The sequence below is a fragment of the Typopeltis vanoorti genome, chromosome 9, assembly GCF_054136105.1.
Source record: "Typopeltis vanoorti isolate ZY-2024b chromosome 9, IOZ_Tvanoo_1.0, whole genome shotgun sequence".
Taxonomy (NCBI): Eukaryota; Metazoa; Arthropoda; class Arachnida; order Uropygi; family Thelyphonidae; genus Typopeltis; species Typopeltis vanoorti.
Genome location: NC_143557.1, coordinates 103,018,358 through 103,162,536, shown reverse-complemented (window position 1 = coordinate 103,162,536; position 144,179 = coordinate 103,018,358). Strand labels below are relative to the sequence as shown.

The 144,179-nt window shown below is 34.7% G+C and overlaps 4 protein-coding genes across 7 annotated transcripts; 3 read left to right on the top strand and 1 right to left on the bottom strand.

The window, feature by feature from the left end:
- Positions 1-10,228: 10,228 nt before the first annotated feature.
- LOC150103353 (techylectin-5A-like) lies at positions 10,229-36,413 on the top strand. Of its 3 annotated transcripts, none has more exons than XM_090397765.1 (7): positions 10,245-10,287; positions 11,366-11,603; positions 12,631-12,806; positions 23,520-23,665; positions 24,239-24,344; positions 34,181-34,345; positions 35,833-36,413. In XM_090397765.1, exons 3-7 carry the CDS (start codon positions 12,635-12,637, stop codon positions 36,114-36,116), a joined length of 873 nt encoding a protein of 290 aa, XP_090253891.1. In that variant the 5' UTR covers positions 10,245-10,287; positions 11,366-11,603; positions 12,631-12,634; the 3' UTR covers positions 36,117-36,413. The 3 variants fall into 3 exon arrangements, with proteins under 3 accessions (XP_090253890.1, XP_090253891.1, XP_090253892.1); XM_090397766.1 differs by having other exon boundaries at positions 11,366-11,614; XM_090397764.1 differs by lacking the exon at positions 11,366-11,603 and having other exon boundaries at positions 10,229-10,287.
- Positions 36,414-47,490: 11,077 nt separating this feature from the next.
- On the top strand, positions 47,491-81,681 carry LOC150103352 (techylectin-5A-like). 2 transcript variants are annotated; one of them, XM_090398163.1, is made up of 6 exons: positions 47,491-47,555; positions 65,578-65,756; positions 73,187-73,332; positions 74,247-74,352; positions 76,560-76,724; positions 81,168-81,681. In XM_090398163.1, the coding sequence occupies exons 1-6, from the start codon at positions 47,536-47,538 to the stop codon at positions 81,446-81,448; spliced, it is 897 nt and encodes a 298-aa protein (XP_090254289.1). In that variant the 5' UTR covers positions 47,491-47,535; the 3' UTR covers positions 81,449-81,681. The 2 variants fall into 2 exon arrangements, with proteins under 2 accessions (XP_090254289.1, XP_090254290.1); XM_090398164.1 differs by lacking the exon at positions 47,491-47,555 and adding an exon at positions 57,026-57,144.
- Positions 81,682-91,324: 9,643 nt separating this feature from the next.
- Positions 91,325-107,473, top strand: LOC150103351 (techylectin-5A-like). Its single transcript, XM_090398453.1, has 6 exons — positions 91,325-91,386; positions 94,758-94,936; positions 97,245-97,390; positions 102,395-102,500; positions 106,530-106,694; positions 107,196-107,473. The coding sequence occupies exons 2-6, from the start codon at positions 94,762-94,764 to the stop codon at positions 107,471-107,473; spliced, it is 870 nt and encodes a 289-aa protein (XP_090254579.1). The 5' UTR covers positions 91,325-91,386; positions 94,758-94,761.
- A 6,813-nt stretch (positions 107,474-114,286) lies between these two features.
- On the bottom strand, positions 114,287-133,000 carry LOC150103350 (techylectin-5A-like). Its single transcript, XM_090397954.1, has 6 exons — positions 132,566-133,000; positions 124,040-124,187; positions 123,584-123,747; positions 121,192-121,297; positions 119,288-119,452; positions 114,287-114,630 (listed from the first exon to the last, which is right to left on the bottom strand). Exons 2-6 carry the CDS (start codon positions 124,185-124,187, stop codon positions 114,338-114,340), a joined length of 876 nt encoding a protein of 291 aa, XP_090254080.1. The 5' UTR covers positions 132,566-133,000; the 3' UTR covers positions 114,287-114,337.
- Between the last annotated feature and the right edge of the window lie 11,179 nt (positions 133,001-144,179).

Sequence of the window (144,179 nt, the reverse complement as noted above, 5' to 3'; positions counted from 1 at the left end):
TCGGGTAGTTTTATGTTTTGCTTCTGGTTCTGGTGGTATTTGGCGTGACCTTAATTTTTGTTCTTCGCTGTGTTTTAGGAGCTACGTTTTGTGTTGCTGGCGACTTGCTACTTGTTTGCCCTTGGGATTTCGGATTACAGGTTATTAGTGACTCATTTGAGATTTCCTGCTTGTCACCTGTACAGTTCTTTCCACTAATCTCTTCCCTCGGTAATGGCTCAGGGCGACTTTCTGGAATTTCACTTTCTCTGCCTTCCCCCCTCTTATCGTCTGATATAGACATTTCTGGAACAGTGGTTTTGTTGTCGTTTTGTAACGTGAAGTTTTTTTTTTCTTCCTTGTCAGTTGATGAGTTGTTGCTTCCTTTGTTATTCTCCCTATTTTCTTCTTTACCTTTGTTATGCCCATCTGTGTCTTGCACATCCTCTTCTCCGCCTTCTATGTCTGGGGACTCTTCGTTTTGCCTCAGTATGGAAGCGTACGTGCTACCCTTGCATTGATCTGCTGTATGACCTATGCGGTTGCACTTTTCACATTTCGGCTCATTGCAGTGTCTGCGTAGATGTCCGATTTTTTTACAGCGGAAGCAGGCTGGCGGTCTTCCTGGGACCACGACTATTCCCATAACCTTTTTCACTCTTACAGTATATGGGATGTCGTCAATTTTTGTACCTTCGTTGAGTTCTATGACTAATTTTTTTTTGTTGCTTAGGACATGAGACCAGTCATCATTCTTAATTGTTGATATATTTTCCAAAAATTCTATTTTTCCGAATCTTTCAAAGTGGAGAGCAACCAAGTGATTTGGTATGTGGGGTGGCATCCAGTGTATTAAAATTTCTAATTTTCTACATGCATTTATATTAATAATTTCAGAGGTGCCATTCCTCACTTGGATGTTCCCCATGCTGGCAAATCGTTCTTTAACGGTCAGTTGTTTGAACGACAATAGAAAAACATAATTGTATTTTAGATGACCTAAATGCCACACATCACTTCCTTTAACTTTGTTTTCCGTAAGGCTTTTAATTATGTCCTCCTCGGTGTAAGGACCGCATTTTGCGTCACATTTAAAATAACAGTTTTAGACCAGTCTATTTCGGGTGGTAAGTTTAAAGATTTTAATAGGTCCTGCGAGTTAAAGCCTTCAGACCGATTTTCTTGTTCACTATCTACTTTAGGTTCAAAATTGTTATTTCTATTCATTATGCTATTCATATCACGAAATGGTTGAAACCAAGAGGTACTTACAGTTCCTTCTAACCTTCGCATTAGCCTGCGAAGCTACGGTTGATCTTCGGTCTTCCTCTGCGGCCTGCAGCTTGGGGGTCGGGGCAAGGGTCGCGCGGATTACTAACAATAGGGAGCACTAGAAAACACGTCTGCACTCTATGAAAGCTAGAGGCACAACTTCCACTGAGCTACACAGGCTCTCAGAAATTAACAAATATATTTAAAGCGTATATGTTAACACACGTTAGTTATAAAAAATACTGCTGAACAGTAAAGCTTTACCGAATGACATAATACAGTAGGAAAACACGTTTCATATTTTAAATCACTTGACAAGTATTACGATGGAAGTGGGGATGATATATCTTCCTTGATATTGAAAAGTCCATGTCATGCTCAATTAAAATTCATTAAGGGCATAATTCACATGTCACATATACTGGCTGTGTTGTAGGTATCTCAGCGAATCTTTTGATAGCTTTTCGCATAAGATCCTACTGATTAATCGAAAAATGAAGGCCTCTCCCTAATGCAGGAAGGTTTCCTTTTCCCCTTGTGACTCAGTCCTTGAAAGAGTGTATATATATATATATATATATATATATATATATTGTATGTATTCATCTGTATATTAATGAAACAGTCACAAACATCTATGCTCATGGCGGGATTCGAACCTACAAACTATTTGCTGGACATCGGACACACCAACTACTCGACCAGCCAGGCCGATATTATTATTATTATTATTATTATTATTATTATTATTATTATTATTTTATAATTATTATTATTATAAAAAGACGAATAAATGATCGAAGAGGGGGAAACAAAATGATTGTAAAAATATAAATAGAAGTCTAAAATCTGAAAGTATAATTTCCTTTTACAAAGGCATAACACTACAAGAATACCTATACGAAAAATATTTATTTCCATAGGAAAGATTTCAAGTGGAAGCTGATGATCCGTCCTACCATCAAAACGTTCCCTAATAAAATTAATATTAAAAAAAGTTAGCATATAATTTCAAACTCGAGCTATTCTTTTTGTTCGGAAGGACATATCAGTACAAAGAACCTAAAGGAAACTTTTTCTTCGAGTGTGCAATAGCTCACTACGCTGAAATCGATCAGGAAACAAACTGCACACTCAAGTATATTGGAAGCATAAAATCAAATAAATAAACAAAGCAACATGAGGTATCTGACAAAACACGAATCTAATGTAATTTTTTGGAATCCGACAAGTCTGGCCTTGCTTTGCACGCCATTGACACCGAGCATCGAGATCTTTGGAAGCGACTAAACGCCTTAATTCCAACAAGTTCAAATTCAATCCTTTTTTCCAGGAAACATGTGCAACTCTGCGAAATCGTTTGAACCGGAATCGATCAGACTGCATGCTGATATTCAAATTTTAGAAAGTGATCACTATTAATTGTTCATATATTCTTGTTTTTATCTACGCAAATTTTTACGCTTTTTGCAATTGTTCCTTTGAACTATAGTATCATGGGCTTCAGCTGCGACAAGAGCTATATACATAATTTAGGACTCATTATTGTGATTTATCTTTTGAATATAGTTAAAGGTCTGTCTCCCTGCGAAGTCTACGTTAGAGGAAATATATTGGCGTTTTTTAAATAAAATTCTATCTAATATTATTTCTACATGTGTAAGCCGTAAACTTAGTCTATAACGTATGTAATATTATACTCAAGGCACAGCATATTCGTATAATGCCATTTTATATGTATTCCGTCAAGAATCTTTTACCGGAATTTTAATTCTTACCCAAACACGATTCAACATGCTCAACCTATTCCAAACAGATCAATTAGAGATGCATATAATAATTAAAAGATTAATTGAAACTTTATATGTAGAAAGATGGCAATAATTAGAGTAATTTGCACTAAAACTAAAAATTCTATCCTGGATACTTTTAATTGGATCTTGCATCAAAACTAATTAACTTTTTTTTTAAATATAAACTTTTAGTTCAAAGGCTGTTTGCTGAGACAGATCTCTAAACCTTAGAATACTAATGTGTACCAAACTTCGTTTCGTCAAAATTAAGACAATTTTGTAATTGGTAAAAAAATCCAAATCATGTATTCCATCTCTTCAATAATGTAGCCTTAATGGACTCAAAATATTTCGATTGCATACTGTGATATTAGGCTCCCAAATACTTGTAATCATTGAGGTAACTAATAAAAGATTTAGTGCTAGTAACGATGTCAGATTGAATTGGGAAAAATACTACAGGAATAAACAAAACTGATATGAGGGAGACAGCTGAATACATTTATATGGAATAATAATTTATAAAGAACGTTCTGAGAAAATAAGCGGGATGAAGAGATGGAATCAATGGCAGTATCATGTAAAATGATGTTAGGAAGGCAACTTGACGTTGTTAACATTCAGGAATGTGTGAAGAGAGCTAATCTCAGGTGGCATGGTCACTTAAACAGAATGGAATAGAAAAGGTTATCTAAACAGGTGTTTGATTGTAAGTTAGCCGGAAAAAAAGTCAGAGAAGGACGAAGGTCTGTTTGATAAATGTTGTTGTAGGTACTTTATACAGCATAAGAACTGATAGTATTGGGGACCTAAAAATTAACAGACTAATTGCGAAAAAAAACTACATGCAGCTAAATAATCAAAACTTGATAGTGTGGACTTGTCAGTCCCGTAAGTCTTTTCAGATATAGGATGGATTTCAGAAACCTGATCTAAAGATTGAAAATTCAAATCAGAAACATGGATTAGAGATGGTAAACACATGCATTGGATATGAAGGCATATTGGTAACTGATTAAGGGGATACAATTAGAGGACTACACCTGAATCTGCACACTTCGTAAGCATCCGAAATACACAAAACACACTGTCACTCTTGCCATTATAACTCGGCTTCTAATGAAACAAATGTCAAAAAGAGTTGACACAACACTGGTTGCCGCTTTCGACAACAAAAAGATACAACAGGTGGCGCTATTAGTTTCTTCTATTTTCGAAAAGTTCGGTTTCTTTTTGGACAGAGGGTGTAGGAAGGTAGGGATATCCAGAAAAAAAAAAAAACCTGGATATCCCTACCTTCCTACGTTAATTACATGCATTTATTAATTATTATTATTGTTATTATTATTTTTTTTGGTTTATTGATAAACAAAACTTAACACTAAGAATTTTGATTCAGCTGATGATAAATAAATATATTTTCCTTACACAGTAAACAATGTACTTGACAGAAAAAAAAAATCAGAATATGAAGGACGAAAGATAAATTAATCTTACGAAACTGATGAAAGAATTATTTCAAATATCAGATACGTTTTGTATTTCTTTATCAAAATGATCGCTATGAAAACACACGCATTCGGCATGGGGGTGGGAGAAGTACACAATGGAATACAAGAATTAAAACGAGATATATACGACCTTGTCCTCTTCTCCAGCCAAGCGTGTTGGGATTAGCTGCTAAAGAGGATAACCGGATTTTTGTGATCCCGTCTAGTTTTTCATCTGCTAAGTCAAGGGTGAAAGGAAAGGCTAAGGTCGTTAATTGCAATTTGCAAAAGTGAGCACATCAGTGAATTATAATTTTATTTATTTGCTATTTTATTTATTTAGTTATTCATTTTTTTTTTTTTTTTTTTTTATTCAGATGTTGTTTGAGGCTTCGGTTGTTTTTAAATCATATGTATCGACAGAACAAAAAAAAAAATGAAATAAAATAAAATAAAATAAATACATAAAATAAAAGTTTGTCCAAATAGTAATTCGATGAGTCGTGTATTTTATTTGTCAGTTGCGTATATTTTCTCTTTTATTTTTATTTTATTTTTTGAAGCGATTCCAGACACGAAACTGGAGTTTCCGGAAATTATTAAAAACTGGACTTTTTTTTATTAAATTTAAACTAATCTAGGATGTATGATAACATATGAAAATGAAAAAGATATAAGCGTAAAAATTGCAAAATATTTAAAATTAACAGGAGTAATTAACTCTATATTTAAACCTAACCTAGTTTAAAAACAAACCAGGCTAAAAGTATACAATACATTAGCCCTACCGGTCTTAATGTATGGAAGCGAAATCTGGACAATAAAACAAAAGTACAAACGAAGATCAAAAATAGCAGAAATCAAGTTTATGAGAAAAACTGCAAAGTATACTCTATTTGATCACAAAAGAAACGAAGAAATTATGAAAGAATTAAACCAAGAATCAGTAACAGAAAAAAATTAAAAAACTATAAACATAAATGGATGGAACACGTTCAAAGAATGAAAATAGAAAGATTACCAAAACAAGCCTTAAAGTACAAGCCATTAGGAAAAAGAAAACCAGGACGTCCTCTTAAACGAATCAACGATGACTTCTAAGGCCGGAACAGGCCACGCTAGGCCTAAATCCTTGATAGGCATGATGATGATGATGAAGATTTAAACTAATATACATAACCGACTCAAAAACATGCTAAGTTTTGAAATTATTATTGTTTCTAGATTCCTCAAATGGATATTCGAACCCAGATGTTCTTTATGTTAAGAGGGAGGTTAGAAAGATTGAATCTTCTGGAGTTATTACCATCAATTCCGTTAAAATGATTGCAGACTAGTAATCAGTAATGTTTATTCAAAGATCCTAAGTTGATAACGATGAACACCATTTTAAATTTATTAAAATGGAACAGTCACTTATATACTTCCTTACTGGAGGCAAATATTTATATACCTGCTTTTTTGATCGTTTTCAATGCGAACTATAATTGTAATGGTTATAATATAAGTAGAACAGAATGATAAAAAACGAATGTGCATGTTCAAGCATGAAGAGAAGTTTGGTCTGTAATACCAATGAGAAAGATTTCAACAGAAAAATCCAATTGAGCAAGAAAAATAGTGATTATGACCTTTGTAAATGGAGTTCGCTTCGATATGAGTAAGAAACTCATTTGAAGATTCGCACTTAATTAATAAGTACACAAGAAATAAGTGATTGGCCGAGTAATTAGCGTATCTGGGGTCCAGCCAGGATAGCTACGGATTGGAATCCAGCTATGCGCATTGGGAACGTCCCTAACAGAGACTTCACTGGGAATGAAATCTCTGCTGGATTTCATCCCCATAATTATATGATGCACGGGATTGACCCTACGGCATCAAAAGAATGTTAAAAAAAGGACATTATATTTAAGTATTTATTTCTGAAACATATTCATAATTAATCTATGATTATCTTAAATTACTTTTGAAAAATATCATGTTTTTACTAAAATAAAGAGCCAAAAGGCTTCACTTCGGCGATGCAAATTTATAGAAACCAAGTGGATATTAAATCCAACATCATTTCAAAGCCGAATACAGAAACTATAAACGTTTCGTGCGAAAATTGACCTGAGAGCTTGCTGGAATACACTCGGAGCCATACTACGAGTTGCCTTAGCCGAACCTTATAGGTCACACGCACGCTTAAAACGCCCGTATATTTGCCTCCTATTGGTCCATTTTCATAAGGTTTCATTGGTCTGACAACTGTTTCAAACTCAATAATTTTCGTCAGACACTGAGCTGTCAGACTAGTGAAACCTTATCAACATGAATCAATAGGAAGCGAATATACGGGCGCTTTAAGCGTGCATGTCACCTATAAAGTGACATGCACTCTCACCTAGGGCAACTCGTAGTATGGCGGCCAGAGTATTCCCGCAAGCTCTCTGGTCAATTTTCGCACGAAACTTTTATAGTTTCTGTATTCGTCTTTGAAATGATGTTGGATTTATTATCCACTTAATTTATTTATTATGCTTTGTTTGTTTTTTATGCAAATTTTATGTATTCGATCTCAAAATTTCATGCAACAAACGGGGTTCTGTTTGAACGAAAGTCATCTGAACTATCACTGACGGGAATGAACAGAGTTAGATTGGGAATTGTTTTTTATGCTCAGAGAGAGAGAGAGAGAGAGAGATTTATAGCTCCTACCGCGTTATAAAAGAAGTCACATTATGTTGAGTAATGATTAACATTGTTTAACTTTTACTTTTGCAATATTATCGGTAACTCTAAGAAAATATTGGAATAACTAATATACACGAATATACTCATATCAATGAAAACAGTAATACGTTGGGCAACTTTACAGGCACACTGTAAACATTAGTGAGAATAATAATTATTCTCCAAGTACTTTTCGAAAGCAACTACATAAACATCTAATTCTTATGCACAGATTGGAAGTTGTATTAGATACCTAACACTAACTAACGCGAGTTTGTACAATAATTATATATACGCTCTTTTAATATTCAATTAAGAGGTATTGCTATAAGATTCATTAAGAATTAAATTTTTTCAAAAAGAGGTAACAATTTGAAGAAAATACATTTAACATAAAATTTTACTTCTTATTCAATACAAAATATGTAATTTTATTAAAAATACACATTGATTTAACTTAAACGAATTTCATCATTTGTACGACATTTTCTATCATTTTTTTAAAAAGTTTTATAACACTGTTTTATGCCATTCGTCTTATACGAAATGAGGAGTCAAATCATATAAAAGATTGCTAATCTGAGCCAACTAAATGTATAATTTATCTTTCATACTCTTAATTAGATTATAAAATCTGAAATAAAATAATAAACTAATAGTAATTTTTACTTTAATAAATATTTATTGAGCACACATGGTTTCATTTTACTTATACACTCATCCACCTATTTATTTCATGGACTATAATCAAATATAATTGAGAAACGACAGTAGTTTAAATTTTGTTACCTCCTGCCATGATCAGAGCTTTAATAGCTGAATAGTATATGTCCTCTACAGATAACGGGGAATATGAAAAGCATTCTTGCATCGCCCCTTTAAGCCAGTCCTTATAAGGACTATAAGTTTAAATTTGATTAGGTGGTGAATCAATCGACCGTGAGATGCGGTGATTGATTCATTCAATCCAATACCTTTGGAGGGTAATGGATGGCAATGCTGTAGCCAATGAAGTTCTAACTGAGGCTCTGCTATTGCTGTTATTCTCCTGCCATGATCAGAGCTTTAATAGCTCAATAACACCTTATCCCTACACTGCCCTCTACAGATAACGGGGAAGTTGAAAAGCATTCTTGCTTCGCCCCTTTAAGCCAGTCCTTATAAGGACTATAAGTTTAATTTCTCCCGTGTGGTGGCCGGGATAAGAATAGTCCCAATAAATAAAAATAAATATAGCTCATGCATGTCGTACGAGGCGACTAAAATGGGTACCCTGGGAGGGTAATGGATGATGGATGGCATTGCTGTAGCCAATGAAGTTCTAACTGAGGCTCGGCTATTGCTGTTACCCTCCTGCCATGATTAGAGCTTTAAAAGCTCAATAACACCTTATCCCTACACTGTCCTCTACAGATAACGGGGAAGATGAAAAGCATTCTTGCTTCACTCCTTTAAGCCAGTCGTTATAAGGCTAGGGTATAGGGTATGTGGATTGGAATCGACCGTGAGATGCAGTGATTAATACCCTTGGAGGATAATGGATGACAGTGCTGTAGCCAATGAAGTTCTAACTGAGGCTGGGCTATTGCTGTTACCCTCCTACCATTATTAGATCTTTAAAAGCTCAATAATACCTTATTCATACACTGTCCTCTACAGATAACGGGGAAGATAAAAAGCATTCTTGCTTCGCCCCTTTAAGCCAGTCCTTATAAGGACTATATTATTATTATTATTATTATTATTATTATTATTCCTGACATCTCAAAGGAGTCCGAAGGCTCATTGCGGGAGGACACCTACAACTCCACCACAACTGGTATTCTATGTCTGTAAATTGCGTGTGTTCTGAAGGGCGATTTGTCTGTATGCGGGATGAAAAACCCGAGTTTCCGGGAGAAAAAACCCTGCTACCTCCGTATGAGATCGGCTAACTCACCTTCGATTGAAAATCGTCCAGATAAAGATTCCTCCCGTCGCGACGAGAATCGAACTTAGGCCTATTCCAATCGAAGGGTGCAATGCACTGTCGTTCTTCCAATTGCGCTACCGAAGCGCTTTATATATATAAAACTATAAAACTATATATATAAAAGTTTGAATGTGGATGGGAAATCGACCGTGAGATGCGGTGGTTAATACCCTTGGGGAGTAATGGATGGCAATGCTGTTGCCAATGAAGTTCTAACTGAGACACTCGGCTATTGCTGTTACCCACCTGCCATGACCAGAGCTTTTATAGCTCAATAACCTTATCCCTACACTGTCCTCTACAGATAACGGGGAAGATGAAAAGCATTCTTGCTTCGCCCCTTTAAGCCAGTCCTTATAAGGACTATAAGTTTAAATGTTTCGAAAGCAAGAATCTTCTCTATGAAACTAACATTTGACTACTGCGTTCTTATATCGCTGGTCACTATTTTCAATAAGCTTCAGCTAATATCATTCGAATCAAGTGAATTAACTAGAGTTTAATTTATTTTAATTATTTAACGAAGCATAATTTCTGCTGTTGTAACACGTGCATAAGAAAAAAAAATCTGCCTATTATTGTAGTTATTATTAAGATTTTACAACTCGTTAGTCATACCAATTAGCATTGTTAGAATACTAACGTTTGACTCATAAAATCGGCTCTTGAATTTTATTCTCATTTGCTTTCATTTATATTGATTCCTCGTATAATAATGATAATAAAATATAATAATAAAAATAAAACATTAAGATTTTAAGGTATCGAATATAGTTTTAGGGTATCGAATATCTGATGCGAAGTGTTGCAACAAGGAACTTGGCGAACGTTTACACTATTAGATTTTAATTCTCCGAATTATTTTCACTGAGAATTCGCTGAAGTGGATAAAATAAGACAGACCCCTAAGGACATCATACGGAAGCAGGAGCGGCATCTTCTCTAGTACTGTATTTCCTTAACTGAGTAGTGTATATAAATAACTTCATGTAAAACTGGTTTCAGTTGAACAACAAACTGCCGTAAGCAGCTGTATGACTATAAGAGGAGATTATTTCATCAAGTAAGTGAATATCATTGATTTTCTTTATACAGTCTATTGGTTATGGTTTTGACATTTTTCCGAAGAGAAGTGAAAATTAATTAGTAGGTGATTGTCAGGATAAAAAACATAACATAATTCAATGAATAAGAAATAAACACATTTTGAATTTGAGTATAAGGTTAGATAATACAGAAAGAAATACTTCTTTTAAATGCCAAACATTGAACTTTTTCAAGATAATTTTGGCCTCCAATAAGCATCGTGAATTTCGGCGGTCTATGACTAGGACTTCATCTACTACTCCCGTGGAATTTGAACCTACGGTTTGGAGAAGTGCTATCCATTCCTGCCAGCCAGGCAGACAAATATTCGAGATCAATGGTGACATTAAACGATTAGCATAATTAAAAACGACCGTGCAATCAGTGAGTCTTAAAGAGGCTTTTGTTTGATTTTCTTTGGATTTTATGACCAAAGCAACCCAGGATATGAGGTCAGTTTTATTAAGTCTGTCAATTGCGTGGTTCTAATAGCGGATGTTTTTGATTTGCGGGATGAAAAACCTCAGTTTCCAGGATGAAAAACACTGCCAGCTCCATACGAGAGCGGCTAACGGTCTTAAAGAGAATGAAATCAGAAGTTGCTGTATTTGAGAGAAGAAATTCGTAGCTATTATCTAGTAAAAAAATATAGCATTATTACAGTATTATGTTTTTGTTCAATTTTGTTGCATTTTATTCAGTTTTGTTGTATCATTCAGATATGTTGCATTTTATTTATTCCGGAGTTAAATCTTTCAGAAATACAGGCAACCAAATGTTCTTCGTAACTGTAGTAATATTTATTTATCCCATTGTTATCACGTTTGCATTTTGATAGTAATTATTATACTCTCATATATACCATGAAAAAAAAATCACAGAGGACTACTTTCTTTTACCATTATAATTGCAATGCATATTACAAGGAACACTAAAGAGATAACTTATTTATTATTTATTCTATTTAGAAATTAGCAGAACATATTTATCTTTTAACTTTTACATAAAGTTGTGCTCCACTGTCACTGATTTAATTATTTTTTTTTTTTGACTAGATGGGTGAAGCAAGAATGCTTTTCATATTCCCCGTTATCTGTAGAAGAAAATCTATGGATGGGGTGTTATTGAGCTATAAGTTCTGGTCATGGCAGGGTAACGGCAATAGCCAAGCCTCAGATTAAAACTTCATTGGCTACAGTATTGCCGTCTGTTATCCTCTGGAATTGTCATCATCATATATGCCCGGAAAAAAAAAAAATCCAAAAAGTTATCATGTTCTGAATATACAAAAAAGTAAATATTGTGTATGTATAAATAGAATTAAATAATATCATATTAAAATAAATTATACATTAAATATTAATCAAGCCTTAAAGTACAAACCATTAGGAAAAAGAAAGCCAGGGCGTCCTCTTAAATGATGACTTCTAAGGCCGGAACAAGCCATGCTAGGTCCAAATCCTTGATACGCATGATGGTGATTATACATTAAATATAAATTATTAAATAAGTAAATGAAATTATATTTTATTAAATTATTAAATTAGAGATGGTCAGTACACATATATTCTTTAGCAGAAGTGTTGAAACATGGAAAGTGAATCTATAAAATAAATATTATAATTTATTTATTATGTGAAAAGCACATTTTGGTTGATTATTATTTATGTAAAATAAAACAGAATATTTAATTTACATTAGCAAATAAAATTTTCAGCCCTGATATTTATTGGAATAATCTATAATTATAGTGTTACCAGCTTTTTGATCGTGAATCGTCTTCTCTGAAAAATCAATACATCCGTTTTTTTTTTTCCCTTCACACACAGAGAGAGTAGTATTTACATATTCAAGGGCTCGAAGAATCCCATCTAAGTATCTTTATAAGGATTTTTTTTAAATTTTTATATATATATATATTTATATATATATATATATATATATATATATATATATATATATATATATATATATATATATATATATATATATATATATATATATATATATATATATATATATATATATATATATATATATATATAATAAAAGAACAGCAGACAGAAACAGAAAAGTATAGAACTAGAGAAAGAGAATAAATTTCCCCTTTCTTTCTTTATTTATATATATATTTATTTTTTTTTCGTTTTGTTAAAACTAAGCAGATTATTAGTCATTTTTATGTAAACTTTTGAAAGGTGTTTGAAAGTTATTTTAAAATAAAATCAGTTTCTTAAAATTTTTTAACTATATAAACTATATAAATTTATTTATATTTATGCATATTTATATATAAAAATTATTTTTATTTATTGGATAGATAAATGTCAAGGTTCTCGAATAAAGTGATTGTGATACTTGTGGTAGTCAGCTTCGCCACAGATGCTTACATAAACAATTATGATCACAAAAGAGCAGAATGTACAGGAATGGACTTTGAACATATGCTAAGTACAGCAGTGGAAATGATCGACAATGCTAAGAAACTAGCTTCAGGTAAGCATTGGAATTAGTCATGTACAAAAATCTTTAGTATACAAAAGTTGAATATCCAAGAAATTTGAATGTGGAAAGGCAACTGGAGTAGATTAGTTGCACTTTTCGAAAAAAATAATAAAAACATTTAGAAGATATGGTGTAACACGCGCAGTTTGCGATGATGTAGAACAAATTTGCTATAGTAGTGTACAATAGAATAATATTGAAATGAGGAGACAGCGAGAAACGTCGGAGAGGTATAAGGGATATTACTGAATTTCTAAATTTAGTAATGTCCCTTAGATCACATCAAAGAAGTCGACACAAGCTGCTAGAAAATAGCATCGATTTGGTTATAATCCCCTTTACAGTTAAACAGGCATGATAGCGATGGACCATGCTAAATATTAAGATATTTGTAAGATTCTGTGGCAGAATCTCATCTTGCAATACAGCAAACTTTAGTTCATCAAGTGACCAAGGCGGGAAAAAAAGCGAAAACTCGCCGCATTGCAAGTCAACACTTGCAATGCGGCGTCCAAAGGACCACACATGTTTGTTCAATCAGATTTACCTCTGGTTATTCTGCTGACAATTTTTATCGTTGGATATCGTTGGTTAGTTTCAAGATACTACTCCCCACCATTTGAGCTTTTTGGGCAGTGGCATTCTCATGCCTGAAAAGAAAATCTAGACCAACCGCGCCCCAACAAATCCGAACATAGGGTTCGACAATATGCTCTCGGTACCTTTGCGCAGTTGCTGTATCCCCTATCAAAATATGAATAAGGATTCTGCCGTTGATCATTATTCCATTCTCCACACGAGAACACTTCCTGCACCGTAAATGTCCCTTTCCATGACGTTGTAGGGATGATCCCGCATTTCTCGTTCACTCCAGACCAAACAATGTCTGGAATCCGTTTTTAAGAAAAAATGGGACTCATCAGAAAAACAAAAGTGTGTTCCATTTGTCAGAGAGCTCCAAGTCATATGTTCATGGTACAGGTTTCAACATGCTCTACGATGGTTCGTAGTTAATTGGATACACACCGCTGGCTTCCTTCTGTAGGATCAAGTTGAATTGAGCCTCCATAACATCGACCGGTTGGAAATTGTTTCATCTGTGGGACGCAATAATCTCAAAAGACAGTTGGTGAAAGGACATTGTTCTGTTCCGCCTTGGTGTTACAACCAAAGAGAAGTCTGTTCAAATTGATGTACCCTCCGATGACATTGGCGAGATCTTCCTGTCTCCTGACAATGCGTCCATAGCATCGAAACGACATCTCTTGATACATAAACCAAAGTGCCACTTTCGCCTTTGATTGCCCGGCTTTAAACCTTCTGATGGCCTGCTCTCAATGAGATATCTGAACGATGATGGCTTGCCATCCTGAAAGTATTGGAGTGTGGCTAACTCACAGGGCAATTAAAAAACAGAAATGAAATAATGTGGTCGCAACCTGTTTTTATAGGCATAAGTAATTTATATTGTATGTGGACCTGTTGAATAGGAGATCAACTTCTATTGAGTATTCAGCATTTGCAATCCAGAATGCCATAATCCTGTTATATCAAATATTCGCCTTCGGAAACACTGTTAGAAATATAGTATTCATTAAGAAATATTTTGATATGTTACTTTTGTTAAACAACGCATTTACACAGGAAATTGTATGAAATAGATGATTCAGAGGATGAATTTCGAATAACTGGAATATTGCCCAACTATCAAAAAAGAAATGAAACTGAATGAGAATTACAGAGGAATTTCCTCACTCTTTCGGGTATGATTATGGACGCATACTTGAGAAGGGGCATAGAAAACTATGGAAGATAAACGTGAGGAAGAACAATTTGGATTCGGGCCAAATATAGGTTATCATTAGATTTTCATTTTAATTCAAACAATTCATTTAGTACATGGAAATATAACGGATTTTGTATTATAAGTTTTATACAGTTGTATGCGGCCAACATATTGTATACTTAAGCTGCAAGTCACTTAGAACTGAATTGGTACAGAAAATACCAGTTGAAATAGATTGCCCCCTATTTCAACTGTTAACCATCATCTATGAGGATCACTTCATGAAAGAAAATTGCACTTAAACTAATAACAAAATTGAAGACATACAATTCAGCTCTTATCGTCGGCTTGTCGAGAGCTCCTGAAAAGATTAGTAGTATTTTGTGTTAACATTAGATATTTTACTAGAATTTTAAGTAGTATTGTTCTCTTTTTGTTTCTTGGTGTGTCTGTGCAATTTTTGCGTGTTTTCTGTTATTTGAATTATTATTTTTAAGATAAGAGAGCGTACACATGGCACCGATAAAGAAAAAAATGGCGGCCAGGTCGCCATGTTTGTTTAAGAGTTTTGATGTAAACGAATTTATGCAATGTGCTGTCTGTGAGATGTATGCCTTGCGAAGAGCGGTGGGAGTCTGGTTAGAAAGTGATAGTGGAGTTAATATGTGCAGAAAGTGTAAAGAGAATGAGGATTTCAAGCGTGTTTCGTGTGGCGAGAGTGATATCGTTAACGATAGCCAGAATGTAGAAAATGGCGGCGTGCTAGAGAATTGCGTGGTAGTGCCGGATAGGTGTGAGAGCGTCGCTGAAAGTGTAAATGAAGGTAGAAATACAGAACGAATGGATGATTTGATCGATAATGAAAATGGTGAGATAAATGCGAGTAGCGAAATTGCCCGTTTAAACGGTGCGATACACAGAGCTAAAAGACAACTGGAGTGTATGGAAAAATGTGTGTTGAACGTACCGACAAATAACCGGCGGAAGTCTCTGACGGCAAACAATAGAATGTTCGTAAACGTCTATAAAATGAAGGAGCGAGTGCTGTATGGGGATTCGCTATGAAGAGGTGTAATAATTGAGAGTTTAACGAAGTCGTACCAGTCGGGTGCGAACATAAAGGACGTCAGCGAATCTATTCGACTGCAAAAACAGAGGGTGAAAGAGATGATAATCGTGGCAGGAACGAATGATTTGAAAGAGGACAAAATGGAAACGATAGAGGATGTGAGGGAATTATTTGAGGTAGCAAAAGAGAAGAGTGAGAGAGTTAGGATGGTGAGTATCTTACCGCGGTATGACAGCGAAGTGTTTAGAAGGAGAGACATAATTGCCAATGACTTTATGCGTGGGTTATGCATGGAGAGTGGCGTGGAATTTGTGGATGTGTGGAATGAGTTCGATGTGCGAAAGGACATATAAGATGGATGGGTTACATTTGAATGGAGTTGGTGTATGGAGACTTGAAAAAGTGTTGATGAATGATGTGGAAGTGGATGTACAGACTCAGGGAAACTAGATTTATTAAGGAGGGGGTAGATATGCAGACTTTAGGGAGGCAGTTAAGTGTATGAATGAGCATATTATGCCCGAGCGAGTACGAAGGACAACAAATCAGAATCGGATAGTTAGTATAAGGCATCAAAGTAGGGATAGGACAAATGGGCTTCTGCAATTCATGTACACTAATGCCAGGAGTATTAGGAACAAGAAGGAAGAGTTTTTGGCCATGGTTGGCACTTCCAGGCGACAGGTTGTTGGTATTAGTGAAACATGTCTGACAGAAGATGGTAAAGCTAGTGGGATTGAATGCGACGGGTATAGCGTGTTCAGGAGTGACAGGGTGAATAAAATGGGGGGAGGAGTGTTATTGATGATAGCTGATGAGCTGCAGCCAAGGAGTATAGAAGTTGAACTGCAGGATGGAGAAAAAAGCACATTTGAGGCTGTTTGGTGTGAGATAGAATCTAGCAGAACAAAATATACAATTGGGTGCTGCTATAGACCAGGTGATGGAATGGATGGTGGGGAAAGTATGCATAAGCAAATAGAAGAAATTAGTGGAGGAAGGGTAATTATTATGGGTGATTTCAATTATGATAATATTGACTGGAAAGAGGAGAGGGCACATGGGAGGAAGGAATTGGATTTTATGCGGTTATTAAGGGACAACTATCTGCGGCAATATGTAGTGGAAAATACCAGGGGAAGAGAGTGCTGGATCTAGAAATTGCAACTGAGAATGTGGCTGTAACGAACATGACCATGTTGCCACCAATTGGTGAGAGTGACCATAAGGTCATGACTTGGGAGGTGGCTAAAGGAGTGGAATTTACAATTAAGACAGGGTACATGTGGAATTACCGGGCTGGTAAGTATGACAAGCTTTGGTGTGTGCTTGGCTCAGTGCCATGGCATGTAAAACTGCCAGGGCTGGATGTTGATAGTGCATGGGAGGTGGTTAAGAACTGTTTGCAGGAGGCAATGGTAGACTGTATACCAAGAGTCCGAATAATAAATCAAGTAGGGGTTAAATGGATGAATAACACTATTAAGCTTGAGCTGCAAAAAAAGAAACAATTGTGGAGGGAATTTAAGGAGAAAGGTGACCATCAGGCGCAGGTACAGTATAAGGCTCAGGCCAGGATGGTAACAAGGGTGGTAAGAAAAGCAAAAGCGGATTACGAAAGAAAATTGGCCATGCAGGCTAAAGAGAATCCCAAACAGTTTTTTCAATATGTTGCAAGTAAAAGGAAAAATGCTCATGGTAGAATGATCTTAAAAAATGCTGAGGGTAGGGAGGTAACTGAATCAGTCGATATTGTGGAATTACTGAGCGAGCACTTTGCAAGAGTATATCATCCAGGTGGTGACTTTGCAGGAATGGAAGAACCAACAGCTTATACTGGAATTGTGATGAATGAAGTAGAGGTAACTAGTCTATTACAGAACCTCAATGTCAATACATCTGTGGGATTGGATGGTATACCAGCTCGTGTCGTACGTGAAGCGGCTAAAGAATTGTCAGTGCCCTTGACCATTTTGTTTAATTTGAGCCTCGTGTCTGGGTCAGTCCCAAGGGGTTGGAAAGAGGGGAAAATAGTTCCGCTGCACAAAGGTGGTTCCAAGACTACTGTTAAAAATTACCGGCCGATCAGTATAACAGGAATCATTATCAAGGTCTTAGAGAAAATAGTCAAGAGGAAAATACAAGATTGGATAGAAGAAAATGGGATACTGTATCGGGGACAGCATGGTTTTGTGAAGTGTAGGTCATGCCTCAGTAACTTGCTCACGTATTATAACACAGTGACGGCTGAACTGGATAAGGGTAATGGGTTTACAGTGATTCTACTGGACCTTGCTAAGGCCTTTGACAGAATACCACATGGAATTATAATCAGTAAATTGCAGCATATGGGGATGGACATAGGGTTGGTGAGATAGATAGGAGGGTGGTTGACGGAGAGATATCAGAGTGATTTATTCAGGAGTAGAGTCCACAAGACAGCCCGTGACTAGTGGTGTGCCACAAGGATCTGTTCTTGGACCACTGCTGTTTAATTTGTTCATAAATGATATAGGAAAGGATCTGAGAGGAACAGTTCATTTGTTTGCGGATGATGCGAAGTTGGGTAGGGCAATAGTGATTGCAGATGACGTCAAAATTTTACAGGATGATTTGGATAAATTGGAGGTCTACGCTAAGGAGAATGGATGTCAATTTAATGTGGCAAAATGTAAGGTTATGCATTTTGGGGTGAAAAGACTGGCGGCAGTTTACTGCATTGGTGGAACTGTGCTCCAGGAAATTGATGAGGCACGAGATTTAGGAGTGTTGGTGGATAAGGAATTGAAATTTAGGGGACACATTGCAAAAGTGGCCAAATCAGCTCATCAAATCACTTGGTTGCTGAAGAATACGTTGACAAGCAGAGACAAGCAGGTTATTGTTCCTCTGTATCGAGCCTTGATAAGACCCCATTTCGACTACTGTGCTCAGATTTGGTCACCTAGGTTTCTTCTTGATGGGGAGGAGGTGGAGAGGATCCAGAGGCGAGTGACCAAGATGATAGCAGGTCTGTGGAATGAACCTTATGAGAACAGGTTGAGAATTTGTGGGTTGCAAAAATTGGTTGATAGGCGGAGGAGGGGAGATATGATTGAGACATTCAAATTACTGAAGGGTTTCTATAAAATTAATTCAGAAGATATTTTTGAGAACAGGGCTGGTTGTGGGAGGACTAGGGGACATCCATGGAAACTGGGCAAAAGTGTGGTTAGTAAAGGTGTTAGAGCTGGGTTCTTTACTTTTAGAGTGGTGAATGAATGGAATGCGCTCCCTGAGTCTGTGGTGGATGCTGTGACAGTGAATGAGTTTAAGGCGAGGTATGATGGATACTGTATGAATGTCGAATAGTTGTGATGAATATGATTTGTGGCCTCCCTCGATGAGTCTAATGACTCCCTGGAGTTGCCCGTAATAATAGTAATAGTAATAAATACTGGCCATGTTATAATCTTCAAATCCATTACAGGTTTTCTAGATTCTTTAACTAAATTAATTACCTACTGTAAACTTGCCTGAAAATAAGAAAATCACCAATAAAAGGTTAAAAGCTATGAAAATAAGCAGGAACACAGAAAAACCTGCATTCTAAGTGGAAAACTTGCAGAACAAAGAAATCCTTTGTCTATGTAGGCACAGTTTTTGTAAGGATTAGAACTGGAATATAGGAATAGCAGTAGAATGATTGAAGCGCTGATTGTTGGAAGCCAGCTAAAGAAATTTATATAGGATAAGAGAGAAAATATCCAACGCAGCAGTATTTAAACACTGTTGAAACCATATTAAACTTACGGATCTGAAAGATGAGTTAGAAATAAAATAGTTGATATAAAACTGGAGGCTACAGATATGCATGTATTCTGAGAGAGTGAACTGATGACCTCAATGGCCAATTATATAAATAATAAAGATATTAGGAAGGAACGCGATCTGTTAACATTCCATAAGTGTGAGCAGAGCTAATCTAAGGAAGAATAGTTACTTAGAGAAGAAAGTTAGCAAAAGAGGAGTTGTTTTTAGCTTTTTAGGTATGTCACAATTACAGGAAAAGGAATCAGCGGAACACCAAGTTCTGGGGGAGGGAGGAAGGATGCAGTGGGAAGCATTCTAGAAGACAAAATATGAGATTATTGAACATGAAAGTTGGAGAATAATGTAAAGAGTGGTGTCTTGCTCCTATCTTGCGCCAATAAATTCGCTCAACCAGAAGATACGAAGACCTGTAGAGGTTCGTGCCAAAACGTTATTGAGCTTCATATGCTTGATTTCTGCGGAAGGGCTGCAATGTACACATACCAACTACTGAATTAGGAACTTTTATTTAAAACAGTGGTTTCCATATAGGCATGCGAGCGCCAGTACAGGCGTCTTCAATTGTATGTGCATAGTTCGGCGGGATATGAGTCAGGAACAACCTTCATTAAATTAAATGCATCGTTCAACTTCTGCACGAAGGAAATTCTGTTTTTCCGAACAAGGCCTTTTCAGACCAGCGAATTTACAGTTAGACAAGCAGCAGGGTTATTTTTCCACTGATTAAACAATCGGGATATCTCACCTTTTGAGAAACCAGTCAGCTCTGCTGTTGTCGAAATCGTGGCTTTAGCCAGAGGGGCACCCACAATAAGCCTTTATCTAACTTTAAAAGATCATTTGCTTTTCCCATTGTGATCAACACTGTTGACTATTACTCACCATCAGCATTCTTAAATAATTGCCTAGAACACACGTGGTGAGGCACGTGACCCAAGTATTTTGCATATACGCTGGATGTTTAAAAGACGTTTAAAGGGCGCTTACGCACATCTGCACAAAGGTTTCTAATTCAGTAGCCGGTATGCCGACTAAACATCCTTTTTGTAGCCCCACGTTTACTCCAAACACTATTTGGAATTGATCTGCGCTGCACAGAGTTCCCCATGACTGTAGTATACACGTTGAAAATGTATGGTAAAGAATGATGAGTCATAATATAACTTATCCACATGAGCCAGGGAATTTATATAAAAATAAATAAACTGAGTATGAGACATTGGCATTCTGGACATTTCTATGTTGATTGCAATATGACAATTTGTGCAAACCAATAGGTTGAATATCTCCATGATAATTCACCTTTTCATGCTGCGAGTGTTATGATACAACATGCTTGTAGGAAGAGAAAATCGGTGCACTGGACTCATTCTATAAACTCTTTGAAAGATTAATAATTTTCAAGAACTTAAGCCAACACCTGTGTCTTTTCTGAAGGATTCTAACGGTTAACGTTAGAATAAAATAAAATAAAATAAAAGTAATCTTTCCAAACTAGGTTGATCATATTTCCTTGAGACAAAATCGGGACGGGGATTACGTAATATTCATGAAAAGATATTAAATAAAGTTTCATTACATAAATATATTGAGCTCACCATTTTCTTCAGTGAAAGAATCCATACCAAAAAATTTAGGTAGACGTAGAGGGGGGTGGGGACTGTATTTCACCACGATCGTACCCTGAATATTTATCCGATGAAGTGATCTTACTCGTTCAGGCTGTCCTGTATTTCTTTCCATTCAGGTGTCTTCCTTAGTAGTACACACTTGGACTTCTCAGCGTTTCTAAACTGCACTTCCACTTGTTGACATGTTCTAAGCTGGTTTCATAGAAATTCTCAACTACCTCAAAAAACTTAGCCTCATTAATTTCTCCTGAATCTACTAACATTTTCAGTTGTTTTTTTGACATCAGTAGTTACAAACACTTCACTTTTTCTGGACTCTAAATTGTTTACAAGATTTTCAATGTTCATGGATACTTCTGTAGCTGAAATATCTTTTCCAATTAAGTTAATGTATGAACATAGACACTTGATCTCTTGCAAATGACAACCACAATTTTAAACACGAATCTTCAAACAATATTCGCAACATAACAGTGCATTTTTCTTAAGAAAATAAGAACGAAGCCCATCACACATGTTTAAAATTCTATCAATTGATGAACCCAAGGACAAAAATCTTGTATTTCCATGCTCTAATAATTTATCGTAATTGTTTCTTGCAAAGTCGCAAAAATTTTTCAGTTCTTCAATTCTGACATATATATTGAAGTATTTGTATACTTTTACTGCAAAACATTCAATATCAATTGATAGTTTTGCAGTAAACAACAGCAGAACTCGTTTGAGACGCACAAGTGTTGCCAACAAGTTTTTTTTTTTTTTTTCTGAATAAATCACTGCAGATTCGATATTCAGTATCGAACAATGCGACTCCATGGTTATACAAATTACTGATATCGATATACGATTATAGGTTATGAATAATAATTTATGATTGATCAATATTAAAGTATATTTATAGTTTTTATTAAAAACGGGACAAAATTGACATTTTTATTAAAACGACGGGACGGCCAGGAAATATGAAAAAAAAAAAAAAAAAAAAAACCGGTTCTGTCCCGTTCAAAACGGTACGTATGGTCAGCCTATTCCAAACCCAACGTTCAAGTTTCTTTGCGGTTAATTTTTTTGCAAATTGATATATGGTTATATCGTTATATTTTTACAAAAATAACAAGGGCAGAAATTATTTCTCTGTCGTCATTTTTTTTAATATTAATGTATATTTATAGATTATAATTTGTGTTATTCAATCTGCGTCTATTCCATTTTAGTGTAAAATATAAATAAAATATATATTTATAGATTATAATTTGTGTTATTCAATCTGCGTCTCTTCCATTTTAGTATAAAATATTTATAGATTATAATTTGAAATTTTAGTATATTAAATATTAAATATAGAAGAAAATATCAGGAAACATATTGTTGTATGTCACATTATGTAACACTAAAAATCTTTCGTTTTAGAAACATGAGGCATTCGTATAATTTTAAAAAATTGGTGTATTATATTTTTAAAAAAGAAATGGAAAATATTAATTAAAACTTAGTATTTTCCCCCTTCTAAATTGCATTTTTAAATTTTATATTCTTATATTTTAATATCAATTTTTTTATAAATTAAAAAATAGTTATAATATTCAAATAATTAAAATAGTCATTTTATTGCTATGATTATTACACAGTTTTTCGATTGAATTGTTTTGAAATGACGGGCGAAGTAAATAAAACTTCTAGGCCGGTATACTATTGTCTGTTTCTCAGATATCCAATTTCTGGCTAAAAACCCCTCTACCTTAGTAAGGCTAATTCTCCAAACTGAAAAGCCAACCCCCTATCCTTATAAAATTTCTTAGCGTCCTCTCACATGAGATTCCAAATCAGGTTTGTACCAAACAAACGTCATATATCCAGTCTGTGTGGCATTCTACACGATGATGTCATCACGTATCATAATGTCAGAAGTATTGTAAAATGTTTACAATTATCTTAAGTTCATTAGCACTAACTTTAGTACTGATAACGAATTCCTTATAGTCCTTATAAGGACTGGCTTAAAGGGGCGAAGCAAGAATGCTTTTCATATTCCCCGTTATCTGTAGAGGACAGTGTAGGGATAAGGTGTTATTGAGCAATTAAAGCTCTGATCATGGCAGGAGGGTAACAGCAATAGCTGAGCCTTAGTTAGAACTTCATTGGCTACAGAATTGCCATCCATTACCCTCCAAGGATATTGGATTGAATGAATCAATCACCGCATCTCACGGTCGATTGATTCCCATCTCACCCCTGATAACGAATTCACTTTTTTCTATTTATTTATAGAATTTTTATTATAATATACATTTTAGGGTGTGTGAAGTAAAATATAAAATAACTGGGCAATTAATAATTAATTTCTTTTGTTAACAGCAAATTAGAAATTAGTACTTTAAAGATGTATTTTTTATTATTTCAAATAGATGGAATGAAACCAGTTGACTGTGCTAGTATCTTCAGCACTGGTCACAAGAAAAGTGGAGTTTACAATATATGGCCGCAGAGTCGACTTGTTTCTGGAAGTTTTGTAGTATATTGTGATATGGTCACCGATGGAGGAGGATGGACGGTATGTTATAACATATTTCAGATTTATATGTATGTAAATCCCGTGCCAATAAAACAGAATATAATAAAATAAATTTAATGGATTTTAGTCATAATTATCGCGACAAGACTGTCCTTATTTAGTTGAAAATTTTGTATTTTTTAAATAAATATACTAAGTTATTAGAAAATTAAAAATTAAAAGCTAGTTACTATTTATTAATTAATACTAATAAATAGTAACTAGCTTTCGTTTTGTACAGGCGATTTATACAGGACCAAAGATAAGCACTATCTAATTAAACATAAAGTAATTATATAGTAGAAGAAGATGATGATGATGTAGCGATAATGATGATGATGCAGTAATCTTGAATTACTCAAGAATATTTCGAGTGGTTCGGCTGTTTTACAGATGCGTACACACAATAAGAAGCTACACATGCCACAAAATCAATAAATAAACTATATTGATAACTTGTATAGTTTTTTTATTATAATGTTGTTAGGAGGAAAAAATAATGAAACTAATAACTTTTCAATAGATAGAATTTTAAGGTCGTTTGATGTTTTAAAGAAAGTTATTTTCTTTTAGGTGATACAAAGAAGAGGAGATTACGGAAAATCAAAAGATTTTTTCTACAGAAATTGGGATGACTATAAAAATGGTTTTGGAGATGTAAGGCAAGATTTTTGGTTAGGTAAGTGCCCTTTTTGTTAATTTATATGTTGAACATAAATATTGCTTATGATGAAGTTCATAATGTAATTAAACCTGAAAAGTCTGAAACAGTTGTTGCGAGGGTAATTTCGCAAATTCTTCACACTGTACTCCTGTTATTAAACTAAATATTCATTCAACAAAATACACTTACAGACCTTGAGAGTAACGTCCATTCTGTCTTATCTGCTCAACTCTTCAACTTCTGTGTAAGACTTGTATCCTCGTCAAGTATCCTTGGAGTGGTTCTTTCCACTCGGGAAACAGATTGAAACTTGGAGAACTCATGTCAAGACTCTACGGGAAGGTGAAGAACTACTTTCCATCCCTACTTTTTCATAAGATAGACACTTTTCGTGATGCATACTGCCGTGAAGCATGTAGACTGGCAATATCGAAGCTCCTTCGGATTCTTTTCCCTCTTGAAATCTTATTTATCAGTACACGACCACAAAAAACAGAAATAGTTTTTTATTCAGAACTTGGCTTACAACTGACGTTCAGGTGGAAAATCCCACCTGACCACACAACCACGGTGTGCATAACTTTTGACATGACCTATCTTCATATGTCTTAGATTTCTCTTTTGTAAATGACAGTACCATCCACCAAAGGTGACAAATGTATAGCACATAGGTACTGTGGAGGTACTTAGGTTAAATAATCCAACGATCTTGCTGTAGGTTGATCAAAGGCAACACTTTTATACAAACTACTTCAGAAAGTAATAACAAGTATTGGTCTCATAAGTCAGTTTTAAAGGAGCGGTTAAAAAGGCATCTAGCACTAAAAATATTGCTACAACCATGCCACAATGAGATTCGAACATGGAATTTGTAAATTAGAGAAGCCATTTACGCCATAACTCAAGTCAGTATGCGAATCATACTTTCATCTTCTAGGTCTGTACTTTGAAGAAGAAAAAAAGTTGTTGTCTCATATATAATCTAATACTACTCCAACTTACGTATGCTGCATCATGCAGGATGTATGTGTGGTATAGTCTACATATGCAGTATACAGTTCCTTGTCAATAAACTTATGTGAATAATTTTATCGATACAGTAGCACTTTATGATCTTATGAACACATGAACATGATCTTATGAACACACACACACACACACACACACACACACACACACACACACACACACACACACACACACACACACACACACACACACACACACACACACACACACACACACACAATGTATATATGTATATATATATATGTGTGTGTGTATCTAACATGATGATGTGTGCGGAAATAGAATCTTATTTTGCACAAAAATGAACGTTAGTTCTAAACGTTGCCACTAGGGTGATACATGGCGCTGTAATACATGTAAATTACTCGTGATATTCGTGCGTTTTCGATTAGTGCGATATATTTTTTTGATACCCAAATTCGATTAGTGCGCCTCTAAAATTCGATTAGTGCGCCTATATAAATCTTAAAAATAAATATTACAGATTTTAGAAATTTTCTATCTATACATTTTTATGGCTAACTATTTTAAAAAATCACTCACCAGAATTAAATAATTTAGTTACCGATTTAAAATATTTTACAAAGTTATTTAATGGCATACTGCACTACTTCCATGTACAGTATGTTTCAAATTTTTACCGCCAAAATCTATGTCGTCTGCTATAGTACGTCCACAGATTCGAGACTCTTCGACACTTCTGCGCATGTCACAAAAAGGAGAATCCATTCGATAATAGGGTAATCAGTTCGTCTTCTAGGATGAGTTGTTTATTATTACACGTAGGAAAATTAACTTCTCTTTTATGATCATTGTAGTTTTTAACTATTTTGCTTGTATAACAGTGGGGAAATGTTATGTATGAAGCACGTGATTTCGCGTGTTGGCGATCAATTCGTACATCCTTCATTTCTTTCTCCCCTTCAATGATAACGTCCAAGAGTTAATTAAACCTCATTCTGAAGAATTTAGTGATTCCTACCTGCTAAATTTAGATGCACAGCGGGAAGATCCCGAAGAATATGAAGAAAATTTAACTACTGATAGTGAGCCCAAAGAGATTTCACAGAAACAATTTGAAAATATTTTTCGTACAATCGAAGTTTTTAAGCAGCAATGCTTAGAGGCTGACCCTTATGAAGAGAGAAGCAGTAAAATTTGCAGAAAAGAGTAGGGCAATAGGGATATACAGTCTTTTGTATGAAAAAAGACACAAAATGCCCGCCAAACTACGTTAGCTCAATTCTTTGTTAAGAAGTAGAAGAACTAAATTTATATTCTTAATATGTTTTATTGTCTTTCAGCTTCATGATTTTCCTTCAACTAGGTCCTCAGACATACCTTAATTCTTTCATAAAAAAATTAAGGTTCAGAAATGAGATCTGAGGAACGAATTATACATTTTCCTATAAGTTATTGTATTCGATTAGTGCGATTTCGATTAATGCGCCTGTTTTAAAGAACTCATTAGGCACACTAATCGAGTGATTGCTGTAATGCGAAAGTTTAGAACATTAAAGGGATTAAAAATGAATCCTATGACTGCAAATGGTTATGCAAAATGATCTGGAAATTTGAAGAGACAGGTTCTTTACATGTCAAACCTGGAAGAGGACGGGTGCCCATCGAATAACAGACACTGGAGGAAGCAGCCACACCGTTAGAGGAAGAAAGGATGGCAAATGCGTAGGAAGCAACAGCGCACGACGTATTGCACGGTTTTTAGACAAACCAGTAAGCACGATTCACAAAGTCGTAAGGCAAATTCTTCGCTGTTATCCTTAAAAGATTTCCCACGTTCAGCAACTGCTTAATCCTGACTGGGGTCCATGAGAGACATTTGCTCTGCAATTTCTTGATCAGATCGAAATGGTCAACGACTGGCAATGGAACATTTTCTGGACTGATGAAGTTCACCTCCATCTGGAAGGTGCTGTCAATACTCACAGTTGCAGAATTTGGGCAACCGCAAACCCACACGTCGTTCGGCAGATTCCGCTTCATTCCACGTCATCGTTTGGTGTGGTTTTACAGAAGAATTCATTATCGCACCTTTCATTTTCGAGGACCTCGAAAATAACCTGAACTGCTAATTGCCAGTCCTCTTCACATCGCCATTGCTGTCAAGCGGTTGCTTCAGACACATTTTACCGTGGGGAGAATCATCAGCCGCCATTTTCGTACAACGTGGACAGCGCGCTCGGCGGATCTGAACCCAACGACTTTTGGCTGTTGGGGACATCTCAAAGCCGTTGTCTATCATGGACACATAGCCAACTTAGTGCACCTCAAGCCCAGTATTACATGCCATAGAACATTTCTAGCGAAACTCTACGATCAGTGGTTAAGCATGCGATTTTGCGATTTCAGCAAGTTGCTGACAACAGAATATTGACCATGTTTTATATTCACAACGCGCCGTGTGTACAGTACGTTTTTGGCGCTTTGAATTACCCACTACAGTATTGCAGCGCCATGTATAGCCCTAGCGGCAACTTTTAGAACTAACGTTGGTTTTTACGCAAAAATGAAATTCCATTACCTCACACTTCATCATATTAAATATTAATTCGCTCTCCTGAGTTACTGAGTTACGACCTTTTGAAATATGGATTTTAATACACTAAATATACATGAAATATATAATTAAATCACATATTAACGATTAACGTTACTGGGTTCTAAGGGCGAAGCCAAAAGCTTTTATATTCCCCGCTATCTGATTGGGATATGGTGAGGGGAGAGTTTATGAGCTATATGCTCGCCCTGGGAGGACGTGCAGCTTACATATGAGTATTAGAAATTAATATGGCTTTTGGTCTTTTGTGTTTGTAGAGATCACTTTCGCTGTAAGTTTGATCAAAAAAAAAAAAAACGATTAATATTTCTGACAAAAAGGGTGAAGCAAAATGCTTTTCATACTTCCCGCTATCTGATAGGGTGAGTGGAAACAATTATGAGCCAATTGCTAGCCCTGAGCGTGCTTGGAGATTAAACATCAGAATTGGAGTTTAAAAAGGCTTTTGGCCTTTTATGTTTGAAGAAATCCGTTGCTTCGTAATTTGCAGCCAGTTGAACCACTTTGTTTGTGGTGTACAGATCCTTTGAAAAGAACTTGGTTGCTATAGTTTTCAGAAAAGTGTAAAATATAAGGGATATCTGTGTCCCAATTCTAAAAAAAAAAACCGTCTTTGAAGTGGATTATATATATTTAAATTGTACATGTTTTTGGTCATAAAATGTTACAAAATATAAGACTTATTATTCAATTGACCACATATTTAAATAAATATAAATATATGGTTTTAAATATATGGTCAATTGAATAATAAGTCTTATATTTTGTAACATTTTATGACCAAAACATGTACAATTTAAATAGTCTAATGAAACACAAAGTACGGTGCTTAGAAAAGGAAAAATGCAGAAAGGCCTAGCTATTGAACCACTTAACTTTCCTAAAAAGGTGCAGGGATTTCTCTATCATCCCTAAATTCCTTATAATAAAGGACATATTCAATCCATACAAGCCAAAAGAATTTACCACTACTCAGAGAAAGAATCCAACACATCAGGTACGATTTGAATATAAGTGATATTCATCATACATATCAAGGATTTAGACCTAGCGTTGCCTGTTCCGGCCTTAGAAGTCATTGTTGAATCGTTTAAGAGGACGTCCTGGTTTTCTTTTTCCTAATGGCTTGTACTTTAAGGCTTGTTTCGGCAATCTTTCTGTAATCGTTCATCGTTGAATCACGAAAGTATCAGTAGAAGAAGTAATGAACACTATCAAAGATCTCTTTCCTGCAGATATTACAAAGATGTTCAAGCATTGCCTACAATCAAATTTTTTCAAAGTTAACAACAAGGTATACAAACAACTAGAAGGCCTAGCAATGGGCAGCCCTCTGTCGCCACCACGTGCAGACCTTTTCATGGAGAAATTGAAGATGAAATCTTCACCAGCATTACTCCTAAACCTTCTATATGGTGGAGATATGTGGATGATATCTTCATCATATGGAAGGACAACTTGGAAAACCCACATATGTTTGTTAATAGAATCAATGCACTCCACAATAAAATAAAATTTACTCTAGAAGTAGAAAATAGCGAACAGCTACACCTCTTGGACTTACTAATAAAAAGACAAGGTAACAGTATCAAACTGTAGATTTACAAAAAAACCAACGGACACTGGACGATATCTACATTACTCTTCAAACCATCATAGGTCACAGAAACATAGCATCATCCACATGTTGAGAAATAGAGCTAGAAAATTTATCTCTGATGAGGAAGAAGTTCAAGCAGAACTGTCTCAAATAGCTACAACACTATCACAAAATGGTTATCCTCGAAACATCATAAACAAATTTCTATACAAAGATATCCAACAAGAAAGAACAGTCTCCCAGCAAATTTCAACAGCAGTCATCCCCTTTATAGGTTCAACTTCCACAAAAATTGCGATATTGTTAAAGACCCATAACATCAGGGTTGTATTTAAACCAACATATAGCATAAGACAGGTTCTAAGATCTCCTAAAGACAGTGTTCCATTTTATAAATATCCAGGTGTGTATAATATTCCTTGCACGTGCGGTCTTTCCTACATTGGACAGACTTCGAGAAGCCTGGAAATAAGACAGAAAGAACATATCGGCGATGTTAATCACAAAAAGACGATCACCTCCGGATTGGCACATCACATTTCAACTTCGAACCACACCATAGACTGGAATAACAGCTCCATGCCCTACGTAGACGAGGATTACAGACATCGAGTATTTAAAGAAGCAGCAGTTGTACTACGTACGGGCAGTAACCTAAACAGAAATCAGGGGGCCTTACTGAACGATACTTGGAAAAATCTAATTAATTCCCTCAGTTCAACATAGCTACAGTACGCTAATAATCATATTATTACGTTACGCGTTTGCATGTAACGTAATAGATATGTCACGGGAATGTGTTACCTTGGCTACCTAACAGGTACTAACGGTTCTTTGTATTCTTAAACCTTTTTGCATTTACCATTTTTTGTACTGTGCAAGCCATGAGAAAGCTAGTCAGTTTCTAGCGAAACCGGTAGGCAATTTGTACGAACAGAATTGAATAATGTCTTATATTTTGGATTATATATATTAAAATAATATGAAGAAAGAATTGGTGTATTTGTAAACAAATGAATATTTATAAAATAATTAAAAATTTTACAGCTTTTTTGAAAAAAAAGTTTAACATATACTTTAATTATATTATTAAAAGAAATTAAAAATTAAAAAGAAAAAAATTAAATAAAAAAAAGAAAAATCAGAAATAAAATTTCACTAAGGAAATAAAGATTATTATGAATTAAATGAGATTAAATCTTCTTCCTCTTCTTCTTTCACTCTGCCTTATCCCATGTTAAACGGGGTCGGCGTACGAATCTTTAACCTTCCTCTTCCAAGTTCTCCGGTCCAGGGCATCCTTCGGACTCCATCCTTTCTCCCTAAGATCCTCTGTCATCTTATCCCTCCACCTGAGCTTGGGCCCGCCTCTTTTCCTCCTTTCCTCCAACTCCATATACTCCACTCGTTTACCAACATACTCCTCACCCTTCCTCTCAACATGTCCAAACCACCTCAGCCTACTTTCTTGTATCTTCTTGCCAATTGGTCCCACCTTAACCGTCCCTCTGATGTAGTCATTCGTTATCCTGTCCTTCTTTGTCACACCACTCATCCATCTCAACATCCGCATCTCCGTTACCTCCACCTTCCTCTCCTGTGCCTTGGTTATAGGCCACGTCTCCGCACCATGGAGCATCGCCGGCCTCACCACCATCTTAAAGAGCTTTCCTTTCCTCTTACAACTCACTCTCTTGTCGCACAGGACCCTGCTCATCTTCCTCCAATTCATCCAACCGCATGTTATTCAGTGCTGTATTTCCTCATCCAGGTCACCATTCCTCTCGACAACCGACCCAAGGTACTTGAATTTCTTCCCTGAAATTAGCCTTTCACCCTGGAGTCGTATGACGATATCCTCGTCACTCCCCGTTGACATATATTCAGTCTTCACCCAGTTAATTCTCATGCCACTCTTCTCCAATGCCTTTCTCCACTCTTCCAGGGTATTTTCAAGCTTCTCTCGGGATGATTCGCATAGAACAATGTCATCGGCAAACAGCATGCTCCATGGTGCCTCCTTCTTGAAATCCTCCACTAGTACATCCATGACCAGGTCAAAGAGGTAGGGCTCAGAGCTGACCCTTGGTGTAGCCCTACGACAATAGGGAACCCTTCTGTCATGCCGACACTAGACCCGACCTGAGTTTCTGTTCCCTCATACATCTCCTTCACCAACCTCACGTACTTCTCCGACACCCCCTTCTTCCTCATACACCTCCATACCTCCTGCCTGGCCATTCTGTCGTATGCCTTTTCCAGATCTATAAACACCATAGATCCACTTGCATCTCTCTATATTTCTCCATCAATCGCCTTAGCGCAAATATTGCATCCGTTGTCCCTCTTCCTGGCATAAATCCAAACTGTTCTTCACCAATTTTCGTTTCCTGCTGTAACCTTGCTTCAATTACTATTTCCCATATTTTTGATGTGTGTGACATCAGCTTGATTCCTCTATAGTTGCCACAGTCTTGAACATCTCCTCTTCCTTTGTAGATTGGGACGAGAATACTTTTCCTCCATTCCTCTGGTATCTTTTCCTGTTGGGCTATTTTACACATCAGATCCCATAACATATCCACGCCCTCACTGCCCAAACTTTTCGACACTTCCCCAGGTATCTGGTCTGCTCCCACAGCCTTTCCATTCTTCATTTTGCTCAGTACCCAAACCACTTCCTCTCTACTTATGTCTTGCACCGGTCTCTCATTTACCTCTTCATCTTCGAACCTCTCTCTTGGATTCTCCTCATTTAGTAGTTTTCGGAAATATTCTTTCCACCTTCCCCTGATTTTGTCCTCGTCTTGTAATACTACTCCTGAGGCATCCTTTATCTGCTTGACTGATGTTATGTCTTTCGAGGCCTTATCTCTGGCTTTCGCTATTCTCAACAACTGAGCTTCACCACCGTTTCTCTGCAGTTCTTCATAAACCTCATCAACTGCCCTCGCTTTCGCCCTTGCCACAGCCATCTTTGCATTTTTCTTTGCTAATCTATATGCCTCCTTGTCGGCTCTAGTTCCAGTCATGTCCCATTTTTTCTTTGCCTCTTTCTTTTCCTTGATCTCCAACTGCACCTCCTCATTCCACCACCATGCCTCCTTATCCTCAGATGGTCCCTTTCCTGATGTTATACCAAGCACCTCTTCTCCAATTTTTCTAATATTCTGATAATTAACGTCCCACCATTCTTCCACATCCTCTGGTAACTTCATTTCTTTCTGAATTTAAATTTCTCTTCTTTAAACTTATTCCTTGGTCCTTCCTCTTCCAATTTCCACCACTTTATTCTCCTCTGTAGCCACCACTTCCGTCTATTCTTCTTTTCCTCTTTTATATCACAGTCTACCACAACCAACCTGTGCTGTGCTGTGCTGCTAAAGTTTCTCCATTAATCACTTTACAGTTTTTCACCTCCTTCAGATGACACATAATATAGTCAATCTGACTCATTCTATCGCCACTCTTATAGGTTATCAGATGCCCAACTCTCTTCTTGAACCACGTTTTAGCTATAGCCAGATCGAAGGCCACAGCATATTCTATAATTTTTTTACCTTCTTCATTTCTTTCACCACTACTCCAACCTCCATGTACCCTTTCTTCACCACTTCGTCGCCTTCCTACATGCCCGTTCAGATCTGCTACGACGATCACTCTCTCACCATCAGGGATTCCCATTACTACTTGGTCAAGTTCTCGCCAGAATGTCTCTTTCTCCTCTTCATCACAACCTACTTGCGGGGCGTAGCCACACACTATAGTAGCCACACTTCCTCCCATCTCAAGCTTAACGCTCATAATCCGATCATTCTTCCGGCACACCTCTTAGACTCCACTCTTTAGCTCCTTATCGATGATAATTCCAACTCCATTTCTTCCCTTCTCATCCACACCGCTATAAAAAACAGTTTATATACCTCCGCCAGCTCCTTTGCTTTATTGCCTTTCCACCTTGTCTCCTGCACGCACAAGAACTTCAGCTTCCTTCTTCTCATCATGTCCACTATCTCCCTACTCTTCCCATTCATCGTACCCACATTCAGCGACCCGATTCTTACTTTACACACACTCTCTTTCTGTTGGACTCACTTCTTTAGCTGAACCCGTCCTTGGTTCAGTAGCCCTAGCCCACTTCTCACAGTCCTCGGGCGACAGAACTGCGCGTCGCTTACGGGGGACGCCCTAGCCGTGATCCTTTCGCTGTTATCTAACATTTCATCTTGGGTTTTGGCATGGTTTTTTTACGGCCGGATGCCCTTCCTGACGCCAACCCTCCCCATTTATCCGGGCTTGGGATCGGCACTGAGAAGACTAATTTGCCCTGATATTTAATTTCTGGCAATATCAGTAATTGTGCAGCCTTCTTCAAGCTTTCCAATAATTCTTCCCGGCACGAAATCACCTAGATGATGTAATATTTAATTACATAATCTAGGCGATGATGTAATTAAATATTAAATATTAAATATTTACTATTTGATTTAATTTGTAATATTTAATTTCATTTAATTAATTAAGATTAAATATTACTATGAATTAAATGGGAGAAAGAGAGATAGAGACCCGATGATTCCCGCCTACCATCATTCACATACAACAATTTTTTTAAATTATTTTTTTAATTATTATTATTATTAGGAAACAACCTGATATCTGCATTAACAAACCAGAAGCAGTATTCGCTAAGGATAGATATGAAGAATTTAGAAGAGGAATCGAGATTTGCTTTGTATGACTACTTCTGGACCGATGATGAGAGCTACAATTATACACTTCATTTTAAGGGATTTACTGGAGATGCCGGTAAGAAAAACAAAATTGGGAATTGAGTGAATTTTTAAAGAGAAACCTAAGTAAATGTAATTCTTTAAGTGATATCGATACAGAAACCTATAACACCATAGAATAATCACTTCCTAATTTGTATGCATTCATGTCTTTAAATTTTCTGAGCTAAGTGATGATATTTTGCACAAAGTTAGAATTTTGCAGGCTAACAGGATGTACTAAATCATTATTTGCTAAAATATCAAACCTTACAATTTTCATATAACAATCGAAGAATAATGAAACTAGTAAAATTATCCAGTATTTGAGTTCATTATTACGCACATCAAACTTTCTACAGTTAGATGGTTCAAGAGATTTCAAAAAAATATAAAATCTGAAATTTCGAAAGTGGATACCTAAGCGATCCTCTGACCTGTTCTTATGAAACGTGAGATCGCAACAGCATTGCCCGTAAGTAGGGTTTAATTGCTTACACGGTTTAGATTAAAGATATATTTGTTTAGTTCTGCCATGGATAGCACGTGAAGTAATGGAATTATGTTTATGATCGAAATGCCCTACATAATTTTCACTTTTGGTAATGGAATTTAAAATCGGACAGTCTTCTAGAAATGGCTTACGATGGTGCATCGTTGGACCAATGAAATTTCTATTGACTATTTTCGAAGATTACAACCGCAAATTCAGACGAATTTGCTTGTGAAAATTTGTATAACTGACGATTTCGAGTAGAAATCCGGTACACATTCAAATTTTCGAATCGCTCGCAAAGGGATCATGTGGTGGCGCTCAACAGGATAAAAGTCTGCACTAAGCGAATTGTGTTTGAAGGATACTCTTTTCGTGAAGGAATAAAGTTGCGAACTTGAATGTCTTGTAATGTCTCAAAGACATCATCTAGGTGATTTCATGCTGGGAAGAATTATTGGAAAGCTTGAAGAAGGCCGCACAATTACTGATATTGCCAGAAAGTTTGGAATCTCCCATAGCATTATATCCAGACCGGACAGCTTGCAAGTAAGCTCCATTCAAGCACAGGTACCGAATATCTTGTCAAACTATAGCAAGACGTCTAGAATACGCACAGAGACTGTTAGCCTATTTGAACAATCATTTTCCCTGTTGAATCATACTACCAGGTTCAATAACAGATCTGAAGCCACGTGACTCTTTTGTTTTCTTTTTCATTTTGGCAATACTGCATTTTATTGACCTTTTAATTTTTATTCAAGCATCTGAGATAGTGGAACACCTCAAATTGTGAAATATGAGTTTTAAACTGCATGTAATAAATTATAGCGATATTATTGCAATTGAAATGGATCTTCCTTTTTACATTTAAAATGTAATATTTAATCCTAAAATAACTGTAATATCCTTTCTAGATGGTAAACAAAAATATTATGATGTAAACATTAATGCATAAAAGAAAATTTAATTTTTTAAAAGTTTGATTTAAGTAATGGATTTTCTTTTTTTTTTTCTTTTTTTTTTTATAGGGGATTCACTCTCAAGTCATAAAGGACAAATGTTTTCCACCAAGGATAGGGATAACGATGTTCACGAGACTGCTAGCTGTGCAATTTCGTACAAAGGAGGGTGGTGGTACAGCTCTTGTCACGCATCTAATCTAAATGGGCTCTATTTGAACGGAAGTCATACATCGTACGCTGATGGAATCGAATGGAAGTCATGGACAGGATATAATTATTCACTGCCTTTCGTAGAAATGAAAATCAGGCCCTTATTTTTCTTAAATGAACAACAACTTATTCCACAGTAATCATTTTAAGAAGCTTCAAGATTGGGTTTGAATAACATTCGGTTACAAAAGCATTCAATTACATTTATATCTTAGAAATAAACCAATGGCAGTTTGCTGGATGAAAAATTCGAGCTTCGGGAAGAAAAAGAATAGCGGGCGTGGCAACGACTTGCTTTCTTAAAAGAACAAGGTCTCATTAATCTCAATTTACAGTTCACCTGCTTTGTATGCTATAACCACGGTGACCAAACTGTGGCTCTTCTTAAGTTTTATTGCGGCTCAACTAACAAATAAAAAATATTTACAATTTTTCTTAATTTTCTATTGTTTTTAATTTAATTTTTCAATTAACTACATTGCTGTTCGGCAATGTAGTTATATTTATATTACTTTGTCAGAAAATTAAAAAAAGATACAAAGGAATCAACTGACATTACACACCAACCACAATTAGCAATTTTTATTCGTTTCGTTCTTGAGGACGGAGTGACGCGAGATGAATTATTAGATTTAATAGCATTAAAAGATAGTACTCGCACGTTGATATTAAGGAAGCTTTTGATGCTGCCCTTAGATATGTTTCAGAAAGTAAATTTGTGTCTCTTAACAATTAACAAAAAGTAAATTTGTGCCTCTTAACAATTTCTGGCAGGTATATCTATCTATGGCTCTTACTGCAAAAACTCTGGCCATACGATACGAGATCACTTACAATTAAAATAGGCAATCCCTGGACAATTGCTTAAAACTTCTTATAGTCCTTATAAGGACTGGCTTAAAGGGGCGAAGCAAGAATGCTTTTCATATTCCCCGTTATCTGTAGAGGACAGTGCAGGGATAAAGTGTTATTGAGCAATTAAAGCTCTGATCATGGCAGGAGGGTAACAACAATAGCCGAGCCTCAGTTAGAGCTTCATTAGCTACAGCATTGCTATCCATTACCCTCCAAGGGTATTGGATTGAATGAATCAATCACCGCATCTCACGGTCGATTGATTCCAATCATTTCCGATTGCTTAAAACTTCCTTATAAGGACTGGCTTAAAGGGGCGAAGCAAGAATGCTTTTCATCTTCCCCGTTATCTGTAGAGGACAGTGCAGGGATAAAGTGTTATTGAGCAATTAAAGCTCTGATCATGGCAGGAAGGTAACAGCAATAGCCGAGCCTCAGTTAGAACTTCATTAGCTACAGCATTGCCATCCATTACCCTCCAAGGATATTGGATTCGCTTAAAACTTCACCTTGAAATGGTGTTATATATTTCTTTAGTATTAGGATAATCAGTTGGTGTCTTAGGGAAAAAATATACCAAAACTTGATATATTTCGTTCAATATATTCTAATAAAACATTTGTTAATACAACTGAATATTATTTGGGTATTTATGACTTAATTGTATTTATATTTTATATTTTTATAAAATTCTTATTATGATAAATGCCCTTAAATTATCATAAAATGTGTTCCGTATTTCTAAAAAGTTTTGCCATGTTGCCTTTCTTAGGAAACTACAAACTATACGAATATTTCATCATTTATGAATAGTAACTTCTGAAAAGTCTTTATTTTAAACGCATTTCAATCAGTAATTAATAAATAAATAAACAAATGAATTGTATTCATGATTTTATTTTTATCAAATAAACAATTTAATTGTTGTTTATCTGATGGTTTATCTTTCAGTGCACACTTCGATCATAGCGCAAGCAAACGGAAGTTCTGTTAACGTATGTTTCCTCTTTAACTGCTTTTGTACGTTTTCCAGTTTGTTTCTTATCAAGCAGTACAGAATAAAGAGTCAAAACTCATGATAATTGATTTCTTAATTATTTCTACTTCTTTCTAAGCAACACGCAACTAAATATAATTTTAAGGAAGATTTCCACATTTTCGAAAAAATGCAGACCATTCCACTTTCAAATAAATAAATAATTATAATTATTTTTCATCATGCGCATCATGGATTTAGGCCTAGCATGGCCTGTTCCGGCCTTAGAAGTCATCGTTTAAGAGGATGTCCTGGTTTTCTTTTTCCTAATGGCTTGTTACTTTAAGGCTTGTTTTGGTAATCTTTCTGTTTTCATTCTTTGAATGCGTTCCATCCATTTATGTTTATATTTTTTAATTTTTTCAATTACTGATTCTTGGTTTAATCCTATCATAATTTCTTCGTTTCTTTTGTGATCAAATAGAGTATAGTTTGCAGTTTTTTTCATAAACTTCATTTCTGCTGTTGTTAATCTTTGTTTGTCTTTTTGTTTTATTGTCCAGATTTCGCTTCCATACATTAAGACCGGTAGGGCTAATGTATTGTATACTTTTAGCCTGGTTTGTTTTTGAACTAGGTTTGGTTTAAATATAGAGTTAATTACTCCTGTTATTTTTAAATATTTTGCAATTTTTACGTTTATATCTTTTTCATTTTCATAAGTGATCATATATCCTAGGTAGTTAAATGAATTCACCTGTTCTAAGATCTTGTTATCTAATACTATTTTAGTTCTTGCTGGATCTTGTCCTTTAAAGGCCATAGTTTTTGATTTTTCCGTTGATATTATCATACCATAATCTTTGGATATCTCATTTAGATTTAAAATAGCTTTCTGTAAGTTATATTCAGAATTTGTAATTATTATTTGGTCGTCTGCAAAGAGGAGAGTGTTTAAGTTAACTGTAGGTCAAAGTTTAATTCCTTGATGTAAATGTTTACTCCATTTTATTATTATTTAATTTAAGTAGATATTAAAAAGAGTTGCTGAGAGGGGACATCCCTGTCGGACCCCTTGGTTTATCTCTCTTGTATATGATAGCTCGTGATTTAATCTTATTTGTATTTGATTATTTTCATATATACTTGTGATAGCTTTTGGATATTATTTGGTAATTGTCTTTCTTTTAATATGTTAAATAATATGTTTCTTTTAACTTTGTCAAATGCTTTTTCAAAGTCAATAAATGCAATATGTGTTTCTAAATTGTATTCTCTTCTTTTCTCTATTATTAATTTTAGGCAAGAGGCCGGGTCTATACATGATCGTCCTTTTCCAAATCCATTCTGTTCTTCTAAAATAAAATTTTTGGAATATTTCATTAGTTTGCTATTTAAGATTCTGCTATATATTTTGTAACAGGAATTTAGTAAACTGATACCTCTATAGTTTTTAGGGTCATCTCTATTACTGTTTTTAAAGATAGGAATCACAATTGCTTTTTTCCATTCTTTTTTTGGGGGGGAATACCAGTTGAATAAATTTTATTTAAAAATAATAAGAGTCTTTCTTTGAATCTTGTTCCTGCGTATTTATATAGTTCTGAACCTAGCTTATCTTCTCCAGGTGATTTTCCGTTTCTTATTTCTTTCAGGCTGATTTCTAATTCTTCTTCAGTTATTTCCTTTTCATTTTCGTTAATTGTTTACCAGTTGTTTTTTTTTTTAATATTTGTCTGTCCACAATTCTGTGTAGTAATTTAGAAATTCTTCTAATTTCAGTTCAGTGTTTAAGTTTATGTTTTCTTTGGTATCTGCATTTAAGTGTTTCAAAATCTTATATACATTGGGTCTTATTTTATATAAATCATGTTCTAAATTAGAAACAAATTTGTTCCATGATCCTCTATGTCTTTTTCTGACTTCTCTTTTAGCTATGGCTCTTATTGTTTTATATTCTATTTCATCTTCTAATCTTTTACTGCTTAACCATTTGTGATAGGCTTCTTTTTTCTTTTTGATTATTTCTTTGATTATATCATCCCAGATCTTCAGTTTTTTTCCTTTTATTGAATTTTTTGATCTTTCCCAAGCTTTCCCAAAAAGGTCTTTCCCAAATGATGCTGCATTTAGTATCGTTTTTATATTAAGCCATTCTATTTCTATTTCTTCATTTTGTTTTATTTTATCTAGATATTAGTTAAACATGTTAAACAGAAGAAAAGTTTAAAAACCCTTGGGAATGTTTATACTGTATACAGTTTTGTTATTATACATTAGAATCCATTTCTCAGTTATCTAGGACTGATTAACTGTTCAAAATTATTCCAGTATTCCATTTGATAAAAAAAAGTTTAATGTATGTCTCGTTGAGATGTAAAGTTATATTTAGGATTTTTGGGACTTCATTCCGCTATAATAAATTTTTATATCGTAATCATTTTTATGATCTTTGGTTACTTTCTTAATATTTATCAGTTTCAAGGCAAATTGGAAGCAAAATATTCGATTTTTACACAAACAAACAAACTTTTGCACAAAGCTTAGAGTAAAAACTAGATTTGAAACCTTCTGCCAACAATGTTTTTTGTTGGAATAAGGTTTCCAACAAAAACGAAAGAGTTATATGAGTTTTATGAAATCAATTATTCTACTTAGCTAATTATTCTCTCAGTCTACTTGAAATATGCTATTATATGTTCGTTGTCTGAGGTTTTTACTAAAAAAATGCGAGGAAGTGAACAGGAACTTCCTGTTCCTTTTCACTTCCTCGACAAAATATCCGAAATGAAATTAGTAAGAATTATTGCTTATACAGCGAAGATTATTAGGTTAGTATTATACTTGTGAATGGCGTTTGTTTTTCCGAATGATAAAAAAAAATCAGATAAAGCCATGAATGTTTGGAGTGAAAACTCCATCACCTCCACAGTGAGACCAACGAATACGTCTTCTGTATCAAACCTGTTATAAAATTTCATTGCAATTGCATTCTCTGTAACTAGGGAGGAAACATAAATTAAAACTACGACCTATAAGGGAAGTTTCTAAACTCTATGATTTATCAACAACGGTAGTTGCAATGTACTTTGAGGTAACAAACGGAACGAGGGAAGAACCTACTTAGATCTTTTGGATTACTTCGAATTATTGCCTATTGGAATTCCTGGATTTTAAGTCAGAATATATACTATCAAATGGAAGCAGGAGTAAAAATAATTTTATTTTCTCAATAACAGTGCGGTTGAATATGTATTGGATTTTTGAAGTAAAGGTGCACCTGTGGTATATATTGCTTGGGATTTTTTTTTTTTTTTTGATGACAAATATGCTGGTGGTATGGGCAAAGGCCTGAGAGTTTAACGTAAGTGTAAGGTGATGTGTAACATGCTGTGCACTACATAAATGGAACTGTGCTGCAAGAGGGAAGGGACTTGAGGATAATTGTGGACAGAAAACTTAAGTTTAGAGAGCCTATTGAAAAGGTGGCTAAAACAGCACATTACATGGCCATTGAAGAACACACCAACAAGACGGGATAGGGAAGTTATTGTTCCACTATAAGGCATTAATAAGACCACATCTGGACTACTGCGTACAGTTCTGGTCACCTGGATTTCTTGGTGATGAAGAATGGTGGAGAGGATCCAAAGGCGAATGACAAAGATTGTTGCAGGTCTGTGGAATGTTTCTTATGGGGAAAGATGAAAGGTCTGTGTTCTCCAAAAACTAGCTGATAGGGTAAGAGAGAGGAGATATGATAGAAACATATAAGTTATTAAAGGAGTTTTATAGAATTAATACTGATGACTTCTTTTCTGTACAGTGCAGGAAGGGAGAAAACGATGGGGAATCACTGGAGATTGTAAGAGTGTGGTTAACAAAGGTGGTAGGACCATATTTTTTGCTTGGAGGATGGAGAATGGGTGGAATGCGTTGTTAGAGGTGGTTGCGAGTGCTTTGTCTGTGAATGAGTTTAAGGAGTGGTGTGATAGGTTTCGTGTGAATAATGGTTAGTGTGTCAATATAGGGTCTCCCGCTATGAGTCTTCTAACACGATGGAGACACCTTAATAATAATAATAATAATAATAATTAAAAAAAATTTTTTTTTATAGTTTATTATCTCTCAAATAATTAGATGAATATATGATTCGGTAAGAATTATAATTACTCTTAATATCATTATCATTTGCAGAATTTTTCATTGACACAAGAGTAAAAGTGTGTATTACTACCATTAATAATAATCATAGTAATCGTGTTTATTTTTAATGAGTCACAAGTTAAACAATATTACTTATGTTGCAGTTTACATAATAATAATTTTTTTAAATTTAAATTGTAAATTAAATATATAATTTTAAACTTAAATATATTACTGAAGTATTACTATCACATTTTCTGTTTACTACTAGAATTCATTACAGAATGTTAAGTGAATAATGTTAGATAAATACTACTACTGGGATGTAACTCAACTGCACCCTCGAAGCTTTGTAATTAGCTTATCTGAGGGTGATACTGGTTATATATATTTATATTTGTTATTGATTTGGTTGCTGCGTTGGAAGCAGGCAGATCTTTGGGAGGTCAAATGAATGATCTGAAAGGTATGATCAAAGTGAAATTGCCGATATATCCTGTGTTATTGCATCTGTCTTGATGGTTCACGTTCTTTTTTTATTGTGGGCTTCTTTTTGAACTATTTAGGAGGCTTTTTTCTTCACAGTGGCAGCCTTTCTATGTCTTCTGTGCTTTTAATTTGTATCGGCTTTGAAGTTTGTGACTTCCTTATGAATATCTTGGCATCTCTGGTCCACAAAAATTGGTAATTTTTTTCCATTTTTGCTTTTCGTGTTTGGTACAACAGATTCTGGTTGAATGGTGTTAAATATTCAGATAGGAAGATTGGTGTATTGTCTTGCTGTGTGTTCAAGTCCTTGGTAACTGGTTTTTTATGCCTGCTGGCTTTTATGAGATTGTCTCTTGTGGACTTGCTCTTAAGACGAATTATGACTGGTGCAGGTCGTGGGAAGCCTTAAGCTGTAGGGGGATATCAATTACATGGCCTCATTTTAAAATCACGTCTCTGAGGTTTTCTGTAGGTGCAGTTTCAGGAAGACCGCTTATGACAAGATCTTTTTTATGTTGTTGCTGATTTAAACGTTCGTATTGTAGTTTTAGAGAATGAAGTTCTTGACGGAGTTCGGATGTCTCTTTCATCAAATTGTGTTGCCTGTCTTTTAGTGCGTTAATGCTCATTTTAATGTCTTTTACCGTTTGCAACATTTCTATAACTGCTAAATTATTATGTTTTACCAAATCTTCATATTCGCTAGATTTTTTTGTTATTTGTTCGTTCTGTTTCTTAAAGAGTTCTTGCACAAGATCTACTAAGCTGGCTTTTATAGTCACTAGACCGTTTTCTATTAGTATACTTAAAGAGTTTAAATTATAGGACTCACCTGCGTTTTTTTGTCTGTTCAGTTCGTCATCTGATTTTGCCTCCGGAATAATCGGCTGCATCGTAGGTGGCTGCCTTACGTTCTTTGTTCCTCATGCAGATTACACATTTCCATTCCTCACGTGTTACATTGGATTCATATTTATGTTGCCCGGTTGTTTCTGAAAAGCCGGCACATTTTAAGTGTAGAATCGTACTGCATTTCGTACAAGTTATATTATTTCCGTTGGACGATAACTCCTCCAGGCATTTGAGACACTTCATGACTCACCTTTCTTCCCTTAGGCAGTGAGGCGTGATTATAAAGATGGCGACGTCCTTTGTTCTTCGCTGGTTGTTGACCACGGTCCTCTTTGTTCCCTTTTCAACACTTCAAAATTTGGTTTCTTCTTAGCCGATCTCGTTGAATTTTATATCACTGTCTTCGGCGTGATAAGTAGGGTTACTTGGGAGCACTTTCAACTTAAAACAGGAGTTGGAACCACTTTAAAACTATAAAAAACTGGAGCAGCGATATCACCGTGCGACCGTTCGTATGCCTACACAGCGCCCTCTCTTAATAATAATAATAATAATAATAATAATAATAATAATAATAATAATAATAATAATAATAATAATAATAATAATAATAATATATCTTTAGGATACAAAGTAATTGGCATTTGGAACACAATAGACCTGACATCACAACTATTGAACATCGACAGGTTTGAATTATCGATATCACAATACCCAGAGATAACAACATTAACAAAAAAGAACTGAACAAAATTACTAAATATCGAGATCTGGCAATCGAAGTTGGCCTGCTGTGGTTTAAACACTTAAAAGTTATCCCAATAGTTATTGGTGCACTTGGTACAATTTCAAGGAAGTATCCGACTATTTACAGCAATTAAACATCAACAAAGTGACCCCATATGACCTACAAAAAACAGCATTATTGGAACAGTCCATATTTGACGACGCTACCTGACGGACTATTCTTAAATTCTTGGGTAGGATCTGAATTGTTCTATATTACCAGTCAACTTGTTGTTTAAATAATGTTGTATAAATCTTCTTTTGACTGTGTATAAAAGCAATTACGTGAATAAATAATATATTATATATTGGAAATTTGATGAAAGACGTTTTACTGAAATATGTTATCTTAATAATTTTCAGTTCTATAAAAATCAATACTTATTTACATTGTTACAGTTACTAACTTACATTTCAGTGTATTTTGATGACTTATATTTTAAGTGTAATAATACATTGGTTCACACACACACACACACACACACACACACACACACACACACACACACACACACACACACACACACACACACACACACACACACACACACACACACACACACACACACACACACACACACACACACACACACACACACACACACACACTATGGAGTATATATATACTAATATACTAATATTCGTCTTAGATAAATATATTATTATAAATATTTCTATTTTTATTTGCAAACCAAAATGAATTTTATAAAATGGGATAGAGAGAGAGAGAGAATCTCAGCCAAATGTGGTCAACAGAATAGTAGTTATCAGAGCGAATATATACACAAATGCCAGCTTTGAGGATATAAGTCGAAGAGTGTGCGGTTTTTCTGGAAACTGGAAAGGTTTTTTAGAATAGTGCTGGAAGTTTCCCTTTCAGTTTCTGTCAGGAAAAGTAGATGCGATTTTACAGACTGGAGATGGAAATTGACATTATTCAGATTGAAAACGAGAACATGTATGCCTGAGGTTTTCTTGACTGAATGGGTTGAGCCATGTTCCTTATGCTTACTTTGAATCCTGTCTAGGAGAAACAGAACTTTTATCGGGACTTTCAGTTAAAAGTGAATTAACTGGTCTCTTAGGGAGGTCGAAGACACGAAAGAGTTTTTTCTTGCAGAAATTCGTGGTTTTCACTCCGCAAACCAGCCACAAAATAACACACGCCATTTAGAGATATAAATACACTGGTCCGATAGCCTTAGTTGCTTTGGTTGTAAATCCAAACAAACAAAAGTTTGCCTTTGCAATGCTTGAGTTTTGGTTTTTGGCAATTAAATATCGAACCTGATTTTCACATCATCATTCGTTGCTTATGGTCTGCGCTTTACCACTACAGTATTTTCACGTTTTTCTTCCAGTTACCAACATCGTTCTCTCTGAATAAAGGTAAGATCCGGACTGGCTCGTTCCCGTGATGACGATGGAATGCCTTTGAATTTACTATTTACTGCAGTTATGAATTTAGATTTGTCGTTAACGTGTCATAGGTCACTTTTTCCAGGCAGTTCGTTCCATCTAAATTTAAGTGTGAGCCTATCACGGCTGCACCTTACATTTTTTTATTTTTTTTTTGAGGGGGTGAGGGGGTAGAACTTACTGTTTCTGCGAGATCGTTGATGTTGTCCTTTAACGTCAGGTCTGTTTTCGGGAAGTTGGGGATGACGGCACTATATTTTACATTCTCTGTTTCAACAGAGTCGAAAACTGTTATCGCGACGAGGTTATGGAGCTCGCTGGTGTTTTCATTCGTAATTACATCATCGTCTAATCGTTGGTGGTGAATCACTCTGAATCAGTTTTGCTGCGAAAGTCTCTTTAAGAGTGATAATGATAAGATCCCACGCGCTTTGGAAGGTTTAAAAATTGTTTAAAGAAGAGGATACACTTAGGGCAGAAAAATAGCTTGAGGCTGCAATAAGTTTGTGTGCAGTTTAATTGATCTATGCACAGTTAGCATGCGTCCACTATAACAGAAATCACACATAAAACTTTTTTTTTGTTGTTGTTCTTTTTCCAATGTCGAATCTGCATTCACAGAACTCTGTATAGTGATCAGTTTGATTACTGATTGATGGTTTGTCAGAAGTACCGATATTCAAAGCGCTCCGACGTCGATGGGTATCTTTGGCTAGCGTAGTTTGGGAACAGTGCGTGCTTGGATCTCTAGCTCATAACCGAAGTAAATAAAACAGAATAGAGCTTTTTTTGGGTCGCTTTAAAAGCTTCAGTAGTCGCAGTTCTTCAGTTCTATAAGAACTATCGGTGCACTTTCATTTGATGCTAAGATTAGAAGGAAAACACTTTGAATATTCCAAGTTGCCACGTGTATCTGTGATGTAAATATAGAGATTTATGTATCTCCGGCTTATGAATGGTTTGTAATAGGTTAAACATAAAAGAAAACTGTAAGAAAAGACAAAAAAAAGTTCATGTATTCCCCTCGTTGAGATATAAAGTTATATTTAAGACTTATATCATTTCATTACTTTGTAATTAATTTTATTCTCATAATCATTTTTCTTTTAATGTTTATATAATTATTATTCGCCAATTTCAGAGAAAAATAAAATCAAAACATTTGATTTTATGTCTTGAAATTCAATACGAAACCTTCTTCTAACAGTGTTAAGTAGGCCGGAACAAATCTGTGTGGATTCGAATAAACTATTATGAAGGCCTCTTACCTCCATATTCTCTGAAAATACACTTCCTTTATTATTATTATTAAGAGAAAACGCCAGGGAGTCAGAGACTCATCGAGGGAGGCCACATACTACACACACACCAGCTATCATACTTATTCTTGAATTCATTCAGAGTGCTTGCACTCACAACATCCAATGGCAATCCATTTCAATCACGCACCACACTCAGAGAGAAAAATCTAGTCCTCACACCATTCTTGGCGACCTTCATTCTCAGCTTCCAAGGATGCCCTCTTGCCCTTTCCGCACCCTCCATAAACTGAAAAATTCCATCAATTGAAATCCTGTATGACCCTTTCAGAAGTTTGTAAGTCTCAATCATATCAGCCCTCGTTATCTTGTCTGCGGTCTTCAAATTCTCAATCAGTCTTCATAATTAGTATTCCACAATCCTGAGTTATTAATTGATTTTTAATTTTGAAAATTTAAAAATTTGTTTTACGTGATAAAAACATCCAATTTTCGGAAATCTTGAAGACTAATATGACGTGTCAACAGCGGTAGCGGTATTATACTCTGAGGCAACAACCGGAACAGTCGAATGATAATCTACTTAGAAATTTTAGATTACTTCGAATTATTGCCTCTTGGAAATTTTGAGTCAGAATTCATGCTATCAAGCGGAAGCACAAGTGACAATTGTTTTACTTCCTTCATTAATTGTGCTATATATATACATTAAGAATATTATGAGCAACTTGTTCCAGTAAAGAAATAACACGAGCTATTTGTATTGACTATAAAGGTATGACAGTTATCTTCATAAAGTAAGTTTCTATGGTAGTACTTTTCTTATGAATAATTTGTACTGCTATTTTTTTTTAAACTTCTATAAACAGAATGGCATGCATTTAGTTAGTTTAATATTGCGATTTTTAGTACATGTTATGGTTGTATTGCTTTTCTTTTTTTATTTTAGAGTTACTGACGGAATACGAGGATAATTTATTAATGAGTTGTCCCTAACAGGCGCTGTGTCTTGATTATGCACGTCCACTTACATGCATGTTTCTTTCTTTCTGTCGTATTTTGTATTTGTATATTAGGACTCTGGTATTAAAGTTATTTAGCATTATAAGGAAAAAGTGAACAGCAGTTTCGTACAGGTCATTCTACCAAACCCGATAGCGTCCTTATAAGGACTAGCTTAATGGGGCGAAGCAAGAATGCTTTTCATCTTCCCCGTTATCTGTAGAGCAGTGGTCTCCAAACTTTTTTGATCGCGTACCCCAAGACAGAAAAAATAAATAGCGCGTACCCCCAATTGATTGAGCAAAAATCTATTGTAATAAGTATTATAAAGAGGAAATATTCCTTGTATCATCATATAATAATTAAAAAAGCTACATATTTTTACACATTATTTTTTTATTATTAACAGCTTACAAACATATTTATCACAATATTTAATGTGAACAATGTCTTGCATTTCTTTCATAATTTCTTGAAATTCTGGTCTGATGGCTTCTGATACTGCGACACGAAGGTCTGGTTCCAAGTTAAATTTATTTCGATATTTGGTTTTAATACCTGTCATTGCAGAAAATGATACCTTACATAAATAAGTAGAACCAAACGGTAGGAGTGCATCATTTGCTGTGTTTACTAAATTGCTATACTCGGACTTCAGTCCCATCCACCAATTGTGAAGAGATTTCTGTTGAAATTCGTTTTTCAAAGTTGTGTTGTATCTAATGTCAATTAATTTATTATAATATTAATATTAACTCACTATTTCTAGTGTAAACGTAAAAGTAAGCACAAAAAAGGCGCTGGAATTGCACAGAAACAATATATACTAAAAATCGTTAAACTTACTACTAATAGTCAAATAATTAATACAACTGTGGTGTCATCTGTACATAGCAGGATAACTAAGCAATTTACCTTCTCTAGTTGGGCTTGTCAACACTAGGATGCTCTACAAACAATGGCAACGATAAGAAGTAAGAGATTTACTCCCTAGTTTTAAAAAACATGACAGCTTTGCTACGGACGATTATGTGTGCAAAGTCCCCCAATGTGCGCTACTCGCAAATTTAAGTTTACAGGATCTTTATAACGTCTTTGTCTATATTAGATATATGTTTATTTGATGAAAGAAAGTAATATTCTTTATCTTTAATTAATTACTTAATTTTTTTCCTATCAATATAAAACTTTTTTTTGACGGAGCTCCACGTATCGACTCGCGTACCCCACTTTGGAGACCACTGGTGTAGAGGGCAGTGTAAGGATATAAGGATAAGGTGTTGTTGAGCTATTAAAGCTCTGATCATGGCAGAAGGATAACAGCAATATCCGAGCCTCAGTTAGAACTTCATTGGCTACTGTATAAGTAAAGCCATCTCTAAAAATAAGGACGATCCCTAGACCACTCCACAGTGGCCGAAATACCGTCCAACTCGGCGTTGGCTCCACTCAGTGACGGGCTTCCCACCACCCAACTTTGCTCATATTCCAGGGAAAAGAATCCCCCGACACAGCCCCTAACCGGACCATGCCGAAGAACACCCGCCCCAGAGACTCAAAATGCTCTCTCATGCAACCCCCCCCCCCCTCACTGGGAGCAAACCTAAGAAAGCGAAACTCAGCGTCCCAGGTGGTAACAGCAACAGCCGAGCCTCAGCTAGAACTTCATTGGCTACAGCATTGCCATCCAGTACCCTCCCAGGATCCCTCACCCAATAGCGTGAAATGTTCACTTGATGGTTAATGTAAACTATATTCCAGGGAAAAGCATCCACCGACACAGCTCTCACCGGGTCATGCCGGAGAACACCTTCCCCGGAGACTCAAAATGCTGTCTCAGGCAAACCCCCCCCTCACCGGGAGCAAACCTAAGAAAACGAAACTCAGCGTCCCAGGGGGTAACAGCAACAGCCGAGCCTCAGTTAGAACTTCATTGGCTACAGCATTGCCATCCAGTACCCTCCCAGGATCCCTCACCCGATAGCGTAGGACGCAGGACATATATGGCGCAGAGGGTGAAGCTTGACGCTTTTTATATTCACTGTTGTCTGTTTTGTGAGCAGTGATGGGAGAGATTTGTGAGCTATTTAGCTCGCATTGAGTGGGCAGAAGTGGTTATACGTCGTTGAGTGTTAGGATGGCTTTCGGTCTTTTATGTTTCCAGTAGTCATTACCGTCATAGTTTCCGGCTTGTTGTATCAGTTGGTTTGGATGCGTAGATGTCTTCATAAAGAATTTTTCTGGTAGGGAGCGTAGTAGTGGAGAGGTGTAGGGGATATTTATGTCCCGGTGGATCTGAGCATTCCTGATGAACCACGGGGCGTCCAGTATCATTCACAGGCACTTGTTCTGTAGTCTTGGTAGCTTGGGGATGTCTTGGAGGTATGGCTCCAGGCTGGACAGGCTTATTTAATTGTAGGACGGATCACTGTCTTGTAGAGTAGAATTTTGTTTCTTGAGCTTAGTTTTCTGTGTCTGTTGATCAAGGGGTATAGCTGGGCGATAACTTTTGAAGCTTTGGTGCATGTGCTCTTGATGTGGCTGTTGGAGCATAATCGTTTATCGAGAAGTATTCCGAGGTATTTTGCTTCAATTTTCCAGGGAATTTTAGAGTTGAACAGGGTGATGTCTCCTTTGGGGGATGCTCGTCTTCTTGTGAAGAGTATCATTGTGCTTTTCTGGGGTTTAATTGTAGTCGCCAGTCTGCAAACCATTTTTCTAGATTCAGGATGGTGTCTTGTAGTTTTTTGGTTACGAGATGTGGTTGGCGGGATCTGGCTAGTATAGCCGTGTGATCTGCATAAAGGGTGATGATGGATGTGAGAGTATTTTGAGGGATGTCTGCCATATAAACGTTGAACAGGATAGGGGCTAGCAGTGATCCTTGAGGAACTCCAACGAGGATTTTCCATTGGGTTGAGATTGTTTCATTGATTTTGACTTGCATCCTCCTGTTTGAGAGGTATGATTTAATCAGGTGTATCATGTTTAGTGGAAGGTTTGCGATGATAAGTTTGTAGAGGAGGCCTTGGTGCCAGATCTTATCGAAGGCCTTTGAGATGTCTAGGAAGACGGCTCCAGTGTGCTGATTCCAATTAAATCCTGTGATGATGTATTCTACCAGTCTATAGTTATGTTGGGTGGTTCTGTGATTTTGACGGAAGCCAAATTGTTCTTGTGAAATGATATTTACTTGGAGTCTGATGAGGATGATTTTCTCAGCTATTTTCCCTAAATTGGATAGCAAGCTGATGGAGGTAATTTTCAGGTAGGTGTGGTTATTTACCTGGTTTGTGAATTGGGATGATGTCAGCTATTTTCCATGACTGGGGGAAGTGCTGCCATTTGAGGATGAAGTTTATGATGTTTGCCAGATGTGCTGTGGCTTTGTGTGGTAGTGCCTTGATGATTTTGTTAGTGAAGCCTTCGGGACCTGGGACTTTTTTGATCTTGAGATGGTTGATGATGCCGATTATTTCGGTAGGTGAGGTAGGCATTATAGGGCTTGGATTGACATCGCGACGATTTACTGTGAACCTGACTTTACGATGGATCTTGTGTATATAGCTGATATTTAGGTTTTCATATGCATGATTGCATTGTTTCTCTAGGTTTCTTTCTATGGCTTCAGCTTTGTCAGTATCTGTGTATGCAAGGTGCTGTTCTGCTTGGAGAGGGGGGGGAGGGATTTGCGCTTGTTCCTGAGGTTGTTTAGGAATTTCCATATGGAATGATCTGCGGTGGAGATGGAGGTGATCTTGTTGTCCCATTGTTGATTCCTATGGTTCTGGTTAGCTTCTCGGACTGATTTGTTTAATCTGTTGCGGGCTGTTTTGTCCTGGGGTGCACGTGTGTTCTGGTATATTTTTCGTTGTCTGTTTTTTCCCTTATTAAGTCCATGATTTCTTCCTGGAGACGGTTTTGTTTGTGGGTAATCGTGGATACTGTGGTTGCTGTTATGGCTTTATTGATTTGATTAGTGAGGTTTTTTATTGCCGTGTCTATTTCTTCCTTGGCTTTTATATGGGGAACCGAACCAATGTGTTCTGGTAGCACTTTACTAAGTTTCTCCCAGACAATGGAGGTTTGGGGGGAGGTGACTGGTCTTTGTTCCCTAAGTGAATTAGGATTGGGTTATGGAATTCGTTCAGTGCTTGAATGCTGTACTGGTATTTGATGTTGTGTAGGATGGCGATGTCTAGGATGTTGGCTGTGCCAGTTGGGCTGTGGTGGGTTGGTTCGGTGGGTCTTGTTACGACAGCGTTGTTTAATCCTGTGTAGCTGAAGAGGATACGGCCATTTTTATTTATAGTTCTGCTGTTCCTCGAGGGATGTTTGGAGTTTAAGTCCCCAGCGACAATGATGGGTTCATTTATGCCCAGTACAGCATCCAAGTCAGAAAATAGCAGGGTCTTAGCGGGGGAGTTGTAGGCGGCGTAGATTTTAAGTCTTCCATTGAGTTTGTGTGGACTTCGACACCGGCGAGTTCTAGGTTGGAGGTTGGGGGGCTGAGTATTCCATTGTGCCTGATGCAGTTCCTGATAAATATGGCTGTACCACCACCTCTGTAGTCCAGTCGGTCATTTCTATGCAGTGTGTAGCCTCTCAGTTTTGGATTGTCTGCAGGTCTTAGATGAGTTTCATTAATTAAGATGATGTCAGGGTTGTATCTGTGAAAGAATTCTTGAAGCTCCAGTGTCTTGTTTTTTACGCCATTGGCGTTCCAAGCGAAGATCATCTGTAGTGAGTCTGAGAGTAATCTAGTTTTGTTCATTAACAAGCATTGATAAGATGGTTTGTGTTTCTTTTAGAAATCTTTTTGTGGAATTTGGTGAAGGGTTTGACTTACTGGAGTCTTGAAGCATGTTTGCCAATGAGGCTGTGATGACTGTTGCCATGTTTGGAAGAATTTGGTCTTGCTGGATATCTTTGGATGGGTGGTGTACTTCGGCGTATGTCCTGCTTCGATGGTGGCTTTCCAGACTGTTGGTATTTTCCTTTTGTGATAGCTGGTATTTTGTTGTCTTTTGTTGGGTGTCAGACAACTTGGGAGCCGTCGACTCTGGTGCCTGAGGGCAGGGTTGAGAGATCTGTTTCCTTTTGTTTTTGTTCTTAGGATAGTGACTGCAGTCTCTAGTTTGCCGGGTGGGGGCCCCCGCAGTTCGTGCATTTGGATGCTGAGGTCCTGGGTTTTGAGCAGGTTGTTGTGGGGTGGTTTTGCCCACATTTGAGGCATTTGAGGCATTTGTATTCTGCTCTGCAGAGTTTCTGTGCCTGTGTCCGTACTTCTGACATCTGTGGCACTGGCCCGACGAGGCTATTTTCCTTAGTAATTCAGTTGTGATTTTTCAGACCACAGATCGTTGTTATGTTGTATATGTTCTTGTGTGTGTTAGGTATCTCTACGAGTACTAGGGACATTGGACTCTTGTCGGCCCGTAACATTCTGCTGGCATTGACAGGTGGGAGATCGTGGAGGCAGAGGTCTTCAGTAATTTCATCTGTGCAGATGTTTTCTGTTACTCCCCTGAGTACAACTTTTAGGTTTTTCTTTGATTTCAGAGAGTAAGTATGATACTTAATATCTAACTCATCCATAGATTTTGTGAGGTGTCTGTAGTCACCTACTGTGGCAAGTTGGATTTTAACTCCGTCGTCTACGTTTTTTGTCCATGAATAGGCAATTTGGTTGTTTTGCATAATAGGTCTTAGGGCCGGCCATCGTTCTTTTTCCCGTAGTACAATTAGCGGGACTTTTTCATTGATGGGCGTGGAGAGGTCTGTGTTGGGGGCATCTTCTTCCATCCCCTTGTTTACCTGAGTCTCCGCTGTTTTACGTTTTTTTCGAGCATGGGTTTCTGTTTGGTCTGTGGGAGCAGAGATTATCATGTTCATCTTTCCATCTTCCGTTGGTGTTGAGTTGTCCCCTTCTGTGGAGTCATCTTTCGCTGAATATAGGTTTAAAAACCCTGGCTACTCTACCTCAAATTTCTTCAACAGTTTTTTGAGGAGGTCGAGCGCCAGCTTCTTATCCAGAGATTGGACAAAGTTCGGGACTTAAACTGTTCATGTTTAAAAGTATTCAAATATGCTTACCTGAGAAATATATATAATATAATAGCGAGGAGAACGGGAAAGGGCCGAAAAATTGCATCAAAAGTCAAAATCTTACCTTGTACTCCGCTATCAAAGAAGATTCACAAAATCTAAAACTCACTAATCACCACTAAAATTAAAAACATTCTTCGCAACAACAACCATCATGCCGGTCCTCACTCATTAATCCCATCGTCTCAAAAAAAAATAATAATAATAATAACTCCACCCGATAGCGTCCTTATAAGGACTGGCTTAAAGGGGCGAAGCAAGAATGCTTTTTATCTTCCCCGTTATCTGTAGAGGACAGTGTAGGGATAAGGTGTTATTGAGCTATTAAAGATCTGATCATGGCAGGAGGGTAACAGCAATAGCCATGCCTCAGTTAGAACTTCATTGGCTACAGCATTGCCATCCATTACCCTCCAAAGGTATTAATCACCGCATCTCACGGTCGATTCTCCCAATAGCGTTCTTAAAAGAACTTGGAGATGGACTGAGTCCTTGACTCTTTATCCCGCTATCTGAATGAAGAAGATCTGTGTGGATGAGATCTCTAGTCATGGCTGGGTAACGGCAATAGCCCAGCTTCAGTTAAAACTTCATTGGCTACAGTATTGCCATTTGTTACCCTAGAAGTCTTAAAAAGGACTTATAATCTTCATTCTTAAAAGAACTGGGCGATGGACTGAGTCCTTGACTCTTTATCCCGTCATCTGAATGAAGAGAATCTGTGTGGGTTGGGTGTTATTGAGCTAAAAAGCTCTAGTCATGGCTGGGTAACGGCAATAGCCGAGCCTCAGTTAAAACTTCATTGGCTAACATACCGCCATTCATAAACCAGTCCTTATAAGGACTGGCTTAAAGGGGAGAAGCAAGAATGCTTTTCATATTCCCCGTTATCTGTAGAGGACAGTGTAGGGATAAGGTGTTATTGAGCTATTAAAGCTCTGATCATGGCAGGAGGGTAACAGCAATAGCCGAGCCTCAGTTAGAACTTCATTGGCTACAGCATTGCCATCCATTACCCTCCAAGAGTATTGGATTGAATGAATCAATCACCGCATCTCACGGTCGATTGATTCAATCTCTCTTAAACCATATATTATGTCCTTATAAGGACTGGCTTAAAGGGGCGAAGCAAAAATGCTTTTCATATTCCCCGTTATCTGTAGCGGACAGTGTAGGGATAAGGTTATTGAGCTATTATTAAAGCTCTGATCATGGCAGGAGGGTAACAGCAATAGCCAAGCCTCAGTTAGAGCTTCATTAGCTACAGCATTGCTATCCATTACCCTCCAAGGGTATTGGATTAAATGAATCAATCACCGCATCCAGTCTCTTTCTCTTAAACCAGAAATGTTCACTTGATGGTTAATGTAAAGTATACAAAAAAAGAGAAGCTTTGTATTCTTATATTTTAAATTAATTTAGGAATAAGGAAAGCTATGGAAATTTATTTCATTAAATAAGATTATGTTTTAGTTTACAAAGTTTATTTATAAAAAATAAAAAATTGTTTCGAATTTCCACATGTATCTCAACACATTTGTGAACTGCGCCATTATTCTTAGAGATTTGTAAAGGGTTTAATTTGCTTGGCCAAAAAAAAAAAAAAAAAGGAGACAGAGGAATATAAGGATTTCTGATAGAAGAAAAACTTTGTTGATATATATTCTGTCTTACTATTTTTGATTCTGTAAAAATAATAGTTATATACATTGATCCAATTAATGACTTAAACTTAAAATTTATTGATATTCTATTTACAATATAGTATCATTTAAAGGTGTCGTGTAATCTGTGCTCTGTTAATATGCACAGATAACAAACGATTTTATGCAAAAGTTTTGGCTTTGTTTCAGTTATGTTCTCTTTAGTTACTATAATGCTTTATTTATTATTTCAAATATTATGTGTTCTGCTTTTAAAAATTTATATAACTAAAAAAATTGCTATTTTTAACAGCAAACCTAATCATGTATCATATCAAAGGTAATGAAAAGTTTGCACAAAGACAAGATATGTTGCTTGTTTCTAGAACTTGCATTGATGATATACAAGGCATACTATTTCATTTAAAGTATTGGTTCATCAAATGAATCTACCTGATTTGAATGTATACTACTAGAAAATATGATAGTTATAGTTATATATACTACTAGAAAATATGAGAGTTATAGCTATATACGATGTCCTATTTCATTTAAAGTATTGGTTCATCAAATGAATCTACCTGATTTGAATGCATACTACTAGAAAATATGATAGTTATACTTTCTAGTAGTATACGAGTCAGATATATTGGATTATTCTGCTTTAGAAGTGACCACCAGACCAAGCCGTTGTTGGTTGCAGTAGCCAGATTTACGAGTGGTCCAGTTCGTCACAAATATACTCTGTTGAGTTGAGATCGAGACTGCAGCCCAACTAATATGCCCCACTTTATTTTTCTCGACTCATATTGCAAAAGCAATTGCAATATAATATCGTGCATTAGGGGATTGAAAGAGAGATATGGGTCTGCTATACAATGTAGGAATTATTGCATTATCCAGAAATTTTCTATATTCATCTATCGAGATGATAGGATCAAGGTCCAATTTCAATTTATTTTTTAAGAAATATCTTCAGACCATTACATCTTTGCCTAAAGAAACTTCAGAATCATGATGATGAAACAGAGCATCGGACACTCTCCAAGCGGTCTGATTGGAAAAAGGGAGTTTCTCTCCTTATTACAGATTCCATCTCTCTCTCTCTCTCTCTCTCTCTCTCTCTCTCTCTCTCTCTCTCTCTCTCTCTCTCTCTCTCTCTTTCGCTAGGAACCCATTACGATTTTTGTGAATCTGTACTGATGATTCCAACGTTGTTACTTGATTTATGTAACGTTTCCCTTCACAGAAAACGAAATCGCCAATTCAGGTTAGTTTTCGAGTGGTGTTCGAAAACTAACCTGAATTCTTGTCGATCCTTTTGAATCCCTATTGATAATTTCAAATGGGTCTGTTAGATTTCAGTTTTACGGTTCAGATCATCATATGGTCCTTCGATGTTATTTTCCTGTTTTTTTAAATTTAATTTAGTTTAATCCCCCCATGTTTTAATTTATTTATTATTATTATTATTATTATTATTATTATTATTATTATTATTATTTTTTTTTTTTTTTTTTTTGATGAAGTGGTACTTCATAGATCAGTTGGTATCAGCGGTGTGTCTTGGTTGGAAAAACTTGGTTGCTAATTCGGTTAAAAACGTGACATCTTTATAAGGATTTTTTCAACTGTAGGTATTTTAATCGGTCTTATACTGATAGCAATAATCTCTTAGTAGTCAATAGTAAGTGTAAGAGAAATATACTGATTTATCATTCAGTTATGACCTTGTCTCATCCAGAATGAAACATGCGTAGTCTTCCGTTTTTTTTTTTTTTTTTTAAAGATTCCGTTAACAGAATACAATATTATAGTATACTGTCCGACCACAGATACGAGATCCTTGGCTGGCAATGTGCCAAGAAGAGTCAAGTCAATTCATGTTGAAAGAAATAAGGCGATGTACGAATTCGTTAGCAGCACGCGAAATCACTTGCTTTATACATAAAATTTTCTAACTGTTTTACAAGCAAAATAGTTACCACTTTAAAAACTAGAATTTTCGTAAAAGAAAAGCTAATTTTCCTACGTATAATAAGTTGTTTCGAACTCATTGGTTTTCGTCAGAGACTAGGCAGAAACATAAGAGCAAAAACTCTCAGTACTAAGGAACTCGAATAAACACTCATCCCATGAAACGCATTGATTACCCTGTTATCGGAATAGATTCGCCTTTTATCTGACATGCGCAGAAGTGTCGATTGGTCTCTCATCTGTGGTAGCACGGTACTTTGGTGTGTGGTTGTGCAGACTAGAAGGTTCGGGCTACAACACGTGAAGCGATTAATTAATTATAGAATTTCTTTTAAAGGCCATGATATCGGAGATCAAAGGTCACGTTGGGTGCCGCCGTCACGACAACATGCTGTGTTATTGCCTTTCGGTGTTTAGAGTGGTTAAATTTGCACACATGTCGCATACGTGAAAATGCTTTTTTTTTGGTCAAGAAACTGTAAAGGAGAATTCAATGCTGGTCATCAAAGATGCAACACATTGTATGCGCTAATCTGGGGGGAGGAATCAAGTATTTTAGGTCGTCATACGACATGGGACTGCAGACACGATTATTCCGAAGCAAATATTATAAACAACAAATGTACTTGTTGTTTTTCTTTCTTATTATTTATAGTTGCAGATAATTATCTTCAACAGGTAATTTGTTTACAAGTTATCAATTAAAAAGCAATGCTTGCAGCGCATAGACTCACGCACTTACAACAGGAATGAAGTATTGACTAAAATAAAGAGCCAAAGGCTTCATTTCGGATACAAAATTATATACATTAAGTGGATATTAGCCGGCCTGGTTGACCGAGTGGTTAGTGTATCTACTCTCCACTTAATTTATATAATGAAGTACAGTATTGAATTTATGTAAAGGTGAACGTGTGATACATAATTTGTTTGGAAGAAAAAAAAATGGAAATATTGGGAAATTTGATCAAAGAAACCTTATAGTCCTTATAAGGACTAGCTTAAAGGAGCGAAGAAAGAATGCTTTTTATCTTTCCCGTTATATGTAGAGGACAGTGTAAGGAGCACAGTGTTATTGAGCTATTAAAGCTCTGATCATAGCAGGAGGGTAACAGCAATAGCCGAGCCACCGTTAGAACTTCATTGGCTACGGCATTGCCATCCATTAATCTCCCAGGGTACCCATTTTAGTCGCCTCGTACGACACGCATGAGCTACATTAGGGGCTATTCTTATCCCGGCCACCACACGGGTAATCATATCTCAAAGAAACCCTGCTGATATATGCTGTCTTACTAATTTCTGATTCTATAAAAGTAATGGTTATTTATATTAATACAATTAATTACTCATGTTTCATTATGCTCACTCTAAATACATTGGTTTTCGCATAGTTCGTGTCATTGGCTCCGTAAATAATAGTATAGATATTAAAACGGATTTATTCCAAATTTATGGCAATTTCAGTTGTGTTCTATTTTTATCACAGAAACGCTTCATTTACTATAAAATAATATATATTTTTGTTTATTTTTTGTTTTATATTTTAATATTATTATAAAATAATGCTATTTTTATTTGTACACCAAACAATATATTATATCGGATGTAATGATATAATACAAGGAGGATTATTAGCTTAGCTGTTCCCAAGAAACTTGCTGATCACGGTTTCCGATATGGTATGCTATCATAGTATTTATTTAGAGAACGAATAGAGAGCAGGAAATGAATTTTATAGAATGATGTAGAGAGAGATTATTAGCCAAATGAGGTCAAAATTAGATTATGAGTTGAATACTATTTGGCATGGTATATGTATATATCAGCCAAATGAGGTCAAAATTAGATTCTGAGTTGAATATCATTTGGCATGGTATATATATATATATATAGTTATATATATATATATATATATATATAGTTATATATATATATATATATATATATATATATATATATATATATATATATATATATATATATTAGGATAACCAAGCAATTTTATATGCTTGGTTATTTTAGCACCTAATCCCAAGTATGCAAACAATTAAGTTTGCGCCTGAAACAAAGTTCAAGTCTAAAGATGGTACAACACCAGGGCAACTCATTGTAAAGGTGGGTAAAGCTTTGATCACTATTCTTAGTATTTTCCCATAATGTAAAGCACATCTCACTAGAAGATGTATACTGCAATGCATTATGGGTGGGGTCACTACCCAGACCAGTTTCAAAAAAAGAGACCTCAAAAAAGGTTGAAACCGGTCTGGGTAGTGACCCCACCCATAATGCATTGCAGTATACATCTTCTAGTGAGATGTGCTTTACATTATGGGAAAATACTAAGAATAGTGATCAAAGCTTTACCCACCTTTACAATGAGTTGCCCTGGTGTTGTACCATCTTTAGACTTGAACTTTGTTTCAGGCGCAAACTTAATTGTTTGCATACTTGGGATTAGGTGCTAAAATAACCAAGCATATAAAATTGCTTGGTTATCCTAATATACAATATACCCAAGTTAAAAATTTATTCCCATATATATATATATATATATATATATATGTATAATACACTTTATATATATATATATATATATATATACATGGTATATATATATATATATATATATATATATATGTATAATACACTTTATATATATATATATATATATATATATACATGGTATATATATATATACATGGTATATATATATATACATGGTATATATATATATATATATATATATATATATATATATATATATATATATATATATATATATACAGGGTGTTCGGGATAAATTTGACAGTTTCGTAAGGAAAAAGAAAATCTTCTTTGTATCTATTAAATTTAATGAATTGACAAAAAACATTACAGGCAGAGTTAATTACAATACTATCAACAAGATTTACTCAAAATAACCACCATTAGCATCGATCACAGCTTCAATTCTGCTTCGGAACCTCGAACAAGCTGATGCTACAGTCTCCCTGGGAAGGGCCGCAAAAACTGTTTTAATTTTATCCATTAACTGGGCTTTTGTATTACTGGAAGTGCGATTGGTGTCTTTTTCAACTGCGCCCCATACAAAATAATCCATGGGGTTAAGGTCTGGGGAGTTTGGAGGCCAAACATTTGGACTGGTGAAGTCGTAGAAATTTTCAGACAACCATTTTTGACTTTTCCCAGAGGTGTGGCAAGGGGCCGAATCCTGCTGCCATACATACGGCCTACCATTGCCTACCCTTGTTATCCAGGGCTTGACTACAGTTAGCAACTCCACGAACAAAGCCCGAATTCCAATGCCAGGGTTCTTCAACACCTGTTCCTGCAGATTTGCGAGGAATTCTGCTGTACGAACGCAATCAGATCGTCTGCTAGGGATCTTTCTTCTTGCTACATCCTCGTAGTCACCATTGCAAGTCTCTAGTTCATGCCTGATTGTTTTTACTGTATTCAGGGAGCATTGGGCAGCAGTCGTAATATCCTTATTTTGATGGCGGGCACGAATCATCATGATACAAGTTATTCTCTTCCATGATTCAGGTGGGTTCCAGCTATCCATCCTTTCTGACATCTTGTATGTGAATGAAGAAGGGTCCAAACTTTTAAATGAAGAGAAGTGTGTGTTAATACATGTAACTTACGGAAAAATATAATTAATTATAAATATGTCTAATTTATCCCGAACACCCTGTATATATATATATATATATATATATATATATGGGAATAAATTTTTAACTTGGGTATATTGTATATTAGGATAACCAAGCAATTTTATATGCTTGGTTATTTTAGCTCCTAATCCCAAGTATACAAACAATTAAGTTTGCGCCTGAAACAAAGTTCAAGTCTAAAGATGGTACAACATCAGCGCAACTCATTGTAAAGGTGGTTAAAGCTTTGATCACTATTCTTAGTATTTTCCCATAATGTAAAGCACATCTCACTAGAAGATGTATACTGCAATGCATTATGGGTGGGGTCACTACCCAGACCCAGGTCACTCACTGAGGAGACCTCAAAAAAGGTCGAAACCGGTCTGGGTAGTGACCCCACCCATAATGCATTGCAGTATACATCTTCTAGTGAGATGTGCTTTACATTATGGGAAAATACTAAGAATAGTGATCAAAGCTTTAACCACCTTTACAATGAGTTGCGCTGATGTTGTACCATCTTTAGACTTGAACTTTGTTTCAGGCGCAAACTTAATTGTTTGTATACTTGGGATTAGGAGCTAAAATAACCAAGCATATAAAATTGCTTGGTTATCCTAATATACAATATACCCAAGTTAAAAATTTATTCCCATCAATATCTCATCCAGAGATTTTTATTAAAACTTAATACACCTTGTTGCAACTTATATAGGTAAAGTTGATAAGGCTTTGTATTACTAAAACCTTGGTATTTAGGGTCTAGCTACTCACTGAGGAGACCTCAAAAAAGGTCGAAACCGGTCTGGGTAGTGACCCCACCCATAATGCATTGCAGTAAGTATACATCTTCTAGTGAGATGTGCTTTACATTATGGGAAAATACTAAGAATAGTGATCAAAGCTTTAACCACCTTTACAATGAGTTGCGCTGATGTTGTACCATCTTTAGACTTGAACTTTGTTTCAGGCGCAAACTTAATTGTTTGTATGTATACTTGGGATTAGGAGCTAAAATAACCAAGCATATAAAATTGCTTGGTTATCCTAATATATATATATATATATATATATATATATATATATATATATATATATATATATATATATATATATCAGAATGAATGTCTACCTTTTAACTGAAATCAGTCGGAGTTGACAAATGGGAAATTTGAGATGATGCAGATTGAATTTCTCTCAAGATAAACCGGTGAAGTTTTACAGAGAGAAGGAAATGGTCATTATTGAGGGTTGGAAATTAGATTAGACCAAGTGTGGTTATAAAGTGGATATCGAAGGTTTCTTTGACGTTTTCTTGACGCATGGGCCGAGCATGTTATTATGCTGAATTCGAATTACGTTTAGGACGTGAAGAACGTTTACAGGAGCGTTTCAATTGAAGATGAGTGCAATTGCTGGTCTCATAAACAGTTGGCAAGCTTTTTCATCCCGCAAACGAACAAACCACCCAGAAAAATACACGCAATTTACAGACAAAACACACTCGCCTCATGGACTTAGTTGTTTCATTCATAAATACAAACAAACAAACAATTGACTATGCAATGTTTTTTTTTTGTTTGTTTTTTGTTTTTCACTCTGGTTTTTAAATACAGCACCTGGTTTTCGCATGGCCATTCCTCGTTGCATATTGCAGGTCATTTTAACTGGACTTTGGAAATTTGTTAAGTGAGTCAGAAACGACGGAACCTGACAATTTTCATTTTATTTATTTATTTATTATTATTATTATTATTTGTGGCGTTGCTAGTCGTAAGTCGAAGTACCGCAACCTCGTACCTATGAAATAACGTACTTTAATCCGTGTAAGTCGAGGACTTGCTATATAGGAGTTGAAATGAACTATTATGAAGGTGTTTAACCTCCATACACTGAAATAAAATGTTGAAAATACAGCATTTTATTTATTTATTTATTATTATTATTATTATTTGTGGCGTTGCTAGTCGTAAGTCGAAGTACCGCAACCTCGTACCTATGAAATAACGTACTTTAATCCGTGTAAGTCGAGGACTTGCTATATAGGAGTTGAAATGAACTATTATGAAGGTGTTTAACCTCCATACACTGAAATAAAATGTTGAAAATACAGCATTTTATTTATTACTTAATTAATAAAATTAATTAAAAGTTAATTTTAAAAAGTTAAAAATTCTTGGTGTGTATTTAACATAAATTTATATCTGTCAGAGGAGATATTAGGCCTTTTTTCAGGCATGGCTAATCTAGTCGGTCTTAATAAGGTCTTTTCACAAGTGTCTCTTTTGAGATCAATTATTCTGCTGAGCTCATTATTCTTTCCTGATCTACTAGAAATTTGCCATTTTCAATATGTTATCACTCCAAGTTATACGTTTTCACTCCAAGAAATTTCCAATTCTTCTCAACTCCCTTTGCAAACAGGGATAGAAAATGAGATCAGTGGGAATTATTGCCCATCCAACGAAGATCTTGTAGTAACTATTCTGTTTTTCAATGCTGAATGATTTGTTTTACGGGATAAAGACACCAAATTTTAGGAAAGAAAATTCTACCACTTCTCTCACTTCTTGACTGTGCCACTGAGTCCGATGAATCCTTCAACTAAAATGATATAATAAAAGTTAATCGCATTCTTTCAAATGCTGAAACTCTGACTGTAAAGAATGCATTAAGATTAATATGATGTGTCAACAGCTGTAGCAGTATTGTACTCTGAGGGAACAGTCGAATAATTTACTTGGAAATTTTAGATTACTTCAAATTATTGCCTCTTGGAATTAGGAGTCAGAACGTAGGCTATCACACGGAAGCCAAAGTAGCAATTGATTTACTTCCTTCATTAACTCTGTTTTATATATAAACAGACAAAACATGCTAAAAATGCAGCGAATTCAGAAATTGACAGCGAAAACTGCTTAACTAAAAAAAAAAAAAAACTCTAGAAGATAGCCGAACGAACGTCGCTACCTTAAAACTGCGAGCACTCTTACACACTGACTGATGAGAGCATTGAAAGAGATCGCATTTTTAAAAAGCAAGGAGTTGGCTATCGACGAAGTATTCTTTCTCTAAATCGGTCCATACAAAATTCATGTTCGCTAACTTCGTGCAAGATTTTGTAAATAAGTAAGAAACAAACAAGAACCAAGATATCTGCTAACACCTTTTCCATCGAGTCATGAGAAATGCAAGGATTTTCTGACACGTTTTGTCACTGATAATGAAACTATCAGTGACAAACTCCCCACTACGAACCGGAAAATATCCATAATATTTGAAATCGCAGTGCTAATGGAGAAAAAGTAATGTTTACACTTCCTTGGAGGTTATTAGATGAACACTATCAGGAAAGAGACTCTACGGTGATGAAAATTCTTATCCCAGATTGCGTCAAAAATTAGGATACGCTAAGAATATCCTATTTGGACTACTTAAAAATGTTTTGAATCCAGATATTCATTTCCTCTGTGCGTATTCCAAAACTTAGGGCTATACTAAGTTATTCTGGACCAACTACACGAGTCATTTTTTTTCTGAGGCTACCCACAAAAAAAAAAAAAAAGTCTCGACTCAGCACACACACACACATACGATATCCCAAGAGTACGGAGGTTGTATAATACTAGACAACTCATAGCAATGGTGGAGTAAGTCAGAAATACTTTGTTGTCCTCTAAAATTAGTTTAGTATCTGATACCCATTGGCCCTAACATATAACGTGATTCTTGAAAGGCAGTGAAGTGCGTGCATCTTACCCTACCTCTAGGGCTAGGGGTGTCAGCTCCCTTTATGGAGAAAAAGTGAAAGACACACACTAAATTGAAACAAATGTTTCTCAAAACAATATGTCCTTATTATATATAATAAAGTAAAAATAAAAATGTAACAAGTCAATATCAAACTAGAATTTTATTAATATTTAAATACAACAGGAAAAATACTCAAACAAAAAAAAACAAAAATTAGGATTTTTTTTCTTTTCAAGCCATGGGTGTGTTTGCTGCAAAACATAAAGGATTAATTTTTATTCATAAGAATAAACAGAGTTTTGCTCATGCATTATTCTTTCCCAAGAGTAGTAAAAATGTTCTGTAAAACATACCATAAATGAAAGAAAAACAAGCAGCTTTTTTCTACGACTAAATACAATACTGACACAGAGTCTATGTACTGTATGTAGCGACCATCAGTGTAAATTGGAGACATGGGGATTGAACATACACTCTAATATTTTCTATTGTATTGAATAGTATTTACTAATTTCTAAACTGTAACAAGGGGAAATCAGCTTCGCAGGTTGTAATAAGTTAATATAGCCACAAATAGTTATCGAACTTCTAAGCGAACAAAATAGTATTTTATTGGTTTATGTATAACGTATAATTACAGTTAACCATGTATTTTTGCCTTTATTATGTAGAGAAATGTCAAGCTTCTCAATGAAAGTCATTGTGATTCTTACGGTAGCCATGATGTCAGTTAGTGCCGACATAAACATAAATGAGCGAAATGAAGACGCAACCTGTGCAGCATCAGACTTTCAACAGCTATTAAACACTGCAATTGAAATCATCGGCAAAGCCAAGAGACTAACTCCAGGTGAATATGACTGAAGTAGTATTTCAGTGTGTGTGCGTGCTTGTGTGTGTGTGTGGGGGGGGGGAGTTATTGTTTTCACTAGCCATCCTGGTAACCAACAGTTTTGAAGTATATTTTTGTTATTTGTCTAAAACTTATAAAATACAATTGTATCTCGCTAATCCGAACCTCTTTAGTCCGAACCTCCAGTAATCCGAACTGTGGTTTGAAAGAAAAAAAAAGTTTTATTTATTAAGTATTATTATTTTGTGCACTGTTATTTTTATTTAATAATTATTATTTTAACTATTATTATTTATTTATTATTATTACAATACAGTATAACTATGGTGATACACAAAAAGAGGAAATTCAAAACGTGCATAATTTGGTTAAAAATATAAATCCAGATGTTGAAATTTCACAAACAGATGTTACGGAATGGATTACAGGTAGAACCGAAAGTGAATTTGAAATCAAATCAGATGCTGAAATTATAAATATGACGCTGCAGAATGAATTAGAAGAGGATGATGACGATAAAGAACTCGAAGAAAAAAAAGTAAATCATGAAGTTGACAGCTTTAATAAGCTTATAGAATGGGCTAAGCAGAATGATACGCCATTCCACAAAATTTTATTGCTAATGCAGTTCCGAGAAGCATTCGAAAAAAGTTTAGCTTCCAAGAAGCAAAAGAAAATCAGTGACGTTTTTACAAAGAAATAAAAAACTTTTTTTTTGTATGTGTTATTTTGTGAAACGTTTTCTTGTGTTGTGTTCAAGAAAGTGATATTTTTTACGCAAATTAATTTATGTACTGAACTATGCAATTTTATTAAATCAGAATCCTCAACAATACAGGTACATACAAAACTAAATTTTTTACTAAAATAAACTTGTATTATTTTTTAAGTTTTACATTATAGTGCAGTAGCTTTTTTTTTTCCTATCAGTTACTTCATTTATTTACAGAATTAAATTGATGTACCATTAGAATCTCATTATTTTTGCTTTAACGCTAGTTATTGTTCTCTCTTGGGGTAAAAATTCGCAAATCCGAACTTTTTGCTAATTCGAACGAGCACGGTTTTTATTAGTTCGGATTAGCAAGATACCACTATATTTAAAATAGAATTATTTGTATACTTTAATATACTACTTAATTATTATATGAATGTTTCCTAAATAACAATAAATCTAAAATATATTTAGATTTTGAAAATAAGCCTTTTTTTTTTTCATGTAAAAATAATATTAAGAGAAATGACTATTATATGCTTACTATTATATGCTTACTTGATAAAAAGAATCAATCGACCGTGGGATGCGGTGATTGATTCATTCAATCCAATACTCTTGGAGGGTAATGGATGGCAATGCTGTAGCCAATGAAGTTCTAACTGAGGCTCGGCTATTGCTGTTACCCTCCTACCATGATCAGAGCTTTAATTGCTGAATAACACCTTATCCCTACACTCTCCTCTACAGATAACGGGGAATATGAAAAGCATTCTTGCTTCGCCTCTTTAAGCCAGTCCTTATAAGGACTATTGAATATGCTTACTAGATTTCGGGTGTTGAATTTCGATTTAATTTCGTTCTAACAGGTTATTCTAACAAGTTAATCTAACAAGTTTTTCCATTTCCACATATGCAAATATGCAAAAGCAGATTTTTATTAATCTTTGTGATATCTGGAGAATTATTCTGAGGCATTTTGATAAATGCGTAAAGGATAAAGCAGTGTATTCCATTGGTGGAGTATTGCCAGGATGGTTAATCAACGAGAATAATGAAACAAAATTAATAATTAGCAGCAATTTAATTACATTGAAACTAATATTATTTATTATATACATGTATATTATGTATTATATATTGTTTTTAATATATATATATATATATATATATATATATATATATATATATATATACCCCATATATACATATATACATATTAACCCTTAAACACCCCATATATATATATATATATATATATATATATGGGGTGCTTAAGGGTTAAAGCTGTATAACTGACAGGAGACCTCCACATAACCTTTAAAGAAATGCGGAGAACCGACCAGGGCTTCTGACCTAATGTCCAATCCTCACCTTCTCGTGGTGCATCCTGTTATCTACCTGGATACTGAACGAACGAGGATGGGCTGGCAATTTGTGATTTAGCCGATAAAATTGTATTGTTATTGACTTAAACCAATATACAAAATGATGGTACAACATGACAAAATTTCATGCCGGCTGGGGCGTCGGCGAAAACAACGGGGTGCGTTGTTTTCGCCGGGAACCAGGGTGAACAGCGAAAAGTCAGCTACTGGATCAAATCTGAAAAAAGACCCCAACTCAAATCACCAGAGTTAAAGATCGGTACTATCAACATCAGAAGCCTGAATGGCAAAGAAATGGAGCTAGCTGAGGAATTAGATAAGTACCAGATCGACATAATAGGAGTGATTGAAACAAAAAAGTCAAAAACTGGTGAGACTTTTCTGAGCAATAAATACAAAATGTTATATTCAGGCAATGAAAATGAAGGAAAAGAAGGAGAAGCCATGGTATTCAACACAAAATACTAGGATAATCTTCTTGAATGGCAGGCAATCTCAAGTAGAGTGATGTGGGCAAATATCAGAATGGGGAATTGAACAATGAGACTTATTTGTACCTATAGTCCCAAAGAAGGCTCTACTAAGGTAGAAATGGAGGAATTTTTTGAGGTTCTAGAGAAAGCTATTGACACAATGACAAAGGAAAAGTTGGTCCTTGTTGGGGATCTAAATAGCAGAGCAGGAAGTGATTTTCAGACGTACAAAAATATTTTGGGAAAATTTGGAGAAAAGAGCAAATTTAATAATAATGGTAAATACCTGTTGGATTTCTGCTCAGGACATGGACTGGTTTTTACTAACACCATGTTTCAACACAATAATGTGCACAAATTCACATGGAGAGAAGAGGCTAGGAATAAGAAAAGTCTCATTGACTATGTTATTGTTGATGGTGATATTTTTCCCTTGTGCAGGACACCAGAGTGTACAGAGGATTTGAAATTGGAAGTGACCATTATTTAGTCTTGAGCAGAATATAATTGAATTTCATATTAAAAAGAATACCATGTAAGAAAGCTAGTCCTTGGGGATATTTCAGCTTGGCAATGAAAGTGTTAAATCGAATAAAAGTTGAGCAGCTCTCAGATGTGAACTGTAGACTAAAATACACAAAGAGTATTGAAGAAAATATGAGAGTTTGAGAACAAGAATCATAGCTTGGAGATTCAGTGGCAATCCTTGAAGAAAACCCTAATTGATTCAGCCAGAGAGGCATGTGGTGAGGTTGTCTGCAAGGATAGAAAAATCAGAACTCCTTGGTGGACACAGGAAGTTAAAGAGGCAGTAAAGGAAAAGAAGAAAGCATATCAAACGTTGCTGGCAAATAAGTCAGCTTGTGCTCTTAGAGAATACAGAGACAAATGTAAGAAAGCTAAACACTGTGTAAAACTAACTTAACAAAAGTCATGGGAAGAACTTTGGCAAGAACATAGAAAATAAATATCAAGAAGGGGGTAAGATATTCTGGAAGTTGTTGAAAAAGCTTAGAAATCGAGAAAAGAGTGCTGTAAAAGGAGTTAGAGATGATAAAGGTGACATGAAAACGGAAGAAAAAGATATCCTTGAAGTATGGAGTAATTACTTCGAAACATTGCTAAATGAAACAAGCAATGATAGCACAGTGGTAAGAAACACTCAACAGGCCTCTACAGTCAGGAATACATATCCATACTTGAAGTAGAAAAAGCCATCAAAGGCTTGAAATGTGGAATGGCAGCGGGAATAGATGATATTCGACCAGAAATCGTGACGTATGGTGGTATAAAAGTCTTACAGTGGCTGCACTGCATCGTTCAGAATGCCTGGACAGAGGGACGAATTCCTGATGATTGGAGTAGAGCTCTCATAGTACCCATATATAAAAAGGGAAATAAAACTGAATGTGAGAATTACAGAGGTATTTTCCCTACTGAGTGTTCCGGGCAAGATTTATGTCAGTATACTTGAGAAACGGTTGAGAAGAATTGTGGAATAAAAGCTTAGTGAAGAACAAGCTGGATTCAGGCCAAATAGAGACTGTCAGGATCAAATCTTCACTTTACGACAAATAGTGGAGAAATCATGGGAATATAACAAAGATCTCTATTTAAGTTTTGTAGATCTGGAAAAGGCATATGATAAGGTGCCAAGAGAGAGAAGCTATTCAATACGCTATAGTTATATGGTCTAATTGGGGCATTATATCAAGCAATACTTAGTCTTTATTTGAGTTGTAAGTCAGCAGTTAGAATTAAAGGAAGTAATGTTAATGTTAATGATAAATCTGGTTTAATGTTAAATCTGGTGTGAGAGAAGGGCCTACATTATCCCCTCTGTTATTCATTATCTATATGGATCACATTATGAAGGAAAGTGGTATTAAACCTGATATCAAAATTGGAAATGTTAATGTCAGCTCTTTGCTTTATGCGGATGAAGTTATACTTCTAAATAAATCCGCTGCAAGTCTGCAAGATTCTCTGACTAAATTGAATAGCTGTTGTAATAGATATGGTATGAAGGTCAGCAATAAAAAGACAAAGACAATGAAAATAGGCAGAATCATTGGAAATATCAACTGTGTTGTGAATGGAGAAGCTGTGGAACAAGTAAAACATTTCAGCTACTTAGGCACGATTTTTACTGAAGATGGTAAATTAAATATAGAAATAGACAACAGAATCAGCAAAGCTGGTATGGTGGGAATTCAATTGAATAAATTCATATGGAATAAGAGAGAAATTAGTCGGAACACTAAATTAGCTGTATACAAGACAGTGTTCAAACCAGTTTTAACTTATGGATCTGAGAGCTGGGTCAGAAGTAAAACACTTTACCAAAGACTAGAGATCACGGATATGAGAGTCCTGAGAAAGATTATAGGCGTGAACAGATGGCATCAATGGCAATATCATATTAAAAATGAGGATATTAGGAAAGAACTTGACATTGTCAGCATCCAGGAATGCGTTAGCAGAGCTAATCTCATGTGGTATGGTCACTTAAATAGAATGGGAAAGGAAAGATTAGCAAAACAAGTGTTCTCTGCCAAGTTGGCAGGAAAACAACCCAGAGGAAGACCAAGATATAGGTGGATTGATACGGTACAAAGTGTCTTAGATGATTGAAATATAAGATCTGATAATGTTGGAGTCTTGACAAGTAACAGACTGAATTGGAGGAAAATTGAAGATAGGAAGTTAGTAATGATGTAAATAATTTTTCATGTAGTACTATCATATCCTGTACACCCCTTGAGGGTACATGTCAGGAATTTGATGATGGTGATGATGATATATACGTGGGCTGTTCAATAAGTAATAAGACTAATTTTACTGTGGCGAAACCACTCATCACAATATTAATTTCTGTGGAACAAAGAAATGTTGCTGTCTGTATTAACAAAAGAGGTTGATAGATGGCGTATACGGGCTGATGTGCCAGAGTTTCATATGACTAAACGCAAGCTTGTTTCGGAGCGCCTTTGAGGAGCGACAAGTCTTCAAAATGGAAGCGTCCTTGGAACAGCGTTATGCGATTAAATTTTGTGTGCGTTTGCAAAAATCGGCATCGGACACTTTTACACATGATACGCGAAGCTTTCCACGATGAAGCAATGTCGAGGGCAAGTGTTTTACGCTGGCATAAAACTTTTAAGGAAGGAAGGCAAAATGTGGAAGATCTTGAACGTGAGGGAAGACCTTCAACGTCCATCACAGAGACAATGATCAACACAGCAGCGATTATCATCAAGCACGTAAAAAGGAAACGTCCATTGCTGAAGAATGGCTTCTTACTACACCACGATAATGCAAGGCCACATATTGCTGGTTGTGTAGTGGACGTTTTGCAGAATAACAACACAGATATCCTACCACACCCTCCATACAGTCCTGATCTCGCACCCTGCGATTTCTGGCTGTTTCCTCAGCTCAAGAAACCACTAAGAGACCGCCATTTCGAAAGCAACAAAGCATGTGTAAAAGCTGAGGAGGCGATTTTGAAAGAACTCTCAAAAAACAGACTCTCACATGTGTTTAAGAAGTGGACCGCAACGTTGGGACAAATGCATCGCGTCTCACAGTAGTTACTTCGAAAAAGACCATGCAAATTATGACGATTAAAGGTAATCTGTTTTCTGCATAAATATAGTCTTATTACTTATTGAACAGCCTACGTGTATATATATATATATATATATATATATATATATATATATATATATATATATATATATATATATATATATATATATATATATATATATATAGTCATTACTTTATTGAACAGCCTACGTATATATATAGTCTTATTACTTATTGAACAGCCTATATATATATATATATTGATATTATGTATATACTTTAATATCCTTATAAAAATCTTCCCTTGGATATTTTCTATTAGTCCTCATAAATTTATAACATGGGCAATTAGCACCCTTGGAAAGAAAAGAGGAAAATGCTTCCCCATCACTGTATTTGACATAATCAGGATCTAGGAAAGTGTGTGCAATAGTATAAATAACACATGTTTTAGCTATTTGTATACGCATTATATTATTATATGGAAGTAAGTAAATTTTTGTATATAATATATGTTGTTAATTCATTGCTAAAGTTTGCCTTGTCCGACTTAGTCTAGGCCTTGAAAACATATTTGTGCCTGGGTTGCCTCTCTTGCTCGTTCTGTCCTTGTTATGGTGATGTGGAGATCCTTATCAAGCCTCATAATTAATTAGAAAAGTAACAAATAATATAGTGATGGTTTATATACACGATTCTGTTGATAAGCACTCAATACTTAGAAGTATATTTAAATATTTCATATCTTGAAAAGTTTTGCTAAGTTTTAGAACATTCTTCCATTAAAAGATTATTTAGAAATTCTCTACAATCGAAAATGAATTTAGTAACGAAATCGTTTGGCAGTTCGTTAATAATCAACCATTTTATTTCTTTATTTATTGAGTATATTTCCATGATATATAGATGTACTCAGAATTTCGGCCCAATAATTAGCAGGTGAATTTAAGATGAACTTAATTTAAGGAAAATTTACGTTAACTTATATATTAGCTTATAGAATTAATTAAGATTTTAATGTTTTTATTCAATTTAATACCAAATGCTCCCTTTTCGCCAAGTCAAGAACTGAAATGATTTATTTTGAATGGAGAATATGTGATATTATAACACGGATAGTTCATACACACTGATGAAATGGACCTCTTATGAAGTTGGTTGTATATTTTGCCTACCAAAGAAATACTTAAACAAACACAAATCTATTTGATAACAGTGATTTGCTATTTACCAATCTAATGGTGTATTTGTAACCAACAGATGGACTGAAACCAATGGATTGCGCTAATATCTTCACAAGCGGATACAAAACAAGTGGAGCGTACACTATTTGGCCCCAAAGTCGACTTGTTTCTGGAAGTTTTCTAGTATATTGTGACATGGACACAGATGGAGGAGGATGGACGGTATGACTTATACAAATTACAAATTTATATGCGAACGTTTCGGTGTTTGAAATTGAGGAGGAAAATAAAAAGATTGTCTCAATACTATAATAGAGTATTGAGACAATCTTTTTATTTTATTATAAATACGTTTATAATTTTAAATTATAAATGCGTTTCAAAAAATATAAATACGTTTATAATTTTTTTCTGCATAAGAAATATTAAAATGGATTTTATGGAAATTGTATTGTAGTTTTGTAAAATTTTGTTCTTCAGATTTATAGTTTAATACACCATTTCATTTTTATAATAAATGTAATAAATATTTAAATAATTTAATCATACAGTTGATGCATTATCCTCTCTAAATTTTGGGAATGATTAATTTTGGATTTAGTTATCTTTTTTGGTTAAAGATATTTATCTGTTCTAGACAGATGGTGCTTATAACAATTATAGTAATTTTCAATATTAGAACCATTTTTCTTTGAGAAGGGAGAGGATAGTTTTGAAAGTTATTGTGTGCAATAATATCCTATATTTAAGCGATATAAATATAACATGACATAATATTAATTTTCAATATTTAGAGAAGGAAGCAACGCTGGATGATCAGTAATTTGTAAATTTTCCTTTTATGACATCTGAAAGAATGGGGATATTTTCAATCATGTTATTAAAATGAAAATTTAAGGTAAAGTAGAATTATTTGGAAGAATTATGTCTTCTTTACCTTAAAAGAAGAATGTTCAGATTTCAGCTATGAAGAATTATGTAGGAAAATTGTAGAAAATTGTACAATTTAGCAAATTATAGAATTCGTACTTTGAACATGGTATTCATTTGTTGCATCACAGTTATGAGATTAATCAAATATACATATTTATTCAAATTATTCAAAGATTATTTCACAAGACTTGCCTTTTCATTAGGTTATACAAAGAAGAGGAGATTTTGGGAAATCACAATACTTTTTCTTTAGAAATTGGGATGATTATGAAGCAGGATTTGGAGATGTAAGGCAAGATTTTTGGCTGGGTAAGTTGCTTATTATTCATAAAACGTAGACGTGTCAGAAAAGGATGAGAACTGAAATTTGTGTACTTTTCATTAAATTGTAAATATTTATATGTAGGATAACCAGCTTGTAGAAAAAAAAAAGCGATTTGAGCCTACTTGACTTCGATTTCACCACTTTTAAAGCGTCTTCTCCAGAATCTGAGTATGTTCACATCAACAGTAATATCACTAAGCACATTTTTCAGACATTTATATATATATATACATATAATTTATATATATATATGAATTATAGAGGCTAATGTATATAGTATATAGAGGCTAATGACTTCATATCACTTGCGTTAGTATGTATCCCATAATGCAAAGCACATCCCCTTTCAGGCGTGTATAATGCAATGCATAATGGGAAGGGTTTCGACCTTTATTGAGAGTTTAAGTACAGGTCATTCCCAAAAATTCGTGCGGTTCCCCAGATAACCCAACAATGAGCAACCCGATGGATCAAAAAATTCAGTGTTGTTCCCCTCCGTAACAGGCTCACTCTGTCACCGAAGAAGAACTCTCAGCTTTGGCTCTACTCGATGGCAAGCTCACCCCGCCATCGAGCAGTGCCGCTCATATTTCATCTTGGGGAGTAACAGAAACAGCCGTGCCTCAGTAATGTAGCCCATTGACTTCATGGGCTATAGCATTGCCATTCATTACCCTCCCCCAGGACCTGGGTGACAGCAACAGCCAAGCTCAGTGAAAACTTCGTGGGCTACAGCATTGCCATTCATCACCCAAGCTTCCAACCGGTTTCGACCTTTATTGAGATCGTGTCAGGGGAGAGATACCAAGGTTGAAGTAATGCAGAAGTCATATATATCTCATATACAGCTAGACAAAAGCTTCTTGACCTTCTTAATAAAAATTTCTGGATGAGAGAAAGACGTAGAAAGTTTTTTACCTTGAGTGTAATATAATAATGTAAAGATACTAAGACTTTTTTATACTTGGTTTTAATCCTTTTCCTAAGTAAGCAAAACAAAGTTTTGCTCTTGAAATATATTCACGTCTGAGCTACTCTATATAGAGGCTAATGACTTCATGTCACTTGACTTAGTATGTATCCCATAATTTGATATACAATCAAAGGAACCTAATTATTACGATGATAAAAATAAAATAAAACCTTATAAAAGAAGTGATAATTCCAGATAAATGCTAACTAGAAATTTCTCCTGTCTGATGGTGTGCCCGAATCGGCCGTGAGATGCGGTGATTAATACCCTTGGAGGGTAATGGATGGCAATGCTGTAGCCAATGAAGTTCTAACTGAGGCTCAGCTATTGCTGTTACCCTCGTGCCATGATCAGAGCTTTAAGAGCTCAATAACACCTTAGCCCTACACTGTCCTCCACAGATAACGGGGAAGATAAAAAGCATTCTTGCTTCGCCCCTTTAAGCCAGTCCTTATAAGGACTCCTGTGTGATGTGACAGATTGTTGGCGATGAATGTCATCCCCTTAAGAATCAACCTTCTCCCAAAAGGGTTATCTTCTTTGCCTATTTGCCTTGTTTTTGTGGGAAAAGCAGATAGGCAAAGAAAAAGTTCCGAATTTCATGTTAAATTTTATTTTCCTTGGTGAGATGTTTTTTCCGTAGCTTTATTTAAGTTCTCACAAACAAACTAAACAGAAACATTTCATTTTTAAGGAGACTCTCAAATCGAAAACACTTAGTCCTTATAAGGACTGGCTTAAAGTGGCGAAGCAAGAATGCTTTTCATCTTCCCCGTTATCTGTAGAGGACAGTGTAGGGGTAAGGCATTATTGAGCTATTAAAGCTCTGATCATGGCAGGAGGGTAACAGCAATAGCCAAGCCTCAGTTAGAACTTCATTGGCTACAGCATTGCCATCCATTACCCTCCAAAGCACTTAAGTATATCTGATCTCTATTTATAAAACCTCATATAAAAAACAAGATGATGTATCAAAAAATTTTAGAAAATATTTCTGTAACTTTTGAAAATTTAAAAATCCTATATAAAACAAGTAGAGTATTATAATTTACAAGCTATTATTTTTTTAGTATTTTAAAATTAAAGACAAATAAGAATAGAAAATTCTTTATTCTGATTCCTAGTTTAGTAATAACGATCAAATATCATACATGCTATTAATTTTTTCGGTGTAATAAACCAGTTACACAATAAAGGTATGCATACCGTTTATTGCAGGAAACAACTTAATAGCTGCGTTGACGAATCAGAAGACATATTCGCTAAGAATAGACATGAAGGATATGCTTGAACACTCAAAATTTGCTTTGTATGACTCTTTCTGGATAGACGATAAAAGTTACAAGTATAAACTTCATACCGAGGGGTTTACTGGAAATGCTGGTAAGTGAAACCATATTTAAAACGGTGTAACATACTTTTTTAAAAAACTGCTATCGTTATACACGGTGGCCCAGAAGTAATAGGGTAGTCTGATAATCCAGGAGAAAAATTTTATTAATAGAATAATTATAAATTCATAAAACATCAAATCAATTATTATTATTATTATTATTATTATTATTTTTTTTTTTTTAATTTTTATTTTTAAGTTTGAGAATGAGAAAGAATGATTATACTTACAGTTTTCTGCATTTGCTTATAAGGATTACTTGTAGATGAGTGAGGCAAGTTAATCCCACCTACTTCGAAACTTGGGTTAGCTTTTATGAAGAGAGTGGGATTTAGCGTTCCCTATTTGTGTTGTTGATACTGTTTATGTATGGGATGTAGGAATTGGATGCTAGTGATTTGTAATGTGTATATTAGTGTTAATGGTTTCTTAACTTTGTTGGTATATTTTCCAGAGTTATTTTTTTAATGTTCTGTAGCTATCTACGTCTTTTAAACTTTCTTGGTAGGTTGTTGAGTTGCGTGGGTATCTGATGTGATCTCACAAAAGAACCGTATGAGTTGTTGAAAGGTGTGGGGATGTAGAGAGTTGTTGTAGGTCGTGTTATACGATATGTGTCTCTATTGTTTCGATAGGTGATGTTGAAGTAATTCCTTGTTAATGTCATGTAGTGTTTCAGGTTTTTAATGCTCAGAATTCTGTGTATCGCCATGTGCTTGTCGGATATTGGTTGTTGCGTGTAAGGTGTCAAGATCACTGTTGACACGATTTTCCTGTGTAGTGTTTCTAATTTTGTTAGGTGGCTGTTTGATGTATTTGTATAGACTGTTATTCCGTATCTGAGTAGGGATTCGCAGATACCATGATATAGGAGTTTTTTTATGTTGGGTGGAATAATGTCTTTAACTTGGAAGAGTTTTGCTGCGATGATCCGGAGTTTGGTGTGTAGGTATTCTATATGTTTTGTCCATTTAAGGTGGGAATCTATATAGAGACCGAGGTATTTTGGGTGTGTTACAGATTTGATTTCGGAACATTGGCAGGTATTTTTGTGGTTAATGCAGCGGTATATGTGACAATGTATCGATAGTGATGCGGGGCGTATGATTCTTGGGTTGTGTATTATCAACATCTGTGGTTTGCTACCGTTGATTAGAATTGCGTTTTGGTGGAAGTAGGTTGTGATTTCGTTTAGGTCTTGTTGTGCTTTGCAGAGAGCTGTGTTAATGTCTGTCTGGATTGATAGTAGTGCTGTGTCGTCTGCGTATTGAAAAATTTGACTTCTTATGGATATGTTATGAACATCGTTAATGTATATGTTGAATAGAGTGGGTGATAATATGGCACCTTCAGGTACACCGTGTTTTACTTGTATGCTCCGACTGTGACATGTACCTATTTTTGTTACTTGTGTTCTGTTTGAGAGGTAGTTCTTGAACCATGTATGCAGTGTTCCTCTTATACCTATTGAGTATAGTTTGGTGAGTAGTATGTCATGTTCAAGTGTGTCAAATGCTTTGTTTAGGTCCAGCATTATAAGGACGGAGTACTTGTTTTTGTGGAGAGCTTTGTTTATTGTGTCGGCGATGTCTTCTAATAAAGGAATGGTGCTTTTTGTTTTCTAAAAGCCATATTGGTTTTTTTGTGAGATGATGCTGTACTTTTGTAAATAGTTCTGTAGTCTGGTGTGTTATTTTTTTCTAGAATTTTTGAGATGACTGGTAGGGTAGCTATTGGTCTGTAGTTCTGATTATCGTTTCTTTTGCCGTGTTTGCATATTGGCGTAATTACTGCAGTTTTTAGTTGTTGTAGAATAATACCTGTGTCGAATATTATGTTCACGAGTTTCAAAAGTATTGGATTTATTTGTTCAAAGTGTGTTATAAGGTCTGTGAGTCTTATTTTGTCTATTCCTGGAGTGGTCTTTGGTTTCAGGTTTAGGAGTGCTTCTTTCAGTTCCTGTTTTGTTATGGGTGGAAAATACATCGTTTGTTGTTGACTTTGTGTTGGTAGTTTTTTGTTGATCGTTGGCAGTTTGTCTTTTTTGAGTTGTGTGATGTTGTTTGTGAAAGCATGGTTGAATGAGTCTGCTAGTTCCTCTTGGTTTGTGTCCTGACCGAAGCTTTTTGCAATAAAATCTTGTGCTGAGGTTTTCTTTTTTCGGGTTACTAATTCTTTGAGTGTAGCCCATGTTTGCTTAATGTTGTCGTTATATTCCATGAATTTTTGTAAGTAGTAGCGTCTTTTTGCCCTACGAATTTTTGTTGTTAGTTTATTTCTTGTGGTTTGATATAAGGTTTGTAAATGTTACTGGGTGACTTTTAAGTTTTTTCCATAGATTTTCTTTTTCAGTAATAATTTTTTCAGTAATAAAAATAATAATAATAATAATAATAATGTATTAATTAATAAAACCCAAGCCGCCAACCAGGCTGGCATTATTAATTAATAATGCCAGCAGCCTGGTTGGCCGAGTGGTTAGCATATCCGCTCTCCAGCCAAAAGACTGCGGGTTCGAATCCTGCCGTGGGCAAGGATGTTTGTGATTGTCTGTGAAAATACCAGTAGGCAGCAGATGGCGTTGGTGTAGATGAAGCGGTTCGCTGTAGTTGGTGGATTGAGATGGAGAGTTGTAGAGTAGGTGTCATCCCTTGATGAGTCTTTGGACTCCTTGGAGGTGTCACGTAATAACAATAATAAAATAATAATAATAATAATAATAATAATAATAATAATAATAATAACGAAATTGTTGTCTGTTATTCAACTGCCCTAATTACCTTTGAATCACTGAGTAATCCACAACTCACTTGGGAAATATTGGATAAAAATTTACTGTATGCAAGTATGTGATCGAGAATATATCTGTCACCATACTAAATGATTGAAACATCGACTAATCAGTTTCATTGATGAATAACTACGGTATTCATAGAAATACATTATCAGGAATTTGAAGAGCGGATTTTTCATAATATAAATAGTATTCACCATTTCAAAGTCATTTGAAAAGCAAACATTTGAAAGTCTTGGCAATCATTATTAATCCCAAAAAGGATGACGTTTTCTGTCCTCATTATGAGTTGTCCATTTTCGAAACCGTTTCAATGAAGTTCTTTGAGAAAGAAGGTAATAGTTAAGCTTTTTGTATGACCGCTATTAAGTTCTGACGAAACATTTCGAACAGTTTCAAAATTAATTAGTACTACTATTTCGGATGCTATTGAACATTTCAAAAGTACTGAAATAATATACATACACTATTTCGAAATAATGCTAATGTGTGAATGTTTTTGATAAACTACTTTAAAATTCACAAAAAACGAGATCATGTTTCAGAAATTAAAAAATAAAACAAAACAAAAACTTATTAAATTGAATATAAAATTAATGGCTTTCACAATCATGTAGATTATCATAATCAGTTCATTTTAAGCCATTCTATAACGAGTTGTTCTTCGCAGCTTTTTTTTACCTTACTATAAAAATGATACTTTATTGGCATCGCTGTTCCACCTAGCGACTTTTTTGTTGCAAGCACCTTGGTGGATTTGACGAAAATCGGGTGTTGTGGTACGAGAGAAAAAAAAAAGTGTTTCAATATTTCGTTGATATCATCAATTTGCTTACAGTTTTACTTATCGTCCATTACGTAAACTCTTTGCATCCTTTTATTGTGTTCTTTGGAGATTAGGGCTACTTCTTACAAATCCAGATTTGGATACTAGTTGAAAACAAGATTGCATTCCAGCAATAAAAACGGAAGGAAAAAATGAAAGCATAACTTCAGATGGCTACGTCACTTTTAATCAGCGCATTGTAAATGTTTATTTGACCTAAGAAATAAAAATAGGTGAATAATGTTATAAGAAAGGAAAAGTAAATTACATAAGATTTTTTTTCAATTTATTTATAGCTTCTAGAATTTATATTTCGAATGAACCAGTGTGAAATTTGAAATAATATTGCCTACCAGATAAGAGATAATTATAACCCTCTGCGCATCATACAAAAATAATGTATACTTTTATACTAAAGAATAAATTGTTGCACAAAACAAAAGTTACAGTAAGATAGAATGGACATCAATATGTTGTGAAGAATACCTATGGAATATTAATTCGACAGCACAGGATGAACAAACGCAAAGAGTAAAATAGAATAAAACAATAAAAAGCATACGGAATTTATTAAACGTGACCGCTTGTAAGTTCACTTTAGGAGAAGGTGGTTCTGAACGATACATTACGACATATCATGCTAACATTAACTCATTAAGAAATAAACAGCCCTGTTGTAATTCTCAACAAAAAATGCTCGTGATTTTTTTTAATTAAAAAAAAAACTTATTGTGTGCGTGAGCATGTTAAGTATCGCTAATTTAAGTTTTCTATATGAAAAAAAAAAAAAAACACAATTTTTTTCTCTTACAGGAGATTCATTTTCAAGTCATAACGGACAAATGTTTACCACCAAGGACAGCGACAACGATTCCGATGCAGCACGTAACTGCGCGAAGGTTTACAAAGGAGGTTGGTGGTACACCAATTGTCATGAATCCAATTTAAACGGGTTGTTTTTGAACGGCAGTCATACTTCCTTTGCCGATGGAATTGAATGGAAGACGTGGATGGGATATAATTATTCTTTTCCTTTTGTAGAAATGAAAATCAGACCTTTGTTTTTCCTGAAAGAAGAAACTGTTCCTTTGTAACCGTTTTTTGAAGAAAAAAAAAAGGCAAATTTTTGTGTGTAATTTAAGTGTTTGCGTTATACTCTTTGAAGATGTCTCAGTGACTGAGACGAAATATTGGAATAATAAAAGTAAGTTTCAATCCTTTCTTAGTGCTTTTAATACTCCATTAAATCTCCAACATAATGTCCTCTCAGCACTTAAGCTTTAACACAAGGGAATGGAGTTATGGTAAAATATAATTTCAACCCTTTTCATGCCGCTGCAAATAGGCTTAATAAAACGCAATTGAAAATACTCGACAAATTTCTGTAAACAGTTTTTTTTTTTTTTTTTTTGGAAAAATCCAAAACACATTCATTGGATTCATTTTGTCGATGGACAAAATGAATCCAACAGGTGCTTACACAACTTGCATAACTCAACCATAACAGACACCATAATCAATATTATATTGAACAACATGAATATCAGTTCAACACCGGTCTTAGTTTCTTCACTTTTTTGCAGCATTATTTTGGAACAACATCAAAGCACTTTTGAAGTAAATTAGTTTTGGAATTTATTTTTCTGGCTGTTCACTTCTATATTGCTTATTGTCAAATAAATCGAAAAATAAATATTCTGTCATTTATTTTATTTATTTTGTTTTATGACACATACATATCCAAGTATACAAAAATGTCTTTTACTATCATCTTGCGTACAATGAATTGTAGTTGAAGATACAATGTCATTGAGAATGAAACAGCATATTTTGAATTTATGATATAAAAACGAAATCATCGACTGACATTCAGTTTTTGTGCTACGTCGGATCATTGCAAAATACGACTGCACGGATATAAACAGTTCATCCTGACGTTCAGCTGCATTTTTACTGAAACACTGCAGAGATTCATGGTTCTGATGTTTTACTGTTTAGGCCACACATCATAAATCTATTACTCCTCTATATGAGACAAACGAATTCCGTTTCAGGAATTCGTTTGTCTGAATTTAACTGAATTTAAAGATAATGAAACTGAATTTAAGAGAATTGTGAGGGTGTGATTCCACTAAGAAGTAGCTGTCGCAAACTCATGAAACGACCAGAATTTTACCGGAATTGTATTAAACACAGATGCCGTTGAGTGGAGAAACATCTGAGTAAAACTAGAATATAATGAAAAAAATTTACATAAAATATAAAATTCTATGTTAAACTTTTAAATTAACCTGCTATAATATAACTTGGAATACTAGAGCATCGAAGGTTTGAATTTAACTACATATTTTTTTTCAAAATAATTACTGAAAAATACGAACCGACATGATACATGTATGTGGCATCGTCCCTTTGTGTTCACGGAACTTCAACACTGGTATTTGACATAATACCACCAAACACCTTTAAATTCTACAGCGCAGCTGTTTGAATATGCATCATTGTAATGAAGAAATTAAGTGTATTGTGATTTCCAAAGGAATCACCTGAAAAAATATTAATTTAATATGAATATAATATTGATATAGTAATATAGTATGTTAATCTTATAATTACTGAAAACATAATTCGTAATTAGTATAAACCTTTCACTATTTATTGTTATATTCGTAATTAATGTTGAATTCATGTTTACTAATATTTATTAATAATTTATTTATAATAATAAACTCAATCTGAATTCATACTATTTACAATACATACACTTACCTACATTTATAAATCGAGACGTAAGTAGAAGACATATAATACTAAATAATTACGGAAGTCACTTACGTAAAATTATTTTGTTTAAACTAAAAATAAAATGAATAATAAATTATTTTCAATTTAAATAATTAATTATAATTTATGAAACACATGAATGTTGAGTATTAGTTAGGATAACTTCCCAAAATTGAGAAAGTTTAAGGCAAATCGTTTTTGTTAAGGTTAAAATTGTGAATGTGTGCTTCACAGCTTTCTTTATACAGTCTTTCCAAAAGAATATAACTTTTGTGTAGAAGTTTGGTACTATTCCACTGAATTCTGTGTTTTGTAGATGAGGCGTGGCTTGCTAAACCAGATTTATTGGGCTCTTTAAGTGCAATATATATTCTTAATGTTCTTCAAGATGAATTTGTGCAGAACGAGCAGTCTGTCCATAATAACATAAGCTACAAGAACAGGGGATTCTAAACTATGATAGGAAAGAGGTTCGCGGTAGAATGAATTTTGGTGGTTTGATAGTTGGATTTATCATCAAGTACTTGTTTGTAGTTCTTTCAGCGTCCTTTCCACAAGTCCTGGGAGACCATCATCTGGTACTTACACTAGCCGTATGGGAGATTTGAAAGTAAGGCGGTGAGCTGGAGCTGGAGAGATATTTTTGTGTCTTCTCAGACATCAAAGAACTAAAGAAAATCGTTACTGATTTTCTTTATTTCTTTGATGTCGGCTTCTCTTCTGAAGCATGGAGAAGTGATGTGGGAAGAATATCCCTGGGCAAAGAGTATTTTTAAGGTGCCAGAGACGGTTTTCATTATTATGTTTAGTTGTGTGTCCACGAGAATTGTGTGGTGACTTCGGCTCCGAACTGCTGAACAATACTCCGCAACAGGGAAGACCAGAGACAGGGCTGCTGTTCTAAGAGTGGAGGCATTACAACCCCAAGTTGTTCCTTGCAGATATCTTTAACTAAGTTTTTTTCCTAATGTTTTAAGTAAGTTAGACTAAGGTAAAGTGACATCAAGATAGCAAAGGTTACTTTCATGGATGAAAGTCCCGATACAGAAATTAATTTTTAGTTTTCTATGAGCCTCGTGGTTATTTAGGTGGAAACTAGAAACAACAGGTTTCGTGAGATTAGGAGATAGTCACCAACTTCAAAGTAATTTTGTAGTCCGCTTAGATCTTTGCTCAGTGTTTCCTCCAGGCATTGAAAGATACTGTCTTGGGTGGAACTAGGTCTGTCATCAGCACAGATAAACTTTCGACTAGTTGTTGGAGGGATATCGCTTGTGTACAGATTGAATAAAGCTGGGGCGAGGACAGATCTTCGTGGCAATCCGTCCTACAGGATAAATATTCTGATTTTTTGTGTGAATTCAGATGAACATTTATTCTCCTATTGGAAAGACTTTGTTCTACTGATTTTATTATAGTTTTCTGGCAGTTGATTATTTTGGGCTGCTTTATTCAGTAAATCTTTCTTCCATACACTGTCATAAATTGATGTTAGGTCTATGAAGACAGGTCCTGTTTTTAAACCCTTTTCATATCTAGCTTCTATGTAGGTTTTGAGAGTTAGGACCTGGTCGCAGCAGATCCTGCCAGGTCTAAACCCAGCCTGTTCACTGGATAAGATGGCTTCTATTGTTATAGAAATTATAGAGGACAATCCTTTCAAAAAGTTTACAAGGAGTGTCGTCCTATAGAGTAATGCTATAGGACGAGAGTTATTAGGGTTATCAGCTGACTTATTGGATTTTGGCAGGGCTATTATCATTGATTCGAGGCAAAGATTTGGGAGTCGTGCATAATTTATTATTAAAGAAAAGAAATTAGATAGCCAGGATTTTGCCCTTGGGTCAATGAGAGTAGGGAAGGATGCCATCAACACCACGAACTTTACCTGTTTTTAACTAGTTTGAGTTCTGCATCAATTTCATCTACAGATTACTGGATTGGAATTTGCTGTAGATGTAACACATGATAAAAAATGTTGTAAAACGATTAATCTCTTTTTTAGTATCTCTGGGAATTTAAGATTTATTTATTTATTTTTGTGTGTGCTAAGAGTTTTGCAATACTGTTAAGGTTTACTTTTCCTTTAATCTTTTTGGAATGCTGGTGCCTCGCAGTCGACGAAGCAGTGATCAAGTCTTGCGACTTGATCTGGTAAACTTGAGGTTGTTTATTGATTCATATCAGCGAGTACCATCATCCGAGGACCTTAAGAAAGCAGTAGCAGTGTATGAATGGTTCTATTGTTCCTACACTTCCAAAGAATACTACTTTCAGCTGACCAGCATGGAGTGTAGATTTTTCTGAATCCTCTCGGGATGTGTTTCTTGCCAGGTGCTATGAGAAGTTCAGTGAATCTTTCATAGTTATCAATTGTGAGTGTAGGTGGAATTATGTTGATGTTGTTTATATATATATATAGTTTTATGAAAAAAATTGAATGACTAGAACCGAGATTTAAGTAAAAAGATTTTAATATAAAAACACTACTAGTTTCGGCCTGTAACAGCCTTCTTCAGGTGGAATTATAAAAAAAAGAAAAAACACCAAACATTGAAGGTTAAAAGACTATGAACAACATAGACAGTCTCTGTAGATAATTATCATGAAAACGTTGTGGTTGTATTTGAAGCTGTACTTTCGTTTGTTGCATTGTTGGGTGAGTGCGTGCTTGCAGCCTCACGTGAACGCCAGTACATGATTACAGCTGAATGACTGTAATCATGTATCTGGGAGGTTGTAGCTCAAGTTGTTATTTAGATGAACAGGATTGAAGATGATTTCTCTATATTCCACGATTTTTCTCTCTAGTTCGTCACTGCAACGGAAGACGTTGGTAGATTTTTCCAGCAGACTTTGTGACTTTGGTTTTCATCATTAGGATTAGCTGAGAAAAGGATATGACTTGATAATGCACTCGCTCGCTGTCTCTTGTCAGTAATGTCCCTCATGTGTTCTTCCATACGCAATTCGACAGATTTGTCCGTCTGCCCAAAATAAAGAATATCACAATCACACAATATTTTATATACACCAGGGTATTTGAGTTGATGATGACAAGGTTTTGGGTGGCTAATTAAGAAACGGTCTCTTTATTTTAATACCTAAAGTTTGGAAACGTTATGTGGATGATGTCTTCATTGTTTGTAGCCATGGACATGAATCCCTTATGGTTTTCCTCGAACATCTCAATAGCCGACATCATAGTATTAAGTTTGCTGCCGAGCTTGAAAGGGATAATTCCTTGCCTTTTCTTGATGTCAAACTGACCCTCTCTTCTGGTAAACTCAAAATATCGATATATATATATATATATATATAATTATTTTATTTTATTTTTTTAAACTTGGGGATACTGTATATTAGGGTTACCAAGTAATTTTGGTGATGTGTGTGTGTGTATATATATATAACCAAGCTTATAAAAAAAAAAAAAAAATATATATATATATATATATATATATATATATATATATATAAAACCAAGCTTATAAAATTAAAAAAAATAAAATAATTACATATATATATATGTAATTATTTTATTTTATTTTTTTAAACTTGGGGATACTGTATATATGGTTACCAAGTAATTTTATAAGCTTGGTTATTTAACTCCTAATCCCAAGTATGCAAACAATTAAGTTTGCGCCTGAAACATAGTTCAAGTCTAAAGGTGGTTAAAGCTCTGATCACTATTCTTAGTATTTTCAATGCAAAGCACATCTCACTAAAAGATGTGTACCTGCAATTCATTATGAGTGGGGTCACTACCCAGACCGGTTTCAAACTTTTTTGAGGTCTCCTCAGTGAGTAGCTATACCCTAAATACCAAGGTTTTAGTAATATAGAGTCTTATCAACTTTACCTATAGAAGTTGCTGCAAGGTGTTTTTATTTTTAATAAGAATCTCTGGAGGAGATACAGATGTATTAATTTTTTAATCCTATATATATATATATATATATATCACAGAGATGTTATGAACAATGATTTCATAAATAAACTGAGTTCACAAATACTGTTCATTGGTTGATCCACGGCAACGTCAAAGACCGTCGTATAAATAAATGGGGCATCGTATAAATGGATACCGAGTAACAATTGAAAAGAGTCGCATGAACGGATCGTCGTAAGACTGGGTATTGGTGTACTTGTTATTGTAGAGGAGGGCGCTTAAGGTTAAACTTAAATGTTTCTTCTTATTTGCACACAGACTTCCCGGAATCTAAAATTCATTGAAGGCTTTGAAAAGAAATCTAACAGGCATAATATCGCCCCTAAAACTTTATCAATGTCTCCGCATTCACCACCTCATCCGACAATTCCCAACTCACCATCAATCTCCATTAAAAGTTATCCTACAGTCTCTTATCCACGAAGTTTTGTACAATTTCAAAACTATCCTCTGTCCATGTTGCTTTCTGAACTTTTGAAAAATATCGTGGATATTTATTTGGTAAGCTCCTCTTAACAATCTACATATATCATAATCATATCTCTTCACCTTTGCATATTTACAAACTATGTAAAGTATATTCCTCAACCTCTCAACACCACAAATGTTATACACAGGATTATATTTTTGCAAACCATGTATTTATTCGTGTCGGACTATAAATCCCATTTGTCTACCGACAGTTACCCAATCATTCTGATGCGTCAGTATAACAGCATCATTTTTAATAATTTTACTGAACTTTACATCATCTCTACGAACAATTCAATAATCTCTCCTTAGAAAGTACTCCAAATATTATCAACAGTGGTTAAACACAAGTGGTCCAAGAACTGAACCCTGTCGCACTCCACTGGTAAATCCATTCCTGAGAGATATCAGCTCCTGTATACACAGCAGTTTCATATTTTTTAGAGAGACAATTTCCCAATCAAATAATGGATTATCCACACCCATTTGCTGTAACTTCAACGTGCGGATCTCTCACGACCTTTCTGTCTGGGGCCTACATAACAAATACTACAAGAGGAGCAATGAATATCATAGACGCCTGATTTATTCATGGAGTGATGTGGTTTTGGTGGATGTAGGAATCTTGATATTTTTTGTACAGGTAAAAAAAAAACTATTTACATCTCCTGCAACTCCCTTGCTTAAACAAGAGTTCAAGAATGCAATCACGCTGCCTTAAATCAAAAATGTCACAGACAAAGTGACATTTTCAGAATCCCTACACAATACAATAAAAATCAAGGCTTAATTTTACATCAAGTTTGGTCTTCTTTCATCAAATTGTCAAGGACAAAGTGGCTGCGTTGCTCTGCGAATACAACATAAAAGGGGCTTTTTTTACCTTTACAAAAATATCAAGATTCCTACATCCAAACTTTAAGTGCCACGGACCTAGGATACAGCATGCGTGATACCACAGAACGTGATAGCAACAACTAGCAACATTAAAACACGCATACAGTAACGCATTTATCATTTATATTCTGGCTTATCAATTATTTAACAGTTGTGAAGTTATAAAAAACATCTAGTATGTGTAATTAATAGTTAATAGGCTTTTGTTGTGTAAAACGTTTATGTACCGATGATGTGAGTCTTACGACGAACGAAGCTTGTCGGGTTTTTAATAATTTTAATAAACTCCTTATGTTACAATGTGTTGTCAATACCGAAAACTTCTTATAGAATTGCTTAATCACAAAAACCTACGTGTAAATACTTGACTTTACCAACCCATGTTTTCTATATAGAAAATTTATCTCCCGATCCTATATTCTGTAATGTCGATCTATTCTACTGAGCCGATTATTCTCCCAGCTTATTTGAAATTTGCCATTAATATATTCATTGTCTGAAGTTTTCACTTCAAGTGATTACTTATCCTCTTTCACTCCCTCTACAAATAGGGATTGGAATGAGATTGGTGCGGAATTATGGCTCCGTCAACGACGATCACTAAATCATTATTATGCTTCGATGGTGTTTGTTTTTCGGGAACGAATAATTTATTTTAAGAATAAAAGCACCGTGTTTCCGGAACGAAAACTCTGTCACCTCCATACGAGACCAACGAATTCGCCTTCAGCAGAAAAGCTGTTATATGTCAGCGAGTCGCAGGCCACCAAGCGCAAAGTCTCTACATATGTACGTGGGTCCGAAGTAGCGGCAATTTTTTTTTTTTTTTTTTTTTTTTTTTGCTGGGGGAATTGAACTTATATGTTTTTGCGAGCTTGTTGATGTCGCCCTTTAGCGTCGCGTCTGTTTCCGGGAAGTTGTTAAGAATAACAGCATTATATTTTTATTTTCTTCTTGAACAGAGTTGTGCACTATTTTCGCAATAGGATTCAGGAGCTTATTTGTGTTTTTGTCGGATTAACACCATCGTATAGACACTGGCCGCGAATCACTTGGAGCTTTCTTTCCATCTTACTGGAATCAAGTTTGCCTGAGAAAGTCTCCTCAAGACCGTTCGAGGCTGTCAACTCGCTTTCCAAGGTTTAAACATTATTCAGCGAACGGGATAACACAGAGGACAGAAAAATGGCTTTTGATGGCTGATATTAGTTTGGATGCTGATTTAGTGATCTCTGCATAGCTAACATGCGTCAATGACAATCGTAATCACACATAAAATTCTGTTTTATTTCTCTGAGTCGGAGGTAGCTATACTCCAAGCTCTCCAATTCGATGGGCACTTTTGTCATGCGCGGTTGACATAGATCAAGGGTCGCCAAAGTTATTTGCCCGTCGACCCCTTCAAGAGTTTCTTGACTTGTTATCGACCCCCTATATTTTACTATTATGTAATTATAATAGGACAAGCAAAAAAAAGACGCTTATGTGAGATTTTAGATTGTTTATTTTATAGTTACAGTGTTTATTGTATGTATAATATAGTATATATTATTATATTACTATTACTACTACTATTACTATCACTAGTAATATCACTGGTATTACTAGTGATATTAATAAACTACTGGTATTAATATCACTGGTATTACTACCAGCGCTGCTCAACTCTTCAACATAGAGAAGTTTAGTTCGTGAATGAATAACGATTGAATTATAATATGTATGTTGATGAATTTTAGAACTTTAACGCGCACTTGTATGTCGATGCGCAAAAATGAGACTGGGATCGAATACTTGTAAGTATCAGTAAATAAGAACCACGCACGTGCTGCAATCTCGCTCCCACTGCGTCGGCCGACAGGAACCACCAACATCCGTTTATTGGTAAATACGTCATTTTGGCCTACTTGATTGGCCCCAGTAACTATTTTCATAACCTTACTCCATCTTACAGGTCCTATTCATGGACCTGTAAGATGGAGGTACTGATCCTACGATTCACTCTTAATTGCGTTGTCATTACCTCCATGTCTTTTGTCATGGAGGTAATCCAAGATAACCGAATTAAATATTACCCATACAATGATGTCTTATATTTTTCTGTCGACACCCAATCAACCCCTGAGCCCGAATCGACTCCTAACAATGTCATATCGACCCCTTTGGCGACCACTGACATAGATGAATCCCAAAACGATGTCTGAGGGATCTAGCTCACGGTTGATGTAAAAATCAAAGAGAACTTTTTCCGAGTCGCTCAAAGGTTAATGTGATTTGTCTAGAGTGTACTTTCAATTTGGTGTTAAAGTTAGAAAGAAAACACTTTTAAAAACGGTTAATTATGCGCACAAATTCCAGGTAATATATTCCGAGCCGCTACCTGTATCTGAGATGTAAATATAAAGAGATATTTGAGATGTCGATTCCCACCTTTTATATGTATCTTCCACTTATGAGAGATTTATAAATCTATAGCATATTATTATCTTGGGAGAACAAAAGCATTCTTTTAAAATAATTTTAATATTTTATTTATTTTTTTTTTGCATTTTTAATTTATTTTGTACGTAGTCCAAAAACCGTACTCTAGAAACCCAACGTTTTTCACGCTATTCCGGGCAAACTGTGATCGCAGTATGACACCGATGAATCTGAAATTGTGACTGCAAGGAAAGCGTGAGAACTACTATAATGTACAACAGCGCTAGCGATTATTGTACTCTGAAGGAGCAACCGGAACAGTCTAATAACCTACATAGAGATTTTGAGTCAGAACGTTGGTTATCGAGCGGAAGCAGAAGTGGCAATTGTTTTACTTCCTTAATTAATTGTGTTGTATATACATTAAGAACAACTTGTTTCAGTAAAGAAGTAACACTAGATATTTGCATTAATTGTAAATGAATGCATCGTTATCTTTATAAAGTAAGTTGCTATGGAAGTATTTTTCTTATCTCAAGCTTGTAATATTTTTTAAACTTCTATGAACAGAATGGCAAGTATTTATTTAATTAAGATTCAGAATTTTAGTATGTGATATACGATAAGTATATCACATACTAAAATACTTTTCTAACAAATATGGTTACGTTGTTTTCTTTTCTTACCCCCCCCCCTTATTGTATAGACCCTAATGCATAATTAGTTAGAACGTTGTCCATACGAGGAGCTGTGTCTTGTAATTCGCGCACGTTTAGTATATATTAGGACTTTAGTACTGAAGTTATAAATGTTTTGAACGGCGTCATTTCTCCCATTTCTTAGAGATTTATACACGATTTATTTTTCTTAGCATTATGCTCACTTAGATGCATTAGGATTTTAGATATACAAAGTAATAAACGTGACTTTGCAATCTGCTAATATGTACAGATACCAAAACGAATTTACGAAAAAATTATGGCATTGTTATCGTCGTGTTCTTTTCAATAAAAAAGATGTATTATTTAATTAAAAAGAAAACATTTTTTTAAAATCCAATTTAATAAAAAAATTGCTCTGTTTTTATTATCACCTGTAATAAGTTCTAAAAACGTAACCATAAATTTGCACAAAGTTGGGATAGTTGTTTCCGAAACCTGCTATGTATACAGATATTATCTTTTTTCTATTTTCTATTTGTATTTTCTATTGTATTTTTTTTTAATTATTTCACTTAAAGTATTGTGACAATCAAATGAATCTATACGATCATTCCTTTGACTGACTGTTTTAGTCCTCTCATTTTTAGTCATACTTTCCACGAGTATATGCATCAAGTATTTAGGTCCATTCTTCTTTCAACATGACCAATCATTGTTGGTTGCAGTCGCCTGGCTCGCAAATACTCCAGTTAATCACAAACGTACTCTGTTGAGTTGTGGTCAAGATCTTGCTGGTCAGCTAACTTGTTACACTTTGTTTTCCTCGACATTATCTTATCTCTTCCTAAGAGATGAGATAATGCAATGCTCTGGGTGCATTTTCCAGAAACATTCTATTTTCTTTAGCATTCATCTACCCAGATGCTAGGAGACTAAGGTCTAATTTTATGTCGTGAGAAATATAATTGGACCATTGCATCTTTGCCAAGAAACTTAGGTGTGACTAAGGCATGACAGATGATAACCTGCTCCTCGACACCTGCTAAGTAAACCAAATCACATGACTTAACGGGCGATATGACCCAATGATGTCGGAAAGGACGTCACATAGCGATCGAAGCGCCCCTTTACGTAAGACTAGGAACTCATGCCCTCCAAAGCATTCTGTTGAAAATTTGGAAACACATCGAATTTCAGAAAAGAGACAGGCCAAGTAAAATCCAGAAAAACTGCCATATATTGAATATGTAAAGTAATAATAAAAAACACAACATTATTAAAATATGTAAACAACAAAAGTCAACGTACTAACGATAACCATTGTTAGTTTCTTCGTTCCTATTTTTTAAAGATACGACCTTTTTTTGTTCCACTTATGCAAAAGAATGCAACTATTGTCATTCTGTTATTGTTTCTTTGGGGTGGGACCTTCCTGCAAGTAACTTCGCTATGTAAACTAATTTTCTTTCTATTAAACTCGGTGATTTTTTATAGCACAACACTACAAACATCTTGACGAAAGGACAATTAATTTTTAATGCTTTTATTTGTTCATAACAGTGTCACTTTCATTATTTGTAATCGATGTACGGTTAGTTTTGTCCCGAATATAATAACTGCTATATATTACAACGGTCTTTATTTTCCTTCTTCAAACAATGATCAGTTATTCACTAATTTCGAATAATTATACGATACTCGTCTATTTTGTCTCGACGCAAAGAAATCAAAACTTATTTAAGTTTATTTCTGACTACGCTTGGCATTATTTACATCGTACAAATTGAAAGGTGAAGTCGAAAAGTTATCCTTGTAAAAACTAATAAGTTAGATCGCATGCTGTGTGTTCTTCTGTTACAGCGACTTAAATACATTTATTAGTGAAGGTGTCACTGGTAGTATTTCTTCACTTCCAGTAATGAAACTTAATATCCAGTTTATATAAATGTGTAAAGTGCGATTTCCTTTGATGTGGAAATATCAGCTGTTATTTTTTCAAATTAGATTGAATACCACATTAATGTATGATGCGTATAAAGCTGAGCAGAAGAATGTTGGCTTATATACGTGTTGGTCTAGTAAACTTTAAACAACACAAATCACGTCAAAGGAACTCAAAATACCAAATCTGGAAAAGTACCTCTGTTTCGAGTTTCTCATATTGATTTTCTTCATGTTTTTGGACGTTGTTTGTTTGTGTATGAGTGGTAATTTGTTCGTTTCACTTAGTTTAAATTGTCAGGTTAGCTCCACAGAGCTAACTTCATCCTCACAATTGTCGATGCTTGGATAGGCTGATATCATTCCCCTTTTCGTGCTTTATAGTCATAAGAGTATATCTAAGTACCTTGTACTTTGCCTCTATAGGTTTTCTTGTTTACAGTCTCCACCTTGAAGGTTACATTCGAACATACTTCTTGAACCCAAACATTATGACCACCCAGCAAGTAGCACGTTATGCCTACTTTGGCCAAGATAACTGCTTGCACTTGTCTTGACATTGACTTCACAAGACCACGGAAGCTGGTCTGAGGTGTTCTGAACCAACTGGGCTAAATAATGTCCCCAAGGTCAGGGACTGACCGATGCTGAGTTCCACATAATCACTCAAATATTAAAATCATGAGAATTATGATCTCAGAGGAGCATCCGAAACGCTTGAATATGCTTTTCGAACCATTCTTCCATAATGTCAACCTTGTGGTACGGCGCGTTGTCTTGCTGGAAGAGTTCAGATTCATCAGATCACATTGTTATCATGTAGGGTAATATCTGCCTGAAACAATCAACTGGTAAGAATTAGTCGTTAAGGTGTGTTCACTGGGGATGAGAGGACTCAGTGATGTCCATTGGAACAATCTTCATACTAAGATATCGCCACCACCGGCGATCCGTGCAGTCTGGTTGGCCGGCAAGGTGTTCAAATTGACTCCACACGCATAATTCCATTTCCAAACCACGAATCTTTCCATATCCAAGTTTTTTCTTTATAAAATTTCTCTCCATCTGAAAACAAAAAATACACTATCACTCGTGCAAGGTTAAACAAGACATTTTTGACCAATTATTAGAGTCCGAAATAGTTATCGTCCCCCGAAAGACAGAGTTAAGTTAAAAGTATAGTAAATTTTTAAACGAACCAAATGACATTTTATTATTTATTGTGTAACGTTTTATTACAATTGATTATATATTTTTGCATTTATTATGTAGAGAAATGTCGAGCTTCTCAATGAAAGTCATATTGATTCTTGCGATAGCCATGATGTCCGTTAATGCCGACATAAACAATAATGAACCAAATGAAGAAACAACATGTGCAACAACAGACTTTCAACAACTGTTAAACACTGCAATTGAAATCATTGGCAAAGCGAAGAATTTAGCTCCAGGTATGACCGAAGTAGTATTTAAGTGTGAAAAGAAAATGTTTTCATTAACCGTCCAGATGACCAACAGTATGAAAGATTTATTTTTATCTGAAAGATATCATTAATAGTTAACATCTAGAAATATCTAAGATATATTTTATCTATGTTTAAAAATCAGAAAATATTTTAAATATAATTTTTTGACCTTCAATTTAGGAAAATTAAAAACTATACTCTGGTAAAACCAGATTATTTAGAATATGAAAATAAGTCTTTTTTTCATGTGTAAACAATGATAAGAGAAATGAACATAAAACTGTCTTTAGCCCGGACCCCCTGAAAGAGTATTTTCATGTACAATAGAGAGAACCATCAGTGCATTTCATTAAGCATGTTATTAATTCCTTTTGGTATCTTTATTAACCATCCTAGAGTGCCGCAAGGATGGTTAATAAAGAAGCAAAAAATTAATGATTAGCAACCATTTAAAACTTTATTCATAATTAATTAATATTATTTAAATTAATCGTTCGTTTATAGATGCAAATAATATCTTCTCTCTGCGTCTTAATTTTCGTTCTTTGAACATCACAAACTCTTTAATTTCATTTCGTATGGTGACTCAACGGCCGTGAGTCCCTTTTACGGAGAGGTACGGCACCACCTCAATCCCCTCTATTTTTATTGGGGCTCGGATCAGGCATAGCTGACAATTCAGACATATGGCTGGAAGGATTGTATTAGATATTCCTGATGCATCCGTGTGTGTTCAAGGGGCCGGTTTGCCTGTTTGCGGGATGAAAAACCCCAGTTAAGCTGGGGAGAAAAACCTTGCTGTCCACACCCAAGACCGGTGTGAAAGATCCTTAAGCTCCTCACGTCAGAGACGAGAATCGAACCCAGGACACTCTTTTCCCAGGCATATGGTTGCAAAGCGCACAGTATTAGGCTAACCGCGTGGGCTACGCAGTTCTGGTAAAGAAAGCCATCTCTTTTATAGGAATTGGGGAAACTGTATAGTCTAGTCATTAGAGGATGCTTAGATATTAACCTGTTCTATTGAACTGAGCAATATAGATGTCATTATTTGTTTGTTTTGTTGATGTGCGATTGTCCAGTTTTTTGTCAGTCTGGTTGGTCTTTATCGTTAGGAGATGGAGGCCTGGAATATCTTTAGGAGGTAGATGAATTGTATTACCAAGATTTACTAACCCTACTTATTGGAAGTAGGGTTAGTTCTGAAGTAGCTTGTCAAAGTTCAATTTTTGCTCCTCTCTATAGCGGGTTTTCGGATTATCCCCATAGATCAACCGCTGTTTTGTAGAAAGTATTTTGTCTTGGGCATACTATACGTAACGATACCAAGCAATTTTATAAACTAGGTTTTAATCCTTTTTTTCCCAAGTAAGCAAACAGCAAGTAAGTCAAGTTTGCGCTTGAATTATTTTCATGTCTTTGCATTATGGGACATGTATGGTGCTATGCATTAAGGGAAGAGCTACTATCAAGACGGTTTCGACCCTTTGGGAGATACTAAGGAAAGTGATCAGAGCTTACTCCAACTTTACCACGAGTTTCTCAGACCTGAAAATAATTCAGGCGCAAACTGGATTTGCTTGTTTGCTTACTTGGGAAAAAAGGATTATTATATTATATAAAATATTATATATTATATTATAATATTATATATATATATATATATATATATATATAATATTTTTAGCAATTTCTATAGGTATTATATTATCATATGTAATTAAGTAAATTTTTGTGTATTATGTAATATGTATTAATTCATTCTAGCTTTCGCTGTCTCCAACCTAGCCTCACCTTTGAACATTTTTGCACCTGGGGTGCCTAGCTGCTCATTCTTCCTTATACACTGCTCCTAATGTACTAGAAAAGTACCAAAATAATATAGTTGCATTGGTGTTTTTTCTGTTGATAAGCACACTATTTTGAACTGTATTTAAAAATTGACATCTTAAAACGTTTTGTTAACTTTGCGAACATTTTTTCATTAAAAGTTTATTTGGAAATTCTGTACAATCCCAAATATGTTTAGTAACGAAATCGGTCGTGAAATAACGCATGCGCAAACAAGAAGCAATGCAACGAATGATGAGCAATAATATTTGATATTATTACCTTAAATGCACGTACAAATACACTGATGAAATCAGTATATTTGCGTAGTTGGTTGCATTTTTTATCTACCAAAGAAATATCTGAATTATTTAACAAACAAATAAGTCTAATTTGCTAAGACTGAGTCGCTAATTGGCTGTCTATTAACTGACTTTTTTTTCTTTCTTTTTTTAACTGATAGATGGAATGAAACCAGTTGACTGTGCTAATATTTTCGCTAGCGGATACAAGACAAGTGGAGCTTATACTATCTGGCCGCAAAGTCGGCTTGTTTCTGGAAGTTTTCTAGTGTATTGTGATATGGACACAGATGGAGGAGGATGGACGGTATGTCTTATACAAATTACAAAGTTATATGCGAGCCCTATGGTATTTGAAATTTTGTAGAAAAGAATAGTGTAATATTGTATTTATATAAATAATTTTGTAACTTTTTATCTGCATAAGAAATGCTAATAAAAATTTTATAAAGACAGAAAGTTATTTTTAAAATTATATATATTTAAGAATTATAATTTAATACACCATCTCATTTTTATAATAAATAGAATACATATTTAAAGAATGCTTTTATGGAAATAAAACACATTCTTACCTTCTATTCTGCAAACAAAGCAGATTCACAATATCTAAAACTCACTAATCACCACTGAAATCAAAAAACATTCTTCGCAACAACAACCATCACGCGAGACTACTATCTGGCCCTAGCCCGTTCTATTCGCCATCATACGTATCCGAAATATATCTTAACATTTCGTACACAAGAATGGAGAATGTAAACGATATTAAGGACGCCATTCAACAGCTAAACAAAGATATGTCACTTGACATTCTCAAATTCATCCTTAAGAAATTTGATACAGACTATCCTGGTTGCTTGAATCTCTTCACTCAAGTAAATGACACTGAAGATGATGATTTGGACATAGAAGAGGACATTACACCTGTTCTACCTACAAAGATTCCCCGACAGTTCGATTGTTCTCATGAGGAACAATCTAATAAAAGACGAAGAACATCGGGAGGTGAATTGGAAGATAATGTAACAACTCAACAAAATCAGATCTCCCAAGACAGAAAAGAAAAGGTCCCTCCAGTTATCCTTCGAGATAAAGACAAATGGACCTCAGTCTCAAGATCCCTAGGAGAACATAATATCAATTTTTCCTGGGCAAGAAATACTGAAGAGGGTGTAAAGATCCACCCTACCACTGTCACTGATTATCGCTTGATGACGAAAATGTTTGACAACTCAAAACTGCCCTTCCACACCTTTGCGCTAGCAAGCGAGAACTTAAAGGTAGTTCTAAGAGGAGTGGCTGAAGGCATCACAACTGATGAGATCACAGCTGACTTCATCAATCAAGGACTGACTCCAACCAAAGTCAGTAGAATGTTGAGGTCAGATAAAACACCAATGCCACTGGTGTTGGTCGAAATCTCCAACACACAAAAAAGCATCTATGAAGTAACAGATATCTGTAAGCTTAAAATCACAACCGAACCTCTAAGGAAGAAGACATCGGCAGGGCAGTGCCACAGATGCCAGAGGTTCGGGCATGCCCAAAAACTGTGCAGAGCTGCATATAGATGCCTAAAATTCGGTGAGGGTCATCAAACCAACTCCTGCACCAAACCCAGGTCGACACCTGCCTGTTGTGCCAACTGTAGAGGACCACACCCCTCTAATTACAAGGGTTGCCTTTTCCATCCAAAAAACCGTGGATCATTAAGAAGTAACCACGCTCCTCCAAGAAATGACACAATGCACATGCAAGCAGTTCCCCCTCCAGATCATATTACCTCACATTCGACAACACAGGAAGGCACTCGACCCTCAACCATGTCCAAATCATATGCGGAAGCGGTAAGAACCCAGACTTCTTCATCGCAAGAGCGACAAGCTCTAATCTCACATCAGCTTTAACCTCGTCACTTGCAACAATGCTGCATGAATTCAGCAAAGCAAGCACCTCACCATCCTCCAGAAAAAGATTCTACCTAGAAACCCAATCCATATTAACAGCTCTCTATAATGTTTAAAAAATTTAAACCAAATTCTCTCATGATAACAGCATGAAATGCCAATGGCTTAACAAACAAAATTCTCGCGCTGCAAGAATTTGCAAAAAGATACAATCCAGACATAATCTTGATCAGTGAATCCCACCTCAGACCATCAATCAACCCAAAACTAAGAGGTGTTATTTTATACAGGACAGACAGACTTAACTCTAGTGGAGGCGGAACAGCTATTTTTATCAAAAATTATTTAAGCCACAACTCGCTGACCAACCCCCAAACTCTAAACCTTGAGGTGACGGGTGTGGAAGTGCACACTAGTAACGCTGGCAAACTCAAAATCTACGCAGCGTACAATCCTCCCAGTATTCCACTATTGACAGCATACTTAGACTCCATCCTCGGCTCCACGGATTCCATAATTATAGCTGGAGACCTTAACTCCAAACATACGGCCTGGTTCAGTTCGTCAATCAACACCAAAGGCCGTACCTTATACAACTACACATTACTCAACTCATCAATAGTAGCTGGACCCACTGAGCCCACCCACTACAGCCCATCAGGAAGTTCTGATGTATTAGACATAGTTATCCTCAGAAACATCAAATATCAATACCAGCTGGAGACAGTAGAAGAGCTTAACTCAGATCATAATCCCATCCTACTCAGGTTAGGACTTCAAGACCAGCTCTCTCCCCATCATTCTTTCATACCATGGGACAAGCTGTCTAAGGTTCTACCAATCCACATCGGTCCTCCCCTGTCATTCGTAAAAAAGAAGAAATAGATCATGCTGTAAACAATTTAACTAGGCAAATCAACACAGCAATAGCATCAGTCACTCAAACCACTGTCTTTCACGCTCCTAACTGGATCCCAGAAGAGATAATGGACCTGATTTTAGCCAAAAACAAGGCCAGAAAGCGATATCACAACACCAGAGCCCCGCAGGACAAAGCAACCTTAAACACTTTGAACAGACAGGTTCGAGAAGCCCTCCAGGTCCACAGGAACTCCAAATAGGAAACCAAACTGAAGGAAATCAACCCAGAAGATAACTCCATGTGGAAGTTTGTAAAATCTCTTCGTACCAAAAGACAACCACTTCCCCCTTTAAAGACCAATCTTGGAGTTGCACACACAGATGAAGAAAAAGTAGAAGCCCTAATTGACAATTTGGAAAATCAATGCAGCCCATCTTATGCAAATTTAAATATCAATCTTATTTACAAAGTTCATCGTAAAGTTAGATATGCACTAAGTCAGCCTAAGGATGATTCAGAAACCATCACCCCTACATCTCCAACAGAAATAATAAATATCATTTCCCATCTGAAGAATAAAAAGGCCCCCGGCCCGGACGGCATTACCAATAGAATAATAAAGCTACTCCCACGGAAAGCCATAATTCATCTAGTTAATATTACCAATTCCATTTTAAGATTCCAATACTTTCCCTCTGATTGGAAAATCGCGGACATTATACCTCTGAAAAAACCTGGTAATAACCCACAACTTCCCCAAAGCTACAGGCCCATCAGTCTTCTTTCCTGTCTTGGCAAAGTAATAGAAAAGGTCATCCTATCAAGACTACAATCAGCAGTGGACCAACAGAAAATAATCCCAAATGAGCAATTTGGGTTTCGCAAAGCTCACAACACGGTGCAACAAATTCACCGACTAACAGAACATATCACTCTTGGCTTTAACTGGCACCTTCATACTGCTGCTGTATTTTTGGATTTTGCCAAGGCCTTTGATAAGGTCTGGCATCAAGGCCTTATCTTCAAACTAATTGAAAACAATATCCCAATTAAACTAGTGAAACTCATATATTCATACATCAATGAAAGATACATGCAAGTAAAACTCAACGGAATTGTTTCTTCAAAGCGCAAAATCCTGGCGGGAGTACCTCAAGGTTCTCTTCTGGCCCCAATACTTTTCACAACTTACATGGCAGATATTCCTCTCAACTCAAAAACAACTACTACGGCTCTTTATGCCGACGACACCGCTATTCTAGCTAGATCGCTCAGCCCTCACCTAGCAATCACTAGTCTCCACGGAAGTATCAATGAGCTAGCAAACTGGTTCACCAACTGGAGAATTCAAGTAAACCCCCTCAAAAGCTCAGCCATGATGTTTTCAAGAAGAAAGATCTGCAACAAAGAAGACATCCTGCTCTCTGGTCAAAAGATCCCATGGCATTCAGAGACCAAATATCTTGGGGTATTGATGGATAAGAAACTCCTTTTCAACAAACACATCAATCTCATTTGCTCCAAATCTTCCATAGTCATAGCTCAGCTCTACCCATTGATCAACCGCAAGAGCAAATTGAACCTACATAATAAATTGCTTCTTTACCGGATGGTAATACGTCCAGTCATCACCTACGCCTCACCAGCATGGAGTCACACTTCAAGATCAAACATTTCAAAATTACAGAGAATCCAAAACAAATGCCTTAGGATGATCCTGGATGCACCGTGGTTCATCAGAAATTCACAAATTCACCGAGAAACCGGCACTCCATACATCTCCTCCCTTCTTCGTGATCTTGCAGAAAAATTCTTCGTGAAGTCAAGTTCACATTCAAACCCACTAATCGTGCAAGCTGTCAATTACAACGAGACTGATTACTACAAACACAAAAGACCGAAGGCTATTCTTCTCTCAACCGATCATAGCTAACACTACTGCCCTCAGAGGGCGAGCTTAATTGCTCACAAATCTCCCATTCCCAAATAACTCTCATTACAGATAAAGGGGAATGTGAAAAGCACTTGTGCTTCACCAATCCTGTCAGTAACGTCAATGGTCAAAAATGGAAATAAAACACAGTTTTTTTTCTAGATGTGTTGACGGTCTATAGTAATTTTCAAGTCTAGAATCATTTTTTTTTTTTGCAACAAGGCGGGAATAAATAGTTGAGAGCCTGTTTGTGTAATAATAATTTCTTGTATGTAATAATAATTTCTTGTATATTGAAGTACTACAGATATATTGGATGATCGGTACTTTGTAAATTTTCCTTTTGTGGCATTTCAAAAAATGGGAATATTTTCCTTTATGTCATTAAAATAAAAAAAATGATAATAGAGAATAGAATTATTTCAAAAAAAAAATTATATTTGACAACTATGTGAATATTTTCAAATTTTAGTTATTCAGTATTCTAGCAAGTTAACTGCAGGAATTTGTACTTGGAACAAGTTATTTGTTGTATTATGATTTCTAAATTACTCAAATATACTAATATATTCAAAGATTATTTTAAACGATTCGATTTTTATTTAGGTTATACAAAGAAGAGGAGATTACGGGAAATCAAAATACTTTTTCTTCAGAAATTGGGATGATTATGAAACAGGATTTGGAGATGTAAGGCAAGATTTTTGGCTGGGTAAGTTTCCTGTTATTAATAAAACTTCGAAATATGAAAAACAAATTCTGCAGTTTTCATAAAAATGAAATATCTTAATGTAGATAACAGAACTGAAGAAAAATAATAAATGCTTTCTTTCATCGAACTCCAACATATCTCTAATCCTCAGAGAAATGATTCAAAATGGAATTTTAGGTTGTTGTTTATTGCTTTTATTTTCCTTAATTATCTAAAATCAATCGAATATTGCTAAGAATAATTTTCGTAATCTATTATTTTTCAATGGCATTTTTTCATAGGAATATGTTTTATAAATGATAGTTTCAAAAGCGACAACTTTTAAATATATTTTAAAAAATGTGACTAATTATAACCTGCATAAGTAATGCTAATATAGATTACGTGGAGATAGAAAGTTATTTTTGCAAAACTATATATATAAGAATTATTGTTTAACACACCATTTTACATTTCGAATAAATGTAACACATATTTATTAAACGCTAGAGAATGTGCAAAAGTAATACCTCATTCTTTCTTTCCAGAAAATGGATTTATCTTTTTCGAAAAAATCTTCAAGTGTCTGATTCGGACCCTTTAAGAGCGATTTATTCTGTGATCACATCAAAAGTATTGTCCCTATTCACCTTTTCCAGACAGGTTTTAATTTACATTCGAATGAAATCCTCTGCAGTAATAATTTCAATGAAAGCAGCATTAATGTGGTGGAACTAGAGACTACTACTCCTATTCAGTCAGTGAGTAATCTGTAGATGTTTCTTCTGTGACGGAATCACTGTTAAATATAATAGGAGGAATTACTAACTGCCAGTCGAGCACACATTTATATTTACTGTATATATGTGTGTGTTATGTTCCATCGAGTCGTTTTCGACTCCTGGTGATTCTATGAATATACATTCTTCATTCACATCTGCCCTTGGCCATATCTTTCAGAATTTCGAAGCGCATTCCAGTTGCTTCTTTACTTCTTCCACCCATCTAATTCTTTAAGCTCCTCTTTTCCTGATTCCATCAACTTTAGCAAGCATCATCATCATATACTCCAGACTGTCATGTCCGAAATATGACAATTTTTGCTTGATGATCATAGATTCGAGGGAGCAATCTGGCTTTATTCTGTCAATCACTGATTTATTGGTTTGCTTTGCAGTCCATGGTATTCTTAGTAAGAAACCCATAATTCAAATGCATCTATCTTTCTTCTTTCACTCTTTCTCTGGGTTCAACTATTACATCTATACAGTACCACATGGAATACCATTGCTTTCACGATTCTGATTTTCTTTGCGAGGCTAATATCTTTATCTTTAAAGATCTTGCTTAAATTTGTCATTGCTTTCTTTCCGAGTAATAATCATCTTCTGACTTCTTCAGTACAATAACCATCTTGATCAATTCGGGATCCTAGGAGGATAGAATTGTTAACTGCTTTCATTTTCTCCCCATCTACTTCAAAATTTATGACGTTCACATGTTGCCATAACTTTTGTCTTTTTGAGGTTAAGTTTAAGACCATATTTAGCACTTTCTTCTTTAACGTTCATAATAAGTTCCTCCAAATCTTCTTTGCATTCTGCTAGCAAGGTGGCAACATCTGCATATCTCAAATTATTAATATTTCTTCCACCAATTTTAATTCCAACTGAAACTCCTCCAGCCCTGCCATTCTTAAAATGTATTCGCTGTACAATTTAAACAGGCACGGAGGCAAAATACATGTCGTACCCCTTTACCTATTGTGAAATACTCAGTTTCTCCAAGATTCGACAGTAGCTTCTTGTTCATAATAAAGATTCCTCAAAAGGATAATAAAATACTCTGGTACTCCCATTGTTCCTAGCAGATTCCACAGTTTAACATGATCTACAGAGTCAAAAGCCTCTATAGTCAAGGAAACAAAGGTAGATATTCTTCTGATATTCCTGTGCTCTTTCTATTATCTATCTCACATTGGCGATCTGATCTCTCGTTTCTCTGCCTTTTCGAAATCCTGCCTGTTCATCTGGCATTTCTCTCTTTATGAATGGTTCCAGTCTTTTCTGAATGATGTTAAGTAAGACTTTACTTGCATGAAAAATCAGTGCTATAGTTCTGTAATTTTCGCACTCTCTCGCCTTTCTTCAATAAAGGTATATAAACTGATTTTTTTCCATTCCCTAGGCCATGTAGTTGTGATCCAAATTCGCTGACATAGAGCTGTTAAAATTTTAACTGCCTCTTCTCCTAGGGGTTTGAGCAGCTCAATGTGTATTCCATCTCCTCCTGGTGCTTTCTTACTGGATAGCTGTTGCAGTGCTCACCTCACTTCACTCTCCAGTGGTACTGTCTCCTGTGTATAATCCAGCTATTCAAATTTCTCAGTAATTTTGGAGTCCTTTCTGTATAGGGCTTCTGTGTACTCTTTACATCTTTCTTCGATGTCTGCAGCTTCTGTAAGATATCCTTTGTGTTTACTTTTCAATACTGTCACCTTGGCACTAAACTTCCCTATTAGTTCTCTGATCTTTTTGAAAGGATCTCTTGTTTTTCCTTTCTCGTTTTGGTCTTCTATTTGTTGGCATTCCTGGTAAAAGTATTTTCCCTTGTCACTTCTGGCTTGCCGTTGAAACTCTGCATGCAAATGCCGTACTTCCTGCAAATATCATGTGGCCTTCATTTCCCTCCTTTACTGAGCAGTTTTGACGGCATCTTCTGATAGCCATTTAGACTTCTTCTTATAAACTGTTGGAATATTCTTCTATGCTTCTGTTTTAATTATATTTTAATCTCTTCCCACAGTTCACTTGGCTTTCTTTCACAGAAATGGAGTGTGTTGAATCTGTTATGTATACTAATATTGTATTCAGCTGGTATGTTTCTAAGATCATATCTGATCGACATTTGTGTTGCTTTCAGTTTCAGTAATTTCACGTGTATCGTAGCCACTAATAACGCATGGTCTATTCCACAGTCTGCACCTGGAAAAGTCTTAGACTGAATTGCATTTCTCCATCTTCTTTGTCCAAGTATATAGTCAGTTTGATTTCTATATTGTCCATCAGGTGATATCCATGTGTACAATCTTCTTTTGTTATGTTTAAAGCAGATGTTAGCAACAAGCAAAGAATTCCCTGCACAAACCTCAACTAATCTCTTCCCTGCAGTGTTACGAATACCTAAACCAAAATGACCTGTTATTCCTTGTTCCTCACTCTTTCCCACTTTTTTCATTCCAATCTCCCATAAGTAGCCATAAATCTAGCTTTGGTGTTGCATCTGTCACTTCTTGTAACTTGCCATAAAATTCTTCAATGTCTTCTTCTGGTGCCTCTGTAGAGGGTGCGTAAACCTGAATGATGGTCATATTCATTGGATGTCCACTCACTCTGAGAGAAATGATTCTGTCACTCACTGGATTATAACCTAATGCATACCTAGCCATCATTTTTCTGAGTTACGACTTGTCTCATGTCCTGAGTAATACACGTATGGTGTCCATTGACTATACGTGTATTACTGAAAATGGCCCATCTAAGTTCACGTATTCCCAATATATCCGGTTTCTTGCGCTCCATTTCCATCTTTATTATTTCTATAATTATTATTATTATTTCTTTATTAATAATTTATTATTATTTAAATTTAAGCAAATAAATATATATATATATATATATATATATATATATATATATATATATATATATATATATATATATATATATATATATATATATATATATATATATATATATATATATATTTGAATTTATATATTTATAAAATTATATAAATATATTTACATTTTTTCATCCAAAAATAAACAATCCGGTATCAGAAAAAGTATAAAGAAATAAATGAAATATTAGGAAACTTTGAAATATCTAACTTTTTTAAATAGCATATTATAATTTACAAAAAAATTTATTTCTTAATTTCTTCAGTGTTTTTAAATTTAAGCCAAATAAGAGAGGAAATTGCCCTAGATATTAGTCCTATTAGCTAGATAAGATAAGAATCAAATAACCGACATCCGATTTATTGCAGGAAACAACTTAATAGCTGCATTGACGAATCAGAAGATGTATTCGCTAAGAATAGACATGAAGGATATGCTTCAAGAGTCAAAATTGGCTTTGTATGACTCTTTCTGGATAGACGATAAAAGTTACAAGTATACACTTCATGTTGAGGGATTTACTGGAAATGCTGGTAAGCGAAATCTTGTTTAAATCGCTGTGCCCTATTTATTAGAAAAGAGAAGCAGATATCAATCTATTGAGTCAAACATTCGCGTTAAGATTTTTTTTAAAGTCTTAGCAACTTTTTTAATTATTATTATTGATGTTATCAGGTTGTTAAAAGCGAGTGATAAAGTCAAATAAGAATTCCTGTATATGGATCAAAGAGAAGAAATATCTTACTCGAGTGCATTTGTTTTTTAAATTTTTCAGTTAATAAAACCTCTCCGTAAAGAAGACTTCTAAATAAATTAAATACAACTGTTATTGTAATGAGAAATGGTTTAATGAATGATCATTGATTTCACAGACTTTCATCGATTCATCAACGTCAAATGCCAAATCGTGTTTTTACTGTATATAATCTTAAAGTTAACGATAGTGTAAAAGAAAAATTATTGTGTACCTTGAGCATGTTAAGTATGCCTAATTTAAGTTTTCCATATGAAAACGAATTTTTTTTTTCTTACAGGAGATTCATTTTCAAGCCATAACGGACAAAAGTTTACCACCAAGGACAATGACAACGATTCCGCAACAAACAACTGCGCACAGAATTACAAAGGAGGTTGGTGGTACAATAATTGTCATGTATCCAATTTGAACGGACTGTATTTGAACGGCAGTCATACTTCTTTCGCCGATGGGATTGAATGGCACACGTGGATGGGATATAATTACTCTCTCCCTTTCGTAGAAATGAAAATCAGACCCTTGTTTTTCCTGAGAGAAGAAACTGTTCCCATGTAACAGTTTTTGAAAAGTGTAAAGAATTTCATTCATCTCGAAATGTAGATAGAATGTTAATCTATTAAAATAATGCATGCCTTTCGGTTAAAGTTTCCTTTCTAAATACAACAGATAAGGAATTATAAATAATGGCAAAATAGTAACTGTTCTTTGTAGCAAAACATTCCATTGTCCTGCTGGGACATCGGTAATACATGGCTTTCATCACTGGTTGGAAAACAACCAACTTGGTTTTTCGAATCTTGAAATAATATTGAAGAGTCTTGATGTTTAGATTGATATTTACGATACATATCGATCTATGTTTGGTTAATATTGCAAACAAAAAATAATCTGATTACACCTAAAACTGAATCGAATGATGATGTTCTAATGTACATCCTGAATCCCAAAATTTGTTAAATATCTTCTATCGAGAGTGGAGATATTTTAAATATAATTTCAACACTGTCGTGCCGCTGCTGACTTAGTAGAATGAAAACTGTGAATATTTGATAAATTTTTGTAACCAATGTTTTTTTTTTTTTTTTGTAAGAATTTGAAGTACTGAATTTCATTCAAATGCATTCTGCCAGAATATAAAATAAGCGGAAAAAGAAGACTCGGAAGACCAAGAAAGCGATGGCATGAGACCGGAACAGGCTACCCAGCTTAAAATCCATGTTAGGGAGAAGAAGAAGAAGAAGAAGAGCATCCTACCAGAATTATGGAAGAAGTCTGCATTGCTTGTTGTCAAATGAATCGAAGAATAAATATTCTATTATATAATCGCGTGATGACAGATATTTAATTTATTTTAAATTTTGTTTTATTTTAATGACATGCACTTCCAAACCAAAGTATACAAGAAAGCCTTTAATATCATCTTCCCTGCTCTGCAAGTAGCATTCAGTTCACATTTCTGCCGCTGGAATACCAGAAAGCTAGAAGATTTCTTGTATTACAGCAGTGTGCATGGCATAGTTGAGGACACAATGTTATCGCGAATGAAATAGCATGTTTTTGAGTTTTAATTTTTAATTTAGAAAATTGAATTATCGACTGACATTCAGTTTTTGCATTACGTCGGAACATTGTAAACTATGACCGCACCGACGTAAAGAGTTCATCATGACGTGCAGGTGCATTTCTTCCCAAGGATTACCGAGATTCATCGCTTTAATTCATCGATATAAATTCATCGAGATTCATCGTTATAAAACTAACGATGAATTAGAATTTGAACAAAATATTCCAAGTGGAATATTTTGTTCAAATATTCCACTTGGAATATTTGAACAAAACCAGACATATTGTTGCCATGGAAACGTGGTGGCATAATGTAAATCCATTTTAGTGAAATAAACGATAATAAAGAAAAAAAAAACATAGAAGGAATAATGCTTCCTAGTTCGTAGTGGAGATATAACTAGAGATTGCATTTAATTGTAAGTTTTGGAAGCATAGAACTATTTCCTTCTTCTTCTTCAACTTAATAGACCATTTATGTCTAAAGTTCTCATCACTAGGTTTCCGCTTTGATTTCTGTCAGAAGCTACATATGATGTAAAAGGTTTATTCGGTTATCTTAAGTCTCTCATTACCACATTCCTTCATCTTTTTCGGAGTCTTCCTGTCGTTCTTTTCTTTTCAATTTTATTAGTAAGTACTTATGATTAACTCGTCATTAACATTACCAAACCACCCAATTCTCATGCTTCTTATAAATGATAGGATGATGGTTCTTTGAAACTGGTTTTGTAGTTCCTCATTATGTCTTCATTATTCACATAGTCTAATTTGATTACAAGACGGTACAAAATTTTTCTCAATGTTGTTCTTTCAAAGCTGATAAGTTTTCTTATATTTCCGTTTGTTGTTGGCCAGGTTTCACTACCATAAGTTAATATCGGGTTCAAATCCCGCCGTGGGCATGGTTGTTTGGACTGCCTTTAGGTGGGAGATGAATATCATCGTCCGGTGTGAGACTACTGTCCCGCTTACTGGAGGCTTGAAGTGGCTTAAAAGATTACGGATTATGTGAAATTATACAAAAAAGATTATACAAACATATAAAGATTAATATTATACAAAACACATATACAATTGATTATAAAAATAGAAAAAATCCCTATATTACAAAAAACCTATAATATATAATAGTATAAAAAGCCTTTTGTAAACATATAGTACAAAAATGTACTATAGGTTTGTTATCTGTAAACCTTGGACGGGAGCAACATAAAAAAGATAAATTAAATAGAGTTTTTCTTTGGATGTTTTTGATAATAATCGAGACTTCAGGAGGTGGTAAGGTTTCAAAATATTCACGATTGACCTTAATTGTCCCCTCTTTCTCCAGATGCACATTGTAGTTGTTAATGTTGATTCTAGATAGTTAAAGTTATCCACTTGCTCAAAGATATAATTATCAACAATCAAGTTGGATCGATCTTGATGGATCCATGAAATGCGCATATATTTAGTCTTTTCCTAGTTTATTACAAGAAAAAGCCTTCATTAAATTACACGTAGTATGCATACCATCACCATAACAATGTCATCGGCCAAGAGTATACTATTCCCATTTATTTCCATCCTTCATTGTTCATTTAGGGGTCTAATGACTCTATCTAGTACTAGATTGAATATGATTAGTGAGAGAGAGAGAGAGAGAGAGAGAGAGAGAGAGAGAGAGAGAGAGAGAGACCTCTATAGTTACTAGTAATCATAGGGGCTCCTTTAAAAAAAATAGGGCACAGTATAGCTGTATTCCAATCAAATGAGATTTCTACTTTTGTTCCGTTGTAATTTTATTTTCATCAGCGTCTTTATTATTTTTAGTACTTTAACAATATTCTCAACTTCAATCAGAGATGGCTCCTCAATTGTGAGTTTTTCTCTTAAACATTTAACCATCGTACTTTTTGATGTAACATTTTCATCTGGTGGCGGTGATGACATGTTTTATAGTCTTTAAAAATATTGTCGAAATCACTAAACAGTTTTTTTCTTGGGCAACTCACTCTCCTTGGTTGTTAGTAAGTATTCGAGTTTTTGGTTTTCCTCTTTTAAGTATCCCAGTGAAATTTTACTTCGCACATTTATCCTTATATTTGATATTATAATGGAAATTAACAGCATGATGGTAAGTACGAATGATTCATCGGTGGATGAATAATATCATCTTTGGAATTTACGCTTATTACAAAAAAGTACAATAAAAAAATCAAAAAATCAAAATATGAAACAGATTTTCAAGTAATTTCATTACTTGAAAATCTGTTTCATATTTTCATAAAAATATGAAACAGATGTCTAGAATTCAAAAAAATTTACTAGAAAATTGAGAAAAATGGAATTATTATTTTAAGTATATTCGTCCATTCCCCAGAGATTCGCCCTTATGAGTAATATAAGTAAAATAATTAATGTTTGTATTTTGCTATCTACTTAAGTACTTGTGGAATGGCACATATTACTAAGAAGATACAATTAGCGTCCCATTTATGAATATATCTTCTCACAATGAGATGTTTTCAGACACATATAATACACCAGGTAATCAAATGTTCACTTTACTGGACAATTAATGATATTTTATCATATTTTCGATTATCTAGATATGCCTGGATAATCCAGTTTATATTGAGGCACAGATGACAAACACGCGATTGAAGAGTACAGTTTAGTAAAATATATTTATTTTGCAAACATATATACATGGTAAAGAGCATATTTTTTCTACCAATATGAAAATTGGTTAAAGTAAGCTGTGGTATATGGGGGGGGGGGATCCTTTGTTTATCAACAGCGTTGATAAACAAAGGATCTTACGGAGTTCGATAAACGGCTTGTTGTCGGTGCCCGTCCTGGTGGAGCAACGATTTTAAAACACAGCAGAGCTGACTAGGTTCTCAAGAGGTGAACTATTCCGAGTGTTTATCAGTGGAAAAATAACCCACATTACTTGACTAAGAGGCGTAAATGTGGTCCTAAGATAGTTTGTCAAGAACGAGATCGCTGTCATAAGAGAAGGCTTCTATGGACAAATACAACTTCCTATGTGCAGCAATTGATCGAAGCATTTAATGAAGGCTGTTCCCGACCCATATTTCACCGAACTATGCGCAGGGAATTGAAGGGGATCGGTACTGGCAGTCGCGTGCCTATATCTGTTTGTAATTTAGTGGCTAGAATGTGTAGCTTATTTTCATACTTGCTACAAGAAGGTAAAGAGAGGAGTTTCAGTATTGGATGAAATTATGTATACAGCAAAATAAAAATTTTAAATTTACATCATCTAGCAAAGTTTGTTGTTTTAAAATAACCATTCTTCTGCATGAATATTACTGATCGAAAAATGCCATTACTACAACTTGCAATAACGAACTGACATATATTCAATGAATTGATACCCAGATTTTTTTTGTCTGCGAAATTGCCCTTTTCAGGTTACGAGCACCTTAACGTTGGTTTTCTTAAAAGTTGAAATTGAGTACAAAAAGAAACTTAGAAAGCATTGATATAAATATAAATAAGCATAAGCAAACGTCATTGAAATCCTTATAAGGACTGGCTTAAAGGGGACGAAGAAAGAATGCTTTCATCTTCCCAGTTATCTGTAGAGGACAGTGTAGGGATAAGGTGCTATTGAGCTATTAAAGGTCTGATCATGGCAGGAGAGTAACAGCAATAGCCAAGTTAGAACTTCATTAGCTACAGCATTGCCATCCATTACCCTCCAAGGGTATTAATCACCGCATCTCACGGTCGATTAACTCGCATCATCCACCACCACCATTTAAGTCGCAAGACGCAAGACGTTGCTGACTATAAGGGTGAAGCAAAATGCTTTTATAATTCCTGCTATCTGATAAGATTACTGTGTGAGGAAAAGTTTATGAGCTAAGTGCTCTGCCTGAGTGAGTGCAATTTAAAGATCTTCATTTGGAAGTAGGATGGCCTTGGGTCGCCTATATTTGGAGAAGTCTGTTTCATCATAATTTGCTGCTTGTTGCACTAATTCATTTGGATGTGAAGAGGATGCTTAGAAGAACTTTACTGCTGAAGACTGCATGAAAGAGTAGATGTAGGGGATATTTGTATCCCGGTGGAGTTGGACATTTCTGACATACCATGGTGCGTTTAAGATCATGCGGAGACATTTTTTTGCACTCTCTGTAGTTTGAGGATATTTGTACTTGAGGTGTGGCTCCAGGCTGGGGAGACGCATAAGTAATAATGGGTCGAATCATCAATTGGTAAATGAGCAGTTTTATTTTGGTATCCAGCTTGCTATTCCTATTGATAAGAGGGTAAAGCTGTGCAATGACTCTTGATGCTTTTGTACATGAAGCTTTTATAAGTGGACTGCAAGTTAATTTTCTGTCCAGCAGTACACCCAGATATATGGCTTCTGCTTTCCAGGGAATCTTGATGTTAAATAGGAAGATGTCATCTTTGGGAGATATCGAGTTTTTATTGAAGATAATGGCGATACTCTTCTGAGGGTTTACTTGCAATCTCCATTCCGAGAACCAGTGCTCTAATCTCTGCAGGTTTTCTTGCAGTTTCTTGGTGACAAGGTGCGGTTTAATAGATCTGGTGAGTATAGCTGTGTCGTCTGCTTATAGGGCAATGATAGATGATATTGGATTGTGCGGAATGTCCGCATGTAAATCGTGAAAAGTATCGGTGCCAGTAGGGACCCTTGAGACACTCCTGCCAGGATTCGTCGCTGGGTAGACAAATCCTGGCAGAAGTGCCTCAAGGGTCCCTACTGGCACCGATACTTTTCACGATTTACATGGCGGAAATTCCTTATAGTCCTTATAAGGACTGGCTTAAAGGGGCGAAGCAAGAATGCTTTTCATCTTCCCCGTTATCTGTAGAGGACAGTGTAGGGATAAGGTGTTATTGAGCTATTAAAGCTCTGATCATGGCAGGAGGGTAACAGCAATAGCCGAGCCTCAGTTAGAACTTCATTAGCTACAGCATTGCCATCCATTACCCTCCAAGGGTATTGGATTGAATGAATCAATCACCGCATCTCACGGTCGATTGATTCCTCCTTCCACCGGCGGAAATTCCGTACACCTGATTCCTTATAGTCCTTATAAGGACTGGCTTAAAGGGGCGAAGCAAGAATGCTTTTCATCTTCCCCGTTATCTGTACTGGACAGTGTAGGGTTAAGGTGTTATTGAGCTATTAAAGCTCTGATCATGGCTGGAGGGTAACAGCAATAGTCGAGCCTCAGTTAGAACTTCATTGGCTACAGCATTGCCATCCATTACCGTCCAAGGCTATTGGATTGAATGAATCAATCCAGCCTACACCTGATTCCGTACACCTGAATATTTTATATATAATTATGGTGTGCAATAATTAAAAGTGAATACAATATGTTTACAATGTTTTCAAAAATATATATAATTTAAAGATAATTTATACTTAAATAGAATATAAATTAAGATTTTATCTTAATTATAAAACGTTATCTTTATTAAAAGCATATATATCAAGTAAAATGAGTATTCATGACATTCCATACAATCAAACAAAAGATTTCCTGTTAATTTAAGAACAATGTAATTTGAATCGTTACACTTAAATATTAATTCAAGGCATTAATAATTTATTTATTATCGATTATAGAAATTAATAATTTACCTCACTGGAATCAAATTTAATTTATTATAATATAATTCATTAAGTCGATTATTTTAACATTTTCAACAGAAATACCGTACCCAATCACCGTCTCTTGTATGCATTATGTATTCAACGCTTAGGGATTATTAATTTATAATAAAATGCAAATGACGTTATTTAAGAAAATTATTTTATTTAATAAACAAAATCTCCATTTAAATGTAAATATTCTATTTTCTTGGGTCTATTGGATCGTGAGCTAACCGAACATTAAATTCCAGAGGTCTGATCTTTATTTCAGTGGTTAAAAGTGAATTATGCATCCCTAGCCATGCAGACCAGTTCACCCCATCCGCATAACTAGTGTGATTTCCTTTCAAATAGAGTCCATTGAGATTGGAGGTGTGACAATGTCCGTACCACCAAGCACCTTTAAATTCCATTGCGCAACTATTCGTATATGCATCATTGTCATTGTCTTTGGTGGAGAAATTAAGTCCATTGTGATTTCCAAAGGAATCACCTGCAAAAATACTAATTTAATAGGAATATAATAATATTAATTCTATTAATATTCTAATTGTAATTCTTTAAATCATAATTCGTAATTATTATAATATATTTCACTATTTACATGTTTACATATTTAATTAATATTGAGTCTATCGTTATTGATATTTATTAATAATTTATTTATAATAATAAATTCAATAAACACTCTCCTTTTTGCTGAAAACCAAATAATAATTACGAATTCTGAAGATATCTTACAGAAAGATAGTCTAAATTTAAATGAAATATCCAAAGATTATAACATGACAATATCAACAGAAAAATCAAAAACTATGACCTTTAAAGGACAAGATCCAGTATAAACTAAAATAGTAAGAGATAACAAGATCTTAGAACACGTGAATTCATTTAACTACCTAGGATGTATGATTACATATAAAAATGAAAAAGATATAAACGTAAAAATTGAAAAATATTTAAAAATAACAGGTGTAATTAACCCTATATTTAAACCAAACCTAGTTCAAAAACAAACCAGACTAAAAGTACAATACATTATCCCTACCAGTCTTAATGTATGGAAGCGAAATCTGGACAATAAAACAAAAAGACAAACAAAGATTAACAACAGCAGAAATGAAGTTTATGAGAAAAACTGCAAAGTATACTCTATTCGATCACAAAAGAAATGAAGAAAGAATTAAACTAAGAATCAGTAAGAGAAAAAATAATTATAAAATAGAAAATTAAAAAATAAAATATAAATGAATGAAACACGTTGAAAGAATGAAAACAGAAAGAATACCAAAACAAGCCTTTAAATCACAAACCATCAGGAAAAAGAAAAACAGGAAGTCCTCTTAAGAGAATCAACGATGACTTCTAATGCCTAAACAGGCCACTCTAGGCCTAAATCCTTGAAAAGCATGATGATGATGATCATAATAAATTCAAACTCAAACTTTATTCATTCTATTTACAATATATACATGAACATAATTGTGTATACAAATACATACAAGCACCTGGTTTATACTTAAAAGCAATAGCGATTATTATTATTATTATTATTTGTACATAGTATTAAAGATGTTCACTTAAGATACTATAATTAATTACGAAATATTATGATTCATTTATTGCGCAATGCTGAGGGCATTCAATTTTTTTATAAATATACGTAATAATATTCATACTTTTAGCGGTTTATTTTTTGAGTATTAAGGTTCTGTTTTTTTACAGATTTTAGAATTTCATAGCCAAATGCTTAAATCTTGTGTCATCCATGGTCTTAACAGGCAATAATACTCCATTACAAAATGAATACATTGTATTCGTTTGGTTAAAGATTCGCATGATTGCAATTACTTAACAAAAATGATGGATAATTCGAGAAAAGAAAAAAAAATGAAATAATTTATGAAAACGATGAATCGCACATATTATTTGTTTCTTTATTAATAAGTGAGATTAATTGGATTTTCTTGAAAATAATGATAATTTTTAAAAAGTAAAAATTTAAGCAGATATTTCTATTTAACTAAACAACGCTTTAATTTGATTATTAGAATGCACTTCAATTTATTTGGCATCAGAAACCTGAAGAAATTACTTCTTGGTATGAGACCCAATGCTGAGAATAAGGGAAGCTAGATCATCAAGGGCGGAATGGGAAAATGTGTGTGAAAGTTAAGCTATGGTATGCAAAGGAGATAAAGATATGAATATGAATGCCTTTGAACATGGTTATGTATGTGTTGAAGAAGTGGAAAAATATGATTTGGATTCGAATCTTTTAAGTATGTTTGGGGAGGGAAAAGAGAAAAATTCTAGAACAAGACCAAATAGATTGCAAATCTAATTATAATAATAGGCTAGATCGTAATTAATTATGTCTATACACAAATGCCAGGAGAATTCGAAGCAAAGGGGCTGATTTTGTTGATTTATTGAATACGATGAGGCCTAAGACTGTTGGCATTAGTGAAATCTGGCTATCAGAATCAGATATGGTAAGTGGGATCAAGTGTAACGGATATACTATTTTTAAGAATGTGAGAATAGATAGGAGAGGAGAAGGAGAATCATTAATGATCATTATGTGTGACTTTAAATTTCCAAACATTGATTGAGTAGAAGAGAAATCTCATGATAAGAAAGAATAGGAATTTATTGAATTGTTGCGAGACAACTTTCTCAACAGGCATGTGAAAGAAGGAACTCGAGGTCAAAGAGTGTTGGATTTGATCATAGCTTCAGAAGACTTCTCTATCAAGAATATGGCTATTTTACCACCAATTGGTGACAGTGATCATGCTGTTCTTTCTTGGGAAGTATCTACTTGTATTGAAGTTCCGATTAAAACAGGCTTCATGCTGAACTACAAAGCTGGAAATTATGACCGACTTAGAAGAATACTATCTTTGGTTCCATAGTATCATTCAGTCTTTTACTGAATGGAAAAAATGTCAGCAATGGATGGGAATCTTTGAAAAAGTGCTTAAATGAGGACATATCTCAATGTATCCCTAGTATTCGAAGAATAAAATAAATAGGTTGGGAGTGAAATGGATGTGCAGCTTTATTTAGCAAGAAATCCACAAGAAGAGGAAAGAATATCATATCGTGAGATTAAGAGTTAGAGGAGTTATTAAATATATAAAGCTCAGGCCAGAAAATTAAGGAGTATTGTGAGAAAAGCTAAAACGAAAAGAAATTTGCCATGCAAATCACATAAAAATCTAAAGGCCATCCAAAAGAATTTTATTGTTATGCCGCAAGCAAAAGAAAGAATGTATGTGGAAGAATAACTTTATTCAATGCAGATAGTACCCGAATGTCGGACGCTAATGAGATTGTTCAGTTAATGAGTGCTCACTTTGCTAAGATATATCAACCTGGTGTATGTAATATGGTGCACAGTGCTACTGCTATGTTGGATGAAGAGTTAGAGGTTCATGAAAATGAAGTTGAGGAGCTCTTGCATAACCTGGATAAGAATTTGTCAATAGGGACAGATGGAATATCAGCCCGTTTGCTAAAGGAATGTTCAGCTGAATTGGCTAAGCCTTTTACACATTTGTATAACCTGAGTCTCAGGTCAGGAATGATACCACAAGAATGGAAGGAATGTATGATAGTTCCATTGCACAAGGGTGGTGCAAAAAATGATGTATCCAATTACCGACCTATTAGTATCTCTGGTGTGGTAGTGAAGATTTTAGAGACGTTGGTAACAACACCCATACAGAAATGGGTAGACAAGCATTCTATACCCTGCAGGGAACAGCATGGGTTTACTAAAGGAAGGTCATGTTTTAGCAATTTGTTCATATCGTATATTTTATAACAATGTTACGGCCGAGTTGGAGAAAAGGAATGGATACACTGTGGTAATGTTGGTTTTTTCCTAAGGCATTTAGTAGGATACCACACGACAGACTGTTGTGTAAACTGGAGAATATGGGATTGGAATATAATCTATTGACTTGGATCAGGGGATGGTTGACAGACAGATATCAAAAAGTGGTATACAGTGGTGTGAATTTGCCAGATTTAAAACAACCAGTGGTGTACGTTAGGGTTCAGTCCTTGGGCCATTGTTGTTCAATCTGTACATTAATGACATCAAGCAGGGTCTATAATCAGATTTGCAATTGTTTGCTGATGGTGCGAAGATAGGCAGGAAGGCAATCAAAAATGCTACTGATATTCAGCAATTACAAAATGATTTGAATAGACTGGAAATCTGAGCAAAGGAAAATGGCTGTCAGTTTAATGTTAGTAAGTGTAAAGTTATGCCCTTTGGCGTGATTAGAGTTCCAGCGGCATATTATATTAGCGGAGTTATGCTACAAGAAACTGTAGCATAACCCCGCTAATAAAGAGAAAAAGGATCTTGGTGTATTGGTGGATAAGAATTTAAAGTTCAAAATCACATAGCAAAAGTTGCAAATACAACTCAGAGGATAATTGCTATGTTGAAGAAAACCTTGACATGTAAGGATAAGGAAGTAATTTTGCCTCTTTATAAAGCTTTGATAAGACCACACGTGGATTACTGCGTGCAGATTTGGTCTCCCGGTTTCCCATAGGATAAATAAGCTGTGGAAAGGGTGCAAAGAATAGTTACAAATATTATATCCGGATTATGGGATTTAGATTATGAGGACAAATTGCGAATATGTGGATTGCAGACTCTGGTTAACAAGAGAAAGAGGGGTGATATGATAGAGGTCTGTAAACTTTTGAATGGATGCTATAGGAAATCAACTGATGAACATTTTAGTTATGTGGAAGGCCAGGAGAGAATACAGGAGCATCCATGGAAGTTAAGTTTGTTCACAGTCCAGAAAGGGGTAAGAGCTAGGTTTTTCTCTCACAGAGAGTGAGAGAGTGGAATAGTTTGCCTTTAGGGATAACGAGTGCATGTAGTATGAATGAATTTAAGGGAAGGTATGACAGGTGGATTGGGTAATTTACAGCCTCCCTCGATGAGTCCTTGACTCCCTGGAGGTATCAGATAATAATAATAATAATAATAATAATAATAATAATAATAATAATAATAATAATAATAATAATAATATCTATTGCTGAAACATAAGTATTTAATTTTGTCAATTAATAAAAAATTAAGGAAAAGAAAAAGACTATCACTTATTTACCTGCGTCACCTTTGTAGCCTTGTACATGAAGTCTATATTTATTTTCTTCACCATTGATCCAAAACTTGTCATAGGTGGCGTAACGAACCTCTCCCATTGTATCGCTGAGATCAAATCTAACAGAAGTCTGACGCTGATTCGTGAGGGCATAGATTTTGTCATTTCCTTAAAAATAAAAATAATGTGGATATAAAAAACATAAAATCAGAAAACTAAATACAGGGATAAACCGAAAATTCATATGAAATACATTGACGTAATTATATAAAACTAATGTAACGTAATTATTTGTCCACATAAATTTGATTATAATGAAAATAATTTGAAAGAGGCGGATTTCCGACGAGAAAAGTCCTTTTTAGGACTTCCAGGGTGACAAATGGCAATGCTGTAGCCCATGAAGTTTTAACTGAGGCTCGGCTATTGCCGTTACCCAAGCCATGACTAGAGCTTTTTAGCTCAATAACCCCATCCACACAGATTTTCTTCATTCAGATGACGGGATAAAGAGTCAAGGACTCAGTCCATCGCCCAGTTCTTTTAAGAACTTAAGAAGGCAGATTTCTAATTTATGTATTCCGTGAATTCTCAGCTTCCAATTCTGAAAGAAAAACGGACAGAATTCTATATTTTCAATATGAGAATATATTTGATGTCACTCAAAACAGTACAATATTACTGAATACATTAAACTGAGCTCGAGATAATTCCTGTGTATTTCGAGATTCAATGTCTGGCAGAATTTTACGAATTTTAAAGCAAAAAAACGCTCTGATGATTCACAAAAATAATTATTTATATAATAATTAAGTAATTATATATATATATATATATATATAATAAAAATAGGTATCTTTTCATTGATTTAGACTACTCGCCCTTTTTTATTTTATTTTTTATTTTTATTTGCTCCCTCCATCAAGCGCTAAAAATATTTCAACTGTTCCAAAGTTAGCAAATTTGGAAAGTTAATATTATTAATATTTCAAAATCATAAATAAACTTCGAATTACAAACTTTTTAAATCAGTGGTTCTCAAACTTTTTACCTCTGAGTCCCACCTGACAAGAGAAAACACTGTCAATCGTTTTATAAGTGCGAGTGAAGAAAATAATTATTAGTTATTTTGAAATTCATGATAATTAAAACCTGTATCATCAAAAGGTTTTCTTTCTGTATTGTTATTTGTTGTTATTTTTAAAACTGATTTAGGGCAGTTTTAATTTTTATCTGTAGAAAGTATACCGTGTCCCCCTTTCAAGTTATTCTCCCCCCCGGGGTCGCGCCCCATTTGAGACCCACTACCTTAAATGATTGAGAAAAGTGGAAAGAACACGTATTGAGAATGAATGGAAGCAAAATACCTAAACAAATTCTAAATTATCACCCGGAAGGTACCCGATGCAGAGGAAGACCCTTAGAAAGATGGACTTGAGTGCGGAACAGGTTATTTGAATATTTCAAAATTATTATAGTTAAATACATTTCCTAACATATTTTATTCTCCAAAGACCGTGGGCGAGGTCGTTTAGCCCTAGCCGTCACTGACAGCTGACTTTATTTTCATAGGCATCTCGAGAGTACAGCAGACAACAGCTGCCATTAACTCTAACACCATATATTACTGTCTGAAAGAGTGTGAGGTCTATGATCGATTTTCTTGAGTTGTGGATTTAAAATCAACAGTATCCTGAAGGGAAAGCCCTACCTGCTTGTGTCAAAATTACTAATTCCGAAACCTAACTAAAAAAAAAAAAAGGCGGACTGAAAACGTTCCACTGGTCGGCAACTAGAATCGAAAAAAAGAAAAAAAAACATAATGAACTGAACGAATGTGCTAATTCGAAAATATCAGGCACACATGAACAATGTCAGTAATTATAAACAACATTGCTATTACATACCTAACCAAAAATCTTGATCTAAAAATCCAAATCCAACTTTATATTCATTCCAGTTTTGATAGAAGAATTCATTTGATCTTCCAAAATCCCCTCTTCTTTGAATTACCTAAAAGGGAAATAATTGTTGAACATTTGAAATTTAAGTTATCAAAATGTTTAGTTATTTTTTTTTTTCACTAACAGGATGGTAAAACAATATTCAAATATCAAACCTCAAAGTATAATATCACAGGTAGATAAGATCGAAATGGATGACATTACTGAAAGGTATCCAATTTGTCAAATTAATATGAAATGAAGTTGGTGTTCACTTTTCACTGAAAACTGATCTCGTGATTTGAATAATACTACTAATGATAAAAACGAAAACATAAACAAAAAATAAAAAGAATTATCCCTATAATTTATTTACATATATAATATTACATATATAATTCATATAAAGTGTTATATTTTCATCTAATTTTTAATATAAATTTCCTTTGAATTTATCTCTAATCTACTATGATATTATTTTCTTCGTAAAATAACACTTTTTATGAAGGTGTGCTAAATCACTGTCAAAATTATTTCTTCCATAATTTCTAAATTAGTCTTCGGTTCTAGTCATTAATGGCGCAATAATACGTACATTAGAGTAAATCTAGCTGTTTGCTTTAATTATTCTATTTATATTTTAAATATTATTTGTTAAACTTAAAGTTATTATAGTATAAATTTTTAATTTTTTTAAAAAAGCAAATTCTTCTCCAGTAATTTAGTTTATTTTTCAGACACCAATTAAAGAAAAATGTAACAAATTTACTTAATTTTTATGTATGTATACTGATCTGTTCTATTACGTGAGATGAACCTTTTTTTAAAATGTTTCCATGTGGAATATTGATATTAAGATTGATAACGTGTGTCAGGATTTCCATATGTACAGGGTGTTCGGGATAAATTTGACAGTTTCGTAAGGAAAAAGAAAATCTTCTTTGTATCTATTAAATTTAATGAATTGACAAAAAAACATTACAGGCAGAGTTAATTACAATACTATCAACAAGATTTACTCAAAATAACCACCATTAGCATCGATCACAGCTTCAATTCTGCTTCGGAACCTCGAACAAGCTGATGCTACAGTCTCCCTGGGAAGGGCCGCAAAAACGGTTTTAATTTTATCCATTAACTGGGCTTTTGTATTACTGGAAGTGCGATTGGTGTCTTTTTCAACTGCGCCCCGTACAAAATAATCCATGGGGTTAAGGTCTGGGGAGTTTGGAGGCCAAACATTTGGACTGGTGAAGTCGTAGAAATTTTCAGACAACCATTTTTGACTTTTCCCAGAGGTGTGGCAAGGGGCCGAATCCTGCTGCCATACATACGGCCTACCATTGGCTACCCTTGTTATCCAGGGCTTGACTACAGTTAGAAACTCCACTAACAAAGCCCGAATTCCAATGCCAGGGTTCTTCAACACCTGTTCCTGCAGATTTGCGAGGAATTCTGCTGTACGAACGCAATCAGATCGTCTGCTAGGGATCTTTCTTCTTGCTACATCCTCGTAGTCACCATTGCAAGTCTCTAGTTCATGCCTGATTGTTTTTACTGTATTCAGGGAGCATTGGGCAGCAGTCGTAATATCCTTATTTTGATGGCGGGCACGAATCATCATGATACAAGTCATTCTCTTCCATGATTCAGGTGGGTTCCAGCTATCCATCCTTTCTGACATCTTGTATATGAATGAAGAAGGGTCCAAACTTTTAAATGAAGAGAAGTGTGTGTTAATACATGTAACTTACGGAAAAATATAATTAATTATAAATATGTCAAATTTATCCCGAACACCCTGTATATATGACCTCAGCCGTTTGTGTTACCGGGACCGGTTTGTTTGTTTTGAGGGATGAAAAACCCGAGTTACCGGGAGAAAAAAAACATCTACTGCCGTACGAGACTAGTTAACTCACTTTTAGTCGAAAGAGACCAGGTAAAGGTTCCTCATGTCATTCACGGGAATGAATCCAGAGTCGAGAATGCTCTTACCATTTAATCCAATTCTACCAGTTCAAAACAGCACGTGATTCATAACTGGGAAGTTAACATGTTAGCAATTCAGTGTGAATGCCTATAGTCCCCTCAAGATAAGTTTGTTTTCCTGTCACAATTTACGCACTACCACATCAACTTATTTGTTAGATCATATGACTTTTGTGACAAAGAATCACGTGTATTTTCTTCCAAATCTTAGCAAACCTGGCACGTAAATATAAACCCACGCTGAGTATATTTATAAGGATGAAAATTAATTTTGAGCAGTCAAGTGACATTGCATCTTCTAATTTTTAACAATTCAGCATAAATATCTAGTCTGACGTCACACAAAATAAAAGATTAGAATTACCGTCCATCCTCCACCATCAGTGACCATATCACAATAGGCGTTAAATCCATCCAGGATCACCCTATTTCTTGGCCAGATTTTGTATATTCCACTTTTGTTGTGTCCCTGTTCTCGCAGTTCTGCACAGTCCATCGGCATCGAGGTGCTCTTGCATTGGTTTTCAACTGCAAATAAACCAATTTCATAAATTTATCAATAGAAAAATACATTTAAATACATGATTCGCTGCATATTCTGAATATCTAAACATACCATTTTTAATCATCTGTAATATGGTATTGGTCATGTTCAAAACAGTAATTATTACAAAATAATTCTTTTTTGTTGTTCCAGAATCGATCCTAAAATATTTAGGATCGATTCTGAACCCTATAGACAAAAGTAAAAAAAGAAATAAAGAAAAACGTGTATTATTCTACAAGTTCTCCCTTCCGAAAAAAACCCCTTATACATTACCTTTATTCAAAACATCCTTTACGGCTAAAAAGGCTGTAAAAACTTTTTCTCTTGATCTTGTCATGTCACATTTCATCTCATCAAATTCGCATGCTTTGCAGGCCATCAAAAATGCAGCCAGAATGAAAAGAGTTGATTGAGTCATCATCTGACAATAAAAAAAAAATTATCACTACCGGATACATTAACACTGTTACTTAAATATACTAAAATATAAATTGATATTAAATTCTCAAACTGTGGTTGACATAATGTCGATCCCAAAGATTTTAAGAATTATTTAAACTAATTTATTTTAAATATAATAAAAAATTTCTTTATTTTCATTATACCTGGCCATTCATATTTAGTGGGCGCAAGTTTGAGAATCCCTAGGTTAATTGAAAAAAAAAGTTATACGATTAAAGAAAAAAAAAATGAAAAATTAGTTTTAAATAAAAAAAATCCAGTTGAATATTACATGCAGAAACAACATTCATAATAAAGCTGACAGAAGTGTAGCGCCGTTAGTCTGAAGGTTTGCATGCTACTTTCAGTTTAACATGTAATCAAACTAAATTCCTTATGACCAGCTAATGACACCTGGTTGTAGAGTACATCACGTGGAAATGAGCAAACAATACATGATTCAGTAATATTTTATTGTTTATCATGCAAGACCACGAAAAAAACACTTTACAATAAAGCTAAGTGTGTATTTTAAAATTCGGTTTAATCCTTCGAATTACTACATATTTCGCATTCAGTCTAGCAAGCAACTTTGATTGACATTAATCATTTTAGACCTTTTAAACAAAATTTTCACATCATCTGTATTAAGTATTGTTCTACCCAACTTTGCATCATCGGCAAACAACTGAACAGTTCTTCTCAGAGTCTTTCCTATATCGTTAATGAACAAATTAAACAGTAGCGGTCCAAGAATAGAACCCTGCGGCACGCCACTAGTCACAAAAAACTACTCTCTCATATATCTTTCAATCACCCTTTTATCCACCTCATCAACTCTATATCCATCCCCATGTGCTGCAGTTTACTAGTCATGGAGCGGCAAATGTTTTTATTTATTTATTTTCTATACAATAATCAGTTTCAGATGTTAAGTAAACACCATCTTTGATAATGGGGTTATTGCTAAATAAAGTAACTAAATAATCAATAATTTAATGAAAACAATCAGTACCAAATTCAGAACATTTATTTTGTATTTTGGTACATAGTTTGAGACACCGTGAAGGCTTTGAGGTAATAAACGAAGACATTAGAGGTTATTGAGTGCATGGAACTCTTCCTGTTAATGTTCTACTATTTTTTTTGCTGATCTCAGGTAACTTTTAATCTAATTTCTTTTAAGAGTAATTAAAACTCCCTTGATTTATTTCAAGTGGAAGATAATTTTATATTTACATCTATTGAAAGCTGTACGGTGATATTGCTGCCACTTCTCCACAAAAGTAACATGAATCTCATCATCCTTTCCCCTCACGGTGTCAAGGGGTTATTAATCATCGGACCTCAAACCGTTCACTGGATAAGGTGGTCAGCCCTACGCTCCGGTGTATCCTATGTGCCCGTAGTGTTGAGTTCTCAAGGCCGGTTTGCCTGCTTCGCGGAATGAAAAAACCCTGCTGTCCACGCCCAAGATTGGCTAACTAGACTATTCCTGAAGAAGATCATTCAGCTCCTCAGGTCATCGACGGGAATCGAACCTAGGACACTCCTTCCCCAGGCATTTGGTTGCTAAGCGCACAGCCACTAGGATAACCGCGCGGACATGATTGTAAATATTGTAAAAAAAATTTATCAGTTGACCATATGCCTTTCACTAATTGTTGCATTCTTCTTCCATTTTGTTATGTATCAAATGTGGTAGATAGTCATATCAAATTTAAAAATGAAAATCTACTCTTCTTGAATATAATATTTCCATCTAAATGTTTCACTTTTGTATGATTCCCTCATAAAATACTTTGTGGAATTTGCATGCACTTAAAACGTTAAGTGCATGCAAATCCTGTAAATACTCCGAGAAAGAAAGTCCTACATTAGTAAATGTATTTCGAAAAAAAGGGAACAAAAGAATTGCATGTGGTTCCCCTGCAAAATTTCCTCCATTGAAATACTTCGTACGAGTATCACTCAGCAATCCCATATAGAACACAAAGAGCTATTAATTACAAGGTGTTTTTTTTTTTTTTTTTTCATCTGAAGGTACTTTACACGGTTGTGAAAGTGTTTTTCCTTTCGAAAAATCGAGTTTCCTCATTCAGCAAAACACACAAGCCGGATAGAAGAACAAACAAATTAGAATTAATATATCGGTTTCATAGCTTTATTTGAATTCACCTTAATTTCAAACAGTCAAGTACAAGTAGTTATTTGAAATTATCAGAAGAGCCTGATTGACAAAACTCAGCTGGGCCTGACACGGTCAACCTTTAATTTGTATATATGCATGAATGTATACGTCAAATTGGCTAAGGATCAGGATATAAATATCATAAAAATTAGGAAGAGATGACAACTCTGTAGAATGACAAAAAGGAGTTCATGATGGAAGTTTATTTTTAATCTATTCAAATTAAAAATTGTCTGTAGCTAATATAGATAATCACATCTGGTATTATTGTTATAATTTTATTACGGTCACGGTGCAGCATTAATTTGTGTGCGATACCTAATGAATTATAGTTGAGAGAACACGATAGATGAAAGTATTAAGAATCAATTATAAATATAAATTATAAAGAAATGAATTCTTGAACATCACACACACACACACACACTGGTTTCCATAAATTAAGCAACAAAGAAAAAATCACGATAACTCAAAAACTGTTATCGTGATTTTTTCTTTGTTGCTTAATTTATGGAAACCAGTGTGTGTGTGTGTGTGTGTGTGTGTGTGTGTGTGTGTGTGTGTGTGTGTGTGTGTGTGTGTGATGTTCAAGAATTCATTTCTTTATAATGATGAATTTTTATGTAATTCGGTGAAAATCAGCATGACATGAGATGTGAAAGAAATAACCATAAAAATAAATAAATAAAATATTTCAATATAGTAAAAATGGGCACATGAAGACATTGATCAAAAACAAGAGGTCAAAATGGCATTGTCAAAGTGTTTCAATAAAGAGTGTGATCACCATCCTGACAGCAATAGCGTGCTCAGAATGGAGGATTGAGAGCAGCAGCACATCTACTTAGAGCATCCCAGACATGCTCAATAGGATTGAAGTCAGGAGACCTTGCTGGCCAGTCCATTCGCATGATAGTCTCCTCTTGAATCTATTGAACCACGAGTATTATCGTTATGTAGGATAAATGCCTCCTCTATTATACCCGCATTCGGACAAACATAAGGGTACAGACTTCGTTGCTAAGTTATAGCTTTCATGGTTCCGCTGGGAAGCACACACACGCTATCTCCACCATAAGTATTCTTTTCACAGATATTAGAGGGATTGCTACTAGACACATAAATTTAATTTTTTTTATTTATTACATGTTAGCATTAAAATCAGTTTATATGCGATAAATTTAATACATTGCATTTTTTTTAAAGTGAATATCACAACCAATTAACAGACGCGAACTTGACTTGATGGCAACAAATGAGACTAACATCTAAAGAGAGAACTGAAAAAGAATTTTCTTTTGAAAAATTATTAAACAAATATAGTTTATTATATTAAGTTAAAAACATGTTTGCTTTTCATAGAAGTATGTTTGAGTATTACGTTCATTTTTTCCTTTTACTACTTTTAATTTTTGCTTTTGCGGGGAAATGTAAGTAGAACTCAAAAACCCTTTATTAGTTTCCACCTTCAAAAGTGGAGAGAAATCTGTTGATACAAGAAATTTTTATTCGCAAATGGATTGCAGCATTATGTTTCGAGTATAATGTATTTTAATAAATTTTCGTATCTTACATATTTGTAGTTCTCTATTACTATACATTGGATTATCTGAAACTTAAAAACCAAAATAATGCTATCTAACCATGTAATCAGTAATAACGATTATATAGTTATTTATTCGTATAATTCTTTTATACAAGAAAAGAACACTTGGATACTTAAACCCCCCATAAATGATTGGTTTTATACTTGTAGTTTAATAGAAAGTATTGCAGCAGTTCTTCTCTTCTTCTTCAACCTTCTGGTTCTGTCCACTGCTGAACGAAAGTCTCACCCATGATTTTCCAGATCACTCGGTTTTCTGCCTCTCCCATCCATTTCACTCCTGCAATTTGTTCCAGTTGATCTCTCCACCTTCTTCTCGGTCTTCCTCTTTGTCTTGCTCCATCCATTGCTCTCCACTCTGTTGTTTTTCTAGTCCATCTCCCGTCACTGCATCTGGCAGTATGGCCAGCCCATCTCCACTTAGCCTGTTTAATGTATTTTAGAATATCCATGACACCTGTTTGAGATCTTATCGAGATATTTGTCTTCCTATCTCTTAATGTTATTTTTAGCATACTTCTTTCCATGCGGTGTTGTGTTGTTCTCAGCTTTTTGTTTAGGGCTTTAACTTTTTGTTAAAGTCTATGTTTCTCCTCCAGCAGTTGTTCTACAAAACTTAGAAACACATAAGTTTATCAATTCACTTCAGGATAGAATCTAAAATTATATAAATTTTATTATTATTCCGATGTAATATGCATATAAATCTATCGTTATCATCAGTAACTTAACAAAAAAAAAGAAATTATAAGGCTACGAGCTGATTATTATTTTTTTTTCATTTTTTAATAATATGAATAGAAATAGTAACCACCCTGATAAGCGATGTGATGACTTCTAATAAAAGCTAAACTGAGAATTAAAGGAAAAAAAAAAGAATAACGTAATAGAATAATGTATATTAGTTTAACTTATATGAATTTAAATATTACTTTCATTATTAATCTATGATATATCATATACTATACTATATTATACTGTATATCAAGCTATTATATATTAAAATATATCGAGGCAAGCAACTAATAAAGCACCATTCGAAACTCTAAAATATATCAAGTCAGATAAAGTAAAAAAATGTCTAAGATATTAATATGAAACTATTATATGTTAAAACGTCAAGATGCTTGGAGACATATTTTAGCAGTTAAGACTCTTCAAAATGAACTTAACGTTAGTGGATGGAAATCCACTTTTTCACATGGATGGAAACCACTTTTATTCAATATATGTGTGTGTGTGTGCGTGTTTGTGTATATTGTTTAGTTAGTCAATTACGTCATTTGTGTATCCCATCACGTATACATATATTCGTCTATCATCTATGGATGTATATACGTATATGGCTTCCTGACTTAAATATGTAAAACCAGTAACAAGAACCGATATTTTACCAGCATCCAATATTAGGCGGAGACTGTATGTATGTGCATACTATTCAACTTACTAAACAGTAACTGTTTATAAACAACAACAGTTACACATTTCTCTCATTTGATGTTACTTTTAATCGCTCATATTTAATTTTCTCCATCGATATGCCATATTGAAGTTATTTAAATTTTCTGAGGACTGGCAATTACAAAGAACAGAACGAACCAAATATATATGAAGTGAGCAACACTAGAGCAGGGTCACCACCCAGCAAAAATGTTGTGTACCAACTTATGCAGGAAAAGGTACTAGATCTGAAATAAAAAAGTACTAAATTTTTATTTGCTTTGTTTCACTCTATTTAGGATTTTACGTTATTACTACCTTATTATCACAGATGAACTCAAGGTAAAACTGTTAAATTAACACATACGATAAATATGAAAAAAAAAAAAGTCAAACTCCCCTCACTGTAGTCATCTATGAGTCCAAGAGCTACAGTTGTCAATCATCATAACAGAAGTCCCAATTGTAATTCTACAACTTAACATGTGTATTAATTTACTATATAATTTTCAATGTTTAAAATAATGTAACATTAAATTTTCAGTTATTTAGTATGCTACTTACATATATACAAGGGTTCTCACTCACAAGAAACACACAGGAAGTATTTAATCATTATTTTTTAGCAGATTTTGCTAAATTAATTAACTCTTCAGAAATAGCAAAATCTGTAGCTGATGAATGTTTCAATTTTTTTTTTTTTCAAAAGGAGTCCATTCATCAATCGAGTTTGTACTTGATTGCTTATTTATTGTCATTATTGAAAATATTCTTTCAGTTGCTGCTGATGAATGAGGGAGGCACAGTACAACTTTATCTAATGTCTAAATTAGGAATCATTTGTTCTCCTACAGCATTTTTCATTTCAAACTTTATTCCAAAACATTATGAATTCTTGACTTTTTTCAATGCTTCTACAATTTTCAATAGTTGCGATTCTCTATCAAGGTCTTCATAACGCCCCTAGATATACATTTTCTACGTCTAAAAACTGACATTATCGACTGGATCCTCCAAACTCCAATGCTGTGCGTCAATAAAAAGTGATTACGCATATTAAAATATTTATTTTTTTACTTGTTTTCATTGTTGTAATGATCTTATAACGCACGAGAAGTGTTTGAATAGCGAAGAATATATTTTCATTGGCTAATGCCAGTCGGATTGCGTGAGTATGGAATCAGGAGGAAGAGAAGCTTAGCGAACAGTGAGAGGGAGCAGGGAAAAAAAAAGAGAAATCATGCTTGTGTCGCTGAATGTGACTAATGGGAAGGTGAGAGATGAGAAAAATATTAAACTCATATATCTAATATCTAACCCACATATTGTTGTTATTATTATTATTTGAAAGGAAGAAAGTACTAGATCTGTTGTTAAACGTACTTAGAACACTAAAAAATATAATAAGTACTAGATCTAATACGAAAGTACTAGATGTGGTCACCCTGCACTAGAGACTTCTAAAATACTCGTACAAAAAAACCCTAGAGACGCGCTAATAAAATACTCGCACAACAATCCTTATAAGGACTGGCTTAAAGGGGCGAAGCAAGAATGCTTTTCATCTTCCCCGTTATCTGTAGAAGACAGTGTAAGGATAAGGTGCTATTGAGCTAGAGACTTCTAAAATACTCGTACAAAACAACCCTAGAGACACGCTAATAAAATGCTCGCACAACAATCCTTATAAGGACTGGCTTAAAGGGGCGAAGCAAGAATGCTTTTCATCTTCCCCGTTATCTGTAGAAGATAGTGTAAGGATAAGGTGCTATTGAGCTATTAAAGCTCTGATCATAACAGGAGGGCAATAGACGAGCCTCAGTTAGAACTTCATTGGCTACAGCATTCCTTATATAGTCCTTATAAGGACTGGCTTGAAGGAGCGAAGCAAGAGTGCTTTTCATCTTCCCCGTTATCTGTAGCGGACAGTGTAGGGATAAGGTGTTGTTGAGCTATTAAATTAAAGCTCTGATCATGGCAGGAGGATAACAGCAATAGCCAAGCCTCATTTAGAACTTCATTGGCTGCAGCATTGCCATCCATTACCCTCCAAGAGTATGGTCGGAATGACTCCAAGATCCCAGTAGGAATCTTCTGTCTGAACCTTCCGGCTACAGCATTGCCTTATAGTCCTTATATAAGGACTGGCTTAAAGGGGCGAAGCAAGAATGCTTTTCATATTCCCCGTTATCTGTAGCGGACAGTGTAGAGATAAGGTTATTGAGCTATTATTAAAGCTCTGATCATGGCAGGAGGATAACAGCAATAGCCGAGCCTCAGTTAGAGCTTCATTAGCTACAGCATTGCTATCCATTACCCTCCAAGGGTATTGGATTGAATGAATCAATCATCAATCACCGCATCTCCAACCCGGCTACAGCATTCTTATAGTTCTTATAAGAACTGGGCGATGGACTTAGTCCTTGACTCTTTATCCCGTCATCTGAATGAAGAAAATCTGTGTGGGTGGGGTGTTACTGAGCTAAAAAGCTCTAGTCATGACTGGGTAACGGCAATAGCCGAGCCTCAGTTAAAACTTCATTGGCTATAGCATTGCCATTTGTTACCCGGGAAGTCCTAAAAAGGACTCTAATCCTCATCCGGCTACAGCATTGCCATCCTTTTCTAGATGATATTTTAATTGATGTAATAATTTAAAAGGTGTATTCGTTAAAATATCAAAAATTTTTAATAAAACAAACTATCTAGATATTTTATGCACATATTTCTCAAACTTAGTAAAGTAATTTATTTTATATACTATTTTATTGAGATAAAATAGTTTTTATTAACTATTTTATCTCAATAAACAACCTATAGATTTTTTGAAGTATAACTATATATCTTTATTATGACGACGTATTGCGTGATTTTGTAGCATACTGACTGTATTATTACTCTGGGTGAGATGAAGAACGCATAAAATACACACATAAAATATACATAATATACATGAAATACACAAAGAACACATAAATAATTTCTCTCATTACACATCAATTAAAAGTAACTAAATTATTAATAATATTTCGAAGAAACATTCATGGCTACAAACATGAATATCTATTAAATTTATTCAGACAATTAAATCGCAGATTATTCATGGAATTAAATTACTTACTTTTTATCAATTGGCGTGTTAATGGCGTGTCATTATCAGACGTTTTACAGTCACAAGAATTTCGCCTTAAAATGTCAAGTAATCTTCAAAATCTTTCGCAAAAGCAAAATACTTATCTTAACACTTTAAATTCTCTCGCTGTAGTTATTAATTCGTAGTTCACATGAAAAAGTCACATACGAAATGTGGTTTTTGGTATTCTTAAAAAAGCAAATATTTTCCGGTTAGGTTGAATTATACGGATATCTGAAGCAGAACATTTGATATTTCCTAGTTATTGTTCCCTGGTGTAAATAATTCGATAAATATGAAAAGAGAAATAGGTTACTTGACAGCAACGTCATTAATTTCCAGTGAAACTTCTTATCGCTATTTTGCGTTCGAAGGGCAGACTTCCTTATGCTCATATAAACATCTTGTTCTTAGAACGGTAGTCCCTTGTACTTACGATATTTCCCACTCTTGGAAGTCCAACTCTAGTCTATCAGGAGCCGTTAAATATGATAAGGGAAGCGAAATGACAGGATATGGTGGGGAGGACCAATACGCAACAGAGGAGAATTTTAACTTTTTCTTAAAGCATACAAACGTTTATAACTGATGAAAAAAAAAAAAAACTTTAATGATTTTAGAAAATACTACTTTTTTTTTTTTTTTTTTGAAAATATTATGAGTTGTATGTTTCCTTGAATAAATATTTTGGATTACTACTACTACTACTACTAATAATAATAATTTTTATATTTCGTATCTGTATTGTGTTGGTGTGTAGATGGATGCTAACATATTATTTGACGTAAGTTAGTAAATATAAACAAGAACGGAGAAAATACAAATTTTGGAAGGTAAAAATTATAGAATATTTCAACTAAACTCTTCTCCCAGAAATACAATAACAGATTTGCATTTATAGAGCGATACAATGTCGGGAAGGTAGGAAAACAATCTTTCTCTTGCAGAATTGTCTTAAACATCTCGTTGAATTATATCCTATCTTCTGTAATAATTGTACTTTTTGAAATAAGAACCAAATTATCCTCCAGTAGGTCAATAAGCAAAGTAAACAGATAACACAAAATTCAAAAGAATTTTTGAATGTTTATCACATCATCAGGAGATAAAAGTGAAAAAAAAAAAAAAGGTTATAACATGTAACATACGAGGGTGGTCTGAAATTTTTTTGGCCTCGACCATAGATGCCAACACTATCAGCACGATTTTTTTTTGTCTACGTTGGTACATCTGTCATAAGCATCGATATGAAATTGCAAGTCATTCTGTCAAGTAGTTTTTTTAATGCAGCTGTCTGAAACAAAAATGTTGTCCGTATCCCTTGAAATGGATAAAATTGAGTATCGTGCTGTTATAAAATTCTTTGTAAAAGAAGATTTAACGCCAAATGAAATTCATTCGAAGTTCATAAAAGTTTATGGCCACTCTTCTCCTTCGTTTTCAACAATTAAGAAATGGGCTGCCAAGTTTAAAACGCGGCCAGCCTTGAAGATGATCCACGTGAAGGAAGTCCAAAAAAGTGTAACAACACCAGAAATCATTGATCAATTGAGACTATAGGCATTTCAAAAGAACGTGTACGATATATTTTGCATGAAGAATTGCAAATGAAAAAGCTTTGCGCAAGATGGGTGCTGCACTTGCTCACAGCAGATCAGAAACGCTCTCATGAAAATCTGTGAACAGTGCTTCGAGTGCTTCGATTTATTACTGTGGATGAGTCTTGGATTCACCATTACACACCAAATCCAAACAGCAGTCAAAACAATGGACAGAAGCCGGTTGTTCAGCGCCAAAGAAGACAAAGTCTGTTCCATCAGCAGGAAAGGTCATGGATCGGTGGTTTTTGATGCTAAAGGCATTTTGTTTATTAATTATCTTGAAAAGGGTAAAACAATAACCGGGGAATATTATTCCGATCTTTGCAATGGGAAAAGTTAGGGATCTGCACTGTGAATTGTTGGAACACCCGCCCTGTTCCCCAGATTTGGCTCCTTCTGATTTCTATCTCTTCCCAAAACTAAACTCTTCCTGGCTGGTCAGCGTTTTTCTTCGAATCAAGAGGTGATTGCAGCTGTAAGGGGAAGGGTATTTTGCAGATCTCACTGAGGACCACTACAGAGAAGGGATAATGGCGCTGCAGCATCTCTAGAATAAATATATTAGTCTTAAGAAAGATTATGTTGATAAACAAAAATAATTTTGAAAATTTAAATTCGTTTTTTCATTCCATTCTTAGGCCTAGAACCTTTCAGACCACCCTCGTACATTAGCTAATTTCGCTAATTGGAACATCCAATTAGCGAAAGATTTTAACACAGGAATATCAATCGAAAGCTCTTGTTTGCTGTCAAATTGTCCGCTGGTTCGTGACCTGCAAAGATCTGCTGATAACTGCGTGTGTGTCACATTGAATTGAAGAAGACTAGACTTGATGCAAACTTTGTTCTTTGTTTCACTATTGTGATTGTTTGTTCATTTAAGCGGATTCCGAACACTCTTTTTAGAAAAAATTTGTAATCTATGTGGAGCATTTCGGTTTCTTTTCATAACACTTGAAGTTTGGTTTCAGTTGTATGAGCTGCGAATCCTCAGTTGTGTTTCATTTCGTTTTCTATGTCTTTGATGTGTTCAGATTGATATATGTATCGTAAAACATTGAATTACTCTCATCAAAGGAAATGTGAAAAGGATATAAATAGATATGAATTAATAGCTCGTCTCCTTGCCAAACATTGCGTTGTTCAATGAATAATAAAAGAAAACATTTTAAAAGTAACCATCCAATCAAATTTAAATCGAGTTAGAAAAGAAAACTCTTAAGTTATAATTATAATTTATTTACAAGAACAGAGCACATCTAAAATTTAATTGAATAAAATTATTTATTGAAAATTTTAAGTCAAAATTATAGAAATAAATTTAATTTTATGAATACACCATATAATAATGAAAATATAATTTTATTAAGTATTCCTCGATAGAGGAAGTTAACTCACTCGGAGGTTCAATCCAATACCCTTGGAGGGTAATGGATGGCAATGCTGTAGCCAATGAAGTTTTAACTGAGGCTCGACTATTGCTGTTACCCTCCTGCCATGATCAGAGCTTTAATTGCTCAATAACACCTTATCCCTACACTGTCCTCTACAGATAACGGGGAAGATGAAAAGCATTCTTGCTTCGCCCCTTTAAGCCAGTCCTTATAAGGACTATAAGAAGTTAACTCACTCAAAGCTGATTTGTTTTTCATTTTTATTCTTCTCAATTGGTTTTACAATCTATCTCTTAAAATATATTTTATTTTATCAGGAATAAGAGAAATGTCAGGTAGAACAGAAATTCCTTTGCATTAGTTTGACTACAAGTGTAACTTACGGAGAACAGTTAAATGCAAATTACAGTTAAGATTAAATTTATATTCAGAAAATTTTCGCAAAATGAAAACTTTGAGTGGTTTTGATTACCTACATTTTCCCCATTAAATGTCTAATGTTGTATATGTTTCAAAATTAAGAAACTCAGTTGATCACCTACTATGCATAAGAGATTTTTCTTAAAATAACGACTGTATAACAAAATTAAATTTAATTTGAAAAGGAAAAATATTAATATACTTATGGAAGAAAAGAAATAAAGAAAAATTGCGAACTATCTCCCCATACAAATATTCAACTGGATCCAGTCTAACTTCGTTTAACATGATTTCAAGTTTTGTTAAGGACACTAAACCTACCTCAACAGAAAGTTTCAAAAATAAGACATCAGTAGTAGGGGTGGTGGTTTGAACCAAATGCATCCGGTGGGCGTGGCTTCTCCCTGAGGGTATATGTGTCAATGGCTTCAGCTCACAGTAGGGGTGACGGTTCTGACCAAATGCATCCGGTGGGCGTGGCTTCATGAGTCATGAAATTCACTGAGGGTATATGTGTGAATGGCTTCAGTTCTTGTGTTTTGGTTCGCGTATGGAATTATGGGTGATTTTTTTTGTTCGCGTATGGAATTATGGGTGATGGTAGAGATAAGGATTCGTGTTATGATTGGTGGGACACTTTAAACTAAATGCTTCCGGTGTGCGTGGCTTAATGGGTGTGGAATGTTTGGAATTTCCGTGTGAGCAACTGTGTCACTGGCTTCAGTTCTTGTGTTTTGGTTCGCGTATGGAATTATGGGTGATGGTAGAGATAAGGAATCGTATCGTGGGTGTGTGTTGTTTTCAGATGTAGATACGTGACGTCATTTGTTATTTGTAAATAAATGTCGTCATTTGTTATTTGTAAATAAGTGACGTTGTTGTTTTGAATGGAAAGGATGATATTAGTGGATAAGAAATCGTGTCGTGATTGGTGGGACACTTTAAACCAGATCAAGATCAAGATAAGATAAGAATCGTGACGTTATGTCTTTGTGTGGTATTTTGGTTTGGCTATGGAATTGTGGGCTATGTTTTGAGATAAGATATCTTTGAATTTTCCCAGGGTGACACACATCCGTCATTGTCGTCTGTGGGAATTCTTAGCGTATGTCGTGATGGCGGATGTGATTAGATTTTTCTGAATAATTAATTATATACTGGTGTCACTCAAACATACTGTTTTTTTTTTCTTCTATAGGTTTGTACTAATTTCCAATATATTATGGGGTATTTGTTTCCTGTTAAAGGGTGGGAATTCTTAGAGTAAGTCGTGATGGCGACAGTCTTTCGAGCTTTTCTGAATAATTAATTATATACTGATGTCACTCAAACACACATACTTTTTTTTTCCATACCTCATCTGTATTTTCTTCTATATACATGTTCTAATCAAGTTCATATTTTATTCATAATTCATCCGAATATTTTGATTTGTCTAAAATTAAGATCTTAAAATTCAATAAATAAATAAATAAACAAATCGTGTGTGTATTCACGGTTATTGCAAAAGTGTTCTCTTAAACATACATAACACATCAAAGACACTGTTTGTTCTTTTAAGTTTACATATTTATTTCACAGATATTATTTACAATGCAATATGCAGAAATAGGAATTTACATATATCACCAATGCAAATGGTGTTTTTCTTGGCATAACATTTCTTTGAAAAAAAAAAAAAAACTTACATTTCTTTCCAGAATGGGAACATCTTGGAACTATCTAGGTTTTCTGAATATTCCAAATTGTTGATTAACATATATTCACAGAACACAAACACAAGTCTGAAAAGACATTTTCATTATAGGTTACTGTGGCTAACATATATTCACAACACAAAACACACAAAACATAGTAGTTGAAAGATATTTCTGTAAATAACCAGAAAAGCTAGTGGACTACTTAATTTACTTTAGTATCCGATTGGTTCTCTGTATTAATTCTTTCCCACGGGTGCCCACCTTGGTGGAAAGTCTATGCGCCGTTTTGTTTAGGGTAAGTGTTATTTCCGGTTTCGAATTCCGATTGCTGTTAGAGTATGGAATTCAGACAATTGAAATTTTTATTTATTTATTTATTTTTTCCAAATTGATTGGTTATTTTCTGTATTTTACTTTTACAGGTCATATTCTAACAGAATAACTGAGCAGAATTAATAAATATATAAAGTATATGAGACTTAGTTGAATGTTTAATTTAGATTACTGTCCGATTGGTTCGTTCTCTGTTTAATTCCTTCCCACAGTTGCTCATGCTATGTTTCCTAAGCTTGCTGGGAAAGTCTATGCGCCTTTTTGTTTAGGGTAAGTGTAATTTCCTGTTTCGAATTCCGAGTGCTGTTAAGGTATGGAATTCTGACAAGTGAAATTATTTTTTTTTTTTTTTTCAAATTGAATGGCTATTTTCTGTATTTTACTTTTAAAAATCAGTTTAATTACATATTCTAACAGAATAACTGAGCAAAATTAACGAATAAATAAAATGTGAATTTATTTTCCAACACTGTAGATTTCTCACTAAGTCGTATCTTAAAGATATCTCTCTCATCCGGTTGGCAACTTGTTGTAATTAGGTGAAAAATAGTGTGTGTGTGTGTGTGTGTGTGTAGTAACGTGTTGGTTTAAAATATCTAATGGCTCTGTAAAATAACCAAATTCTAGCAGTATTGTAATTTCAGGTGAAATCTTCTGCACTAAAATTCTGGTTATTAAAATAATACTCGATTTTTTTTTTTTTTTTTGTTCCAAGAGTTGACAGTTTCTTGATATATTTGAGGGCTTGCATGAACAAATAAGACTTTTAACTCACTGAGTCAAAAAAAAAATAATAAATAAAATAAAATAACAAAAATCTAGTTAATTTGTGGCATTAAATTTTACAAGGAGAAAAAAAAAATGTTGTGGTCTTACTTAAATTTGTATTTTGACTGTTGTCCTCTCAGCCCGACTCTTTTCTTTTTTTTTTCACAGTTGGGATATTTATATATTTTAACACAATTATTATATTAGATATTCTTTCCAACACAAATAAATAATTATGTATTCTTATTCAAATGAATATTAGCTCAGAAAGAAAGAAAGAAAATTGTAAAGAAAAAAAAATGTTTACCTTCAAATAACTATTTTGGAATCACAGCAAACAAGAAATTCATCACCTTTTCAAAGTTTTTAAATTCCTACCCATATTGTTTTCATCATTTGGTATCATTTAAATAAAGAACGGTCCTGGCTATAAAGTTTGTTAATGTTATTGATTTTTCTCTTCCAATGGCTGTAATTTTTTTTTTAATTCATTCATGCTGATTCCTTGTTATCTGCACGCTATGATACCTTTTTATTTTCTACAACAAACGTTTTTTGAGTTTTAGTAACGTGATTAGCTAAAATATCAGCTGTTTGTCTCTGTAAAATAATCAAATTCTAACAGTCGTATTGTTAGAATTTGGTACGACTGTTTCTTCTAGTCTGGTGAAGGTATCTACTTCAGATGTAGTAACAAATTGTCACTTATCACTTCATTTTTACTTTATTCACAAAACTACAAATCTGTTATTTGGTATGGTCTCTGTTTTTAATTCCCCCATTACTAGAATGTACGGGTGGTAAAGTTTTGAAATAAGTTTCGACTCGCAAGAAAAATAAAATGTTTACATTCAAATAACTATTTATGATCACAGCAAGCAAGAAATTCATCAGCTTTTCAAAGTTTGGAAATTCATACCCATTTTGTTTTCATCATTTGGTATCATTTAAATGAAGAACGGGTATGGGTATTAAGTTTGTTAATGATTTTGATTTTTCTCTTCCAAAGGCGATTATTATTTGATATATACATGTTGATTCATTTGTTATCTGCATGCTACGATATCATTTTTATTTTCTACAATAAACTTTTTTAGAGTTTAAGTAACGTGATAGACTAAAATATCAGTTGTCTCTCTGTAAATAACCAAATTCTAGCAGTCGTATTGTTTGAATTTGGTACGATTGTTTTTCTAGTCTGGTGAAGGTATCTACAGATGTAGTAACAAAATTGTCACTTTTCAGTTCATTTGTACTTTATTCACCAAACTACAAATATGTGTTGTCAAGTTTTGAAAAAAAAAAAAAAAGAAAAAAAAGTTTCGACTGGCAGTGATATGTTTTTAAACTTTTGTCATGTACAAATATCTTAAAAGAAAAGAAAAATGTACCTTCTTTTCTTTTTTACATCAAGCTTTTTTAAGAGTTTGGTAACGTGATGAGTTAAAATATCTGCACTCTGTAAAATAACCACATTTTTATCTTACTTTGTGTTGGGAAAGGTAAAATTTGTATTTGTGTTATCTGGAGAGTATAAACCTTTTTTCTATACTAAACTTTAAGAGTTTAAGTTATGTTTTGGGTAAAATTATCTGCTTTCTCTCTGTAAAATCACCAAATTCTAACAGGTAGGATTTTCGAGTATGCGAACGAAATGTTTACAGATAACTCAAAAAAAAAAAAAAATGACAATAGGTAGCATTAGACAAATTTCTAAATACTTAATTACAGGATATCAGGTTTCCCATGGTCCTTGCATTAATTTCACATTAGTGATTTTTTTACAATAATTAAACAGAATTGCATTAAGGTATAAATTTATGGATTTAATTATGAAATTCTAAACTGAATAACTGAGTAAAAATTTCACTGTGGAAAAACACAACAGCAACACACATCTTTGTTCATTTAAGTTTTACAAATGCTTATTTTATTTTGCTGAAATATTACTTACAACGAAAAAAAAAATCGAAACTTGTAATTACCTAAAAATATTTCACAATATTTAGTTTACACTATTTTCCTGAAGAAAGAAAATTTCAAAGACTTTTGTGGTTCACTCATTATTTTACTTTACTGGACCTAAACACCACAACACAACACAACACAATACGATAGCTGCACTGGACGAACGAATTGCAGTAACTGAAAAGACACTCGACTCGATTGTTTTACTTTATAGTACTGTTTACCTGACCCTTTAACCTGACCGTTCCTTCCAAATGAAACTTTCGCGCAGGTGACTCACAGACATGTTTTCGCATGCTGGTGGATTGATGTTGATGTGCGTTTATCTTACTTTGTGACATTATGGTACAAACTTTATCTCTGTGGCTCGAATTCATCCAAAGGAAGATGAGCGAGCTACCCATTTGTAGATATCTTTTAGTGATGTCACCTCAAACTGATAACCAATGAGATGAACGATCTCGCCATTGCGGATGTCCGAAATTGTTTGGATGGAAAAAAAAAAAAGCATTATGTGTTGGGTGTGAAAGGGTAGTCAAGAGGTTGACAGTGGTCTTCCCAGCAAGGCTCCCCCACCCTCCCTATCCTCCAGAAGATGTCCGCTCATCTAAAGGAGATGAGCTATTTTGCCGTTGTCGGATTTCTTTTAGTCATGTCACTTCTAACTGATGCTAAATGCTCCCCCATCCCATACTCTAACCCATCATCCCTCTCTCCTCCAGCAGATGTCTGCTCAGGCTAGCGGAGATTAGCGAGCTTATCATTCGCGGATATCTTTTAGTGATGTTACCTCCAACTGATACTGATAACTTTGGAGGAAAAAAAAATAGCATCAGGTTGTGAAAGTGAAAAGGTAGTCAAGGAAAGGTAGTGACTGAGGTCTTCCCTGCAATACTCCCCTAAGCCCCTCTCCTCCAGAAAATGTCTGCTCAGCCTCGTGGAGATGAGCGAGCTCATCATTTGCGGATATCTTTTAGTGATGTCACCTCCAATTGATACTGATAACTTTTTTGGGAAAAAAAAATTTAAAAAACTGGTTTTTTATGATAACTTTTTAGGAAAAAACACGTTTTTTATGAAAACTTTTTTATAAAAATAAATAAATAAAAATTATTTTTTTAAAAAACTAAATTAAATAAAATAAAAAAACGCGTTTTTTTATTTTTTTTCCAAAAAAGTTTTCATAAAAAACGTGTTTTTTCCTAAAAAGTTATCATAAAAAACCAGTTTTTTAAATTTTTTTTCCCCCAAAAGTTATCAGTATCAATTGGAGGTGACATCACTAAAAGATATCCGCAAATGATGAGCTCGCTCATATCCACGAGGCTGAGCAGACATTTTCTGGAGGAGAGGGGGTTAGGGGAGTATTGCAGGGAAGACCTCAGTCACTACCTTTCCTTGACTACCTTTTCACTTTCACAACCTAATGCTATTTTTTTTTCCTCCAAAGTTATCAGTATCAGTTGGAGGTAACATCACTAAAAGATATCCGCGAATGATAAGCTCGCTAATCTCCGCTAGCCTGAGCAGACATCTGCTGCAGGAGAGAGGGATGATGGGTTAGAGTATAGGATGGGGGAGCATTTGGCATCAGTTAGAAGTGATATGACTAAAAGAAATCCGACAACGGCAAAATAGCTCATCTCCCTTAGATGAGCAGACATCTTCTGGAGGATAGGGAGGGTGGGGGAGCCTTGCTGGGAAGACCACTGTCAACCTCTTGACTACCCTTTCACACCCAACACATAATGCTATTTTTTTTTTTCCATCCAAACAATTTCGGACATCTGCAATGGCGAGATCGTTCATCTCATTGGTTATCAGTTTGAGGTGACATCACTAAAAGATATCTACAAATGGGTAGCTCGCTCATCTTCCTTTGGATGAATTCGAGCCACAGAGATAAAGTTTGTACCATAATGTCACAAAGTAAGATAAACGCACATCAACATCAATCCACCAGCATGCGAAAACATGTCTGTGAGTCACCTGCGCGAAAGTTTCATTTGGAAGGAACGGTCAGGGTAAAGGGTCAGGTAAACAGTACTATAAAGTAAAACAATCGAGTCGAGTGTCTTTTCAGTTACTGCAATTCGTTCGTCCAGTGCAGCTATCGTATTGTGTTGTGTTGTGTTGTGGTGTTTAGGTCCAGTAAAGTAAAATAATGAGTGAACCACAAAAGTCTTTGAAATTTTCTTTCTTCAGGAAAATAGTGTAAACTAAATATTGTGAAATATTTTTAGGTAATTACAAGTTTCGATTTTTTTTTTCGTTGTAAGTAATATTTCAGCAAAATAAAATAAGCATTTGTAAAACTTAAATGAACAAAGATGTGTGTTGCTGTTGTGTTTTTCCACAGTGAAATTTTTACTCAGTTATTCCGTTTAGAATTTCATAATTAAATCCATAAGTTTATACCTTAATGCAATTCTGTTTAATTATTGTAAAAAAATCACTAATGTGAAATTAATGCAAGGACCATGGGAAACCTGATATCCTGTAATTAAGTATTTAGAAATTTGTCTAATGCTACCTATTGTCATTTTTTTTTTTTTTTTTTTTGAGTTATCTGTAAACATTTCGTTCGCATACTCGAAAATCCTACCTGTTAGAATTTGGTGATTTTACAGAGAGAAAGCAGATAATTTTACCCAAAACATAACTTAAACTCTTAAAGTTTAGTATAGAAAAAAGGTTTATACTCTCCAGATAACACAAATACAAATTTTACCTTTCCCAACACAAAGTAAGATAAAAATGTGGTTATTTTACAGAGTGCAGATATTTTAACTCATCACGTTACCAAACTCTTAAAAAAGCTTGATGTAAAAAAGAAAAGAAGGTACATTTTTCTTTTCTTTTAAGATATTTGTACATGACAAAAGTTTAAAAACATATCACTGCCAGTCGAAACTTTTTTTTCTTTTTTTTTTTTTTTTTCAAAACTTGACAACACATATTTGTAGTTTGGTGAATAAAGTACAAATGAACTGAAAAGTGACAATTTTGTTACTACATCTGTAGATACCTTCACCAGACTAGAAAAACAATCGTACCAAATTCAAACAATACGACTGCTAGAATTTGGTTATTTACAGAGAGACAACTGATATTTTAGTCTATCACGTTACTTAAACTCTAAAAAAGTTTATTGTAGAAAATAAAAATGATATCGTAGCATGCAGATAACAAATGAATCAACATGTATATATCAAATAATAATCGCCTTTGGAAGAGAAAAATCAAAATCATTAACAAACTTAATACCCATACCCGTTCTTCATTTAAATGATACCAAATGATGAAAACAAAATGGGTATGAATTTCCAAACTTTGAAAAGCTGATGAATTTCTTGCTTGCTGTGATCATAAATAGTTATTTGAATGTAAACATTTTATTTTTCTTGCGAGTCGAAAC

Coding starts and splice junctions, on each gene's coding strand:
- LOC150103353 (XM_090397764.1), top strand. CDS start 12,635: ATGTCAAGGTTCTCGAATAAAGTGATTGTGATACTTGTGGTAGTCAGC. Junction 24,345..34,180: donor AAGGCAAGATTTTTGGTTAG/GTAAGTGCCCTT, acceptor TATTATTATTAG/GAAACAACCTGATATCTGCA. Junction 34,346..35,832: donor GGGATTTACTGGAGATGCCG/GTAAGAAAAACA, acceptor TTTTTTTTATAG/GGGATTCACTCTCAAGTCAT.
- LOC150103351 (XM_090398453.1), top strand. CDS start 94,762: ATGTCGAGCTTCTCAATGAAAGTCATATTGATTCTTGCGATAGCCATG. Junction 97,391..102,394: donor CAGATGGAGGAGGATGGACG/GTATGTCTTATA, acceptor ATTTTTATTTAG/GTTATACAAAGAAGAGGAGA. Junction 102,501..106,529: donor AAGGCAAGATTTTTGGCTGG/GTAAGTTTCCTG, acceptor GATTTATTGCAG/GAAACAACTTAATAGCTGCA.
- LOC150103350 (XM_090397954.1), bottom strand. CDS start 124,187: ATGATGACTCAATCAACTCTTTTCATTCTGGCTGCATTTTTGATGGCC. Junction 121,298..123,583: donor CTGATGGTGGAGGATGGACG/GTAATTCTAATC, acceptor TTTCCCTTTTAG/GTAATTCAAAGAAGAGGGGA. Junction 119,453..121,191: donor AGATCAAGATTTTTGGTTAG/GTATGTAATAGC, acceptor TTTATTTTTAAG/GAAATGACAAAATCTATGCC.
- LOC150103352 (XM_090398163.1), top strand. CDS start 47,536: ATGACAGTTATCTTCATAAA. Junction 73,333..74,246: donor CAGATGGAGGAGGATGGACG/GTATGACTTATA, acceptor CCTTTTCATTAG/GTTATACAAAGAAGAGGAGA. Junction 76,725..81,167: donor GGGGTTTACTGGAAATGCTG/GTAAGTGAAACC, acceptor TTTCTCTTACAG/GAGATTCATTTTCAAGTCAT.